This window comes from Sabethes cyaneus, chromosome 2, assembly GCF_943734655.1.
Source record: "Sabethes cyaneus chromosome 2, idSabCyanKW18_F2, whole genome shotgun sequence".
Lineage (NCBI taxonomy): Eukaryota > Metazoa > Arthropoda > Insecta > Diptera > Culicidae > Sabethes > Sabethes cyaneus.
The window spans coordinates 96642988-96787166 of NC_071354.1; the positions used below are offsets into that span (position 1 = coordinate 96642988).

The window sequence follows — 144179 nt, forward strand, 5'->3', positions numbered from 1 at the left end:
GAATAAGTCTCTTGTAAGATCCCAAACCACCGACTTCACCGATTTGGGATTACGAGCTCGTTTTTGCCCATTATGCGATGGCTCAAATTCTCGTATGAACGTTCGGTCAAGTAAGCCCTATCGTTTCGAGAATTTATAAATTGCTCAATTAGATTAGAAATTAGAAATGGTTCTCGACATAAAACACGACGGTCGGAAATTAACCGATTACGGCTACGCGAAACAACTCCTTCGTGTTCTCAATTATTGCTTCTTTGGTCTTCCCTTGATATATTTGGTTTTCGACGCATTGATTTGTCCCAAGGTTTCTCGTTTCTAGTAATGATGTCGAAGTCGTCTGCGAAGGCTACTCTTGCTGAAGATCATTCCTCTCGTTTCGATACTCGCTCGCCGGAACACACCTTCAATAGCGATATGGAATAACATGCAGGACAGTCCATCCCATTTCCGCAAACCTCTGCGCGATTCGAAAGGACTCGAGAGTGTCCCCGAAATGCGACGTGGCACATCACTCGCTCCAGGGTAACTTTGATCAGCCGCATCAGTTTGTCCGGAATACCGTACTCGTGCATTATCTGCCATAACTGTTCGCATTCAACTGTTTCGTATTCTGCTCTGAAATTCACGAAAATATGATGCGTGGCCACATTGTATTTGTCGGAGAGTAAAAATTTAATCCTTAGTAGCACAGGCCTCCATAAAGCCCGCCTGGAACTGCGCTACGAATTCCCAGCTATCATTTTCATATGTATAAAAAAGGTAAAAATCAGCATTACGTACAGATATACATGCTAAAAAAAATCGTATTTCATGCGCAAAATTGGCATATCCGTACTATTTTGGAGGTGATATACGTGATTACGAATAATTTTGAGCGTTACGATTATATAAGTATTTATATACGATAATATCCGATTAAGCGCGAGTCGCTCCGTACTACTCAACGATTTTGTGCTGAAAATCGTATGTATGTCAGTCATTATCATTATATACGACAGAAAATCAACTTGATCCCACTTTATCCAGCTTTAGCTACGATTTCGAGTTTGTTAGGAGATATTTACGATAGTTTTCGTACATTGATATACGAGTTGGTGCTAGCTGGGAACGCAACAAAATCTGGGAGAGCACCTTGCAGGCGGCGTTAACCCGCGTAATACCGCGGTAATTTCAGCAATTTAGCCGATCGCTCTTTTTGTAGATGGGACAGACTACACCTTCCATCCACTCCTCCGGCAGTTTCTCCTCCTCCAAAATCCAATCCAGTGAAATGATCCAGTGAAGCGCGTTTACTAGTGGTTCTTGGCAATTTTTGTAGTGTTCTGCCGGGAGTCGGTCCTTTTCGGAGGCTCTATTATTTCTCAGCTGACCAATTTCGAGATCGGGAGCCGGTACGCTGTTGTCGTTTGTAGGCTCGTAGGTTAACTTCCGTTGCGTCTCCTTCTGCTATATCACCGTTGAGATGCTCATCGAAGAACTGCTTCCAAAAACTGAGCCATAAAACTACAGAACACTAATCGTCCCAGCGGCCCATGAGGACATGAATCATAGACTTTAAAGGAAGTTGATCGACGAGTGCTTAAGTTTTTAAGCAGAAATTTACTTGCGATTAATAATTGGTAGCAAAATGTATCAAGTTGACAAATAGAAAAATACATAGTGAAGATAGTACATATAATCTGGCAGGCTGCGGTGGGCTGGGCGCGTGGCTAGAATGTCCGACGAAAGAGAAAACTATTTTCTGCAAAGAACCGGGACGTAGACTGCGGCACAAACCCCGCACCCGATGAATGCGCGCTGTCGAGGATGATGCACGTTTAGCTGATGTTCGAGGGGATTGGAGAACGGATTGTTTCGCTGTATTTTTTGTACGTACTGCAGTTCAATAGTTATATTTATTGTAATAGAATGAAATGAAATTCTATTCTAACTTTTCTGTTGATTCGAATTTCAAAAAAATCAGCATTTATTGAAGTTTATTTAAGCAGTTTATTTTAAGATTTGACATAATCGTCGTTTTAAGGTTTGACATGATGCCATATCCTCGTCCCTAAGAAACATTGGCATTACTGGCGTTCCCAGTATTACAAATCGTTATTCGGCTTAGAGTATGTGTGGTCAGTCAAGTTATTTTAGTAGACAAATATATAGGTATGTATTACAAACAACAATTCCAGGAATTTCCTCAGCATAAACTAATTTTCTTAGCTTAATTCGCGACCTCTGGGCACGCCAGCATTTGAAGTACATTTGGAAATAGGTGACCTGTGGTCACTATCTGTACAAAACGTTATTTTTATGAAGATATTTTCAAAATTTCTGTATTTTCTAAAAACAAAATTTGGAAACACAAATATAAATACATACTTAAGTTATATGAGATCACCAATTATATCAAGAAAACATGATAACAAAGATACAAAATAACATCATTAAAGGAAGTTAAACTTAATTATTCCTTTCTGCACGGAGCACACACAGTCGCGTGACTAATCGAATCATTATTGTGTATTGTTTCATATTTGTGAATGCACTTCCCATTAGAAGTTAATCATATTATCGTCAAGACGTGCGCACATACCGAATATCCGCATGTGTTTCTTCCCGAACGTTACATCGCATAGCAGCCACCAGAACTAACACAAACCAGGAAATTCTCCGTTTTCTCTCCTTGGAGGCAAAAGACCAAGTCTTATTTCTCACATTTTCCTAATTGCACACATCCTGGCTAGATTCTTCTGTCAGAAAGATTTCCTTTTCATTCACAAATATCGTACCCCCAATCGAATCAATCGTACAAAATCGAAACTCATTCAAACGAATGATGCTTGGCTAAATCGTTGACCTGCCCGTGACAGTCACTTGACCAGATACCACTCACAAAATTACACATCTTTTCAACGACCCAAACTGAAACGGACGTACAAAGTGCACGGATTCGCCAAACTGAAAACGTCATTTAGAAAATTTTTGACAACAATAAACGACATGATTCAGCCAGTTCTCTGCTCTCCCGTAAAGACAGACGCAGGCTCTCGCACTTTTCCACGAAATAAAAAAGAAAACAAACGCGGAAGATGAACTCTCCGATTTCCATACGACAACACATGGGAAAGTCTCTCGTTTTCCTCACCGTTTTCTTCTGGTGATGCTTCTCCAGTATACGGAGTAATTTCCCAATGCACTGGAGTCTGTTGCATTCATCGTCTTCCTCGGGTTTGGGTAATGCCGCTCAATAGCTGTGGTAAATTTCTCTCGCGTACTTTGGGTTTATCCATGTCCGTGTCCGCATTTGGAATTATACGCACCTATGTGAAGGAATTTTATTACCATGATGTGCACGTGGAGCGGAAGCATTTAACTATAATGTAATGAAAAATTTTCGAAGGATACTGAAAATCAGCAAGCTTTTCATGAGCTTCCACATTTATAGCTTCTCCATATCATAAAATATTGAGCTTTTTATAGCAAACAATTCTCTTTGGTTTTCCCGAGCAAACGCAAACGCTTTCGTTAACACTTCCATCAGTATGAACATGATGAACAACGTTCTTTTTTAACCTTTTCAAGACAATTGTAGGAAAACTAGTTTCAAAAGATCAAAATCAACTCAAATTTAAAATGCTATCAAGAGAAAGTTAGCCAAGCACAGAAATGAAAACGTTATGCCACCATACCAAAAAATGGCTGTGTTACATGTTCACATTCACAAATTTCCCCGAAATTTTTTGAGTTTTGTAAAGGGTTTTAATAAATTTGAAATTAAATTGCTTTACTCAGTGTCGATACTGCAAAAGAATAACGACTTCCCAACAAACAATTTTTTAACTTGTTCAACCATTGTCCAGATAATTGCTATATAACAAGCGTTTGTCAAGCTGTTATTCATCAAAAATGTTTGTTGGGTGTACTCGAAAAAAATGCAACAGACAAAAATGATCATCAAAAATTTATTTTACGTCGGGTATTTTTTCAAACTCTCACGGGAATAAATAAACACATAGTCGATTTACGATTTTGCAAAGTTAGTTTATTCAACTTGCTCTCCTAGGGTAAATGCTAACACTTAACTTAACTTAACTTCCCGCTTAGGCGCGTCCGGCAGAAATCGAACAAAAATCTGGCAGCGAAAAACTTTTTCTGCCAGGCATTCTGCTGGATTTCTGGCCGCCGTCACCCGTGAAAACTAGCAGAAATGCAACAACCGATTCTGGCAGAAATTTCGCCAAACGGTTTTGTCTGCCAGGTTTCTGTTCGATTTCTGTCAGCCATGTCGAACAGAACCGATACCGAAACCGATTCAACCGGTTTGTGTTTTTTGCGTAACTTTTTGATTAAAAAAAGCTGTCATCAAAAATAAATACAATACATACATACATTTGCGCATTTTACACTACTTCATTGTTCATTCTTACGTTCAGCTTATTTTTGTTAGTTTTCGGTGCATTTCAGATTCAGAAGCTGAAACCAGATGAGCGGGACCTTCGGTCTGAAAACAAAAAGAATGCACGGAGCACGCACGTTATTGGAATCGACCATTTAAATGTTTCGTGAGGCTTTAAAAACAGAAGCTAAATCCCGCAGAAACAAGTTAAATATTATTTTCTTACCTGTAATGCGGAACTGCTACATTAGGCAGCATCGTGTGAAGCACGTATCTCCCGTTTTAAAATGTCATTTTTGACATACAGAAAAGCGAGCGAAAAACGAAGAAGACGAACCGGTTCTGAATGTCAAATTTTGCCGGCGCCATATTGATTCTGTTCGATTTCTGCCAGGCATCCGAATTTTTCCTAAGCGGGAATTAACGCTACCCCTGTGCAACACAAGCGCCATCTTTCTTTCATACTTTCATCTGCTATTCTTTCAAATCCTGATCGTTTTCGAAAACCTTTCCTGTTTTCCGGTGCTTGCGCATCATAATCGGCCAGAATTTTCCTAATGGGCGAAGTTTTGGCGAGTTTGGTGGACTTGCCTCCTTCAGCACGAACATAACATCCTTGGCTCCGTACCACTCCATCACCGGTTTCGCGTAACGACACGATGGCAGATCCGACCAAAACAGAGTGTTACCACAGAGAACAGACATCCATTCAGAAACAAATTTTTCAGGAATACTTGGATAAAATTTCAAATTAAAATCACCTAATATGCTAGCGTCCCCACCACTATAGTTTCCCAACTAAATGATTCTTTTTAATTGTACACTGACAACCTTTGGCTCCTCTGGCGCTAGTATATATGGACTGTGAGCGTTATGCTAGCGCCAGAAGCTAGCTGTTGTGAGTTTAGTGCAGAATTTTATGCGCCTTTAGCGACATCATCACTATAGTTTCCCAACTAATTTGACATAAGTTTTATCCAAGTGGGGACCTTTCGCTTGGATGTCTGTTCTCTGTGGTGTTACCACTCGTGGGACTGGAGGCAGGCGCTTCTCAAGGTATTTTTCTTATATATTTGGCCGTTGATGGCCACTTGCGGAAGAAAAACTCTAGGCCGGGAATCTGGTTGGCGTCCGCTTTAATGTACATCTCGTCGTCCAGTACGATGCATTTCGGCTGCACCAACCACTCGCGATACAGTTTCCTGGCGCAGGATTTTGCCACCGTATTCTGTTTACCGGTTGGATTAGGCGCCTGTTTTGCGATTCACAACATTCTGCTGTTCAGAGTTCGGTAAAAGTTACGGTAATTTACCGAACTCGGTACTTTTTTTAAGTGTGTACTACCTATTCAAATAAAATGCTTTTTAGGTGGAACCAAGACAACATATTGCAGAAAACTATAACACTTTCTCCATTTCTACAAATCTACTTCCCCGACATGTTCCCGGTAACTCATTAGGTAGACGCAACCTATTGCACTCATTGTTCTTGCCCGGCTAAGCAAATGTAATAGTCCTTAAGATTCACGGACAGCCAATGGAAGTATATTAAACAGCGCTTGTAATTTTACATCTATTCTCACATTTTTATCAGCTTAGCCTATGCTTACCTAAGTTGCCCTATCACCTCACGCTTCATGTTCACTTGGTTAGGAATTTGTTCTTCCGTTTACGTTCGAATGCGCTATCATCAGATAGCGCTATGCGCGCTTCACTCCGCTCGCTCACTTCTATCGGTTCACATGACTGTGGTTACTTCAGCAATCCCTGTGCCTACTCACTCGGATTCGATCCGTCCTGCTGGGACGAAATCTACAAGAAGTCACTTCGGCACTCAGTGCCTACTCGTACGGATTCGATCCGTCCTTCTGGGACGATTATTAAACAGATGCCACTTCAGCACTCAGTGCCTACTCACTCGGATTCGATCCGTCCTGCTGGGATGAGGTCTATGTGGAACTCACTTCGGCACTCCGTTCGTAGTCCTGCGGATACGATCCGTCCTGCTGGGATGAGGTCTACATGGAATTCACTTGGGCACTCCGTGCCTACTCCTGCGGATACGATTCGTCCTGCTGGGAAGCTTAACGAGGCTAGGAATTTGATAACTGCATCATACGTGGTACCGCGACTTCAGGTCTCCTTAAAACACCCTAAAATAAGTGGCATTAATATCTTAAATGCCATCAAGCGATAAGTGCCTACCTCAGCCGAGGGTGGTATTAGGTGCTAAGGATGTATATCGTCGCCTCATCAGCACGTGGCTCTTCCCGTGGAAAGTCTGGTGAGTTCTACCAGGTTAAGTGCGTGCTACACGTGCTTGCCTTGCTAGCCTTTTGTCTTGGTGCTTGTTCAGCCAAATATCGTCACCAACGTTTCGTGTCCGGGTTTATCGCAGTTTTCCAACGATAGCCGTATACTTGATAATCTCCACTATGGTGTTCTGTGCTATAGCACGTGAACGAACGGGTCAGGAACGAGATCGCCTGTTCTCGTTTTTTCGACTGAACACTGGGAGACTAACTGCGAAACTGAGGTCTCCTATATTCTAATACAGTGGTATCTGATCTGCTTGAGCGAGCGAGTGAGCGGAAATGTGACATTGTCAAATGACAATTGTAACGCGTTTGCGCTAAGTTTGCGTTTCGTGTAACGGCTCTATAGCCAAAATAATTTAGGGTGCAACCACCTATTGTTGTCCCCGATTTACGCCTAATTTTGTTCATTGTAACAAAACTTCAAGTTGTTGAAGCTGGCAACTGGCAAAAATCGTTATAAATTGGCAGCACGTACGATGTGTTTCCGGTGGATTCTTGTGGAATGGCGATGGATTTCCGCATACAAAAGTCTTCAAACTTCCCGGACATAAACTGCAGGGTTGGAGGGTTGCCAAAACGAGCGTGTACGTTCTTCAGGATTTCGATTGCTACTTCGCTTGTCGTACTACGAATTTCCAAGATTTCTGGCCACTTTGAGTACGAATCCACGATAACAAGATAGTATTCTCCGGAGCTGGTTTTTCATTTCGGTGGAGACTTTGCAGTGGTGGCACAATGTTGGCATGACTTGACGTGGTCGACGATTTCGCTGTCCAACGATGGCCAGTAGCCGTAGGACCTGGCAATTCCTTTTATTTGTTGAATGCCAGGGTGACCCTGGTGAAGCTGCTTCAGGCAGCGCCGACGGCGCATCAAACGTATGACCAGACCAGCCCACCGAGTAGAATGCAGCCTTGGGCAGTGGTGAGGTACTCCTGGCGGTCGCAGAAACGCTTCTGCACAGGGTCGGAAACCGTTTTACCGAACGAAAAGTTTTTCGGTACTTTAGGCAAAATAAAACTCACGTAACGATCGTGTTCCGCAGCACCTAGTTTCCGCATGAGCAGCCGAACTTTGGCCTCATCGTCGAGTCGAGCAGCATCCTTTTCGGAAAGGTCGTCATACCTGGCGCACCAAGCTGCGAACGTGACGTTGCCTCTAGCCTCTGATTCGTAGCGAAATTCTTTAATATTGTTCGCCAGCGAGCCCAAAATAATTTCGAGGTTAGATGGTACCTAAACACAAATGGACTGCAACACATGGATGAAAAACGTTTGCTGCTGCTGCTGCAGTTGCTGTGCGACAGTCTGCTGCTGTTTGAAAAGGTGGGCGAAAATCTGGTTCATTTGCGACGCCATCCGGGAAAGATTTGCTGGCTGCTGATTTCCCGTTCTCATCCTGTCGTCTGCAGGTGCGACGCTTTGTCCGGGCAATTTTGACTCCAAAAGCCGCTTTTCCGAGTCGCCACTTCTACGATCCCGTAAACTGTCACCAATGAGTCCAGTCACAAAAATATGATAAAACGGTAGGGTGGCTCCAACACTAATATTTGCAGTTTCTCGGACAGCCAAGAAACACTTAAGGCTCTTAAAGCATTTAAGTGTTCCTCAAAAACTCCCCATTCACTGGTCCAGATCCATTATTCGGAATCTTTGACTGTCTACTGAAAAGTAAATTGAAACGTTGCGAAACAATGCACGAAACAAAAAGCCATGGCCATTTTGATCTCACCTTACCGATCTTACCGATCTCATGACAGAACACCGCCTCGGAACAATTGCTCTGCAATTATGAACCACTAATAGGACAGAGGCTCCATTATCTCAAAAAAGGCTTATTAGACCCCAGAGCTGCCATAAATACAAATATTTGTGCATGCATAAATTTGGGACCCATCAATTATTTCAGTTGTTGTGATTTTTCACTATATTAATGTTCCTGAATTTTAAAGTACTCCATAAACTATTTATGTTATTTAAAAGATTAGATCGAGAAAATAAAATACTCCGGAGAAAACCCTTAAAAGGAAATTTAATTCCACTGGGTGCTCATTGATTATTAGAATTAGTTGTAATTAAAATCTACTCCTTTTTCTCACTTATTATTATTTTATACTTTGTTATTTTAAATTGAATGTGTCCATTACCAGGGGGCTCTCTGTGTGAGATTTTTGGTGTGGGGGTGAGCGGAGGGTTAATTAAAAAAAAATAAAAAAAATTAAAAAAAAACGGTAGGGTCCCAATATTATGCATGCACAAATATCTATATTTATGGCAGCTCTGTTAGACCCTAAGAAGGCATGTTTTGCATCATCGTATAATGCATAATGGATGCAATGCTTCAGTATCCAACAGAAGAGAAGGAGGTACCGCAACAACAACAATTTATTAACCGTTATGTGTGCGACAGGGTACCCGGGTACCTTTTCAGTTTTAAAATAGTTATAACTCATTCAATTTAAAACATACGTCATTGAAATTTTGCAACATCGTAAAACTCGTTGATCTTAAGTAATTGAGGTTTTTTTGGTGCATATCCATAAAGGGGTTTAGCAATGAGAGTCACTTGAATTTTTTTATTACGTAGGAGGGCGACAAGGGTACCCGGGTACCCATGATTTGCAATGCTCATAACTTTGGGTATCTTGAACCGATTTGGCTGAAACCAGTGGCATTTGATTCGTACATTTATCTAGTTTTGATTAGATAAAGCATTTGGCCATCAAATGACATGTAGTTCCCGGGAATCGGTAATTCCGGAGCAACGTCCGGTAAAACGTGGAAAGCCGCTTGTTTTGAAAGAATATCAGCCTTCAGTAAAGCTATTAGTTTTGAGCTTGACATTGTGGACCCTTTTTTCATCTTATTATATAAATTGGTGACTTTAGATCGCATTGGCCATTCCAGAATTGGGTCCCTGTAGGATTACAGATGGCCAGTTGGGTGCCTAATCCAATATTAGAATTGGTTTAGCGGATCTTTTAGATGTTTTGAACGGATATGGCCAGTTTAGTACTGATTAATAATTTCGGAACTGGTACCAAATGTATAACGGATGGTTCTACGTTTTGAACGGTTCTGATAATGCTAAGCATTATCTTGAATCCTGCGGTATCATCTGTGACCCCGTAGAAACCATTTTCGAAATAACCAATCAAAATACATCGAAATGTAAAACATATCACCTACCGAACTAATTCCAAGAACTTTGATACCCATATTGCTAGGTTTTACCTCCAATCCTGGACTGGCCACCCATGACCCCACAGGAACCTACTTCGGAATGGCCAACCTGATTCATCTCATTATATGAAATAGTACATTGTACGAATCTTTAGAGTTTTTATATCCGCATGACTGATTTTGCTGCAATACAATCATTTCTCTTCCTCACAGCGGACACTCTGTCGGAATTCCGGATTTTCGGGCTCCGTATGTCTTTTAGTGGCCAAATGGCCAAATGATTCAAAACTAGATAAATAAACGATTCAAATGACACCTATTTCGTCGAAATCGGTTTAAAATTGTTGATGTTATAACAATATCAATTTTGGGTACCCGGGTACCCTTGTCGCCCTGCTAAAGGTGTTTTTTTTGTCGCACACATAACGGTTAATCAGTAATTTAAGTTACATAGTGTACATATTTACATTTTATTTTGTGACCAGCAAGCTTTACAACAAAGAAATTAATATTTATTATGTCGGAGCACGATATCTGATTGTACAATAATTTTAAGAATTAATAGAGGAAAAACTATTACAAAAAACTTCAAGATTTTGAGAAAAATGTTACGTGAATAAAAAAAAAATCTTAAAACTAACTTACAAACTAAAACTAACGAAAAATTAATTGGAGAGTTCACGAATAAGTTCGAAATCTGACAATAAACATTTGTGGAAAAATTTTTGACTCAGCTTATCGCAAAAACTCTCAAGTGTCTCTACATTTGTTGTTTCATGAAGCTCAGTAGTAGAAAATCGATAAGGAAGATCATATATTAATTTTAAACATTTATTTTGTATTATCTGTAACCTTTTCTTATGGGTGCGTGCACAGTTTTGCCATGCAGGGTATGCATACGATAATATTGGTCGGAATATTGTTTTATATAATAATAGTTTGTTTGCAATATTCAATTTAGATCTTCTATTGATAAGGCTGTATAGTATTCTAATGAGCTTTTCGCTTTTCTCTCGAATATATTGAATATGCTTTTGGAACGTGAGACGTTTATCTAAAATCAGACCAAGGTACTTGACGTCATTACTCCAAGTAATTTCCACACCGTCTACGGTTAGTCCTTTGTTAGGAAGTTTTCTGGCAGCAGTGAATCTTGTGAAATAAATAGATTCTGTTTTGTTAGAATTTATTTTAATTTTCCACTTTTTGCAGTAACTTATATATAGTGCAGATGCTGAATTTAAATGGCTGATAATGTCACGTGATCGTTTGGCAGATGAAGTTAAAGCGAAATCGTCGGCAAAGTGATATCGTTGGCAATGAGGAAAATTTGGAATGTCGTATGTAAACAGGTTATATAACACTGGTGATAGCACGCTCCCTTGAGGAACTCCTGCTGGAATTTGGAAGATTTCCGACACCGTTTTATTTAAGCGTAGTTGAAAAGTACGGCATGACAAAAATGAAGCACAGAGCTTTATTAAGTACGTAGGGAAATTTAATTGGATCAGTTTAAAAATTAACCCATTATGCCATACTGTGTCAAAAGCTTTTTCGGCATCAAAGAGTAACATACCGGTGGAAGTTCGATTGTCCATATTAGTTTTGATGTTTCTGGTAACCCGACAGAGTTGGTGAACTGTAGAGTGATCAGTTCGAAAGCCAAATTGTTCCGCAGGAATTATGCTATTCAGTTCTATATGGGAATTCAGTCTATTAAGTACTAATCTTTCAAAAAATTTACTTACAGAGCTCAATAGACTTATAGGTCTATAACTAGAAGGATTGCTTAAGTCTTTGTTCGGTTTAGGTATGGCAATCACACTGGCATGCTTCCATGCAAGTGGATAGTAACCCAATTTATTGCAACAGTCAAAAATAAACGTCAAGTAAACAATAGCTTTCTTAGGAAGCATCTTAAGAATTCTATTGTTTATCCCATCATCGCCAGGGCTCTTTTTAGATTTAGATTTTTTAATAATGTTAATCACCTGACGCGGTGTTATTAAATTGACTTGGCCGCTATGTTCAGTACTTCCCAAGAAAATATTAACTGTAGTATTGACAGTTTCTTCGATGGAACTTATATTATTAAATGTCAATTTATGTGCAGCCGCAAAATGATCTCCAATAGCTTGTACTTTTTCATGTTCAGTTAGTAAAACGCTGTTATCCTTTTTTAGTGGGGGCATGAAGCGTTGCTTGTTTCTTAGCAGTTTGGAAAATTTCCAGAGGCGTTGACGATTGTTCAAATTTCGATTCATTTCTGTTAGATTCTTTGACCAATTGTGATTTCTTAGTGTTTCAATTTCCGCTTTAACTTGTCTAGCCAACAAGTTATAAGCATCTCTGAGACGATGGTCTCGACGATTTCTTTGCCACTGTCTTCTGCTATTATTGCGCTGTCTGATTAGGGATATAATATTTGGTGTCAGAGTCAGTTTATAATTCCTTGGGATGTATTTGGGTATATATAGATTTTGAGCGTCAGACAGAATAAGTTCAAAATTTTGGAGTAAGTTGTCGATTTCCGAAATGTGATTCACGTCACTCAAGTCAAGATTATTTAACTCAAATCTATTATGAATATAAGTTTTGAATCCATTCCAGTCGGCTCTGCTATAATCGGGAATACTGTTTGAAGGGACGGAAATAAGCGTATCGACATCTACTAGCATAAAAACTGGCAGATGATCCGATGTCAAATCAGTTGTAGTTGAAATATGATCGACATTGTGCAGACCGTTACTTAAAACAATATCGATAGTAGAAGGTAGGCGGTTTGGGTCGTTGGGAAAATGTGTTGGTGTAGGAGGATTATGTATGATAAAGGAACCTGTTGATAGTTCGTCGAATAGCATATTACCAGCGGTATTTGCGCGCGCACAATTGCATAAACGGTGTCTAGCGTTAAAATCCTCACATATGAAAAAACTCTCTGTCATATTTGTTAATTTGCGAATATCTTTAATGAATGATTGGGTATCGTTGTTACTACCAGGATTGTATGCAGAAACAAAAGTAATCTTTCCTGAAACGCTGTCAACGGACACTCCGATCGCTTCTATTACCGATGTTTCAAAGCATGGCAGGAGAGTATGAGAAATATCTTTGTGGATGACTATTGCGACACCTCCTTTTGTATTCGTATTGCGGTCGAGACGGTATGTTTTGTAGTCTGCATGTGAGAATGTCATATTTTGTTTCAGAAATGTTTCTGATATCAATGCAATTTGAATATCTTTTTCAACAAGCAGATTGAAAAAGTCATGGACCTTAGAAATAACGCTATTCGCGTTCCAAAGCATTACTTTTAAATGAGTGTGATTATCCATTATGAGAAAAGCAGTGAAATGATATTATTTCCAGAATAACTTTAACCTGGTCTTGTTTGGATGTACAAGCTGACAGTCTTGTAAACGACTCATTAATTATTTGAACTATTTCTGCATATGAGAAAAGATTTGAGCTATTGTTTGACATAAAACTAGGGTTAGTATGATTTGAATACTTTTTTTGCTGGTCACGATCGAAAAAACTTATGTTAAGGTTAGGTTCGGAACGAAGTTTATTGGAATATGAGCACTCGGCTTGTTGCTCTTGATTCTTGAAATTTACCTTAGGACCTAAGGCTGGGAACTGATTTTCATGAAGCATGAAATTATTCCTTGGCTGTGTTTTCCGTTGGTTGATAACATGTCTTGCACTAGCGAATTCAATTCGTTTGGCGCATTTAGAATAATGTGTTGGAGAGAACAATTTGCACACTTCAGAACATCTTGACACAACTTTTCGGATTTGCTGGAGCGATTTGCCGTCAGAGGACAAACTTGAGAAGCATGACCTTCTCCACATTTCACACATTTTGGTGCTCTGAAACAATTTGTGGAGCCATGGCCAAACATTTGGCAATTACGACACTGAATAGGACCATTGTTTTTGTTTGAATAATAGTCCCAATAAACAATGCAGTGGTGAACCGATTTGATTTGTCTTAGACTGCTGATTAAGATGGATCCCTTACGAAAGTATAGAATATATAGTGCTTGATCGTCATATTTCTTTTTTTTGAGCGTCATTTTTCGAATATTAAGCGGTTTAACATCCACTTGAGCGAGGACGGTGGTAACTTCTTCTATTTCCATATCATGTAGTCCTGATAGAACTATTTTAGTCGTTTTATCCTCGTCGAGAACATATGTGAAAAAATGAACCTTTCGTTTCTTTAGACAATCGATTAACAGCTTGTAGTCTCCGGTTGAATAGACGTACACGTTGATGCCGGATGATGTACGTTTGGTGTTGAACATGGTTACGCCGGAATGAAGGATTATACCTTGCGCGTCTTGGAAACTGACCTCCGTTAATGTAATGAGCGGAATTTTCACTTTTTTCGTGGACTTTGGCGTAGGGTTTACAATAACCTCCCTGTCACCAATAGCGTGGAGAGGCGAGTATTTATTATTCACATTAACTGAAGACAGGTTATGAACACCCTGTTTTCCCTCGTGGTTCGCTGGCGTAGCGTCATGAAATTCCATTTCGGAATCAACCGATGAATCGCGACACCTTTGTTTTGGCATCCTTTCTGGATCATCACTATCTGGATTTCTGGCGGGCTGTACCCGCTTTTTAGAGTTATTCTTCAGATTGTTCGTTTTGTGATAATAATATAACCCGAAAGTATATCACTAATTGAATACTAAAGAACTCTAACAATAGAAAATTATTACACAATAGAGAATATCACACAATCGAGAACTGGAGCTAAGTAAAAACGATCTGGCTGCAGCGACGGTACGATGCGTAATGGGTACCGCAACAACATGGTTAAATACGGGTTTGATTTGATTGAAACAGTTTCTGGCTCAATCGCTTACAACGGATATTGAGGGATCTCTAGGGACATTTAAATTGCATTGTACGTTACCTCCAGAATCCTCTCAGAGCCATCCGTTTTGCAGACTTTTCAAAATGCGATAGACCATGCGGGATGTAAGAGTTTGTTGATGTGTCTCATTGGAATAAACTGATCGACAACACACAGAAGAACCTTTGAGAAAAATATGCTGCTAAATTAGTATCCGTATTTTCTATTATATTGGAAAAAGTTTCGACCTTGCTTTTTTAATTTTCGGCTTCCACTAAGATGCTCAACAAAGAAACTTTAGTTAATAACATTAATATTGTTTGTCAAAAGAAATTATAAAACACTTACCTCTTTGGTAGGTTTCAGTACTTCCCTACAAGTTGTGATGAAAGTAGGCGACAGTGACGTCTTTTGTCAAATATAAAAGCTGCAACCTCAGGAGCAATGCCTGAAATTTAAGCCGATGCAACAATGATATTAGATTTTATCCTGGTGTCCTCCTGGTCAACTCTAATCGTGATGATGTTTTGTCTGATGAACTTTTAATAGGAAACCCATTAATAATTGCATTTACTGAAACAGTAACTAGAATCGTGGTTGTGAGGCTGCATTTTTTCTCCTTTTTTCCGGCAGTTGTAGGCAGCCATCGTATTGAGCTACTGCTCCTTCCCTCTCCTCCATCGTACGCTCTTCGTGCATATCTTCTAAGTTTTTAGGTCCATTCACTGCGACTTCTTCTGGTAACGATCTACCCTGTTTCTTGGAGCGGAACGTGGCGACGCGGTGGCTCTTCACTTTGCGCTCGGTGCGCTATTTGCAACGCTTCATTAGCGTTTCAGCTCTTGTACGCAAGATTTTACTTGATTCTTCTTCTTGATGACTTGATCGCCAACTGTTCAAACCCCTTATTCACATTTACATAATGTTTGTCTTTGACAAACTCGCAGAGCTCCTCGGTTGCTTTCCAAACTTCCTCCATGTTCGACCTACCGTAAGGCAGTCCTTGTTGCACAGCCTAGGGATTGTTTTGCAAGTTTTGCTCAACACAGGGTTTCCTCCTTCGGGATGCTCATTTCTTTGGAGCAGCCTCGATCCGAGTTGGCGACTGCTGTACTTTCGCACTTCGGGTCAACGGGTCCTCCTACTTGATGTGATGTTTGTGGTGTTTGTAAATCTCTCTCCATGCTGATGGTCCCATTGCAACTCATCGTTGCAGTCGGTTTTGTAATCTCATGGTTGTCCAAGCGAGCAGGAAGGCCATGCTTAGGATGACACTGTCCTTAGTGGGGTACCGTGTGCAGAGCCGGATCAGTGCTAATCAGGAATGTTACATCTGAGCGTGCAACCACCAACACTAGTGCGAGTTCTAAACGTACCTGGCGGTCTGCTAACGTTTTATCGGGACGGGGGCAACCGCACCATTAGCGCCATTTAAGAAAGGCGTTAAAAAGCAAAGCCTAGGAGCTACACTCCGTTATCGAAACTTGACCTTCTGTTTTTATACGACAGACTTCGCAGCCAGGTATTAGACTGCAGGACAATTGCGGGGCTAGTGCTACGATCCCATTGACTCTAACAGCCTCTCCAAACCGAAATTCGAACATACGACGACTGGTTTATTAGACAAGCATCGTACCTCGAGGCCAATCAGGAGGCGAAAGGAATTACCCTTCCTTAATCAGGGAGCAGAGTAGCACGCTTGCCAGCCTTGCTGCGTCTATATCCCTATCTTCCACTGAGTTCAGTTCGTTATTGAACTTACACCCCTGGTCTTCAAAATTCTGGCCTCCACGTTTGATGTTGCTTGTTATTTATTGTTGCCTCGGATTTATCTTCTGCTGCTGAGTTTCGGCAAAACGAAAAGTCATTATGGGCCCTATTATGTAAGTCATGTCGAGCAACTCGATTCGACTCAGTCACTGTCGAGTATCGGGTGCGGGTAGAACGGCCAGTATAGCGGATCACTGCACGACTAAAACAAAGCAATCTCAGGCGTCAGTTGAATTACTAGAATTTTAGGGGTCGGCTCTGTCAAGTTACTTGACAAAATCGTGTCGCATGTGACTTATATAATACCAAAATTAGACCAGTCAAACAAAATGACACTCGACCTGACTTCTAAAAAAGGGCCCTATGACTGTGAACTGGCGCATAGAAGCTTTATCGACTGTTGCCAACCGACCCTCAAAAATTACATTTAGACCGCTGCAAAATTCACTATTTACGGGTAACCAGATTTTCATTTTCACTCTATATGAGTCTTTTTAGTCTTCAATTAACGTGTTGCATTTTGCATTGCATAATTTCTGGATCTATCCCCACAGGGGTGAACTAACAGCCGGCTTACATTTTCTAACCAGTCCGAGGTATACTGGTCTTCACTAAATCTTTGAACGATGGCTTTCGGATCTAAAGTTATAAGTTAATTTAAACACTGACAAATAATTTGATTGACGAATTTCTTCTATCAGAAGAAGGACGTTACACTGATTAGCGTACTTTTCTTTATTCCTTTGCTTGTTCGATAGTAGGACATATTTAATATAAACAAGTAGCCTTCCGTCAACGGGTATGGTATACATTTTACAGCATACAACTAATAAGAAGTGCCTGATGGGTTAACTATACCGTATAAATAAATAAAAACATAATTTATACCATTTCTCTGTGCTTGACAAAGAATGGAACATCGCTACAGGGAAAGTAATAAACGCTATTATACAACAGAATATAAATTAACTTCTCTCGGTTGTTGTGTTTTCATTACAAACTAGAGCTGGGACTTTTTACTCGTTCGTACGATGAAGTTTTCTCTCATTTGCCACTACTAGCTAATATAGAATTGAAGTTTTCTAGTTACAACTAAATTTTTTTCGCTACTTACAAAAAGCATCCACCGAATAGGACTTAGAAATACATTTCTATCCGACTGTTCGACTCTCTGACTAAACGATTATCTGTCCCGATTTCAAATTTATTCACTCTCTAATAACGTGGGACCGGGAAGAAATAGTTTAAAAGAATTGCTTCCAAACTACCAATCGATTGCTGTTCATTGCATCAGATTGCATCTTCAAATAAGCTTCTAACTTTCCTTCTTCGAACAAAGGGAAGAATCTACTCAGGTCTATTACTCAGTTCTGTGCTGCTTATTTTGCGCATATCATCTCCTGCTTACGGCGAAATTTATTTTCCAAGGAATCGCTGTCCTTACTCCGAGCGAACTGGCGGCATACTACCAGTCCAACGGTTTAGTTTTCTCGCTATGCTAATGTTTTGAGTTTTAAGTTTAAAATACAATTAGTAGTAACTTTAGTTTTCGATATCTCAATTTTAATGATGTATTGAGTTTGTTAGTTTTTCATTCTCTACGGGTACATTTACACAAGTGATAAAGTTGAAAGGGATGAGGAATCCTTTGAACGTTACTCTACGACCGACGGGTAGAGACAATCGGAACAATAGTGGAATAAATTTTTAATTGCGTTATTGGGCGCAATTTTGGAATATGTAAACTTATTCGAATGAGTACTAGTCGCTTTGGTTACTCAAATGTGGATTTCAACCATTTTTCTCCTCTTATGCTACGAATTTTGTGCTGAATACTACGAAGATTTTGATTTTAATTTTCTTGTTTTAACATTCAACCATAGAGATGTTCTTTTGTTATTCGGGAATTTGAGTTTATTTCAGAAACATTGAATTATGAACTCGCAACAAAATACTTTTTTTCCGTTTTAACTAAACCATATGTTAACGTTTAAAAAAGTATTTCATTGTTACTCTGTTAAGGGGATTACTTCACTTACTAAAAGGTATCGCCGCTATACCAGGGATGGATCCATGGTGCTGAGGGTGGGGGGGTTGGTGGATATATGGTGGGCGATGGCAGAGCACAAGAACGAGCAGCTGTAGCAGCAGAGCTGTCATACGATCCGACTGACATGGAACCAGTGGCATAAGAACCGGTAGCAAAATGTGGTGAAAAGATAGCCGCGTTACTGGCTGCCGAAAGCTGCTGGGCGGCAGCCGCAGCGGCTGCTGCTTGTTGGGCGGCTGCAGCAGCGACAGCGGCCTGTTGGGCCTGCTGGGCTTGTTGCTGTTGCTGCTGGGCAGCGGCTGCTGCAGCAGCTGCAGCAAATGCCGATTCTTGGAACGAATATGCCGACGATGATGCTTGCGCTAGCATTCGACTGGAAGCATCTTGGTAATAGTCAGCCTTTTCCTGCTGATAGCGACATGATGAGAGAGCTTTTTTGTCGAAATTCATCGGATTGTTCGGTGAAGGAAAGCTGCTTCCGCCACTGCTGCTGCTGACAATGGCCGCGGACGAAACCGGCGTTCCAGAGGCGTTAGCCGGTTTCTTAACGTTGGCTGACGGCGACGTGGGCGTTAAGTTCCAAGAGGCGCTGCTGCTGCTGTTGCTGCTGCTACCTCCGCCGGTGGAGAGTTGAATACTGCTACTGGTTATATTGCTACTGCTTGTTATCGAATCGGATACTACTGTGCTCTGAGGGCACTGCTGCTGTACCCCCCACCCCAATTCCTAGCTGATACGGGCCCGCTTGTTTGCCGGCGTCTCTTGACCTATCTGACCCCGCACCATGTACTGCAGCTGCGGCATAAACTGCATCACGTCCACCACCTGTACCAGTGCCATTTTATCGACGTTGGAACGGCCAGCTTCTAGCAAGGCTTGGTACTGTAAGCTGGAAAAAAAGAGAAAAAAAAAGAATGGGATGAGTAAAGTTGTAAACTACACTCAATCGTATGAACTAAATATATCTTTCTTGATCTTGTCTTAATTTAAGATACTGCTTTTTAAGCGCAATCGTGAAACTTGAATATGATGCCAAAGATTTTTTTTGCAAAAATATTATGAATATTAAGTTTTATATTCGTTATAGGGTGCTGGACGGGTTCGTTTACGGCGGGTCCTCGTCTACTTTACAGATATATAGACAAGAAACCAGCATTATAGCCAATTTTGATGCGAATTACATTCAAACTAACCTGGTATTAATATTTATGGATTGTCTCTTCACTATCGAGGAAAAGACTATGTTAGGAAATTACTATTTTTCACTATTTGTTAAAAAAAATGCAAGTTCTCTTGGTTTTTCTACCAGTTTTGAGTAAGACGAAGAGAATCTGCTAATCGCTGGGAGTAACTACTTGAAATTTTGAGCTGTGACTCAAACTATTCCCAATTTTTTTTAGTAGTTGGGTATCTCTTGCACACGGCTCAAAGAATACATACATAGATTTTTGTAAATAATTGCTGTATGTCCATGATAAACGAAAGAAATCTTGCTTATGACGAAGTGCAGTTTTCATATGACGAACTCTCGCTGGAGCATGAAAAATTGTTCCACTGAGATATGTAAGTTCCGAAATATTTTTTCGGGCTAAAAGGCTATACATGTACAGGCAAGATGTGTCAGATTTATCTGGTGTAAAAAACATGACTACTTGCGGATAAATCCTTTTAAAAACTCGCAATCCTTATCCTGTTTACCTTTTCGAATGAAAATTATTAAAACAAACAAGTAAGATATGGGAATGTAAGATAGAGGATAAAGACAGGGATGGTTCGATTACTTTGACTCAATTTTGACCATCCGTCTCAGCCGAGCAAAATTTGGAAAAGTTATATATGGGACATTTATAGAACTAGTTTATCTACACATTTGCTGAACAAAGTCTTGCTGTATCTTTTATAGTTACGGTGCTAAACAATTCTAGTAGCTCATTAGTAGCTAAGTGAACGTTCACGTTGAGTCAAAGTGATTGAACCATCCCCGGATAGAATCAGTAATTAAGTAATAGACACAATAGTAAATGGATAAAAAGATACTCAAAATTCTAAAGCTCCGATTTTGTTCCAATTTTGTGTGTTGGATGATATGAGACACATTAAATTTAATATTAATATACCAAATTTTGTTTACTCAACGCCCAAGGTGTACCTTTCTAAGTTAGGGTAGTCCAAAAAATCGTCATTTTTACAAACCTATTTTTATATCTTTTTGAAAAGCTGGGATTCCTTATACAAAACATCAAAAATTCAGAAAGATTTCTGTAAATACTGAAAAATGCTTTCTTAAAAGCTAAATTGTCTTTATTACAAGCTATTATGACACAAATAGTTGCTGTCGCAAACTTTGTAACCGACCACGCGACCTAACCAAAAAACTAATGATCACAATCCACAAAAAACATAGAGGACGTCAATCTGATATGGGTACCACCACTCACAAATAGAAAAAACGAATTTTTGGAAAAGAAATAAGAAAAAAGATGTACAAGTTGCTGGGTAACAAAAGTGCGAGGGTGGAGACTGACAAGGCGGAGAACCCAGATAATGAAAAAGGGATTTGTTTCTTCATTGCATGAACCTCCGAAAAGAAAACAGATGTCCAGGTGGCTGGTAGACAACGAAAGGAGGGTGGAAAGGGGAGCGACTCAAATAAGGGAAGACGGCTTTGTTTCTCTTACGTTTTCGAAACGAAAACGGATGCAGAAATGGTATCCCATCACTACCATTTGCGCCCAACAATGCACAGTAAAAACTCAAACCTACTAAACTCAAATCTCGTTTTAGGTCCACTATTGGCGGATGTAAAAAAAATCGGTCGTAAAAAACAGACGAAAATTCGATTTTTTGACGTAAAAAGAGAGAATGTTAATTCATATTTTAGACATGAAACGAGAGGACGTTAATTCAAATTTCGGACGTAAAAAAATGGTAATACAAATTCTGGACGTAATACGAGAGGACGTAAAAAAGTGGACGCTGATCCCCAATAGCAAGAGAATTCGAAGGCCAATATCAGGTGGGCTTTATGGGGCCCGTGCTACTACAGATCCAATTTTCACTTTCCGACAAATCCTCCAGAATTATCGAGAGTACAACGTGCTCACGCATCATATTTTCGTGTATTTCAGGGCAGCATACGATACAGTCGAGCGCGAACAACTAACTGCATGAGAGCGGCTTTCCGGACAAACTGACGCGGTTGATCAATGCTACCCTGGTGGGAGTGGTGTGCTACGTGTGTGTTTTGGGGGCACTCTCGAAACCATTCGAGTCGCGCAAAGGATTGCAGCATCAAGGGGATGAAATGCCCTGTATGTTATTCAACATCACTATTGAAGGTGTGATCCGGCGAGTGGACATCGAAATGAGAGAAACGATCTTCAGCAAAAGTATCCAACTCTTAGCTTTAGACCTCGACATCATCACTAGAAATATTGAGACTGTGGAGGAAATCTACCCCAGACTAAAAACGAAGGCTTGAGTTACAAATCAATGCGTCGTAAACCATATACATGATATGTAGAAGCTACAAGTAAAACTCCCACGGAAAGTGACTACTGGCAGCGATGAACTGGAAGTGGTTGATGAGATCATATATTTGTGATCTTTAGTCACCACCGACAATAATACGAGCAAGTATACTCAACGATGCATTCTGGATTCTGAAAGTCGAGCTTACTTTTCCCTCTGCAAGACGCATCGCATCGAACTTTGCTTACGGAAGACATATGTGCACTTGCCATATTGGAACGAAAGCTATTGTGGACTATTTTCGGCGGAGTACAAACGGAAACCGAAGAGTGGTGGAACCCCCAGCTGCTGGCACTACTTGAAGAGATTCCCATTTTAAAGCTAGCGAAAGTTGGGAGACTATGGTGAGCCGACAACGTCACAAGGATGCCGGACGACTATGGAGTAAAATCCGTTCTCTTCAAGAATTCCAATGGTACCAGGAATAGAAGGGCCCAACGTGCCAGATGGCTCGACTAGATTGAAGCCAACTTGCGTGTATCGAGGCGCTCAACGAATTGGCGACGAGTAGCCCAGGATCGAATACAGTGGAGAGGAATTCTTGGAAGGGGCTGTTTAACTTCTAACACATTTTTACTCAGCTTCTATCTCATCTGTCACATTGCTAATCAGTGTATTTTTTCGCATCACACCATGTTGATCACAAAAAAGCAAAACCATGGGTATAAACGTTCACGCCCACAGAAATAATTTCCTATCCACCTTTTCGCGCGGGTAATGGCGGCTAGTAGGTACACTTTTCGACAATGTTTATTTGCTTTTAGGAACTCCGCTCACGTACGCTTGAAAGTTCTACAGCGACAATCAAGATTGGAAATATCAACCTGACGTGAATGAAGTTGCCAAAAGCATGCTAACGTTCTCCGTTGTACACACTAGCCGCCATTACGAACGCGAACGCTATTGATTGAACCAATTCCATATAGTTTCCCAAATCGCTAATTTACTTAACAGCCCTAATAACTGCGATCTAGCAATGGTTTCGAATGCCCTTTTAAAGTTCAGAACAACCACGGCAGTGTGTTTATCCTTCGACTAAATGATTATAAAAGGCACTGTTTGATTGGTATTTAGCAAACTAAAATGATTCTAACTAATACGTTATAAAATTTCTACTGTTTCTATCCAAAAATGTAGACTGACCGTTAAGTGCCATTCAGTGGCAGAAAAGTTTCTTTCTGCATTCTGGCCATTCTGGCATCTTATTGTAGATGTAGTAAGACATTGTACATACTTAAAAAAATTCTTTACTAACGTTCTAGAGACACTCACCTGTTGCCGATAAACAGATTAATATCGAGAGCATTTAGTACCCTTCTGCAGACGTCGAGGCTGATGTAGGGAAAAAAGACATCCTTCAAATCCTGGATAGTCATCAGATAGTCGGTATTCCGGTACGGTGTCTTATTGATACAGTAGATCGTTTTGTTCTCGATCGGTTTCTTAACGACCTCGTACGGTTTGTACGGCGTGCCGCCCATGGTCATTTCCGGCAGCATAATCACATTGCCATGCCGGGTGCCACCGTCGCCCATGGCCGCGGCTTGCTGCTGGGCGGCCACTACGGCAGCCTGTTGTTGCTGCTGCAGTTGTTGTTGCAGCGCCGCCGCCGCCGCGGCCGCTGTCGTTGAGCGATAGTTATTGGTGGATGTGATGGTCGTATTCGAGCGGCCATTGGTCATGGCGGCAACGGCGTTCGATCGTTTCTGTTGCTGTTGTTGCTGCTGTTGCTGAGAAAGAGCCGCTACGGCTGCCGCTCCTGCCATGTTTGACCTTGGAGGGGAAGATAGATCGATTACATCCATTGCTGCTCGTGAGGTAATTACGCTCTTATATCTGGTATTGTCTACAATAGAGTTACTCGCTACAGGATTGGAAAGAGAGGTAGAAGAGGTAGGACAGGACGGAAGGGATGTAGGATTGGGAACAATGGCACCGTACGCTGCGGCGACTGCGGCCAAGCTAGTCACATTATTGAGCATCAAATTTTCTCGCAAACGTTCAACTTGGCTGAGCAGCTGTGCACTACTGCTAGTGGACAAATAGTTCTGCCCGGTGGAATTAACTGGAATTAGCGCAGGAGGCGGCTGTTTAGCCTGCGCTCCCTTCGGTGACGCTCGGGAAGGCGATGCTGCGGGAACAGCTGTTATTGAAACAGGATTCTTGGGGTAGACGGGTGCCATTCTGGAACCGCCACCAGTGTCGTTATTGCTATTGCTAGCCGGTGTGATAGTGACATGACCGTGTTTGGCTGTCAATTGATTAATTTGCAACGGGTTCAGGTGCGACAGATTAACGGTGCCATTGGGACTGCGACTGGTAGCGAATATGGACAGCTCAGGATTAAGGTATGGTATCGGAGGATTGATACTATTGCTGTTGGAGCGTACTGACGATGAACCACTTGACCTAGAAACATTATAATGCGTTTATCGGTTTTTAGCAAGTGATTGAGTTTTATGAAATTAAGTGAGGGACAGGAAAATCGTTAATCAATTAATTAGCGCTCTCTTTGATATTGTTTTTTTATTGGTTGCTTTCTCTCTCTCGCCAAAGATTACCTTAGACGCGGACAAAGGATCTTGTTAAGAGTTATGGTTTCATGAATGGACTCTAATACTGAGGTAGCGTGATGATGACTAACACCGGGAATAATCGATTTAGTCCAAAGTAGCAACGTAGTTCTATGCATCAAGAGCACAACAAATGCAGTCCAAAGTGTGAGTATTTTTATTCTGAAAAACGCATAATGTATCTAGGGAGCTCATTTACAGCTTTTTTACTGCTGCAGTACTAGTTTGTTTGCAATTATTCTAAATAGTATTCAATGGTTAGATATTGCCAGGTGCGCAATGGATGTTATGAGTGCAAGAAAATAAAATTCAAAATGATGCAAATAAGTACATACTAAATACAAGCGGTGATAGAAAATAAACGGTTGCAAAATGTGCATGCGATTAGAGTGCTGCCTTTGTTATAGTACAAAAAACATTTGTGTAAGGAGTGCTCGAAAAACGCCAAATAGACGCCAACGCCCGCAGGGCCAATTCTCGTTTACTATTTAACCAACTATAAGTTCAGAAATGTCCTATACGAATGAAATCAACGTCCAATAACAATGAAAACGATTAAAAAACCTGCTTTCTATTCATCCGGTCTGGAAACAACGTGTCCTGCAGACAACTGCAGAGCAACTTAGAACAGCAAACCAATCATTAAAACTACGACAAAAGTCGATCCCAGTCTGGGAACGATATATCATAATTGTTTTATAATAGCAATCACGTCGACGGTTATTGCATTATTATATACACCAACCCACTGCGGACTGCATTTCGGTGAATAAAGACACTGCCGATGTGTACCCTTCACATGCACCATGTAAAACTCTATATGCACACACGCACCAACAAAAAGCAGACACAACTCCAAGGCTTCGGATGGAACGGGGAGGTCAGCAAAATAGTTAAAATTTTGAATTATAAAATCCACATCGTATCTAAGCTTAACCTTCGACTGACCTATTGTAAAGCAAACGGATGACGTCACCGCGAAGGCTAAATATAACTGCGCAGGTTCAGCGTTTGATTCATTGTGCAGTGAATTACCAGCAACAGCGACTGCATACATATACATACGCCGCTACAAATCCATGCAACATATCATCAACGCACACCGAGTAAATGAGCAGCAAAACAATCAGTAGTCACGCGTTTACAAGGAAATATCACCTTCTAGTCAGCTGCTGGTTGCAAGAACGACCAGCCAAGCCAACCGGCTGCAATAAAAATAGTAGTGCGGAAGGGGGAAGGAAGGCGCTTTTGCCACATATCAACTTGTTATGCATTGCTTAATCATCATACCAAGCTTACTACAACCCGACGTCACACACCCACCCGGGCATTTATGAAAATTGAATTTTGCTCACGGCTTAAGCTTTACAATTTAAGATGAGAACAAATTTGCAAATCGTAGGATTTGTCATATCTGGCAGGTCAAGAAGGTGTCTTAAGAGTATAAGTTCTATTTCTCTTTGAGTAATAAGCACTTTTAGTAACTGATTGCTGCATTTGAAAAATAATACCGCAAAACCTAACAGGTGTTTAAAATGAATCATATACCAAAATATGATATTTTTTACTACTGCTACAACCACGCTAACGTATAAGCGCATAATCGAGGCAGTAAAATCTCGTGAGGAAAATCAATATCGAGTTTCTATGGTGACACCAAGACAACATTTAAATTGGCATTTTACTTTTTCCACGGAACGTGCAATATTGGCATAGATGCCCTAATTGGAAACTTTCCGTAAGTCACTTATGTGAATCGACAACAACAACAACAGCACAGGGAAGTTTGCTGAGTCACAGAATAGCAAATACCCGTTTACTGCCAGTCCTACCTTTTTCGTATTTATTTTATATCCCTTCGAAAATCGACTACCTGACAAATCAACGTAAAATGTATGTAAACTAAACCCACTTCTACTGGAAATGCCAGGTTTAATTACATTTTTGGAAGGTGTTGTGGTACCTATCTACGAAATTTTAAATTAAATAAAATATTTCATCTGACCGAGAAAAGTTGTCAAATCACATTTCCCCCATCGAATTATATTTACGTAAAAGGCCTGTTCTTTGTGAGGCAAATAAGCGGTTGTTAATGTCTGTTAGCTGACGTTCATTTAGATTGAAAATACATTCAGATAAAGATCAAACGGCAAATAGGTCACTGATGTAGTAAATTAAATCAGCACCTCCACAAGTAATCCTAGTCACATCAATCTGAAAGGTTATACTGAAAACTTCTTTTCGTTAACGATAAAATACTGATGAAACAGAAAGGAATGCAGGCAAACTTTACAATTAGAGAGCACTCCCCGATCTCATTGCTAAAAAATAACACACTAATAAACAGCAATAAAATAGGAACTACTAAGAACAACGATTATTACAACAAAAAAAAATAACAGATTACTGAGAAAAATATACAAATATATACACAATCTAAGGTTACACTGGTTGCATAGGCACTAGCGATATTTGAATTTAGAAAAAAACACTAACTAACTAACAACCATAAATATCAAAAGAACTTTTTATCAAATCAATTTTTCATTCAATATAAAAAAAATAATGTAAACAAAATTGTAAGCAGCATTTTTTGAGTAATTGAATTGATTTTTTTTATGTTTTCAGTAAAACCATTATTTCGCTTGCAAATTTGACTCAAACTTTGTTGGGTTTGAATTAAATAGGTATATTGACGATTTTTTAAAAGAATAAAAACTTTCTATTGAGTTTTTTTCCAAATTCGAGATGAGATTTTCGCTATTATCCTGAAAACCTCAAACGTACATATATACATACAGCAGACTACACAATTCAACCGAGAAAAAAGTACATAACAGAAGAGAGGCTAATTATTGTGCACTAATTTTTTTTCTTTTTTTTTCTAAACTGCATCGAGTAAACAAGAGTGAGGAAATATAAGAGAAAAAGCAAGCTAGTAAGGAGGAATATGTAGGAGCTTAACCGGAATACTTACATGTGCGCTGCTTGCGATTGGGCGGAGGACCGCACCAGTGGCGGAGGGACAGCCTGGTTTTGGGACGATCGCGACGCCATCGACATGGTCGGGTTCATGTAGGAGTTGTATTGCATGGGATGCATATTTTGCATGCTGCGAATTTGCGCCTGTGCTTGGGCGGCCTGTGTGTGGGTAAAGAAAACGGATTCGTTAGTGAATGACATGAACTACTCTTCTAGTTATCATGATACGGTCGTACTCCAGATGAAATTACTGATAGCATCAATGATTTTAGTTGGTTAATACTAAGATAGTAAGTTCGCTCTCCTCAAAAAATTTCAAAAAATAGGTTGCTTGAATAAAAATCTAGATTGTTAAAAGATATGGTAAATGCTTTGCATCGTTTAAATATTTCTTTGTCAGCAAATTTTCTATTAAGTAGGTGAATGTGAGGTAAGGTGGCCACCCTAAGCGGCAGTGTGTGTGTGGGACAATCAAATTCATCAGAATATCATCAATTTTTCCTTAAGTCTATTATATCAAGTCTTTTTAAGAAGTTATAACGGGGAACCCTTGAGAATTAGGCATTAAATAGCAAAAAAATGTATTACAAAAATGATACAGAATTGTTCAGAATTTCATAACAAAAAACTATTGTTTAAATTCGGATTTGGAGTTACCCTCAACAAGCTTAACGTGACAACGAAATGTTTATAGAGAATCAGTCATTGCATGATGGACATCGGTTTCCGGAGCACTGATGGAACCAAGAAATGCAAGAAATGAATCTTCTATATTTTCTTTATCACGTTGTCGCTTCGTTTTTGGAAGGCTTTTTATGAGCTTGTTTAAGACCTCGGTTTACCCAGAATATCCTTGCTTGCTTGTGCCGATTGCAGCAAGACAGCTCTTCCCGTGTTCAATTATCGTCCAAAACACAAATTGTCTCCTTGCTCGAAACATCACAAATGAATTTTGAGGTTAGATTTTTCTTTTGCTAGGTAGCGATCTGCGTCATGCCTCAATTCAAAGTATTTTTTCAATTTTTATTTTACTTGTAAAAACTATCTACAAACACAGCAAGTACCTATATTGATTCACTTTATCAATAATTGTGTATACACATAGCAAAAAATAAAATGTTGGTATAAAACAAACCATTTACATGCTACGCATCTGCAAAAAGCGATGTCCAAGGATCACTGCAATGGTCTAGGGCAATTAAAAAAAGAGGATGGGAGTCTCACTGTTACCATCAGGGAAACTCTGTAAGTTCTAAAGAACACGTACTTCCCTGGTTCGACAGTGAGCACTGGACAAGACATAGACGAACAGCAGCGGAACGGGTCATTACGCAATGTGCCAAATGATTCGGTTCTGCTTGCACGCCGATTGTTTACGGAGGCTTCGATCAACTGGCCACTTAGCTCTTTTGAACCAATGAAATCTCCAGGCCCGGATGGATGTCCGAGCTCATCAACCTCTATCGAGCCAGTTTCACTTTGGGGTATATCCCGGAGAATTGGCGGAAAGTAAGGGTGGTGTTCATACCTAAGGCTGGCAATAAAGACAAAACCATGCCTAAGGCTTTCAGACCGATAAGTCTGACTTCAGCGCTTCTTAAGCTGATGAAGAAAATCACGGATAACTATATCCGCAATGAGTTTTTAAAAAACTCTCCGTTATATGTAAATCAACATGCATACCAACACGGTAAATCTACGCAAACCGCACTGCACTGCTTAGTGACGTCAATTGAGAAATTGCTCAAATATCAAGAGACAGCACTTTGTGCTTTTCTTGATATTGAAGGCGCTTTCGATAACACGTTCTTCGCGTCAACTAATACGGCTCTCTGTCAAAAGAGAATCGACCACACTACAATGAGCTGGATTCCACACTACAATGAGCTGGATTCGGTGATCAAAGGATGTCCACGGGGAGGAGTTCTTTCCCCCTAGCTCTGGTCACTGGTGGCCGACGCACTCCTTCACAAGCAATCACAGCTTGGTTATGAGACCATTGCTTACGCCGATGTCGTTGTACTTATCGTCAGAGGAAAGTTTGACGCAGTATTGTCAAGTCGCTTGCACGGAGCTCTAAACACCACCATGTTATGGTGCTCACAAGAGGGACTTAATGTTAACCCCACTAAAACGGTCGTTATACCATTCACTAGACAAAGAAAACATACCATTACTCCCCCTATACTGAATGGTGTCAGACTGGTCTTCAATAATGAAAACAAACACTTCGGAATAATTCTCGATAAAAAACTGAACTGGGCTGCCCACCTAAATTATGCTGTTAAAGCAACTTCGGCTATCCTGGCATGCTGCTCACTGTTTGGCAAAACTTGTGGATTGAAACCTCAACTAGCTTTTTGGTCATATACTACTATTGCACGGCCTAGGATAACCTATGCCGCTGTCGTATGGTGGCCAAAGGTGAATGAGGTGACAGCCCAAGCCAAACTGAACAAAGTTCAGCACCTGGCCTGTCTTACAGTTACCAGTGTCATGCGTACAACACCTACTGCAGCTACGGAGGCAATGCTATGCTTACTGCCTTTGCATCGTCATGTGAAGAAGGAAGCAGAGCTCGGTGCACTACGGTTGCAAAAGAGTAAAACTATACTCGAAGGTGACCAAATTGGTCATCTTCGCATACTTCGGGAGCTCAATCTGACACCCTTAGTAACTTCAGTCTCTGACTGCATGGAAGCCAGGCCCAATATGGACGTTCCATATGAGGTGATTGAAACAGATCGCTCAATGTGGAGTAATGGAGGGCTCGATCTTCCATCTGGAACTACCTGCCTTTTTGCAGATGGTTCAAAAATGGGGGCATGCACAGACTCCGGAGTCTACGGACCCGGCGTCAGAGAAACTATCTCATTAGGAAAGTGGCCCACCGTTTTTCAAGCAGAAGTATATGCAATATACATCTGTGCAACAATATGCTTGAAACGAAAGTACAGGTATGCGAAAATCGGTATCTTCACGGATAGCCAAGCGGCACTACTGGCACTCAAATCCACCAAATGCGTGTTCAAATTAGTTTGGGAGTACAGCACAGCATTGAGGGAGCTCTCCCGCTAAAACAAAGTGCTATTACTTTGGGTGCCCGGTTACTGCGGAATCGAGGGCAATGAATTTGCTGACAACCTAGCAAGACAAGGATCAGCTCAGTAATTTATTGGTCCCGAACCGTTTCTGGGCACCTCCACATCCGCCGTGAAAGGCGAACTGATGGCATGGGAAAAGCTAGAAATAGTATCCTGTTGGAATCAAACACAGGGTTGTAGACAAGCTAACCCCAAACCCTGCAGTAGCTAAAAAACTACTCCATTTAACTCGTAGTGAACTACTCACAATCACGGGACTCCTAACAGGACACAGCCCCGCTCTTTATCATTTAAAGAATATCGGCAAGGTATCGTCCGACACCTGCCGCTGAACCTGAAAGTTCAGCGCATCTGCTCTGCTATTGCGGAGCTCTTGCATTATCAAGGCACAACTTCTTAGGAAGTTTCCTTCTTACTCCATATCAGGTATGGAGCCTAAATCCCAAAACGGTCACTGGCTTTATAAACCATGTAGTAATTAACCCAATGCCCTTCTGGCATACAAAAAACCATTTACATCACAAAACCTTAAATTAGGTCATGCTGTTAGAAGAAAATTCAGGAACGTAGCAAACATAGTTCCAACATACATTTTAATGATATTTTAATAGTTTCTCCATCTGGTTTTTTGTTATTTAGTTTCATGCATTATTGTTATTTATTATATGTGGCTAAAATGGGATTATGAACCAAATAGACGCCCAAAAACCAGGATGGTCATCTTGCCCCACATTCCCCTAATAGAAATATTTGCTTATGCTACGATTTTGACATGTCTCGTTTTTTGCACGGTTAGTTTTTAGCATTGGGCACATGTCAATCAAATAAACCAAATCAATACTGGCCATTCTAAGGCCACAGACTAACAGACGTAACACCTCGAACAAATTTTCTAACAAAACATCGTTTCATTGACACCCCTAAAACTTAGAAAAAACACTAACATCACCTGGTGCAGTCTTCGCGCTACGCAGAGTAAGTTGCTATAAATTTAGCAATGCTATAAATTTACTTGTGTATTATCTGACAACAGCGCCAGTGCAGGCGAACGGCGTTCTCGTGCAGCGACTGTTGTTTGAGTCTTGGCTTAACCAAAAATTTGAAATGATCGTTTTTATTGACGATGGAATGAGGCTCCAGTGTTACGTCTGTTAGTCTGTGCTAAGGCTATTCTGAAGGCCTACGGAACAGTTCCCTGGTAGTTTGAGTTTTGCGGGAGTCATTGTCGATCGTAGCTAGTCCCAATATGGTTCAGAACAGCGATTTTATCAAAATAGCAGGGGCAATTGCTTTGCCTCAACTTGGAGGTTGAGTCAACGGCTATCTAACACGACAGGTAATTAAAGGTTGGTACCAGAATCTGAACTTTCCATCCTAACGTCCTCCGAACTGGATTTTTGGACTGGTATGGGCTTCGCTGCATGCTGGCATGGGATACGCTTCGTATCTGGTATGGAGAGATGGCGGTGGCTTCAGGGCATTGCACAGGGTCCACTGGTTCTGTACGGATCTCAGCTTGCCTTAAATTGGGCGTGGACTCCAATATTTTTCAAACGACACAAATTGAAATGGAGCTATGTGGAGCTAGGTGCCTTGACTGCCGCTGTATTAAATCATCCTCTCTCTCTCTCTCTCTCTCTCTCTCTCTCTCTCTCTCTCTCTCTCTCTCTCTCTCTCCTTTCCCTCGCTCTCTCGCTCCCTTTCCATCTCTCTCCCTCCCTTTCCCTCTCTCCCGCCCTTTCCCTCTCTCCCTCCCTTTCCCTCTCTCCATCCCTTTCTCTCTCTATCCCTTCCCTCTCTCTCTCCCTTTCCCTCTCTCTCTCTCCCTTTCCCTCTCTCTCTCTCCCTTTCCCTCTCTCTCTCCCTTTCTCTCTCTCTCCCTTTCCCTCTCTCTCTTTCTTCTATATGAATTATTTTACACATACATACACTCGTGCACACACACATACTCACTCATTCCACTACTCTTCTGTTATTCCTTCACTCTCACTTGCTTTCTCGCACTATCTCTCTTCTCTCTGCTATATATTACCTGTCTCTTATCTATATTGTTCTCAGCTATCTATCTCTTCTGCTATATCTATCGCACTGCTTCTATCTTTATTTCTCTCCCTCTGTCCTTCTCTCCATCTATCTCTCTCTGCTTCCGTCCATCTTTCTCCCATCATTTCTATTTCTTTTCATAAATTTGAGTTTTTGTATACAAAAACATGTCCTTTCAGATTAATAGAATTTAAAAATTTACATTAATAGAATTTTATTTAAATAATACTATCAGATACTTACTATACTATACTTACAGATATTTACAGATTTATTAAATACTTTAAATATATATAAAGTTTAACATATTAGTAGATTAATCCATTAATAGATGAACCCATTAATAGATTCATAGTCATTCATAGATTTATAGATTTATAGTCTTATAGGATTACTATATTTCTAGTTAAAATTGTGAAGCAATAAACACCCGAACGACATCAGGTGAAAAATCCCAAAAACCAAGCCCAATGAATGAATGCACTAATACAGTAATGACCCAATTTCGTCACCCCCATGATGAATTTAGGGGTGACAAAAACGGGGCAGTGACAAAATCGGGTATTTTTTCAATTTTTATTTTTTTGCAGATAACTTAGAACGAACTACATATACTTCCTTCTGATCACTTTTAGGCCATGTCGCACTTCCTTCTACCTCTCTGTGGACATTTGTCACCTTTTCACAGCACTCCCAAAAATATGAAAACACGCGTTTTTTAATTGCGCCGAAATGGTTGATTATACTGGTTAACTATGTTCAGAGAAATTTCACAGCGAAAGAAACTCTTTCTTATGGTATGAAGGATTCTTTGGTTAACCCCCCTAAAAGTAAGATAGAAAATTTATTTTTCAAGCAGTAAGAGATAGAGCAAAACAATGTTCTACAAAACTTTTGAGAAGATTATTATAAAGAACTTTGCCAAAGAAAGTAATCTTCTAGCTATTATAGTTCTGGAGATAAGAAACAACTTTTGTGGAAACTCCACGATAATCAACTTGTTGAACACAGTTCTTTTCACAGTGTTTTAACACATTTGACATACTAAGCTTTTGATAAATCAAAAGCGTGACAAAATCGGGTAAAAAACGTGACAAAATCGGAGGTGACAAAATCGGGGGTGACAAAATCGGGGCAAAAACGTGACAAAATCGGGGAGTGACGAAATCGGGGAGTGACAAAATCGGGTTACCACTGTATCACGAAATGTTTCAATTCAATTGGCAAACTTACCTGCTGAGCTTGCGAAAGCCTTATTAGCTGCTCCTGTTGGGCAGCCGACAGTATGTTGTTAGGGTTCGGCGACATACCCCAGTTATTTGTCAGTGCCTGCTAATCACAAAGAAAAAAAAACAAAGCATAACGTTAATCCATGATTGCTGCCGAACAGAGTAGGGCCTTCTTGGCCGTGGGAGACTACCTGAACCGCTGCCGTGATGTTGTTTTGTATTTGAGGGTTATTCTTCTGCAAGTTTTGCTGCTGCTGCTGCAGCGCCTGGTACATATTATTGGCTGTCTTCCGAACCTGCGGTTGCTGCTGTTTAGCCATTGTATTTAGCATATTGTTTGGTTGTTTTGGCGGCGGCTGGGCAGGCTGTCGCGTCCAATGTACAGTGTTATTGGACTTAGGCCCGGATAAGAGTTGAGAATCCACAACTTTGCTAGGCCAGTAATCTTCGAATTCAGTGCCCGGTGGAAAATAACCTTTAATATCGGTCAAACTAATGACTGCCACCGAATCACTCGCGAATAGTTCATTTCGAATCCCCTGAACTTTGCAGCAAAACTTAAGATAGGATAGATCCCAGCCCGATAGGTAATCGGCTTTTAACTTAAGATTATCAGTCTCTCCCTCGAAGTAAAACAGTGGAACCATCTTTTGGTTGTCTCTGACGGTGTAAGGAACTACAGATTCTTTGTTTATGCGAATAAATCCGCATTTATCGTTGGGTGTGCTACAACCCATCAACAGCTTCTTATAACATACATCCAGAAATTGATAAAACTTGTAGGCATCGGATAATCGCACCACCAAATCTTTAAGCGTGAACATTTCCCTTCCAAACTGGAAGTCGCAATGTTTGGTATTGATTTCATTGAACAACTTGCTTTCGGCCTCGGTTATATAGTACGAGCGAACACAGGTGCAGCTGTAGATATCCTGATGCAAATAGTTTAGATATTTGTTTAGCAGCTTCATCTCTACCATACGCACAGCGCAGTACCTCTCGGACTGCCGGAATATGTACGGAATGTGGATTTTACCGGGAAATGTCTCCCAGCCGAAATGACCCTTCTGGCTCTCTTCGTCACACGCTTTCTTCTCTCCGCCATTCGCATCATCAGTCTTTGCTGCGTTTCCATTAGCTTGCGCAGTTCCAGTTCCGACAGGGGCTATAGTTGTTGCACCAATAGAATGAGGCAACAACTGCCCTGGTTTCCGTGTTAAATAGTTCAAAATGTTTGTCTGACCAGCAGGACCATTACCAGCAGCGCCCGGTATTTGGCCGCCTATAGGCCTAGCTACTTGCTGTTGCTGCTGGAGTGCTGCCTTTGCAGTTTGTTGTTTATGCGCTTCCATCATTTTTGCAGCCAACTCATTAATTTCGGCATCGTCGTGGCGTTCCTGTTTCACCGTTGCCACCGGAACAGACATTTTTCCAACCTTAATACCCTCTTCGTCTTACTACGACCATACAAGCTTGAATGAATCGTATTTGTTCTTCGCTCACTTCAAAAGTATCACTTTTTTATCTGCTGTTATTTCCAAAAACTAGCCATTCTGTCTTTTTCACTAAAAACTGTTTAATTTACTCCTACTCCTTGATCATTCCGTTTGTCAAGAAATAAGAAACATGTCCAATATAACTGGCAGTATATTCCACACAATTCTGACACATGTATCTTCAGTTCCAAGAAGCTAATAAACCGGCACCTTGCCTATAGTCTCGCTCTCCGGACACAGGCCACTCTACACTGAAGATACGGCGTATCCTTGGGCAATTACCTACGTAAATGTGTAATTACTACGAACGTTTCCCCCCGTTCTTCTCACACTACCTATCACTAAAAACCGTTCGAAGCGGAAATGCAACTTGTCGCGCTCGTGTTGCACCGTTTACCGACGAAACTAGAGAAACGAACGACGGCACGCGACTATGGGAATTCCGAAGAACGCGGATTTAGGTGAAATTACTTTTTTCTTTTTAATTTGAGCAAAAAAACAAGAATCGCGTGAAACGTTCAGTACACAGAGCAGGCTTTGCCTCCGCGCTCGTGCACACCAATATTTTGTATGAGCGACCAACACGAGCATGGCAACACCGAAACCCCCAGAGCAGCCAGCCAGCGGTTGTGCGAGGTAGTCTCGCACGTCGGCGAAGGGCTTAAATAATTTCTCGCACATACATACAACTCTGTAACTGCTGCCTGCTGCTTCGGCTGCTCCGAAGCGCCCTCATTTTTTCTTCTTAGCTGATGGTGTTTGCTTTCGGTTTTACTACCGACCACTGCTGCTGTTGCTAGGCAAGAGAGACTATAGTCTCGTCTATGAGCCAACAATGCAAAAGTATGTGTGAAGTTTTACTTTCAAAGTGCATGTAGCGGGACCAATCAGCAGCTGCTGTCCCCAGTCTTGTGCAACGAAAAAAAATGCAGCACAATAATCCAAACAAGTAAAGTTAACTCCACGACCACGACGGCGGCCTTACTATCCATAAGCAAGCACATGCAAAGATACTGCTACGCAAAGCAAGAAAGAGAGAGATAGAGAGGGCGTCATCATCGCTGCGACCGCCGTCGTCGTCATGCCATCAAAAAAACACAAGTGAGAGACTTTGCAAGGAGCCTCACCATTGCCGGGAGACTACACCTTGATTAAGCTACATATCTCATAAATTATTCATACAATCGTTTCCTTTTTCTTATGGGATTTTTTCCCTGTGTATGTGGCCGATGGCTTTTGCGCTCGCTGTGGGACTTCGGTTAGCAGTCGTTCACGGTTGAATTGAGCTGAATTTTCCGAAGCCTCGATATTTACAAACGTGTTTCTTTTAGCGCACTTTTGGCGACCCCTACCTGATGTGGCAGACATTTTATGATGTTTCGTTTGCTATCGTTTCCGCCTACCTAGGTGAGTAAGAAATGGTTGTCTTCATACAGTTGTTATAAATATATAAACATGAAATTGTTTTTGCCTTTCTACTATATAAATATATAGTATAAAGGTATAGAAATCACTTGGAAAACCGGAAATGGAAAGAAGGTCCTGCGGGCCGAATGTTATATACCATTCGACTCAGTTTCGAAAACTGAGCATTTTCTGTGTGTGTGTATGTATGTGTGTGTGTGTGTATGTGTGTGTGTGTATGTGACGCTTTTAATCTCACTCACTTTTCTCGAAGATGGCTGGACCGATTTTAATGTTCTTAGTGTCAAATGAAAGGTCTAGGTGTCCCATTGGTCGCTATTGAATTTCATACTGATCGGACTTTTAGTTCAAAAGTTATGTATAAAAATACGAAAAATATGGGACTTCATTATCTCATAGGTCTCTTAACCGATTTGAACAAAATTGATTGCACAAGAAAGAGGAGCCTTGCAAACCCTTAACTTCCAAATTTCATAACGATTGGACTTGTAGTTTGAAAGTTACATAAAGAAATGTGAAAAAATAGTATTTAAAACATATTTATTTAACATATAAGCATTAATTTAATGAAAAACATCACACATTTTATGATTATTTGAAAATTACTGCTGAGATCTATCAAACGAAACCGAGTTATTTAAAATCGGACGCTTCATTCAAAAGTTATTCAAACTTTAACACTTAAGCACCGTATATTAAACCGTTAAAACGTGTGAAATCAAAACATATCAATCAAATGTTGATTGTATTCAATGTATGAGATGTGTGTGATGTATGTATGTATGTATGTATGTATGTATGTATGTATGTATGTATGTATGTATGTATGTATGTGTGTATGTATGTGTGTATGTATGTATGTATGTATGTGTGTATGTATGTATGTATGTATGTATGTATGTATGTATGTATGTATGTATGTATGTATGTATGTATGTATGTATGTATGTATGTATGTGATGACAATTTGCAATTTTAAAATTTGCAATGAAATTCAAGAAAAGTGAGAAACATGTCAATTGTCTGAAGTTTTTGAAGCCTCTTAGTGGAATACGAACTCTGAAATTAAAGAAAAGAAAAAACTTTTACCGACTAAATTCCACTATTTAATATTTATTCGCGACAGATACGTATACGCTTTGAAATAAGACACTGATGAAGCCTGCACGTCGTAGGGGAACTACGTATCTGTTGCAAATAAATATTAAATAGTGGGATTCAATCGAAAAGTTTTTTCTTTTCTTTGATTTCACATTTCAATTGTCATTTTCTTCACTTGCTGTTACTCAGAATTGTACAAGAAAAGCAAAAAGCGAAGAAAAGCAGTTTATTTAAGCATGTAGGTATAGTGGTGTATAGAATCAAAAATACTAGTGAGTTGATTTTTCTAAATAAATTTGTACAAATTCCAAACAAATTCTGCGCATCAATAGATGCTCTTTTCAATCAATAGATACTAGAGCTTAGAAATGTTATATGAAAAATAGGAAGTAAACGTTGCACGGTAGAAATTTTGTAAGATTTGTTTTCGTTAGTGATATTTTAAAGGACAGATGTCTTATGTCATGTATCATGTTTTAATAAATAAATCAAAAAAAGACAAGCACTGGGTATCATATCGATCGTATTTCCCATTCTCAAGCATGTTTATGGCGCAGCTTTTGCACTATTTTTCGACCTCATCTTGTTTTCCTAACCCTCTAACATTGTAAAAACGATGCGATCAAGCTAATGACTATCTTTTCATGAAAGTACATTCAAAAGAAGCTTAAGTTTTGATTTTCATGCAAAAATAATTATCTGAAGGAGTGCTAGCTAAGAAATAGTTCCATTTCTCGTTTCCATATCCATATCCATATCGTTTCCAGTAATTTTTTTCTAATTCAGATATATTGCAAAATTGAAGCCAAGCAAACCAATAGTAAAATTTTGAGATCAATCATTTTGTTGTAGATATCCTTTTTCTTCAAAAGCGAAATATAATAATAATTTTTCTGAACTCTTGTTTTTCAAAGATGCTAACTTTAGAATGCATGGTATTAATATCAAAATATCAAAAAATCTGCTATGAACAAATACTTCATATTATCAATTCAAAACAAGTTTCGTATGTGGCTCTGAAGCCCGAAAGTTAAGGCCGTCTGTAGACCCGTTAGAGGGTTAATTTCTAATTTTCTATACATATTCAATCAAGTCTGTAAAAATTATCTTTTGTGTTTACATTATTTTTCTATAGATATTATAAAACTAAATAAGGTGTTCATCAAGTAACGTAAATGACGCTTACATGTATTTACGCACCCAAGGAAAGAAAATATAATTATTCTACACAATACGTTGTGAATTTTACTGGCAAATAAGGATTTTGAGGAATACGGAACGGATATTTTAAAATATAGTCTAATATAACATCTATACATCTACAATTAAGTTCCTGAGAAATTAAATAATGATTATTGTGGCAGTAGAAAGGCTAGGTCACGCCGCTAGGTGGATTAATTCGGGTTTTTTAACTTCTTATTAATTATGACTAAGAATTCTCCTATATATAAATAAATATAAATAAAACATGTTATACAAGCTTTTACTTTACTTTTTGCGCTAACTTAGAAACTGGCGGCATGTTATATACTGAAAATTTCTATTGAACAATGAAACAAAATCAACCTAAAATAAAAATTAAGGGATTATATACAATTGAAAGGCAAAAAACGATTTCTAAAAATTTTTCCAGAAAAAAAACTTAACTGATCAAAGTAAAAATTTAAACATGTTACGATCACTTTTATATGTATTTTGACATATTTTATTTGTAAAAACATTTATTGAAATAGCTGCAATAGTAAATTTTCTGAAATTTTTCAAAAAGGTGCCTTGCTGGTATGTGCCGAAGATCAACGGAGTATCGTAGAATGGATTTCATGGATGATTTTGAAAATTTCGATCAATACCTAAATTGTTACGTAGCGGTTTTTAAAAATTCGAAAAATTCCCAAAATGGCGGTAATTTTTTAAAAAAGAGACTGATTTTTCATCAAAAATCGCCAAACTTTCAAACTTCAAACTTTTAGTTTCGTACAGCGATGCATTTTCCTTGGGCTGGGGTGGCCCCGTACTTTTTGCTGTAACTTTTCAACGACATCAGATATTAAAAAATCCATTTGGCACAACAGCACTGAAGGTATAATCCTTCCGAAAATGCAAAAGAGAAAAGTTTCCAGAGTAGGACCCCCCTTAATGCATTAAGCATTTTTCTTTGAAAATTCTGTTTTACTTTTTTAATAAATTAATTTAATATCGAGTATTCTATTATATTGCATCCCAACAAACATTTTTATCGAATAATAGTTTATCCAGCGCTAGTTTCCTGATTATTAGCTATATAAGCATGTATTAAAGCGTTATAAAATGTCTATATGCGTATTATGCCTAAAGCGCAAAAACTTATAAGTACATTCTTCGTAAGCATCAAATCAATAAACCCAAAAGCAATAGGTAGAGCGAGAACAGACATAAGTACAGCACTTTTCCATAATTAGTTTATACGATTAAGGTGATATGATATAGTACCTAGGTGGTGAGCTTGTATTAGTGTTAAATCTTACACTGTACCTTTTTCATGCATTGGTAAATTGATGCACAAATATGAAACGACAACATGGAAGATTTCAGGTGTTTGGTACCAATCTACATGTACGTTACATAAAACTATACATATGAAAAATATATTAACTTGGACTTAAATATGCGACAATTTTGACTTTTGACTTTACGTTAACCTGAACTTAAAATGGGTCACGAAATTAGAAGTTTAACTGGAAATTAGACATGAAATAGAATTTTAAATATTACTTGGAATTGGAATTCCAATTATTTGAATGAGACTTGAAAGGATGTGATTTTGTCTTGAAATAGGACATATAATCAGACCTGAAACTGAACATAAAATGGGAATTGACATTGAACATGAGAAGGAGGTAAATTGGACATGAAATTGAACTTGAAACTGAATTTGAAACAGGGATGACTCGACCGCTTTGGTTCAATTTTGATTTATTTGGCAGTACTGTCTCAGCCGAGTAAAATTTGACAAAGTTAGGTATATATATGGGTCATTCCATCTCAAACCAAAAAGTACGGTCAAAAGTATTTTCTCGTCTATAGGTATCTATGTCGTATAGTTTGCGAGATATAATTGGCTTTCAGTTGTGACCCCTTAAAATCAGTTTATTAACATTTTTGCACACAAAACCTTTTTTAACTGATTTGACAGGTTCTACAAACTTTTTCATATCATCGAAATACATAACTTTCTAGAAGATGCAAATATCGTATGCTGCTTTATTTGCTTTATAAATTGATTTCAAGCAAAAATTTTATCATTTTTACAAGTAACTTTCTCGTTTATAAGCACTTAGGGACCTGTTCATTTATTATGTAAGGACTTTTTTCTCTTTTTAAACCCTCCCTCTCCCCTATATTAGATTTTGCAAGATTTTGGCCAACCCCCCTCTTTCCACGTTAAATCTTAGTAAGATCTTAGTAAACATTCAAATTCAAAAACTTATTTAGAAAAAGTCATATATTGATAGAACATTGAAACAGTCGACAAAGTTCAACCGAATACAGAGTCATCAAATTGCCAAATTGCAAAAATATGTGTGAGACGCGGAAAAAAACACACAAAGAACTTTCAAGTGGGAGTCTAAGAAAATGGTTTTTTCTCAATATCTGTTGTGGAATAATTGGTAGTCATCTCACGAACAGAACGTTTTTCAGCATTGAGGTTATGTCATCTATTGTACTCAGAAATTCCACTAGCAATTACATCGATCTATTCTCTATCCTCTGAACGCGTTAAAAAACTTCTTTACCCCTTCTAGGTGAAATGTGACATGGTCTAATGTTGGTATAGAGCTTTCTGACTGGTCAAGCACCCACACTAGTGAACACGAAATACGTGTGTATGATGTTTACCTCATTTTGGTGAAGAAGAGCTGATGCCTGTTCGCCTCATTTTCAAGCACTAACACACACATAAATGGAAAAGTCTATTGACACTGTGTTACTTCGAATGTACAGATCTGTAATGACCATCCACGGTTTTCTTTGTAGCAATATACTGACCAAACTCTGGACACACACGGCTTGCAAGATCTTTGGTAACAGAAAAACAATTCATGTCATGCTACATTTTGCGAATGCTTTGTGGGATTGAGATAGGTAATTGCAACGAAATATGTTGGAATAATAGCATAAACGCTCGTTGTTTTTGACATCAGATGGCTTTGGAACAAGTTGTCCGGCTGCTGTTTCTCTGAGTGGACAAGTTGAAGGAAGAATTCCGGTAAATACTTAGCAAGTTGCTACACAGTTCGTTGTGGTGTAGCACGAACATTTGCGATACTTCAGAACTTAACTCATAAATTTAAAAGTTTTTGTAACATGTAACACGAGTTTTTATAAAGAAATTGATTTTTTCATATTTTTTCTGCATAAAAATCTTACGTAAGAAATGATAAACCCCCCTCTCTTCCAAATAAGATTTTGCGGAACCCCTCTACCAGGGCTGCCATAAATACAGATATTTGTGCATGCATAAATTTGGAACCCTACCGTTTTCTCTGGAGTATTTTATTTTCTCGATCTAATCTTTTAAATAACAAACAGTTTATGGAGTACTTTAAAATTCAGGAACATTTGTAGAACCAGAAATCACTGCAACTGAAATAATTGAAGGGTCCCAAATTTATACATGCACAAATATCTGTATTTGTGGCAGCTCTGCCCTCTACCCCCATTTTTCCTTACGTAATCAGTGCGCGGCCCCTTACTGGCAGTTATAGTTACAGTTACTAGTTAATCCAAAACTGCTAAATTTTGAATCACAACGGAGAATTGCCTTTACTTGATATGGTACTCTCCGTTTTGATTCAAAATTTAGCGTGATTTTTAGGCACACTTCTACTATATTATATATATTAAATTTTCCACCAATCATTTTGGTTATTTGAGGTATGATTACATATATATTTGCTGGTTTTAGTATGTTATTAGTGTTTTATTATTTGAATATGTTTGTAATGATTTCATAAGACTTCGTTTACGTGTTTTTCGCGCACTGTTTCACAAAATTCGTCCTGGGATTCTTGGAAAAGTTTGTTTGCTGCTGGTAACCCGTCGGGTACGGGTACGGGTGAAGGTTTCGGGTTAATTTACCCCTACCTGACCAATGACCATCTATATTGTGCACTGAAAAAAGGGATATCCAAACAAGCTGGAATCTCGGTGCAATTTTATTTTTAAATAAATCTAGTAAACTCAAAAGTAAATACATAGCTCAAATAACCAAAATAATAAGTGAAAAATCTAATTTGCCCGAGCAGACCTGGCCATGATTTTTTGGCATACTTCTGCTACATTCTATAGCGGTTCAAGCGGTGTTAACTATAGCTGCCAATAGGTACCTATTAACGAAAAAATTACTTGTAAAAATGATAAAATTTTTGCTTGAAATCAGTTTATAAGGCAAATAAAGCAATATACGATATTTATATTTTCTAGAAAGTTATTTATATCCATTCTATAAAAAAGTTTGTAGAACATGTCAAACAAGCTAGATAAGGCTTTGTGTGCAGAATGGTTAATAAACTAATTTTAAGGGGTCACGACAGAGAGTCAATTATATCTCGCAAACCATACGACGTAGATACTTAGTATATTCAGCAAAGTTTGATAAATTTACTAATTCTACAAAAGTTCAATTCAATGGACAAAGTAGTCTAAGTCCTCCCTGACAAAAAAAATTGTACAATTTTACTGAACACATGAACCTGTTCCTACAAAAAGTTAATTTTTTCAAGTGTGTTATCCCCTTAATATCGAATTGTAAGAAAAAATGTAAAAGAGTATTTTATGTAACTTCTCCGAAGATACCTAAGCACAAAAAGGTCAGGAAAGGCGAGAAAAAACTTTTGACCTTTTTTTCAGAATGGTCCCATTGTGCACCGGTTGGATTCGACCATCAGCGATTTCAATCAAAGTTGGCATAATCATTCCGGTTCATTCCGGCCCGACAACCAATTTCCCAACAACCATTGTCCATTGATCAATGCCCCTAGCAGTGGTGCTATTTCCTTTTTTACAGATTTCCAAAGAAAAGTCATTTTTCGGGTTCAAGTACTTCATTGCATTAGGGGGAAAACTAGCTTAAAACGGGAAAACGGTCGAAATACAGAAACAGCCTTTCAGTTCAGTTTCCCCTATTTTAGCAAAATTTAAACTTATTGGACACCAGACAAGATTTTGAGAAAATAAAAATTTAAAAATAAAATTGAGGAAGTTTTGCATTAAGCAGTTATTACTACTCACTTTATATAAGTCCACCATGCTTAGGGTACGAAGCACTCAAATCGTTTAAATGTGTCTGCTATATAACTGGAAAATACAAATTAACGATGGCGTCAATTTTTCAGCCTCAACTCAGCAACAAAAAATAACGTTACTGTAAAATTTACGCCACTGCGAATAATTAGAAATAGGTCAGTAAGAGAAAAAACCGACTTTTTGTGAGTAATATTAACATTTCTTCCCGGATTGCCCCGCCCAGTTATGCTGGTCTAACAAGCCAGTCGTCGAATGTTCGAATCTCAGCTAGGCGGTGCTGCTAGATAAAGTCAGTAGGATTTTTGCACAAGTCCCGTAACTGTTCTGTACTCTTACAGCAGGTCGTGAAGTCTGTCGATAAAGAAGGGTCAAGTCTTAGAAAGGCGTTTAAGCCCAAGGCTTTGCTTTTTTCCTGGATTGCAGAACAAAATGTATTTTATTTTTATGCAAAAATCTTCACTCTGCGATACTTGGATCATGAAATAATTTTTGTTAATCATTAAAATGTAAGCGTGTGACTACGATAATAATTGTGAATGCCATGAATGAATCTATTGTTGCTTTGTATATAAACGTTGTTGTTTTTCAAGCAAAACCTACCAAAACAGAGATAAAATCGAAAGAAAATTTTGTTACCATTTCAGTTATCATATTCTTCTAATTTCCATTTTTATTTCATACTAGAAGTGTTAATAGTCCGTATACATACATGCTTCCCAGATCTTTAGGGGGTGGGTCACTGACAATTGATTTTATGTAAAAACTTTAACTCATGTCCAACAGTTTTTTGCCCGCTGATTCTAAAAGTCAATTTCAAAAGGGGGTGGCAATACCTTTAAAAATAATTTTCAATGGCCTGACTGAGGAATAACAAAACACGCCTATCGTGAAAACTTATCACAAAAAGATTAGGTAGTGACAAATAAGAAAAAAATCTTTTGAAAATCATTTGTGATTTAGAATATGAACTGTAAGATTTTTTATTGGGATTATTCTATACCATCGTGAAAAATTTTGAAAAGACATTTTCCAGCTATGTACATGTAATTCAATTTAGTAGAGCACAATGTTTGCTATCTTGATAGATGTTCTTCTATGAAAACTTTCAACCCGACGATGGGGCCAAATGAAAAAAAGGAAAATCATCGCTTCATGGGATATCTAGATGACCGTTCCGTGATAGGAATATAAATCTTAATACACTTTAGTTAACTCTTAAAAACCAATTGGAAACACAGGAACAGGATGCAACATTTCTGATTTAAGTAGCTTTCATTTCGTAAAATAAAAAGACTTTAAATGTATTGCAAAATAAATTGCAACCAGTAAATCTTCTTGGCAGTAAACATTATTTAAACTTAGCTCTAAAAAATATGAGTTTAAAATAAAAGTATGCTGCTGAATTTCAACTTCAAGTTATCCCATAAAGGCTAAGGAATTTTAAGTTATTATACTTTTTTAATGGTCCCACTTTTAAGAAAAAATATCATTTATTTATTACACTCCAAACCGTTACCAGCGTAAGAACACGAACAAGCATTTAGCCGATTGCTGGGGCCAGCATTGTTCAGCCGAACAACAGTCGTAGATCATGTTTTCTTCGAAATTTCATCACCCATCACCCTCCTCCCTTCCGCCCATACCGCCCTTCTAACAAACCCCTTGCAATATTCATGCTGAGCATCGTTCTCGTCCCGCACTCCCATACTCCGCCCGCTTGTGGTGGCACAGTGGCGGTTTCGACTTGTCCAACATCAACAAGATTCAAAGCGAAAGCCAACGAGAGTGAGGAGAGGAAACCCGTTTAATACCGACTCTTTAACATTTCTAGGCGCCCACAGCGAGACTACCATGGAGTTTTACCGTCAGGTTATTTATGTGTTTCCATTTATTTATTGTTTTCTTAATGGAATTCTGCCAAAGTATACAACGAGGCGAACAAATGTGCCAAGAACTGAAAACATGCTAAGCCGGAAAACTGAAACAAGGACAGTTTGTTTTTACAATAAACGAAAACTCTATACACTATAAAGCGCTTATCTAATCGCACTTACAAAGCAAGTCTCGCATATTGCAGAGAAGGCCATCAGAGGAATTATTGTTTGCTAGCAAATACTCATACTACAACGATAACCTTTATTTATCTTTCGCTTTTCATCATCCCCCTCCCCCTCGGTAACCTTTTTAATCGTAGTATCAAATTTTATTTTCTGTTGGTTTCTCTTTTCCTATTTTATTTCCTTTCGCGTCAGTTGTCAATGGTTACGGTCTTTATTGTACATTGTACGTACCCCATATAAACGATGTATGCGACTTGCTATTCGGGTGTGTATAGAGCTCGTAAATGCTCGTGCCACCATCATCATCATCGTGTCGCGTCGAATTTCTAGATCAGTCGGTGTAGATATACGATAAGTTCAGATGCCCGGTATATACACCCATACACAAACAACAGACAACTGTGAAGAATAACAGGGCCGAAACGACGACGCCAGTTCGAGTTTTTCGATACCTATTTGAGGAGACTATAGCCTTGTCATCGCTTTCATAACTGAGTTTTTTTTTTGGCTCAAAAGTTATCACTTTGCTCCCATTTTGTTCTTTCTGGTAGGTAGGTAGATAGGATTTCGCTGAAACATCTTTGATAAATAAAAGGGATAGCACTTTCATTACTGTATAACAAAGTAAAGTCATTATATTGCGACATTTGCCCCTATTTAGACTACCCCGATTTACACGATTATCACAGTCGAATCTCGCACACGATTTCGCTCAAAGAAAATGAAGTGAAAAAGAAGGGGAAGAAGGAAAAAGAAGTCAAACTCATTAGTAGATCAAACTAGAAGCCACTCTAGTGTCAGATTAGCAGTGCAAAATGCGATACGTTGCATTAAATGATTATCACAGTAGTCTAAATAGTCATAAAAGGGGCAATAACAGTCAATCTACAATGTATGATTACACTCAAGTAAGTAAAGGTGCTGGACCTAAATATCGTATACTAAGCACTTCCATTCTGCTATATGCTGAGGAGGAAATGCCTTAGAAATTAAGCTTTCTGGAGCATAATTGTCCCAAACATACGAGCAGACAAATCATTCTTATATATTTTTAATGTAGAACTACGTTTACTATTCTACTGGGGTGCGCTTTAGAGGTGCGAAAAATGAGCATGTAACAAAAAGTGGTCACATTTTGCACGCTTATAACTCAACCATTTTTCAATGGATTTTAGAGGTATTTGCATCAATTGATCAGAAATTTTTCTTTGCGTTGATTGAAAAATTTATCGAGTCACTTGAAATAAGCATAAATATCAGGCACTGTCAAAATTAAAAGAATTAGCATAGTTTTGCCTGAGAGGCCCGGTACGATAATATTATGCACGTGCAATTTCGTTTTTTTATTCAAGAAAAAAGTGGCAGGACCTCTCCGTTCTAAAGGGCCAAGAATTATTTATTTCTATAAATCCAAGACCAAGAGACCAAGTTGAAGTCCTGAAAGTAAACCATTTTGTAAAAGTATAAACTTCTCTTAAATAGTTCTCTTCCCTTCGATCGATTTTACTATTTAAACCTAGACGAACTTGATGTCCTGAAAGTGAACCGTTAAAGAAACGAGCGCAACCACATCGAGATTGACCCCTCGTTTAGTTTTGTTGTCTTTCAACATTTGTTAGTCGGCGTTCTAGCATTTATGCATCATCTTTTCGTCTCTCTTCAGCAATTTGTTACATACTTATTGTGAGTTCGTAGTCTTTTTAATGTCTTTTTGTCGCTCTTTCGTCGTCTCTACGTCATCTTATCGTCGTTTTTTCATCTCTTTGTTGGAATTTCTTGTCGTTGCCACCTTTCCCTTACATTTTCCTTGTTTCTTAACGTGTTTTTAGCATTTTTACTCGCATGTTTTCGGCAGCTTCTTGTTTTCTTCTATTCCTATTTTGGCGTCTTTTTGTTGACATTTTGCCACCTTATCTTCATTTTTTGTAATCCTTTTATCATCTTTTATCGTGTTTATGGTCAAGATAACAAAAATATTCTCTTTTACTTATCTTTTCGTAGTTGTTTTCTCGTCTTTCTGACGTATAAAAGCAAAGCAAAGCCTAGGTGCTACATTCCGTTATCGAAACTTGACCTTCTGTTTTTATACGACAAACTTCGCAGCCAGCTGTTAGAGTGCAGGTCAATTGCAGGGCCAGTTGCTACGATCCTATTGAATCTAACAGCCTCTCCCAGTCGAGATTCGAACATACGACGACTGGCTTATTAGGCCAGCGTCATACCTCGGAGCCAACTGGGACTTTCTGACGTATATTCACCATCTATTCGTCATCCTTTTTGCATGTTTTATCGTTTGTATGACGCATTTTAAACGTCGCTCTGCCGTTTTTTTGTCACTATTTTGGCGTCTTTTCATCATATTAGTGTCGTCTTTTCGCCAAATTTCATCACATTTTCAGAATATTTTTATGACTATTCCGTCATCTTATCATCACATTTTTATTATCTTACCGCTGTCTTCTCGCCGTCTCTGTGTTGTCTTTTATAAGTATTTTAGTCATCTTTTCATCGCTTTCTGAAGGCTTAGAGAGAAATGAGTCATCATCACGCAGAAAAATAATTTGTAAATGCGAAAAAAATTGTAGAATCAATAAGTATTTTTGGGTTTATTAATGATCTAGCAGAAGTAAAAGGAGTATGAATTTAACCCAGAAACTGGTTCCAAAATTGGACTTTTCGACGAAAAGTTAATGACTGCTCAATTTTCGTAAAATGCTCAACAGTTTTTATTTATTGCGTAACAAGAGCATCGAGAATATTAATACATAAAGAACAAGGTTTCTTTTTCTCAAAAAGAACAATTGTTTATTGTGTGTAGCGTACTCGTGATTTTTGCAACTAAATTAAACTTTCAACCTATTTCATAAAATTTATAAAAATCCGTAGATATGAGCACTTGATCCATAGGTCAGTAGAAAATTCATAAATCTGTAGAACTACGGATAAATCCGTAGACCTGGCATCACCTGCCCTCCCCTCCCTTTAGTTGCCCAACATCGGAAGAACAAAAACTTCATGAAATATTTGTAGTGGCTTGATTGCAATCAAAACGCTATTATGGAACTACAAATTTCAAGAAACCGCTGAAAATGATATACAGAACTCAGGAATTTGGAAAATTTAAGCTCGATCTCATCTAACAAACATTATGAACTTACGTAACAAACTGTTGAACATTTGAAAAATGTTCAGCATTATCGAATTCTATCTGCAATTCGTGGTTCTTCATCTATGTCAACCCAACATTCGTGCCCTCCGTTCAAACCTTTTTACCCAAGCCTTCAATCGAAACACTTCTAAGGGTGCAACGAATTTAAGTGTAAATTTATTTTAATTTAATTTATTTATATTACATCTTCAACATAGTTGCACAGACAATTTACTAAACCAATGATTGGATCCTACGTCTAAAAACAGTTTTGCTTATTTGAAAATCATAAGCTTCACCAACTTCATTGAAAACACGGCAACACATGGCCCAAGGTTTGTTGTATCCGTAGTTAATAGTATCGTTTCCTACAATGTAATGCATATTATAATAAACTTAGTCAACATCGACAAATCGTGCCTGACTTCCAGTCATCGTCACTTAAAACAGTAGCCAACATCAGCTAAAGCTTGCTTGAAACAAGTCGCTTCATGTATAAAGTGCAGTTATTAGAAAGTCAGCTTCTTTTATTTGTTTTGACGTTGCCGGGCCCTGGTTGATACCGCTCATCAGTCGGTGCACACCTTCAGGTCTTTGCCAGCCAATTACTCGAATTCTTCATCTGACCAATGTTTGCAATGTTCTCGAACCAATCGCGTTGCATATTTTAAGCATTTTCTATTAGATAGAACAGAGTTTTCTTATTCTTATTAATACCACCACACCACACCTCAGCCACAATTGCGAAAATAATTTTAATTATTTCTGATAATAGAAATATTTCAAATTACTTTCTTGTCTGGGGTTCAACCGAGAGCCGTTTCAAGAATTCCTTTTCATTATACTCGGTCCTGGGTTACTCGTCGGCAATTCGTTGCGCGTCTCGACACACAGCCGTCTAGCATCCTTGTGACTTGGCCGGTCCACCGTAGTCTTCCAACTTTCGCCAGGTGTACGATGGGAATCTCTACAAGTAGTGCATACAACTCGTGATTCCACTCTCCGCCAAAAATAGTCCGCAACACCTTTCGAACAAATACGGCAAGTGCACGTATGTCTTCCGTAAGTACAGTTACAGCCTCAAGTCCGTAGAGAACCACCGGTCTAATTAGCGTTTTGTAAATCGTCAGCTTTGTGCGGTGGTGAATGCGCGGAGGGAAAAGTAGGCTCGATTTCCAGCTTGAATGCGTTGTTGGATCTCTTTACTCGTATTATTGGATCACACCTTCAATAGCGATATTGAATAACATACAGGACAGTCCATCTTCTTGACACGTAACACATTACTCGCTCCAGGGTAACTTTGATAAGTCGCGTCAGTTTGTCCGGAAAACCGTACTAGTGCATTATCTGCCATAGCTGTTCGCGTTCAACTGTATCGTATGCTGCTGTGAAATCCACGAAAATATGATGCGTGGGCACGGCCCTTCATAAAGCCCGCCTGACACTGCCCTACGAATTCTCTTGCTGTTGGGGATAGACAAAGCAACACAATCTGGGCGATCACCTTGTACGCGGCGTTGACCAGCGTAATGCCGCGGTAATTACAGAAATCTAGCCGATCGCTGTTTTTGTAGATGGGACAAATTATACCTTCCAGTTTCTCCTCTTGATAAACTCTTGAAATTATACAGTGAGTGGCAGCTCTATTACTCTTCAGCTAACCTATTTCTCGCGTGATCTCTTCGAGATCGGGAGCCGGCACGACGCTGTTATCGTTCTTAGGCACTCCTAGGTCCTAGGTTAACTTCAGTTGCATCTCCTCTTGTTATACAGTGGTAACCCGATTTTGTCACTCCCCGATTTTCTCACTCCCCGATTTTGTCACATTTTTGACCCGATTTTGTCACCCCCGATTTTGTCACGTTTTTTACCCGATTTTGTCACGCTTTTGATTTATCAAAAGCTTAGTATGTCAAATGTGTTAAAAGACTGTGAAAAGTACTGTCTTCAACAAGTTGATTATCGTGGAGTTTCCACAAAAGTTGTTTCTTATCTCCACAACTATAATAGCTAGAAGGTTACTTTCTTTGGCAAAGTTCTTTATAATAATCTTCTCAAAAGTTTTGTTGAAAATTGTTTTGCTCTATCTCTTACTGCCTGGAAAATAAATTTTCTATCTTACTTTTAGGGGGGTTAATCAAAGAATCGTTTATACCATAAGAAAGAGCTTCTTACGCTGTGAAATTTCTCTGAACATAGTTAACCAGTATAATCAACCATTTCGGCGCAATTAAAAAACGCGTGTTTCCATACCTTTGGGAGTGCTGTGAAAAGGTGACAAATGTCCACAGAGAGGTAGAAGAAAGTGCGACGTGTCCAAAAAGTGATCAGAATGAAGTATATGTAGTTCATTCTAAGTTATCTGCAAAAAAATAAAAATTGAAAAAATACCCGATTTTGTCACTGCCCCGTTTTTGTCACCCCTAAATTCATCATGGGGGTGACAAAATCGGGTCATTACTGTATCACCATTGAGATGCTCATCGAAGAACTTCTTCCACCTGTCGACTATACCTCGCACGCGCTTGTGATTGGAACAGTTTAAAAATACGTTCTAAATAGAACACTTTTCAGTTCACTGATTTGGTAGTCGGTGGATATTTATGTTAGTGCAAACCGAAACAAATCAACTTAATAACCAGGCTCGGTAATAAAGGTTATCTGTGCAACTGCAGTAGAATCGGAAAAGTCTCGTTACGAAGCATGTGACGCTATGACAATTTCGATGGGTTTGACTAGAAATACTCAGACGTGAGAGATACGCGGAAGCAGCCATCTTGGGAGCCAATCGAGCAGCGAGAATTGTCAAAAGGTAGCCAATCGAACATGCATACTGTTTGCTTAAAAGTTTGATTAACAAGTATTGAAATAGTTATGAAATCTACTTAAGCTATTGTCAAGCAGCTTGAATATTATACTCGGATACAGTGTGTATAAAGCTTTGCAATGCATTTTACACTGATTAAGTTGAAAGATATATCGCTCTATTGTGCAAAATTGATGTGAATAAAACTGAAGCGGATCATGTTGAAAACAATCAAGTCACACTGCTACAGCCAGTCACTTGCTCCACAGCAAGTGGTGGCAGTTTTTGTACACTGATGCCAAATCGTTGGCTTTAGTTTCCGCGTATCTCTTACTGTGAGTATTTCTAGGTTTGACGCGATGCTCACAAAACCAGAATAAGCAGTTAAATGTTTTTTAAATTATGATTTCTGGAGATTTTTTGCATGTAGAACACTTTGAAAAGTTAATGAGTTTCGCCATAAAGTTTTTGATTTTACCACATCAAACCATGATTTCAATCAGATTCTTAGAGACATGAAAGACATAGATATTAGTAAAACTTCATAAACTACAAATGCCGTTTTTGTTTACTTGTTGGATCTACATCAGCTTTTGATGGCGAACATAAATGGGAGAATGAGCTGCCTACACGTCTCATTCTGCTAGTCTTACTGAAATAAAAGGTATGTCTTAAGGTAAAAATAATACAAAGCAACCAAAGCAAATCAAACAAATGAGGCCATTACAAATATTTTATAAAGTTTTTGTCCTTCCTGTGTTCGGCCACTGACGGGGGGGGGGGGGTGTTGAAAAAAAAACAAAGTGAACTTTTTAATCGAGCAAAAAAACATGGATTTTAAGAATTTTTATTTAAGGTTTAAACGTGAAAACCGAATCTATTCTTGCTTATGATATATACGTTATTATTTTCTATGCAAAAATATACGAAAAAAGACAAAAACGAAGGAAAATTATTTTGGACGATTTTCGGAAATTCCATTGTTCGAATTTCCATTTCTGTTTCGTGCTAGAAGCGTTAATTCAACTCGGAGACTCATTTTTCGAGTTTTTCAGACTCGACCACAGCCCACAGACAATTGATTTTATAAAAAGAAATTTGACTCATATCCTACAAATTATTTTTTTGCCCCCCGATTTTTCAAGCCAATTTCCAAGGGGGGGTGACAAAAACTTTAAATATGATTTGCAATGGCCTAAAAAACTGGCCAACCTCGTGTTTTTAGCCTTGACCTTGAAATGCGGTCAAGCATATCTATTATCTATTCTATATATATATCTATACCTATAAAAATGGATTTCTGTCTGTCTGTCTGCCTGTCCCTATGTTCCTTATACAATCGAAAACTACTAAACCGATCGGCGTGAAAATTTGCATGTAGGGGTTTTTGGGGCTAGGGAAGGTTCTCTCGATGGCAAAAGACCCCTCTCCCCACTAAGAGGTGGGGCTCCCATACAAATCTATACCTATAAAAATGGATTCCTGTCTGTCTGCCCGAATGTTCCTTATAGAATCGAAAACAACTAAACCGATCGGCGTGAAAATTTTCATATAGGTGTTTTTGGGGCCAGGGAAGGTTCTTATGATGGTTCGAGACGCCTCCCCCTACTAAGAGGGGGTGCTCCCATACAAATGAATCACAAATTTCTGCATAATTCCAGAACTAATCAAGCAAATGGAACCAAATTTTACATGTGGGTGTTTTTGGAGACAAGAATTTTTTCTATGGTGAATTGAGACCGCTCCCCACTTTAGGAGGGGGGGCTCCAATACAAATGAGGGGGTGAGAAGGAAAGGGGTGTAAGTGACAAAATTAAAAAAATCGAGATAATGGTAGGAAACGATACTTTGAGCATGGTTTTATGCATGTTAGAAAATTCACGTGAAAATTTTACCGTTTAATGACTTTTTTTAGAATCATGAAAAAAACAGCAAAATAAAAGTTGGTTTTCACTTGGAAGGAAGGGGTGTAAGTGCACTATATGAACAATGCCAGCTCAACTAACAAAACGGTTTGTCTCGAATATTCTTTATTGGGATGAAATTTTGCTGATATGTTGGACGCTACGCAAGGATTCATTTTCCATAAAACATAATTATTTTCGTCTGGAGTAACTTTTCAAAAAGGCGTATTTATAATTTTTTTTTAAAGTATATCCTGAAAACTACTTCATTTGTTAAAAATGACGTCAAAAAAAAGTTGAAGGAAATTAAGTGTATTTTCGAAAAAAAAATACGCTTAAAGAAAAACCTTTGCAAAATCAAAATAAAAAACATAAAACATGAATTATCTCAAAACATGTCCCCTCAGATTCGTCTCATCGTTATTAATGATAAGTTAAAACATGTTCTAAAATCTGGCGAAGAGCTACTAATGCGCACTCTATCGGATTTTTTGTTTTATTCTGACAATTTTTCAAAAATTTGTAAAATAAATCAAAGATCAAATTCTTCGCATAACAAATTGAACAAATTAGTGTGCTCTAAGCAGGCTACCACTATCTCCGAGAATAATTGAACAAATTACGTCATATAAACTTATTTCTTAGGTTCAGCCGTTCTGAAGTTAAGCCATTACGAATATTTTATGAAGATTTTGATTTTAAGATGTCAGGCCCCTGAAGGGGATGGAGGGGAGGGGGGGAGCGAGAAACAAATCAACAAATTTTTATCAGGCAAATCAAGGATTACATACAATTAGAATTCTAGGAAAATCGATGTCTAACGATATTTCCATTTCCGAAAAAAGCGATTTCTTGGATTACTAAGATCATGAGCCATGAGTAGCGCAAGATACTACCCACACAAGTACATTAAATGTACGCTGTCGCCACGCAGTGAGACACTTCTGTACTATTTTCCCTACTATCAGCAAGGCTGCTATTACTAAAACCGTTTTCCCGAAGAAAGTAATATTTTTAGTTACTCATATCATGATATATAACGTATACGCATATACGTTAGCTCCGCCGATGACAAAATTCTGAACTATTTTTCATACCATCTTGAAGGTGACAATCACTTGTATAAACTTCTCGAAGACCACTACTTTCTAGGTAATCAGTAGCGTAAGTTACAGCGTATACTGTAATATTACATATACGGTAGCGCCACGTAGTGAGGCAATTCTGCACTATTTTCTATGCCATCTACAACAAGGCTGCTATTACTCAAACAACTTTGCCTAAGAAAGTAATACCTTAATTACATGAATTATGAGCTATAGCAAATAAAACGAGTTCGTATATACACTAGCGCTGCACGTTGAGAATATTCTGAACTATTTTCAGTGTCATTTTCTAGATGACAGTCATTTGAACAACCTTCCCGAAGACTGCAACTTTCTAAATAGTCAGTAGCGTAAGATACAGCTTATACAAGAATATTACATCTGCACTAGCGCCACCTAGCGAGAAAATCCTGAAGTACTGCTGCCTGTCCGCTAACCTACCTGTCAATGAAGACGATTGTAATATGATTCCAAGATTTGCACTTGCATCCTTTTCACTCCAAGTAGTAATTCCCTATAATCGCTTGGAATGAAAGGGGTACAAGTGCATAACTGAGAAGGAAAGGGATGTAAGTGCAAATAACATTTTCAAAACTATCTTATAAAATCCAGAAAATCAAAGTGGTTTTTCAAGATATCAATAGAATTTAATAAAGTAAAGCTAACACAACCATAGTGCGTCATTAGTTTTCTATTATATAATCTGACGAATTTTCTAGACGATGTTAACTTTAGATCTGATTTTCTCGAAATTTACTTTTTGTCACTTACACCCCTTTCCTTCTGAACCACTCAAATCAAATACAAATTTCCTCATAACTCCAGAACTAATCAAGCAAATGGAACCAAATTCGACATGGGGGTGTTTTTGTAGGCAATTTTTTTTTCTATGGTGAATTGAGACCCCTCCCCTCTTTAGGAGGGGAATAGTGACCCCTCTCCCTTTTAAGAGGGGGGGGGGCTTCCATACAAATGAAATACAAGTTTCCTCATAACTCGAGAACTAATTAATCAAATGGAACCATATTTGGCATGTGGGTGTTTGGGATGACAAGAAGAGAGGGGGGGGGGGGTTCGTAATAGTGGGGAGGTCATAACTCAGAAACACCTTGACCGTTCTTTATGAAACCTTACCTAATTCCATTTGCTTGATTAGTTCTCGAGTTATGAGGAAATTTGTATGTTATTTGTATGGGAAACCCTCCTCCTAAAGGGGGGAGGGGTCCTAATCCACCATAGAAAAAATTTCTGCCGCCTAAAACTCCAACATACCAAATTTGTTTCCATTTGCTTGATTAGTTCTCGAGTTATGAGGAAATTTGTATTTCATTTGTATAAGAGCCACCCCTCTTAGTAGGGGAGAGGTCTCTAACCATCATAAGAACCTTCCCCGGCCCCAAAAACCCCTACATGCAAATTTTTACGCCGATCGGTTCAGTAGTTTTCGATTCTATAAGGAACATTCAGACAGAAATTCATTTTTATAGGTATAGATATTGCAATTTGAGATCCAAATCTACCGACTAGAAGATTTCAACTCATCTTCCGACATAAAAAACTGGAAGGGTAGCCAACCCTACCTAAAAAAGCAAAGCCGTGGGATTAAACGTCCTTTCTGAGACTTGACCCTTCTTTATCGACAGACTTCGCTGCCGGCTATAAGTGTATAGGACATTTACGGGGCTACTGCAAAAATCCTACTGACGCTATCTAGCAGCACCGCCTAGTCGAGATTCGAACATACGACGACTGACTTGTTAGACCAGCATCCTACCTCGAAACCAACTAAGCGGCTCTAACGCTTCCTGATGGATTTCAAAATACATTGGTTACCCTACTGTTTCTTTCAATTATCGTCGAGCAAAATAATTTCTATTGTCCATTTAATTCTTTTTACGACATAATACATGAAAATCTCGTACAAGTAAATAAAATGTGGTCATTATCCATAAGCCTCATGCATCGCGAAGATTTCGCAAAATAATTCATTAAATAAAAGAAATCGGAGTGCAGTTGGACATACCAGTAAATCAACTATCCATGCGACAATCACAGTAATGGAATGCTAAGTCGCATAAAACAAATTTATTTTTCAGTACGAATTCTTCTTGTTTGTATTAAAACACGGTAAAACGTGGCTGGAGGACAAAGCTGACTAACGAGATGAAAAATTCACACACAACAACAGCAAAGAAATAAGGAAAGGCAACGAAAATCTTACGTGAATCACAGCAGTAGTGCGGCTCAAGATAATTGGCTGTCTCACATGCTGGCGAGGGAGTTAACAAATGCGTGGATCATAGCACGTGCAGAAGTCGACTAAGAAAAAATAGCAGATCAAATTATATAACTAAGGGCACATTACTTAGTGCGCAATATTAAAGTTTCATTTAGAGCAAATTCTGTTATAAATGTTTAAATTTGCAAATCCCTTTTCTAGTATTTGCAACAGCTTACCTACGCAGAGAATGTTTTACTATTGAAGCAGTCTAATCATTCGTGTTTAATCCCAACTCCCTACTCTATACGGGTAAGTGGCCGTCATATGAAGGTTACCAGTGTCGAAAGCTACTAACTATAGAAAGAGATGTACAAAACAAACTGTAGAGCATTATTTCAACCTGCAGCAATCAAATGCGAATTTTTACAAACGTGGTGGCGGCGGTGGACGGTGGTTCCGTTTGATGATAGACAAAATTTGGTACGGTACCAAGGAAACCATAAACAGTCGTAGTCTCGCAACGAGAGTCAGGCTTCCAAAAATCCATTGACCAATATACCTACCCTTGTACTCGCATAACTGTAAACGGTTGAGGTGAATGTAAAAGTATTATAAATCACATCAGTATTCTGTACGTAAACGATATCTGTTTATTAGATTCACTGTTTATATTTTCGGGTCGACATAGACTGCTACTTTCTATCAAAGAGAGCATTTGTTGATAGTGTTGAGCCTGAAAGTACATATTACATTAATTATTCAAGGATAAATATTTTGTGATTCGACAATTCTTTTGATGTAGTTTCACTGTTCAATATTGTTGTACTAGTGAAATGTGTAAAAAAACATGATACGCTTTGCAATAATTGGACTATAAGGTTAGGCTTAAAATTTTGCCTATTGTAAGCTTCAAATACAGCCTGAATTCGCTGATTGAGTGATTGAGTCACGACTGCACTCGACTCGAACTATCGACTTGTGATTCGCTAATTGGGCCGACTGTCAGTTGATAGAAAATTCGAAACGATAAAATTTTTGAGTTGGAGCATGGCTCAACTAGCGAACGTCACCAAACACCCAACTAACGAACCGCCCAATTAACGAACCCTCAATTGGCGAATCATTGCTGTTTTGTAGATATTTTAACACATTTTTCTCATTTCGCAAAGTTCGTATTTAGGACGTAGGAAAACGTCTTACTCGATTAATCCCCTCTGCCTCCATTATCAGTCTGACGTACACACTTAAAAAAAACTGCCGAAGTCAGCAAAATTTTACCGAGATTTGGACAGCCGAGCGTTCGGTAAAATTTTTTATGATGCCAAACGTTAGTAAACATCCGTAAACGTCGATTTGCAAAACTGAAATTTTCACCGATCGCTCGGCTGTCCAAATCTCGGCAAATTTTGTTGAGTTTTTCAAGTGTGTAGATTGCCTCGATTGCCTCCAACGTCGTAAAGTTTCTGGCTATTATATGAAAGTATTCTGTGAGGAGTTGGATACCTTTGCTGAAAGTTAGTTACGATGGTTGCTCGTCGGATCACTCTGGTCAGCCGCGGAAAACCACGTCCGTGCATTATCTGTCATAGCTGGTCTCAATCGACTGTATCACATGCTGCTTTAAAATCAATGAAGATGTAGGTTCGTTGAATTTCCGATATTTCAGCAGGATCTGTCTGATGAAGCCCACTAAATCAATCACTAGCAAATCCCCTGCTATCGGTGACAGCCGCGGAAACAGCAGATTAGTTCTCCTTTACGTAGAACTTACGCGTGTGAGAAGCCCGGAATAGTTGTTCCATTTTCTCGCAATCTCTGTCTTCCTTCTAGCGCTTTTTACTGCTTAGGTTTGCAGTCCACTGTTTCCGTGCTCGTCAAACTCTTTTTATCTGAATCGCTCGGTGGTATTCCCGAAACAACCGATCATACTCTGGGTTTTTTTCACCTATCGCCGCCATAGCGGTCTCTCCGATGATCGACCATAATCTGCACCAGCTGTTTTTGAGGATTGAAACGACGAACTCCTCGAAAGACGGCAGTGTCTCATCCAGTATTCGCGTACAGTTCTGGGCAGAATGCGACTTGCCTGTCAGCGTAATATTCAACCGAGGAGAAAGACTCTGACGTGTCTGGTATGCGGTTGATATTTTTGAACTCACGTATACTGATGGTCAGAGTTAATATCCGCACCTTGTGAGGAACCTTGTAAGGTTCATGATTTTAGAGAAGAACCGGCCGTCAATGACAGCGTAGTCAATGTGGTTTATTATTCGTAAGTCTGGTCATCTTCCACTAGCTTTGTGAACATCTTTACGTGAAAAAGGTGCTTCAGAGCACTAGGTCTCCGTTCCGTTCCCAGCTCGTTGGCGTTGGTAGTGCCTCCGTTCTAGTAAACTTGGGCCTTTCCACCATATATCTCCCCAACCTTCTCCCCTTCGTGACAGATTTCGTGCAGAACTATGATACCAAAATTGCAGGGTTCAAGCTGTTCGAGCAGCACCCGGTCACCACTTACGAAATTGAGCGACCTGCAGTATACAAGTACATACCTCGGATCGTTGGTGACGTCTAATAACAACTGCAGCTGAGAAATCCTCAAGCGCATTCTTACCGAAGGTGATGCTTACTACAGACTCTACAAGACCTTAGGCTCTAGTAAGCTTCACCCTCGTACTCATGTATCGTAATAAACCCTAATAAGCTTAAACTGGAAAAATTACAAGATATACAGTTATAATCTCAGATTATAGCTTGGTTCGACCCATGCACCTTCCAGCATTAGACAAAAGGTAGGAGTCACGACAACAACTTGTTAAGCATAGCTACCTATTATCCCCCCCTTCCTTTCCACTGTTTCCCCTTCATTCCCAAAAAAAACCTTCTTCATCTCTTTCCCTTGACGTCACTTCATCAATTGTAGAACCATCGTTTCAAAAAACATTAGGGTATGCAGCCGTAAGGGTTGTACGAAAGGGTGACGTAGGACTATATCAGATCATTAGATCAAAGACTAATATAAGCTGCATTTCTGGCATATGTATGTTTATAAGAATTTGTGAGTGCCATTGTTAAAGTGAATGTTTAAAAGAAAAGAGCGAAATATTCAGATCCAATTCTTCATTGAATGCAATGGTGGCTTTGAAAATACGTGGACGGGGGTACAATGCCTGCAACCATTAAGACATAGAGATTTCATTTAAAATTCACTTGTGTGCATCATAAAGGTTAAAATAGTAATGAATGACCAGCCTACAGATTATTGTATTAAATATAATTATGCGTAGCTTGACATGTTTCAATAATCTTACTTTAACTCGCACGTGGCCTTTAAAACGGCCATTGGCTACAAATAACATTAAAGCCAAAGCACGTTCATCGCAAATGTGACATGCCAGTCGAATGTCCTTCTCTTTTGACATGAATGCTAACAAGCACGTAAATTAGCGGCGTCGATTCACTGTCTTTTGCTTCGAGAAGGTTTTACTAGTTTCAAAGCTTTCACAGCTTACCGCTTGTTACATAGCAGGAAATGTGGCACATACGCAAAACTTTCTGTTTTATTTGTATGAGAGTCCTTATCTTCCTACCACAGGGGAGAGGGGTCTTAAACCATCATAAATTAAATTTATGCCTCCAAAAACCCCCACATGCCAAATTTGGTTCCATTTGCTTAATTAGTTCTCAAGTTATGAGGAAATTTGTATTTCATATGTATAGGAGCTCCCCTCTTACGACCTCCATAAAATTGCTGATCATTTTATCTATCCAACAACATGTAAATTGTGCCCCTCAACCCATAAAAAATGGTACTTTTTTTTGTATGCCAGAAGGGCATTGGGTTAAAAGGCCACTGCGACAGTCTTAATGATCGTCTTTTGTGGCAGGAAAAAAAAGAGTACTTACTTAGAAAAAAATGGTACTTACTTAGTTCTAGTAGCATAGAGTCGGGATGGCTCTTGAGGTAATAAGAAATCCTCTCCACTGTACGCATCGTCGATTCGTTGAGTGTCTTAACACACGCAAGTCAGCGTCAGCCTGGTCGTGCCATCTAGTACGTTGGGCCCCTTTATTCCTGGTACCGGTGGGGTTCTTCAATAGAACGCATTTCATTGCTCAGTCGTCCGGAATTCTTGCGACGTAGCCAGCCCATCGAAGTTTCTCAACTTTTGCCAGGTGTACGATGGGAATCTCTCCAAGTAGTGTCTGCAACTCGTGATTTATACGCCTACGTCACTCTGCTATCCGTTTGTACTCCACCCAAAATAGTCTGCAGCACCTTTCGTTCAAATATGGCAATTGCACGTATGTCTTCCGTAAGCAAGGTTACTACCTCAAGTCCGTAGTGGACTTCCGGCCTGATATAGTGTTTTGTACATCGTCAGCTTTGTGCGGCGGTGTATCCTGCTTAATCAAAACGTTTTGCGGAAGGAAAAGTAGGCTCCACTTTCAGCTTGAATGCATCGTTGAATCTCCTTACTCGTATTATCATCGGCGGTGAACAAAGATTCTAAATATACGAGCTCATCTATCACCGTCGTCAATTTGCACTGTGGCGAACGTTGTTTTCTCTGGAGCCTCTTCCTATTTCTTCTCCTCTACCTACTCTTCCTGGCCGTTATGGTTCATACCAGTGTGCAGGCTGTGGGGCTCGATCACCGGTGTATACATTGCTTCCCTGCCGAACTGAGCGTTCATATCCCAGATGACGACCTTGATCGCTGCCTCCAGCTGCACATTGAACGCTTTCTTCTCGTTATCGGGTCTACCTTTGAGAGACTGTGCACGTTTATAATAGCGTAGTTGAAGAAACATATACATCCTCTCGTTGATCGCCTTCTAGTCCATTACATGACCCTGCATTCTCTCCATCACTGTTGTTCACAGTAAAATTGGAACTAAGACCACTGTAAAGGCTTGATATGAGTGTGCGTTCCGAGCTCTAGGTCATATGACGGTTGACGGTTTGACAGGTTAATGTTTTGGGGTTCTTAATAATCGAACAGCGCCCTGTCACCTCCGGAAGTCTAGTTTTCACCGGGGTTGGTTATCCGATTTCCACCAAGGTTGTTCGTATTCCGACTGTTAAAACGAGGAGATAGGGATAGTAGTTGCTGAATAAGAGGTTAAGGACCACTATGGGGTCTATATTACGCATTAGCCAACCGTTCACCAACCAAAACCTCAAAAATGATGTTCGCCGCGAATCCGACTAATATATAAATTTGAGACACCCTCTTTATCTTGAGTGAAAAGAAATCATCCAGTCCAAATCTGTACATAATGTAAAGTGACATGAACAATAAATTTGTTGAAATATCCTACTGAATTCTGGGCTCACAGAAACAGAAAATCGAGGTGACCCCAATGTGGGCGATAATCATATAGACAGACTATGTAACCATTTACCATAGCTCGGATTTAGCTTTTAGCACGGACTAGCAGCATCATAAATAATACAGAAATACTTTTCATAGTTCCTGCTGATACTTGCTTTTCCTTTCACCCTCCTAACATTTTATAACAAACTGCAAGGCGAGCTGTACGGTTAATCTGTTATCGTTGCCGAATATCAATTTTCTCATTCCACCCCGCATCTTATTCATAGGACCTTTGAAGCAAACCAGTAAGTGGTTTAAAAGCAATTGGGTGTATTTTATGCTATATACATAATCCTTTTCAGTGAATGCATAAGAGAAAACTTAAATATTAGGTGAGTTCAGCAGGCCAGAAAAAGTGACAGTCAGGCTGCGCGAAATCTGGAACGTGCAATGACCGCCAAACATGTACACCAGCCGAGCCAGCCAAACCAATCCGATTCGAACCAAAACCAGCCCCAACCAAACCAAGTCGCATCGCATCATGAAACATTCAAGCATTATTCCCTATATATCGGAGGCCTCACGAAGGCGAGACTATCCAGACCCGACCTCCTCCGGCGATTGCACACACTAGCGTCACTCGGCTCGGTTTAGCAGCAGCAGCAGCTCAGTCTTTTCTGCCGTCATCGCGTCGCTCGCATGATTCGTCATCATCGTAACTTCGGCGGGTTTTCGTCACATGATGTATGAAAAAAGAAGGAAAACCTTCAGTGGAAACCCCACTCCAAGGGTGAGTTTGCAATATATTTGGCCGGTTGCTTGCAGTGAAATCGCTAGATAATAAAAAGCATGAATATATGTACTTCGTTCGTTGTTTTATGATTCTATTTTTATCTTTACGATCATAAAAATGTATAATATTTGATACATAAAATAACGCTTTTAACTAATGATTGTTATGTTCAGATAAATGCTATTGGTATTTCTGTTTTTGTCAATTGAAGGACAGAAACTAGATTTTCATTTTGAATTTTAAAATTTACTCTTCTTTACGCGTTTTTTTAAATTTAAACGTTTTTTGAACAAGTTTTAAAATTTACGCGCTTTTACGCAAATTTTGGTTCTTATTTGCGCGAAATACAGCATTATGTAAAGAACGACTGGAGTGTACTTCGTATCGCAGATTCGATCAAATTGTTCAGCATCATCGATCCAAAAATCGGTACTTCGTATCTAAAAATGAGCCCAGATGTGTTGTTAAATGCCTTTTTCACGCTACCGTTCTATCTATAAATCCAGAAATAGAAATTATAATTGAAGGTTCAGGCAAACTTCAATAAAAACAAATTAATGGATACAAACATATTTCGTATAGTACGCATAATAAGAATCAACGCGACTTAATCTAATTTTATATAACAACCGCGTTGAATTATACACCTTATTAATAATTCAAAAGCGTAGTAAATACGCAATCAATAGAACATAATATAAATACCGGTATGTCTGTTAAACTGTGGTACGGTATGAATAATTGCATAGCATAGAAAAACGACAACAAACAAGTATAGGGTAGACCACTCCTGAGATGAAACGGATATGTGCGCGTTAACGTGAAAAGTAAGCGATTTTCTGATCACTCCTTTTACTCCACTCTCTCCTTTTCTGCTCATAAGCACAGAAATGTCAGTGTAAACAAAATAGCTACCTAAATTAAAGCACTATAGCATTGATTGCAAGAAAAATTTAACATTCCAAAGTGCGCAATCGCTCGTAAAAATGCTATTTTAGATTCAATCGTTTCGGTATCTTTGGCGCACTTTTTCGTTATATGTATTCCAAGCAATAAGTGTACCAAAGATATCGAAATGATTTAAACTAAAATAGCATTTTTATGAGCGATCGCGCACTTTTGAAAAGTATAATTTTTATTGCAATCAGCAATGTTAAGTATGGCAAACATTTAGCACGATGTAGCAATTGAAGTGCGTATCGATTTGACGAAATGGTTTTTACGACAAATTGGTTGAGCTTACGAATATTACTGAATCCGACTGGGATTTTTACAGCATTAGTGACGGGACCTAACTTTGCAACTCAGCTTTGGATTCCAAAATCAAACCAAACCGTGCAGCCAACGCATTTTTGCTAAAATATTCGGTCAGCTGACTTAGTAATTGAGTGGCAGTGTTGCTGAAATTGCGGAATATTTGATTACTATGTTACATATTATAGGACTTTTAGCTAAATAGGAAGCTATTGATAGTTTTTTACTCGTATTCTTAACTTACTTATGTGGCTTGCCGTCTTAAGACAAAGCATGTTGAACAAAGTTTCTCCAGTTTCCTCGATTGTGGACTACCGCTCTCCAATTCCTCGGTCACTAAATATTCTCCACCAGATCTTGCTCCACCTGGTCCAAACATCTTGCTCGCTGCGCTCCTGGTCGTGTTGTTCCATTGTTTTGTTGTTTCTGGATTTAAGCTAAACACCATCTTTGCAGGGTAGTTGTCCGGCATTCTTGCAGCATGCACTGCCCATCGTATCCGCCCAGCTTTATCTACCTTTTGGATACTGGATTCATCATAGAGCTGGGCGAGTTCATGGCTCATCCTCCGCCTCCATACTTCGTTCTCTTGTACGTCGCGGAAGATCGCCAACATCCATTGTAGATTGAATCAGTATGATGAGCTTCCTGAGGAAGCTGTTCTCGTCAATGATTTTCCATAGCTCTTTCCGGTCGATGATATCATATGCGGCTTTTAAGTCAACGAACAAATGGAGTGTGGGATCTCTGTATTCAGGGCCCTTTTGGAGGACCTGCCGCAGTATAAATATTTGATTCGTTGTAGACCAACCTTCGATGAAGCCAGCTTGACAATTCGGCAATTGGTAATTGTAGAATATAGCAGAAAGAATAAGATGATTGAAATAAATATTAATATTAATGTTAATATTTATTTGTTAATTAATATTTATTTCAATCATTTTATTCTTTCGACTATATTCTATTCTGGCAGTTTCGTGAGGCCATTACCCTCGGATCGCGACAGTAATAGTCGACGGAAAATGATTTGGCACAGCATTTTGTAGGCGGCATTGAAAACGGTGATCGCTCGATAGTTCTCACAGTCCAGCTTGTCGTCCTTTTTATAGATCGGGTAGATAACCCCATCTTACCACTCCTCCGGTAGCTGTTCCGTAATTCGTACAATTAGCAGGTGCATACAATCGGCCAGCTTTTCTGAACCCATTTTAATAGGCTCCGCTCCGATGCCATCTTTCCCAGCTGTTTTATTCTTCTTTAGCTGCATGCCTCCTTAACTTCACCTATCGTTGGGACTTCCCGTTAGCTGCCCTGTCGAAATCATATTCCCCGCTGCCATGGTTCTCCGCCTGGGCACCATTCAGGTGTTTCTGGTAGAAGTTTCTCGTTTCCTGAGAACGATTCAGCCGCTCCAACTCTACATAACCCTGCTCTTCCAGGTAGCGCTTTTCTCCCGGAAGATCTGGTTTCGCTGCATCTTCATTTGTACATTCATCCGCAAACCAATCTTTCGGCTGATTCCGTACCACATGCCCGATGGAGTTCTATACTGTTAATGGCTGTTTTGATTGTGTTCCAACAGAGGGGCTCGACCTCTTCCGGCAGCGCAGCTTCGAGTGAGTACACGTAGTTTACGGCGACGTCTGGCTGCTTCAGCCGCGCGAGATCTAGCCGAGGCTGGCGTCGCTACCAAACGTTATTCACCATGGAGAGTCATTAGCGCTTTGATAGGATCTGACGTCGATAATGTCTGAGAAGTACCGACAGTTGATCAAAACTTGGTCGATCTGTGATTCTGTCTGATTTGGTGACCTTCAGGTGCACTTGTGTAAGAGTCTGTGCTGGAAGAAAGCACTACGTACGACCATGTCCTTGGAGGCGGCAAAGTCTAAAAGTTTTATGCTCCTTCTATTGGTCAGCTAGTGTGCGCTGAACCCTCAAATCACCGGTTTGTATTCCTCCTCCTGGCCAACCTAAGCATTGAAATTCCCGATGACGATCTTGATATCATGTTTTGGGCAGCGGTCGTATTCACTCTCCAACTGCGCGTAGAATTCATCCTTGTTGTCATTGGTACTTCTGAGGTGAGAACTGTGCACGTGGTAGTGGTAAGTCCCAATCTGGCTGCTTACCATTTAAAAGAGCCTAAAGGCCTCTTCCACTGCTCTACGGTTGATTCCGATGCTATCGACTTCATCCGCAAAACCAAGAGTCAAGTGAAATTTCGTGACGATAGACCAGTTTCTTTCCACGTTTACTCTTCGTATGGCACCTTTCAAGGCAATGTTCAATAGCACGCTAAAGAGTGCATCCCCTTGCTTTAATCCATCCAACAACACGAAAGTGGCTGATGTCTCGCCCCAAATTCTTACGCATGATTTTGACCCATCCAGCGTTTTAGTTAATTTCGTCGAAACAGCCTGATCTAGCATCTAGTTTGACTGAATTGTATGCCACCTTAAATTCCACAAACAGATGATGAGTCTGTTCCTACTGGTTGTACTCTCGGAACTTGTCTAATAACCGACGCAGGATAAACTTCTGATCCATCGTGGTGCAACCCTCATCTAAACTAGTTTGGTACTCGCCGACGACGGACTTCACTAACGGTCTCAGTCTACAGGACAGAATACGCCGATGAGGTCTTTTTTCCGCAGCTCTAATCTCCCTATACCTTTCTCGGTTCCGAGGTATAGCCGCAGTGAGCGTATGACTCCTGGCCTGGTCTTTCTCATCTGTCACTCTCTGGCATTCGGTATCGAATCAGCTGTTACGCTGTCTTCTGTTCGCTGTAGGTAGTTGTTTCAATGGCTGCATGGAGGTTCTTCCACAACCCACTTACATCTTCTTCCCTTTCTTTTTGCTGTTCTGTGATTCATTGATTAAGCCTTCTGGCGTAATTCGTTGCCACGTAATCTGCCGTCAACCGCTGAATGTTGATGTATCCGTTGAACGTGCCAGAAATTATCTCTACCCACCGTACACTGTACGGTAACGCCGAGGTTATTGTGCATAATTTAATTGTAAAAATCAAGACTACTCCAGCATTGCAGCCTGACAGCCTGGATACACTGGTTGATTACTCTCTAGTCGTCCGAAACATATATGCGCTACCATAGAAGCCTGCCAATTGGATGGATACTCGTACGGCGTTGTCATTTTACGCGAGCTCGTTAACCAGTTGCCAACGGCAATTTGGGTCGCTTGCTACACTCACGAGTGGTGAACCCAAAGCAGACCGTGGTAAGGAAGATGCAGCCTATCTTAACGCGCTTACGAAGCAAACGCGTGATAGTCAACGAAACAGAACCAGCCAACAGGGCAGGTCAGCGCCTGTGAACCCAGTAACAGAATCCTGTTTGGAGTGCAAAGCTATCCAATAGTGTGCGGAAAGTGCGTGCGGTTTGCAAAGCTAAGTTACAACTCCCGCAAAGGTGAAGGATATTGCGCTGTGCAGGAGATACTTAAAGAAGAAACAAGACGGCATGTAAGTCCTAGCAAGTCTGTGGAAAGAATACATTTTCAGTGTCTCGACAATTACCGACAGAATTAAACTACGTCGTCAAGTGCACCTCCCACCCAAGAATAATTGTAACGTTGTGCCAAAAAAATAGTTTTTTTGTTTTATGTAACAATTAACTTAGCTGACTAGCAGATAATAATTTAAGAAATCAAACAGTGTTTCATTTTATAGTAAATGTATTTAAAAGGTGTATGTCTCGGCTTATGGAAATAGTATTCAAGCGGCTTGAGTCTTGAGTGGCGTGTGAAGCGAAAACTGTGTAAAAAAATTACCGGTTGTGATTTATGTGAAAAATTACCGGTTTTGCAACCAATTAGTGAAATATTTGGCAGGTAAGTGATAACAAATAACTTCCTCTCTTGCCTTTCCTTCCTTTTCCGGTATCTGGTCGGGTTCGGCCTAGCCAGGTACACGCTAGAAAAGGTCTTCAAAAAACTGGTAATGGCGGTGACATTGACCTAGCGCTTACTAGGCAAATAAAAGAAAATCCATTCGAACGGATACTGACCATAACCACCATTGCCTTTAGACTCAATTATCGTTCCGTTTCTTTCTTACATTTCTCCATACAAATTCCTAATTAAAATTTCAACGATTTTTTCCCTATATTTACAGCTTTTATATCCTAAAAGAACCTTTTTATTTTTAGATTTTCCCATAAAAATTTTATACTTATATTTTAAATTTACTTTTTTTTTATTTTCAGATTTTTCCATAAAACATTTAATACTTACATTTTTAATTAACCTTATTTTATTTTCAGATTTTCCCATAAACATTTAGTACTATTTCAATTTTAGTAATTTTAGTAATATTTTAGTAATATTTCAATTTACCTTGCTTTTGTTTTCAGGGTTTCCCATAAGAATTTAAAACTTATATTTTTTTAATTTTCCTTTTCTACTTTCAGACACGTAAACTAATTGCTTTTTTAATTTTTAGCTACTTTCCATGGCAAAAATAAAATTAATTCAAGAACAAAGACAGCTACCGTGCCAAATACCACGCAACGGGAGCGTGAAAGGCATATTAATTCTTCGAACAAAACGCTATTTTTGCGATTAAATTGAGTTATTAATTAAATTAAATTAAAAGATTTTCAGAGAAAATGCTAATTCAATAGTCTACAAGCAAATTATAATTGTTATTATAAATTTCTCGTTTGAACATAATTTCTATTAGTTTAAAAATGTGGTAAAAAATTAGATTTCCACCTTAGTGGATGTATTGCTATTTATTCGCCCGCTACTAAAGCTGACGTCGCATGGAGCAATGAGCTTCGATTGTCTCGGATAGCAGGATGAATAAACTTGGATTTGCGGGTACACCAACACCGTAATGAAGCAGCTCGGAACAATTTTTCAGGTGCAGATTTAATGATGAGAAAGAAGCAAGAACAACGCTAAACAAAAGCACACTTCATGTATTGATAAGTGAAGTCCTGAAAGTACGAAGTTCTCTGCCGATGTCATACCGAACACTTGTTCTGGTCTAGTTGGCACCTGATTTGTCTAATGAAAACACGCAGGAGATAATCGAAATCGTAAACAGCGAAAAATGTCCGGTTGATGGGTTAACCGCCACGTGTCCAATCTGAAAAATTTCAATTTCGATCGATGAGGTGGTTGGCTTGCACTGCATTCTCTCCACTCAGCCTTCCGAATAGGTGTGCAAATAGGTCGAAAATAAAATGCCAATTTCAGAATTGGTGGAGTGTTCTGTGCACGTGAGACGAATGCAGTTTTAAGAAATAATTATAATAGTTTGTTTATTGACATAAAATATATTAAACAAAATGATTTTTTTTTAAATTTTTTCTTTAATGTAGCATGAAATTTAATTTATCTTATTTTTCAAAAACATTTGCCGAAAAAGAAACAAATTTTGTAAACTATGTTACTGTAACAGCTAACATATTAAGAAGTTTGTAGTAGTGTAATAGTTTGAAATGTAATTGTAATAGTAATTCGAATTTATATCTGAAGAATTTCCAACAAATTGTTAAAAAAAATTTGGACAATGTTGTTTTGGTTTTGCAGTAGGTTTCCAAAATATGTACGAGAAAACATAGGTTCAACACAGCATCGTATTTTGGTTTAGACCAGCATCGTACCTCGAGGCTAACGCGGAGTGTTTTTACAGAAGCGGCGTTTAAGTACGCCGAGTTTGTTCATTGCTGCACTGGAATACCTATGTGTACAATCGCTTTTCATCCACTTTCCGTGGATCATTACAAAATTAGTACCAACATAGGTGGGAGTCTTCAAAAAAAAATCTGAAATAAAAAAAATTGTGATTTTTTCAAAATTTTTAGTCGTTTATATCCCCTTAGAGGTATCTTGAGGATTCCAACTGTCGAATTTTCATGCGAGAATCCTGTTTCTTTAAGCAAGCCCTCCCAACCGTAATCTGACATGCACAATAATCTCGATGATCGCATTGACAGCTTTAAGACAGTAGTTCTCATAGTCAACATCGCGAAGACCATGTCGATGGGAGTGAAAACTAACATTCTCTCAAATTTCATAATAACAGTACAACAGGTTGAAGTCGTGAACGCTTTTTAATGACGGTAATTTCAGAACTGATATAGACACATATGGGGGGCTCCGTAGCCGCAAGGTAACCGAGTCTGCTTCGACAAGCGAGTGGTCGTGGGTTCGAATCTTAGTAGAATCAAGCCATTCGATGTCAAGTGACTTTAGCATGGGTTTATTCTCTGGCCCCTTCATTTACCCTTCCTTCGTGCTAAATTCTATATTTACCCTCTGAAGCCTCTGAACAGTGCAAATGTCCCTCCTATCCACCTTTTCGCGTGCTTAATGGCGGATAGTGGGCGCAACTTTTGGAAAATATTTAAATGCTTTTGGCAACTTTGCTAACATATACGCTTGACAGGGGGAAAATGTCAACTTGACGTGAGCAGAGTTGCCAAAAGCATGTTATTTTTTCCGATAGTTGGACCCACTAGCCGTAAAACCCTATAAATGTATATCTTTATAAGGCTTTAACTAGCCGCCATTAGGCACGCGAAAAATCGATAGTTAAGTGTACTGGTCAGAGGTACGCATGAGTCCTCGCCAGGAACGGCTATAATATGCGATAGTGCTGGCAGCGAGGAATAAGTGGGTAAAGTAGATCAAGCTTTGAAGGAAGGGTAAACCCCAATACACGCAAGCACGCATAAAATTTAAAAATAAGCATATCGCTCACTCAATAGCGATTATAGCAAAAAGAAATGCAGTGCAGGTCATAAAGCAAACACCCGGGCGATATTACAATAGATCAACTATACTGGTCCCAGTAATGGGTCCACACATGGAAAAAAATAGTTTGTTGCGTTCAGCGAATCCCTCAGTTTGGGTAAAGAAGAAGGTTATACAAACTTGATAAGCGTTGATTTAATGAGCCTCTCTTATCTAATTTTTCGCTCTTTCTTCCTTTCACGCCTTGTCCCCCCTCTGAGATACTATCAACACTTTTGTTTCATAACTTTCATCTACCGTTCCCGTACCGTTATAAAGATCAAGACAACAAAACACAAGGTTGGTCTATTTGAAATTGGCACTGTTTGTGCCACTTTTTCCGTTAAATGGAACTTAAACGTCCTTTAAATTAAAGATTTAAAGTCATTAATTTTAGCTTATATCGTTCTCAAATAAAAACAATATCGCTTTTCAAAGATACATTCATATTGACAACATTATTTTACGAAATTGATATGTAGTAATAAATTGGAATTAATAATATATGCTTGAAGCTTAATTGATCCCCCAGTAAAGCACAACGACTTGCAAACCGTAATACCTGATGGGTTGAAATTGTATTCAAATATGAACACTTTCGTGTTAATCGCGAATTCTAAGTTAATTAACGAGCGCTTCGACATCAATAAATTAGATTTAAGCTCGTGCATACCGGGATGTACAAGTTCGGTATAACTAGTATAAGGCGGGATGAACCAGAACCAGGTCAGTGAACGAATTCGGTATAAGATTTACCCACCTCTCATGGGTAATCGTTGATGTATAGTCTTAACTGTATATGATAAGTATAGTGTTCGGATGTGCGAGGGTCAAAGTATATGCGCCTACAATTAAAAGCACCCTGTCAAAAGCGAAAATAGAAACTCTCAAAACAGGAATAGTCTCCTCAGTGCGGCAGGCTCCTACAGCGACAAATTTCAAAATAGCAGCAGCACACAAGTCAAACATCATACATTTACGGAGGAGTGTGAGAGTGGTGAGCAAGCATTCAAAAACGTCGAGAATGTGGTTGCGCGGCATGAAGCGGTGCGGGGGCACGACAATCTCTTTCAAACTCAAATGCTCGAGCAGTTGCGTGAACTTTTCACTGTCATCCGTGCACAGTACGGTCGCAGGTGATTTTCCACGCCAATTTTGCGAGCAAAGTAAATGCAGCTCCAAAACAGCAGCTATCCGTCGAAACATAGACTTTAGTACATAGGTTAGAAGCATGTACCATTGAACGCGCTATGTAGACTTTTGCAACAGAAACAGCATCCAAAGCTTATGTATCGGGCTGTTGGCAACGGCAGCTACTGGAGCATTCCAAAGTATCAGTTTGGCTTGGTGCAAAAAACTGATCTCATCGATGGTGATTGCATTTGCAAGTTTCTTTTGATGATATTCAAAGCTCGCAGATACGAGATACAACAACTTCGTTTTTAAACTTATTATTATTATATGTTGAAATACAACTTAGTTTCGCAAGCATATTGTACTTTGAAGAAAATGGGAAATTATATATGAGCTACGTAGTGAGTGAAATAAATATGTATATATTTTAAATTCAACATGAATTGAACTTATTTTTTTTGACAATTATCGAATGGACCCTCAAATTAACTATTTGATGGTCCCTGTTTTCGTTTAAAGTAGGGTTACTGATCGTGGTTCGGCCTATGCAAAAACTGATCCTGGTTCGGTTCACCAGCCTAATCATCGATAATTCATTGAATATTAAGAGATTTTATGGCACAATAGTTTTATAAGGTACTTATATTATTTTCCTATGCATTGCCATCATTTTTTTTGCCATGAAAATTAGTATAATTAGCTCAGATAATAAATTTAAAAGATATGTAAAAGCTTCCAATGTCGTCCATCGTCGTTTTTTTGAACACCTAGACAGTGTTTTAGTCTGTGAAGTATGAGTTAAAAACAATTTTAAAACAGATTCATCTATATTCTTCCATTATTCCTATGGTTCAAAGGTACACGCGTACCAGCGAGCCACACGCCCTGGCGGGGGTTGTGGGCATTGGACAAAAGGTAGGAGTCACAACGACAACTTATTACCTATTATCCCCCCCCCTCCTTTCCACTCTTTCCCCTCCTTCCCCAAAAAATTTTCATTACTTTCCGCTACCGTCCCTCCACCAATTGTAGAACCATCGTTTCAAAAAATATTAATATTAATGCCTGACCGCATTTCAAGGTTAAAGACTAATAAAACACGAATTATGCGATTTACATCCAGTTTTTTATGAACCATAAATCGGTGATAATCGGTGTTCGTAACATTTTAACAGCATTTTTGACATTTCTGCATACATCGCACATTTCATTTCCGCACGTTCTCACGGTAAAACTAAAGGAACGTGCGGAAAGAAGGCGTGTGATGTATGCAGAAATGTCAAAAATGCTGTTCAAATATTACGAACACGGGCTATGCCGTCCGCCATTACTAACTTTACTTTACTTTAGTGGCAACGGTCCGTCACCGATCCTGCACCGAACAATTTTTTAGTCCTTCAGTACCGCCGGTCCTGGGCTGTCGTTCTCCAATCCCCACGAACACCAGCTAAACGTGCATCGTCTTCGACAGCACACACCCACCGGGTGCGGGGTCTGCCTTGGAGTCTACGGCCTCTTCCTGGTTCTCTGCTGAAAATAGTTTTGGCTACTCTTTCGTCGGCCATTCTGGCCATGTATCCAGCCCACCGCAACTTGCCACATTGCACTACCTTCACTGTATCAGCATATTTGTATACTTGGTACAGCTCGTGATTCATGCGTCTGCGCCACACTCCATTTTCCATTTTGCCACCGAGTATAGATCGCAGAATTTTACGCTCAAAACCCCCAAGCACTCGCCGATCAGCTTCCATTAGCATGTACGATTCGTGTCTGTAAAGGGCCACCGGGAGGATTAGTGTTCTGTACACACCTAAAAAACTCAGCAAAATTTGCCGAGATTTGGACAGCCGAGCGTTCGGTAAAAAGTTCAGTTTTGCAAATCGACGTTTACGGATCTTTACTAACGTTTGGCATCATAAAAACTTTTACCGAACACTTGGCTGTCCAAATCTCGGTAAAATTTTGCTGACTTCGGCACTTTTTTTAAGTGTGTAGAACGCCTGTTTTGTGCGTATTTGCAAGCTACGAAACTTCAGCTGGCTACGTAATCCGTAGAAAGCCCGATTTGTTGCTGCAACTCGTCGTTTCACTTCGCGGCTTACATCGTTGTCACATGTCACGAGTGAACCAAGGTATATAAATTCCTCCACTACTTCATATCGTTACCCATCTAATTCCACCTCGGCACCAACACCACTTGGGCTCCCACGTTCCCTACCAGCAACCATGTACTACGTTTTGGCGGTGTTAATAGTAAGTCCCCCTGAAAGGCCTGAAGGCCTCTTCCACTGCTCTACGGTTGATTCCGATGATATCGACGTCATCCGCAAAACCAAGAAGCATGTGAGATTTCGTGATGATGGTTCCATTCCTTTCCACGTTTGCCCTTCGTAATGCACCTTCCAAGGCAATGTTGAATAGCAGGTTAGAGAGTGCATCCCCTTGCTTCAGTCCATCCAACGTCACGAAAGCAACTGCGGTCTCACCCGCTATTCTAACGCATGATTTGGATCCGTCCAGCGTCGCACGAATCAACGTAACTAGTTTCGTCGAGAAACCATGTTCTAGCATTATCTGCCACAGCTCATTTCGTTTAACTGAATCGTACGCCGCTTTAAAGTCCACAAACAGATAGTGTGTTTGCAAGTTGTACTCCCGGAACTTGTCTTGCAACTGACGCAGGGTAAACATCTGATCCATCGTGGAGCGACCCTCACGAAAACCAGCTTGGTACTCGCCGACGAAGGACTCCGCTAACGGTCTCAGTCTGCAGAACAGGATATGGGAAAGCACCTTGTAGACAGAATTGAGCATTGTAATTCCTCGATAGTTTTTACACTCCAGTCGATGTGCCTTTTTGAAAATTTGGAGAATGAAGCCATTCAACCACTCCTCTGGCATTTGTTCTTCCTCCCAGATCCTGACAATGATCCGGTGGATTGCTTCGTACAGCCGCTCGCTCCCCGCTTTTAGAAGTTCAGCCGGGATACCGTCCATCCCAGCAGCCTTACCGTTTTTCAGCCCACTGATTGCCTTTTTAACCTCCTCCTGTGTAGGTGGCTCCACAGCTTGGCCATCGCTTACAATTCCTATCCTATCCCTGCTGATCTCCGCATTTACCTCTCCATTCAACAGTGTCTGGAAGTGCTCCTTCCACCTGGCTGCGCCGTTTTGTCGGTAAGCAGGTTGCCAGCACTATCATTGCACATCCAAGGCATGGCAAAAATCCTACATCTCACCGTTTTATAGAAACTCAGTATGTTGTTGCTGGCGTATCGCTCCTCTGCGCCGGCGAGCACGTGCTCCTCGTACTCGCGTTTCTTTAGACGATGGATTCTTTTTTCCGCAGCTCTAGTCTCTCTGTACCACTTTCTGTTTTGACGCGTTGCCGCAGTGAGCATGCGACTCCTGGCCTGGTTCTTTTCATCTGTCACTCTCTGGCATTCGGCATCAAACCAGCTGTTCCGCTGTCTTCCACGCGTCGTGCCTACCACCTATCTCGCAACTGTTTCGATGGCACCGTGGATGTTCCTCCACAGCCCATTTATATCTTCTCGTTCTAACTGCTGTTCTGCGATTCGATGGTCAAGCTTCCTGGCGTACTCCACTGCTACGCCGTCTGCCGTTAACCGCTGGATGTTGAAACGAAGTGTCTTCTCAGTACGAGTTTTCGCCGTGTTTGACAGCCTTGCACGAATCTTACTCACTACGAGACAGTGGTCAGAGTCAATTGGAGTTGGTCCCCGAAAAGACCGTACATCGACAACATCCAAAAAGTGTCGACCGTCAATCAAGACATATGTCATATGATCGATATGAGAACTAGAGTCTCCATTTGGATGCCTCCAGGTGTGTTTCCGAATATTCAAACGTGGAAAGTAGGTGCTACAGATGGCCATTCCTCTGGCCGCGGCAAAATTTATGAGCCTCAGACCATTATCATTGGTAAAACTCGTCCTTAGCATCATCGAATTTATCATTTGTCGGTGCGTATAAGTTGATTAGGGTATAGTTGAAGAATTTGCCCGCTTAATTCTCAACACGCACATACGGTCACATTATACGACGAAATTAAAAAATTAGGTAATAGGGGAATGTCCCCGGTTATGAAACAGGTTTTGTTTTTTGGTCATAGCTTTTGATCGGATCATCCAATTTCAAATCTTGTTGAAGCATTGAAGGAAAATCAAAACTTAAAATCATTTATGCATGGAAATTATTCAAAATAAAAAATCATTGATCAATTTCTTCGTTTAATGCATGTAAAGAAGCAACCAGTCATATTGGCGCCTTTCAATACACTGACCTGTTACATGTGTTACAAGGAATTGAACTTTTTGCTAAACCTAAGTGAATCCTGCTGCCATAAAGACTCATAATACCCCAATTGAAGTAATGTATGATCATTGAAGTGTAAAATAATTGATTTTCTAGATGTTTCACAACCGGGGAATTCGACTGCTTCACAACGGGGCGGGGGGCATATTGCAAAAAAAATATATAATAATTTTTGAGTCAATTATTTCGCCTAAAATTTGACTGTGTGATGAAATAGAGGTCCAAAACTAAGCTTATATGCCTTTACCTGACCTTTTTTATTCCATTTGGTACACAAAATAATCAATTGCAAAACATGCGAAAAAACTTTTTTGCGTGTTTTTTCAAACACTTTTCCTACAAAGCATTATCCACCTTTTCGCGTGCTTAATGGCGGCTATCAGGTACACTTTTCGACAACGTTTATTTGCTTTCAAGAACCCCGCTCACGTACACTGAGAAAACTTTTCGTATAGTTTCTATGTGTCCCACACATAGATTTTTGCAATGTGCCCAGTCAATGAACTTTATATGCCAAACAGTTATAATTTATGGGTACGCGAAACTTTTGCACATACTATTCATATACGTATATTTTTTATGTGTATAATTGCACATACTTTTTATATCCGTATTTCTAGGCGAATTGTGCTTATATGCGGCACATGATAATCATCTGGGATTTCATATGGAAATTTACCATTAGTTATGTGCAGAATATTTTGAGTGTAGGCTTGAAAGTTCTACAACAACAATCAAGGCAGGAAATATCAACTTGACGTGAATAAAGTTACCAAAGCTATGCTAACGTTTTCCGAAAGTTGTACCCACTAGCCGCCATTACGCACGCGAAAAGGTCGATATATGTTGAAATTTGACCGTTGTTTGCTCAAAAGTTATATTACTATGAGACTAGACGTTGGTAGTAACTTGACAGCACTAGGATTGTTGTTTATTGTATAAAAATCATCTGACTACATGTGGTCTTAATGAACTAAAGTTACATATATAAAATATCACAAGCGACTAGAAATACGTTGCCGAAGGGTTTTGTGGACACGTTAAAATCGAACAAGTGTTATCCCAGGTAACCAATAAGCATTAAAATAAGCAGTAAATCAGTCGTTTATTAGTATCCCTGGCGTTTTATACTGCAGGTTGTTGTTTATCAGCTTTTTGACTGCATAACTGTTATAAATTGGCATCCACAATTCTATTTAAATTCTTCTTGTTGATAACTAGCTGCAAATAAGCATTGTCAGCACTATAAGAGGGCTAGCAGTAAAGTAGCCGCATATTTTGCCAAAATAGCTTTTAAGTAGCATTTAAGGCAACTTGAATGCTTCTTGACTTGCTTTTAAATTGCATTGGAAATGCTTATTGGTTACCTGGGATGTCTCTTGGAATCGTCCGCTCATACTAATCATAGGGTCATTGTTATTGTTACCGTAAACAGTGTTTCTAGGAGGTTGTTGTAACCATCGTCCCGGTCTTAGAATACGTTGTGGTGCGTAGATATGTAGTTGACCAAGCAGTGCGGAACTGTCAATCTCGGAACGTAAAATTTTTGCACCGAAAACAGCTTGGTTGGTGTTCCGTCGATCTTCAAGAGTTTCGAAGCCAATCAATGCAAACCGGTCTTCATAAGAAGGTAAGTCTTGCGGGTGCGTCCATGGAAGATTACGTAGAGCGTATCGAACAAACTTATGCTGCACTGATTCGATTCGGGAAATCCATACTTCTTCATAAGGCGACCATACAACTGACGCGAATTCAAGAATGGATCTTACCAATGAGCAGTACAATACGCGAAGACAAAGTGGATCGGTGAAGTCAGCAGCAATTTTCGAAATGAAACCTAGTTAGCGGTTTGCCTTCCCTACAATAGATGAGATAAAAGACAATAGACTAGGATAATAAAAACGTTAAAAATTACGGGTGTTTCACAACCGGGGCCGTTTCACAATAGGGGACAACCCAGATAACACAAAATCGTAATAGAAAGTTCACATTAAATTGTTTTCATGACAATTTCACATTGGAATTGTATAATGATTAGAGTATGTTAAACCGAAGTGAACAATAAGTTGTTTTGCAGTCGTGCGTGTCTTCATATACAATTCATGACTGTGAATTATAAAGCAGTATAGACGATTGCAATATTAACACAGACAAACAGACATAACACTCGTTTTCCATTCTTCGTACCGATTAAACCGTCATTTCAAACTTGAGCTTAGTTGGGAATGCCTCCGTTTTGGTCGAAGTAGCGCTTTTTGACGAAAGAAGGGGAATTACCCATAAAAAACCCAAGGGACACCCATGTTGCTATTTGATATTTGATAGCTGTCATAATTTTCGCACGTATATCGCCTCCACTTTGGTACATATATGTTCTTATATGGCGTGAAATATAACTTTTTCGTTCAGATATGATTTCGTATATCTCAGTTGCAATCGAGATATCCAGCTTTTTACGAGCCATAATGTCGGACGTGTTCGTAATATTTTAACAGCATTTTTGACATTTCCCTAATACATCGCACGTTTTCTTTTCGCGTGTTCACGCGGTAAAACTAAAGGAATGTACAGAAAGAAAACGTGCGATGTATTAGGGAAATGTCAAAAATGCTTTTCATATGTTACGAACACGTCCGCCATTATGGCTCGTGAAAAGCTGGATACAAACCAAATGGTTTACTGGGAATCCCCTAAGTGTGTAAAATGCTCATAATTATCGCTTTTTAGTGAAAATAAAATGCATGGATTGGAAGGTAAGTGTGTAAAAACTGAAGTCGCTTTCCTTATACTACAACGGAAATTAACCCTAAATCCTACTTCATTTATATAATAATCTTTAACCCTCAATTGATCAACCGGGTACACCTGTACCACAGAGAACAAACATCCATTCAGGAACAAATTTTTCGGGAATTCTTAGATAAAATTTCAAATTCAAATCACTTAATATGCTAGCGCCACCACCACTATAGCACAGACAAACAGACATAACTCTTGGAAGAAAAATCAACAAAAATTATTGTACCTCACATTTAGCCTGAACACTAGCACCATCTATGATCGACATTCCCAAATATCAAATAGCAATGCAGCAGAACAGCATTTTTGACATTTCCCTAATACATCGCACGTTTTCTTTCCGTACATTCCTTTAGTTTTACGGCGAACGCGCGGAAAGAAAACGTGCGATGTATTAGGGAAATGTCAAAACTGCTGTTAACACGTCCGCTATTATGGCTCGTAAAAAGCTGGATATTTTTCACAGAAAGCTCATTTAGGTTACAATTTTTTTTAAAGTTCATCATCATATCACAGACAAACAGACATAACACTCGTTTTCCATTCATCGTACCGATTAAACCGTCATTTCAAATTTGGGCTTAGTTGGGAATGTCTCCGTTTTGGTCAAAGTGGCACTTTTTGACGAAAGAAATTGAATTCCCCATAAAAAATTTTTGCTACTTCGAGGGATACCCACGTTGCTATTTGATATTTGGGAATGTCGATCATAGATGGTGCTAGTGTTCAGGCTAAATGTGAGGTACGATAATTTTTGTTGATTTTTCTGCCAAGAGTTATGTCTGTTTGTCTGTGATCATATCTTTCATTTGTAATAAAAATTATTAAGGCTGTGAACCATTTCGCGAAACTTTTAACTTTTTGGTTAAAATTTGACAGTTCGATGGTTTTCCGAAAATAACCCTGCTCGGGAGCATGGTTAGTTTTAACCAAGTTCTGAGAGCCAATGAGATATGCACAGGTGAGGAAGAGAGCTTCGACAAGTTTCACTGACTTTTCGTTAGATTTTTTTTACATTGGTATGGATGCTTATTGCATTATAAATTTGTTCAAACAACTCGGGTTGAAATGAGATGAATTTTATCTATCGAATAAAAGCAAATGAACATCAAAAATTCCTCCGATTTTAACTCGGACAGAAAAAACAATATTTTCATCCTCACCTTATATGCTCTCATTGAGCAAAAAAACTATCAATCCGTCAAATATGAAATGGTTCACATTCTGAACTGATTTTAACCACTCAAGGAGAAATAACCATCGAACTGTCAAATTTTAACCAAAAAGTTAAAAATTTCGCGAAATGGTTCACAGCCTAAAATCGGTCGAGTGAATCAAAAGTTATTAATTTTTTGAGAAAAAGTCTCATGGCTAGCGTGGTGATTTTTGGAACCACCCTAAGTCGGAAGGGGATCCTTCAGCGCCAAATAAAAAATATATAGGTGATAAATTTTCAACAAACGAACAAACCTGCAAAATTTGAGCAAAATCGGAGCACTTTTTGTCATGAAATTACTAAGTGGGTACACCTGTGCCCGGTTGATCAGCTGGCGTTGATTTATTGGTTGATCAATTGAGGGTTAATTTCTAAATAAAATTTATTTTGGTTTTTTCCAAAACTTTCTTGGCATCTTTGAAGTGCTATGTTTTTCTGGTTAGTAGAATCACATAGAACTAACCCCTCGTCGAAGGTTTGTCAAATATTAAAACATCGCATCGACTAATCTTCCGTCTATCATGCTGGTCCATTTTTCTAAAACCACGTCTGTCGACTGTCAAAACATCGAGTCAGAAGAAAATTTTCATTGTGTTGGTAGCATTATAAAATCAATCTTTGTTTGATCGTATTTGTTGTTTTGGATCTCTGAATGCTACGAGTCGATAGGGTGGTGGAGCACTAGGAGCATTGCAATCTTTTTTCTACGTAGTTGACCACTAAATTGGACTAACACTACCAACGGAAGATAAAGGCACACCAACACTTTTGCACATTGAATAACAATATTCGCCACTCTGCCTGCTGCTACACAGAAATGAAATGAACAGGCAAGGAAAAGTGTGAAAAGAAAGAAGGCTGCGAAAAGTTTTTTACCCTTTGGATATTCATTTTAAAGAAGTTTTCTCGACAATGGAGATTAGTTTTCAAACATGAAAACCCGTGAATACGCCACAAATTGACGTATTGAAAGTAAATTTCTAGTTCAGAGCAGTGTGAAAAGTATAGACGAGGCCAATTTAGTATGTGAAAAAAAGTATCGAATGAGAAAATAAGAAGGCCAAGTTTTTCCTGCTGCCACAAAGCGTAGTCTTCGTCGACGTTGTTTTTTTCTGCAGCAATCTGGTGGCTGGTGACGATCAAGTGAACCGTGCTGAATTTGGATTAATAGAACAACAGTGTGTGGTTTGGATATTACGTTTCTGATTTTTTTGGTGGATTCAAAAAGCTGTGCAGCAGCAGAAAGTTAAGTAGAGCTGCAAACTGCGAACAAAACAAGTCTGACTGAACAGCACCAGTCTAGCAACGCGGGGTAGCAAAAGCAGACGAGAAATAAAGATGGATTCCGATGATGAGAGTTTCGATGGGCATGATTCCGGAAATGTTTCCAGCGGAGACGATGACTTCGCAATGGATGTAGATATCAATAATCCACGGGACCGCGGCCAGCAAGAAGAGGACTATCCGTACGAGGTTCTCACTACGGAGGAAATAGTACAGCATATGGTGGACTGTATCAAAGACGTCAACACCGTGGTAGAGGTGAGTCATATTGTCTGTCGTAAGATACCTATCTGAAACTTTATAAGGGATTTACCAGATGTAGGTACTAATGTTGATATGCAGTTATGAATGTTGTCGATGTGTTGAGTTTTGCTTTTAAACTTTCAAGATCGTTTTTTTTTGTTAGTATTTATATTTATATAACACTGAATTAAATCTCAAAATCGTAAATTAGATTTAGCTGAAAGGCGAGTAGGTTACAACACTGTTGTCTATTGTTTATAAAAAGCATTCAGCCTATTCAGCAATTCAATAGAACAATGTGCTACCAAAAACGAATTGCTTCAATTTTATTCCAACCTACCAGTACCTACTTACTCCTCTTTTCGAAAATATTTACTCAATGTTTTTTGACGTAGAACTAGGGCATCTTAGGGCAAGGGTTGGGGATAGGGTATCATTCCAAAAAATCAAAAAAAATGCGAACGTCACGAAAAAATAATAGGTTTTGAACGCATAATTCATTCATTTCTCAACCGATTCGAAGGGTCTTTCCCTATGTCAATGGATCAGAAATCTTTCTACCAATTAAACGATATACAGTATGGCTCCGGCTTATATCAGCCCCCGATTATGTATATCTACACCCGATTATATCTACTCCCGATTATATCAGCTTTTTTTCGATTATATCAAACCCAAAAATAAATTTTTTGTTTGTTCCTTTTAAGTTATTTAATGATTCCTTTGAGATCATATAAACAACCAGATGAGTGTTTCCGGCGTTTTAACCCTTTATGGGCCAGGCTGCACAGTAGTCCAAACAACGAAATACGTAATCGCGTGAGATTACGCCGAAACGCGAGATTTTTCGCATATGGTGTCTTTCGCAATATTTCTTGGTATAAAAAAAACCCCTTCATTTGACAGAAACCATTATGTGATTAATCCCTTTAACTATGAATTATGAAATTTCTTTTATCATTTATTCAAGATATAATTTGATGACTTCAGCAAAGATGTAATAAATGTCAATACAAACAACTTTGTCAAAGACATAGCTGTATCTCTTTATATAAAGTAGCTATGAAGCATTATTTGTAGACAAACCCCTAAAAACAGTTTTTTTGTTCCTAACTTATTCTGATCAATTGTTACGTGCTTATAGTGTTATAGAAAGTTATTTGACATACTAAAATCCACGTTATTTTCTAAGGTTTCCGAGATTATAAGCTTTTTCGGTGAAAAATAGTATTTCTTTGAGCTCTCATATTTCCCAAGGTGGTGGCAGATCAAATAACTCACACATAAAAGTACAACAAAAAACCTGTAAAAGCAAATGCAGGCAAACTTCGATATAACGTACCCTCGTTATTACGTACCCTCGATACAACGTCACTCGATATAACGTACAATTTCCCTCAATATAACGTACATATTTTCAAGTGTTGCAAATTTCTTCAGAAACTGTATTTAAAGTTTCATTCGCAATCATTTAAATACCCTTTCAATCTCACAGATTCATAATGACCATCTAGGGCCTTGGTAAAGGTTCCTGAGTTCCAATTACGGCATTTCACAGCACAGTGGTGCTGAGTTGCAAAAACGCGATCATTGGTTATTACGTATGAAATGCGTGATTTTTCAAGGATAATGTCCTTGGAGAAGTTTATTAGGCCATTGCAAATCATACTTAAAGTTTTTGTCACCCCTCCCCCCTTGGAAATTGGCTTGAAAAAGTGGGGGTCGGGGGGGCAAAAAAATAATTTGTAGGATATGAGTCGAATTTCTTTTTCTAAAATCAATTGTCTGTGGGCTCTACAGTCTGAAAAATTCGAAAAATGAGTCTCCGAGTTGAATTAACGCTTCTAGCACGAAACAGAAATGGAAATTCGAGCATTCGAGCAATGGAATTTCCGAAAATCGTCCAAAAAAATTTTCCTTCGTTTTTGTCTTTTTTCGTATATTTTTGCATAGAAAATAATAACGTATATATTATAAGCAAGAATAGATTCGGTTTTCACGTTTAAACCCTAAATAAAAATTTTTAAAATCGATGTTTTTTTTGCTCGATTAAAAAATTCACTTTGTTTTTTTTTTTCATTATGTTCATACATGTTTTTTTGGCATTACTTACTTACTTATGCGTCCATGTCCGCCGGTCCGGCAGAACAAAGGGATGAAATCAGAGATCTCCACTACTGACGGTTACCCGCCATGGCTTTTACCCGTCGCCAGGACAGGTTCTCGTCTACAGCCCGGATGTCGTTGGGTAAGCTCCGTCGCCATGAGCCTCTGGGTCTGCCTCTTCTACGCTGTTCTTGTGGATTCCAGTCGAGTGCTTCTCTGCAAACCTCGTTCGCTCCTTTCCTCAAGATGTGTCTGATCCACTTCCACCTACGTTCACGAATTTCTGTGGCTATCGGCCGTTGATGACCCCGTCGATGGAGTTCCTCATTGGATATCCAATTATCAGGCCACCAGGCACGAATGATGTATCGCAGGCACCGGTTAATGAATACCTGCAGTTTTTGCGTTGTCTCCGCTGAGACGCACCACGTTTCGCAGGCATGCAGCAGTACGGATTTAACGTTTGAATTAAAGATTCGGGTTTTCGTACGTAGAGAGATCTGGTTTGAGCGCCAAATGTTTCGCAGACCTGCAAAGGCACCCTGGCCTTCCTGATCCATGTAGCTATATCAGGCTTGGTACTAAGGATGGGAAAACTATCATTAACTACTGATAGTTATCAATAAGCTATAATATCACTAAGTATCAGTAAGGTTTCGCTATTATTGATATTTACTGATATAGTTACGTTGTCTCGTTTGAAAAATTAGTTAGATTAAACTTATTGGTCGGTAGTTGCGTACGATAAACGGGGATGACACACTATATCGTAGTCAACGTCAGTAGCCCAAAGCCGGGGTAGCTCGTGCTGATTCAAGCATTCGCCTCCATTTAACTCGAACTTTGGCCACTCGTCGCCAATTTTCCAGTCGCCTCAAAAGTCACAAATCACCTTTAACGTGATCGTGCCATCTTGCATGTTGAGCCCCTTGTTCCTGGTGCCAGTGAGGTCGTTGAAGACAACTGTTTCCGTCGCACTATCATTCTGAATTCTTAAGACGTATCTGGCCCACCGTAGCTTACTGACTTTCGCCAAATGCGCGATGGAATTCTCTCCTAACATTGCCTGTAGCTCGTGATTCATACGTCTCCACCACTTTACGCTTTCAGTTTGTACTCCGCCAAATATCCGCAGTACCCTTTCGTTCGGAAACGGCAAGTAGTGATGTCCGATTTCCTCAGTTAATCGATTAACGAGTAATCGAATAGTTTTTTATCAATTGTTATTCGACACGATTAATCGTCTTTGATTAATCGGGTAATCGACGAAACTTCGATTACTCGTTGTGTATACTGCCGCTACTCGCATGGCAGTCCCATTAATATAGGAAACTCCATAGAAAATGGGACTGTTATGTGAGTAGCGGCAGTATAGGTGGTGGATAAAGCGTAGTAAAAATCGAACACCGTTGCATTGTAACTCTCTTGCTGTTGATAGATTTGGGATTGCTGACGGCAGATGGTTTCCAGTATTCTTAGATAAAAATTCATTGAAATCCTGGTTTTTATTTGTAAAATTATTTTCAATGAAAATAACTTTTTATCTGTATGTTGGATAACTCATCCAACAAAGCTGGTACGACCAACTTGGGGGTGTATTATTTGGAACTCTAAATCAACAAAGTCCGTTGTGGGTGAATTTCACTGACCTACTTATGTCTTGTATTACGTGCGCTATTGCTTCATTGGATAGCAACAGCTTATAAGTATCGTTCAAGCTTGAAAATGGTATCCTCGCTTTAGTTATTACTGACCTGTCCTGTAAAAACAAGTTGTATCTGTAAACTGAGAAGCAGTTTAGTATGCGGTAGTTGTCGAAATGAATTTTCAAAAAAGCTTTGGCTCAAATCAAATACAGCAATGATTCGCTTGCTTAAGGATTCGTTAATTGGACGGTTCGTTAGTCGAAAAATCAACTATCTCCAACCAAAAAGCAAAACACATCCACATGTACGCGTACCCCTGAGAATGAAAAATAAGTTATTTCAAATAATAGCACAGAAACCGGAAACCAGCGGGACCAACCAACAGAACTAATATTTTAAAAATGATTCACGATGACAAATGTAAAAAGAGATATTTGAACCTTTTCGTTCTCATGCGAAATCCCACGCATGCGAATTCGATTAGTCTCTGTTTGCCTTGCCAAAGAGAGTTTTAAGTTTGTTCGCACTTCACTTAAGGGCCAAACCACCCCATCGGCAGGCAACCATGTTTTCGCTGCCAACATCTCGTGTGTACGAAAATGAGATAACATGTCAGCACTGCGTTTCACTCAACTGCGAACAGTCTGATTTGGGCCCGCTGTCAAATTTTGAGCCCAAGACATGCTGTAGCTGACGTTCACTGCATCTCGTTATAGAGAAGGGGGGGTTAAACAGAATGCTGCGTCAGCGCATCCGCCTGCGTTATTCTAACAGTTTTCCAATGGGTTTACTGTCAAATTGACACTAACGGGTGCGTTGATGCAGCATTCTGTTTGGGCCTTTACACGGAATCTCTATGCCGAGTTGTCAAGATCGTCAAAAGTTGCTTGAAAACGGTGAAAACACAAACAGAAATATTTCTTTCTCTTTTTTTCTCGCACATAAAAGATATCATGAATAAACCTTTGCACGGTGCCTAACCTCAACTCTGGTTTGACGTTTTTGTGTGTTTTGTTTTGATTCCCTTTGTAACCTAATTTTATTGCTAGTGGGTTTATTACTTGTAATTGGTACCACTTGTTTGCGGAAACCGGAAATACCCGACTTTTCCGAAGCAGGAAAATGATAACAGTTCTGTACAACATACGAAGGTAAGGTGCTGCCACTTGGATAAGTTTAGTCTATGAATGAAGCAAAAGCAAGATAGGAATTTCTTAAAGAGTGCGAGAAACAGAAAGATCCTAAAGCATTCTTCTCTCACACTCACAAGCATGCACAAAAATCTGAAGATCTGACATCGCTGATGGCCAGTTCCATGAGGGTAAAAGAGAACGTGTATAGCTTCGAAGTCGCGACAAGTTTAATTTAAGCTTTCCGTTAAAATTACCATGTGGGCTTCACGTCATTTTGAGTTCAGCAAGCATAAACCTCAAAAAGCAGTATTCGTGTCAGTAATCGATGCGACTGTAATCGATTAGTTCGATTATGTGTTAGGCGTTATTCGATTAGAAATTATTCGATTATTCCATGCTGTAATCGATTACTCGATTAATCGAGCGATTACCGGACATCACTAACGGCAAGGGCGCGTATATCCTCCGTGGGTGACCTTACGAGTCCATAAAGAACTACTGACCTAATAAAAGATTTGTGCATTATCAGCTTCGTACGGTAGCGTATGCTTGTTGATCGTAGTGTTTTGCGAAGGGCAAAGTAGGCTCGATTTCCCGCTTGAATGCACGGCTGGATTTCCTTACTAATGTTGTCCGCGGTCACCAGCAATCTACAATACACGAATTCATCTATCACTTCTAGTTCGTCGCCGTCAAGGGTTACCATCCGTGAGAGGCACGCGTTTGGTTCCTTGGAGCCATTTTTTTCCTCTCATGTATGTAATCTTTGACGTATTTATTATTAATCTGATCTTCCTAGACTACTGCTTTCAACCTGGCGTAGGTTGCCTCCACCATCGCAAGGTTCCTAGCTATGATATCAGTCATCTTGTCACCTTATTTCAACCTTCGCCGCGTCTCGAAGGGTGTGTCCCCGAGCTGCATACGAAATACACCACTCGATCGAATAGCTCTGACCAGTAGCGTCAGTTTATCTGGGAAATTGTGTTCATACAATAAGTGCAATTGCTGGTCTTGATCGACTGGTTCGTGCGAAGCGTAGGCACGATGTGCTCCCAACATAGGGTATGCTGCCCTATGACTTCGTCGTAACTGCCTATTCCCGTCCTATCCAACACAAATTATTAAAAACATCAGCATTTCTATGACACACAATGCAAAACTAGTTATTCCCTAATATTTAGTTTGTTGCCAATCATACGCGATCAATCAAAGTGAGCTGAGATGTATTTGAATGCTTTTTATCGTTAAAGAAGTCCTACCAGCCAAATTTCCAACGTTTTTTCGTGCGACGAAGAAGAAAATGTCGACTAATCGTGTTAATTTCCGTCATTCATAAATGAAAATAACTCACGCAAGGCATTGTCGTTATTCTACAGCCAGGAAAACTTGCCTGACCTGCAGAAATTTTGTAGAATAACATTTGTGATGCGTCCTACACAAATACATGCGCGTTGGCTTCGTAAACATTGGTGTGATTTTTAGTTCGGACGATGAAAAATTTTGATGGACGGATTTTAAAACGGTACGACGAATTTAAGATATAAAGTCAGTTGCGTAATTCCAATAATATGCTTTAATAGTCGCTTTTCAGTGATTTCAAAGTTTACGGGTCGGAAGGTAAGTGTGTTTTAGTCAAATCACCACAAGAACTTTTGAAGTATTCATTAAATCCATCCAAAAAATGATGAAAATTAGAATGGCTATACTTATTACGACGGGAATTAGAATTAAACCCTATCTGCTGGGTGGTAAAAATCTGATCCGTAGTTGCGCGAGCCTCCGTAAAGCCCACTTGGTAAATTACAAAGTAAATATACAATGAAGAACGAAATTATAATATTACAATTTTCTATTCCTATTTTTCATCGGGGAATGAGTAAAATTATTGATATTTACTGATAGTTATCAGTAACATACTGAAATTACTGATAGTTATCAGTAACGATTTTTAATGATAGTTTCCATCCCTACACCACCATCGGGCGTTGTTTGGCTACCAAGATATTGAAAGGCGGCTACCTGCTCAACTTGTTGTCCCGCTACTGTAAAGTTGGTGGAATTGTCAGTGTTCACTACCATAGACTTAGTTTTCGCTACATTGACTGTGAGACCTGCTGCCTGGGTGCTCTCGGAGAGGTCGTCTAACTTGCTCTGCATATCGTTTCGGCGTTGTGCGAGCAAGACAATGTCGTCGGCTAGGCCGAGGTCATTTAGCTGCTCCATCGTTAGAGGATTCCAAGGCAATCCTCGATTTGGTCTACTGTCAAATGCTCCAACTAATGTCTCATCCTTAGCGATGAGAAACAGAAACGGTGATAAAATGCATCGCTGTCTCACGCTAGCAGTAACCCTTATGGGATCGGACAAGACGCCGTCGTGCAAAACCTTGCACGAGAACGCCTCGTACTAAGCCTTGATTAGATTAGGGCTAGCTTATCTGGAACTCCTCTACGCCTAAGTGCGCCCCAGATGTTTTCGTAACTGAGTTGGTCGAACGCCTTTTCGAAGTCAACGAACACCAGCAGAAGAGAGTCCTGGAATTCATTGATCTCCTCCAATATAATGCGGAGCGTTGTGGTATGGTCTACACATGATCGGCCAGCACGGAATCCAGCTTGCTGCCGCCGGAGAATAACGTCGATCTTCTCCTGGATCCGGTTGAGGATTACCTTACAGAGTACTTTGAGAGTAATACAGAGCAACGTGATGCCACGCCAGTTACCGCATTCAGTTGGGCCTTCATTCTTAGGGACTTTGACCAATATGCCCTGCATCTGGTCCACTGGAAAAGTTGCGGTTTCCCAAATATTGCTGAAAAGCGGATGCATCATCTGAGCTGACAAAGATGGGTCAGCTTTGAGCATTTCGGCTGAAATACGATCTATCGCTGGCGCTCTATTGGGTTTCATACTCTTGATGGCTGCTACAATTTCATCCAGCGATGGCGCCTCCGAGTTCACGCGATTGATTCGACGAACTGTAGGCGTCATATACTGTTGGTTTTATTGTTCTCTAAAAAATTTGAAACTCGCAAGAGTTGTTCAAAATGTTTAGTCCATCGCTTAAGCTGTTCTATACGGTCAGTTAGTAGCTGACCAACTCTAGCCTTTAGCGGCATCTTTGAATTCGTCCTGGCACCACTAAGGCGGCGAGAAATATCGTAAAACCAACGGATATCACCACTGGCGGCGGCGGTTTCTACTTGTTCGGCTAGGGAGTTAGTCCAGGCTCTCTTGTCCCGCCTACAAGCAAGTTTAACAGCCCTCTCTAGTTCGGCGTATCGTTGACGGGCAGCTGTCTTAGCCGATCTGGTCCGCGCTCGCTCAATGCCAGCTTTCACCTCTCTCCGCTCGTCGATCTTCCTCCAAGTTTCATCCGAAATCCACTCCCTCCGCCCACTGCGCGCTTTGCCGAGGGTTACATCACTGGTCGTGATGAAGGCGTTCTTGATGCCGGTCCATTGCTCTTCGACGGTTCCACCAGGTGGTAACTCCGAGGCTCGAGATTCAAGTTGTTCGACAAAGGCCCTTTTCACCTCAGAATTCTCCAATCGGCGGACGTCGTAGCGGCATCCAACTTTTTCCTCCCGTCGTTGGACACGTGCGACGCGCAGGTGTATCTCAGCGATAACAAGATGATGGTTGGATGCCATATCAGCGCTGCGTTTGTTGTGTACATCAAGAAGGCTCCTTCTCCATTTCCGGCTAATGCAGATGTGGTCGATTTGGTTTTTTGTTCGGCCGTCGCGGGAAACCCACGTGACTTTATGTACTGGTCTATTGGGGAAGAGCGATCCACCAATGACCATATCGTTATTACTACAGAATTCTGTAAACAGCTCCCCGTTTTCGCTCATCTCTCCTAGGCCATGGCGACCCATGACGCGTTCAAGGTCCGCGTTGTTTGAGCCAATCTTCGCGTTGAAGTCGCCCATGCGAATTTGGATGTCCCCCTTCGGGATTTTCTCAACCACGCTGTTCAGCTGGCTGTTAAAACTCTCATTTATCGGTTCCCACTTCATCAGGGCCGCATATGCCCCTGGGCTCAGTAGGAATCCAACTCCTCTTTCTCGAGTAGCATTTTCACCTCGTATGCCAGAGTAGAGCAAGACTTGCCCACGAAACAGAACACGAAAGCACGCACGAAACAGAAATGGAAATTCGAACAACGGAATTTCCGAAATTTGGCAGAAAATTTTTTCTTTCGTTTTTGTCTTTTTTCGTACATTTTTGCATGGAAAACAATAACGTATACATTGAAAGTGAGAATAGATTTGGTTTTCATGTTTAAACTTTAAGTAAAAATGCCTAAAATCAATAAATTGTTTTGCTCGATTAAAAAAATTTCTGCTTTTTTTCGCCCCCCCTTCAGTGGCCCAACACCGGAAGGACAAAAACTTATAAAATATTTGTAATGGCCTTATTTTGCTTTTAACGAAGAAAATCGATACTGAGACAAGAAAGGCAAAGGGAGTTGGAACAGAAAAATAATGAATTCTCGCGTCACTTTTCATTTCGTCCAATGTAACAAATGTAAACAAATCCGGTTTATCACAACAAATTATTGCTCTTTTTAAACTCTATGTTATACAAAAACACCTGCCCAAATAGAATTATTTTGAGGTGAAAAAATTAGCATTATCAAAATGTCCAATGTGCACATTCGAATTACGAATGACTGACTGTTACTTCGGTCGTTCTCATCTGATGTCCAAAGTGCAAAAAAAATCAAAACAAACCCAATCTGTACATTGGACGTTTAGCAAGTGAAAGTTTTTTTTCGCATTATTTATGCATTTTAAGTGAAACAAGCGGTCTAATATTGAAAAATAACCTCGAAAATAGCGTAGCACGGCAACGCACGTATTTTACGGTGATTTCGCTTAATTTATGTGCAATAGCCTGGAAAAATCAAACCGTCCAAAGTACAGCATGAGATGGTAAACAGTCCAATGTAACTTTTTCCATAATAAACCAAAACTGCTTAGTTTTAATTAGATTTTTAAAATCTCCGTTAAATATTGAATGTTATTATTCATCAACCACGTTGAGTGAATGACTGAAAATTATTTCATTTTAAAACAATTTAAAATTCAATTCGAAGAACTTCGATCTCGTTTTTCTCAATATGGTGGAATTGTTACATTGGACGAAATCAAAAGTGACGCGAGAATTGCCTGATTATCAATTTACTATAAACTTTCTTAAGGAACGATGCCGTTTGTATGAAAAGTTAAGTTGAGAACGAGTCCATTTCCAGAACGCTTGCTTGGCTGAGGGATGCTCCTATTAATTAATATCCTATTAAGTTAATATTTGGGAATATCGATCATACAGAGGTTAGACAAAATGATCGGGACAAAATTCAAAGGACCATAACTTCTTTAAACCAGTGGCATTCGGTACTGAAATTTGTCTATTTTTTCTCGAAACATTTGCAGTGGCCAGTGATAACCAGACACGTTCCGGTGAGTTCAATATGAGTATCAAACTTTAAAGTTTTATAAGCCAATACAACTGGAAGCTCCTCCAGGTCCGCGATTTGCCATGGCAAACCTGTAGCAGGTTCTGGGTACTCTGGAGAAAGTGATCCTTTTAGGTCATATCCGTAACCATATCAAAATGGATGCCAAACTTAGTGATTTTCAAGTCTCGTAAAATCTTGAAACTTGACATCCATATTGGTGTGATTTCGGTCACTTCCCAAAGTGACCATAGAGGTACAAGTTACTGGCAGCATTTCCAGAACTATTTTCACGGAAATGACAGTATCTCGGTTATTTCCGTATGCTTTTCATTAGTCGACTAGAATTTTAATCTAGTTTTTAAGGAAAATATAAATGTGAGTGAATTTTCGCACATTTCGAGGGCTGTTGAACCCGCACCAAAGTTGAAATCATTAGTTTTTGACCTAAAATGAACAATATACCAAAATGTGGTTCAAATCGAAGATTCTTAGCACTCGACTATAATATACAAGACTTGGTACCTTGCGACTATCTATTTTTATTCAACACTTATATCTACATGGTCACAAAATTTGTCGAATCGTTAAATTAAGAATATATAATTGTTACTAATACGATCCAATATCAAAAACTAAAATTAACTAAATCAAAATATAAACAAACAAATGCAAAAAAAAACATATTATCTCAGCGATGAACATTAAATTCTTAACGTGATTATTATTTTCAGATACCTGCGACGATTACTCGGATCCTGTTGAATCATTTCAAGTGGGACAAGGAAAAGCTGATGGAGCGCTTTTACGATGGTGACCAGGAAAAACTGTTCAAGGATGCGCATGTAATTAACCCTTTTCGGAAACCCAGCACAGTCACTAAGCCAAAGGTAATAATTCACAGGACAGTCAGTCTAGAGCGGCACCCACCCACATACTATTCACCCTGGACCGCTCTTCTTACAGTGCTCTCAGCGAACAGTTCAAATCATTCGGCGAGACAAAGGAATTGCGCTCGACCTAATTTTGCCTTTTCTCTTCTTTCGTAGATCAAAAAATCTGGAACAGAGGATTGCGAGATTTGCTATTCGTCATTTCCCCCTAGTGTAAGTACATTAACAGCAGCAAGAGTTTACCACCACCTATTTTCCATTTCTGCCTCGCTTTCCGACTCACCTACCGCGAGGTGAGAAAATGTACTTTATTTTCAGTTTATGTTGATTGTAAACACTAATAACAATTTTTTAAAGGAAATAACTTTACGCCGGATTTCGCAGTTTATATTGTTTCGCTATTTGTGCTTTATAATTCTTACAGCCGTAAGCTAAAACTGGGTAAACACTACAATAAATTACACTTTTTTATATTTCAAATTAAACCAAAGATTTGTGAATGTAATAGAATATCAATTACAGCTCAATACATTGAAAATATTTTTATGGATTAAATAGTATTTCTTTTAAATTTCAACGTTTGAGAGTACTATTCTGGCAGTAGAGAATGACTCAAAATGTAAAACGCATATATCGTTGAATGATATTATTATTATTAATAAACATAAGCAAAAAACAAATGGCTATTATAGTTGCTACTCGTACTACGTCTTTTACTGCAAGTCGCGGCACGTAATTAAAATCCCATAACACATGTGTATGTCTCGTAGATCGTAATCAGTGAAAACAACAAAGACAGAGCCAAATATTTGCCCCAAGTTCAAATCATCAATAGAACACGGCATGTGTTTGCCAATATTTATTCCCACCTTCTCTGTCGTTTCATTCGTTCAGGATGTAGGTGCATTCATTCTGGTTGGTTAATAAACTCAACTCACTTTCAAATTCGACGGCGCGTGGTACGCTTTATTTAGAGTGTTGTTACTATTCCTGCCAACACTCGTAGCGTGTGTGTGGCCCTTCCCAAAATATATTAAACCTAACTACCTATCTGTTTTAGAACTGCATCCAGAGCATTTTGCACAGTAGGTAATGAAGGTTTAAAAGATCGCGGGTTTATTTAATTTTTAACACTTGAAAAATTAAATAATACTTCAAACACTTAAAATTTGGATATTCTGTTTTTACGATATTTCTCATGAAAAATTCCTATGTTAGGTATAGGAACTAACTTTTTCCTTCTGTTTTCGTGATATTTTTCATTTATTTTTCGGATAAGCACACATCAATTTACAATTTTGCTTTCGAACTTCGAGGTAACGAACCTTTCGTACCGTGAACGCAGGTAATTCCGGTAAAGTAGTTGAGTTTTAGAAGATTGAATAAAAACCATAGTTAATGAGAATCTTATTACCAATACATGCCCTTGAACTATGAATTTCAATTCAATCTTCTAAAAATAGGCTACTTTGGTTGAGTGATCGGAATTACCTGCGTTCGCGGTGCACTGTTTGTTTTTCAAACACAGTAGCAAAAATTGAGAAAACCAAACCTTAAACCTGTCGCGGTTGAGTAATTTAAAACAATCAAACTGTATATTTGCAAACAAGCGTCTTTGAAAAACGGGGCTTGAAAAAATCTTTTATTATAATTCACATTTATTATTTTACTCACAATGGTTTTCGCCATTTTGGTTTCTACCTTTCATCGTTATAGATGATGACAGGGCTGGAATGTGGTCATCGTTTCTGCACGCAATGCTGGCAAGAGTACCTGACGACCAAGATCGTCGAAGAAGGGCTAGGTCAATCAATTTCCTGCGCAGCACACGGATGCGACATCTTGGTGGACGACGTAACCGTGATGCGGTTAGTACAGGATTCACGCGTCAAGCTCAAGTATCAGCATCTGATCACAAATAGCTTTGTTGAGGTATATGCTCTTATTAGGGGAGAATTAATGGAACATTTGACTAACTAACCTTTTCTACCTTCAGTGCAATCGTCTACTACGCTGGTGTCCGTCGGTTGACTGCAACTACGCAGTCAAAGTACAGTACGTCGATCCACGGCCAGTCGTTTGCAAATGTAATCACGTGTTCTGCTTCGAGTGCGGTGAAAATTGGCACGACCCGGTACAGTGCCGTCTGTTGAAAAAATGGATTAAAAAATGCGATGATGATTCGGAAACTTCGAATTGGATTGCTGCAAACACAAAAGAATGTCCAAAATGCAATGTCACCATTGAGAAAGACGGAGGTTGCAATCACATGGTAAGTCTTTCAAATTTTTTAATCTCTACTATCTCTGTACTATACCTACATATAATGTTCGCTTTTCTCAACAGGTATGCAAAAATCAAAATTGTAAGTATGATTTCTGCTGGGTTTGCTTGGGATCTTGGGAACCGCATGGTTCGTCCTGGTATAACTGCAACCGTTACGACGAGGACGAAGCTCGTGCTGCGCGTGATGCTCAGGAAAAATTTAGATCGTCTTTGGCAAGGTAAATTTTTAAGAAAAAAAACATTTTTCGGCTTTACATTCACATATTTTTCTTTGCATTCGTTAAGATACCTGCATTATTACAACCGTTACATGAATCACATGCAATCGCTGAAATTTGAACACAAACTATACGCCTCGGTTAAAGCCAAAATGGAAGAAATGCAGCAGCATAATATGTCCTGGATTGAGGTAATGTGTTTTTTTTTGTTAAATCGCAGGAACACATTCGAAAATTGCATATATCTTCTTGTCACATACCAGGTCCAATTTCTGAAGAAAGCTGTGGATATCCTTTGCCAGTGCCGTCAAACGCTTATGTGCACCTACGTGTTCGCGTACTACCTGCGTAAAAATAATCAATCGCTCATTTTCGAGGATAATCAGAAAGATTTGGAAAGCGCCACGGAGAAGCTTTCCGAATTCCTGGAACGTGATATTACGTCGGAGAATCTGGCCGACATAAAACAGAAAGTACAAGACAAGTATCGGTAAGTGATATGAAAGGTCTCTCAGTGAGAATACTCTTTTAATTTAATATTAAGATTCACTGTCCTAATGAGTTGTTTATTTTACCAATAAGTCCAAAATAGCTATCTTCTCATCTTTTATGACGATTATTATAGGCAGGGCAGCACGACGCAAGATCTAACTTAAGTGTTGCTATAAAAAGGTCGATTTTCCTCCGTCTAACTGAACAGTTGTTCTATAACATATCTTTCTTTTCTATAAAATAATAAGTTTGAAATATTTAAAATTATACTGGAAATGTGATAGGGAACAGATTGTTTTTAGCGATTAGAAATGTACATGGTGCAGAATGGGCACCTGTTTGATAAATTAATAGTTTGCTTAATGTTTCTAATTTGATGCCTCGTGCTCGAGCAACGGAAGTTTGTTAGGGACTTCGAAACGAAAATTGCTCTTGCCGCATGTGGGATATTCTGACCCAGGCCCAGAAAAGCACTGCATTTTTAATGCATTCATGTCATTCACATTGTTTTTGCAAACAAATGCGTTTATAAACTTGTAAACAGTTATGTATCTTTAACGGTTTTATTTTAGCACATTAAGGTGTGCCTATTTTGTTCTGAAAATGGGGGCATATAGTGCCTGCGGGTAGCGCAGTGAATGATATAAAAAGGCGAGCTTAGCTTAACTTCGACAAGCCAGTTGCAGACGTCGTCGTGTCCTGTTAAGTTGTTGGTTAGGTGGTTGAAGTTTATGATACAATATTCGCCGAACTGGCTCTGCACGGGTGGTTATACGTAGGCTACCTACCAAGAATCCCAAGAAGGCCTCGGCGGTAAAGCCGAAGGAGGCCCACAAGGACGATGCGATCGTGGTCGAGTTGGCAGGCAAACTGTCGTACGTGAACCTACTTCACAAGGTGAAGGCGGATTCCACGCTGGGGGGCAACGTGGTTAAGACCCATCGAACGCAGGCAGATGAAATGCTCTTCGAGCTCAAAAAAGACCTGACGGTTCAGAGCTCGAAATATAAGCGGGTATTGGAGAAATCCCTGTCGAAAAAAGCCGTTTCGCGAAAAGGTGCACCAAACCACCCAGATGCCTGCTTTGCACATCAGAAGCGGGCAACAAGCACACAACAGGCGGACCAATGTGCCCGCCATTTAAGCAGGCTCTCAAGAAAGAGAGTGCAGATCACTTTGTACGTATGCAGTCCCTCCCGTTCCGTGACTCTCTGAACGAAGACGCTTACGCTTGTGATCATGATCACTAATAGAACATCCATTCTCACCGCATTTCTCGTTCCATTCGATGCTCAGTAACGTTTAACCACACGACTAACAGTTGAGTGCACGATTCCGAGTTGTTTCCCGATGTTCCGATAAATTGAGTTGAGTATTTTCCAAGCGCTTGCGCAAAATCAATTCGCGAGGTTGCATTTCGGGTGACGCCATTTTTTCAACTTTCGAAAAACTGACAGCGATAAAAATACAGTGCAAACAATATACTTTAAACTACTTCTACCCAAATTTGCAAGAGGAAATACCCAATGGGTAATTTTCTACAGCATTTCTTCCGTGGTGTAATTTGATGTGCGACACCCTTTACGCCTCCGAATCTCACGGCCGGTATCTTTGTCCGCCGTTACTAGTGAGCCAAGGTAGACCAGTTCGTCGACTACCTCAAACTCATTGCCGTCGAACAATATACTACTGCCCAAACGGCGTTGGTCGGCCTCGGTTCCGCATGGCCGCATGTACTTTGCTTTAAATGTATTTACCTTTAACCCAATCTTTTCTGCTTCGCGCTTTAGTCTGGTGTACTGTTCAGCCACCGCCACAGATGTTCTGCCGATAATATCCATGTCATCGGTAAAGCAGACGAATTGACCAGATTTGTTGAAGCTCGTGCTGCGTGTTGATATCCGCTCGGTTCAAAACACCTTGTAGCGCTACGTTAAAGAACAAGCATGAGAGATCATCACCTTGACGAAGCCTTCTGTGTGATACGAATGAACTTGCCAATTCAATCGAAATCCGAATACAGCACTGTGTACTATTCATCGTAGATTGAATCAGTTCTGTTCTCATCCATGATTTTCCGTAGGTCTTTTCGGTTTCATATGCGGTTTTGAAGGTAACGAACAAATCGAACTTGGGAGCTCTGTTTACACAGCCGGAGGATCTCGGAGGATCTGCCGCAGTGTAAATGTTTGATTCGTTGCAGACCTACCTTCAAGGAAGTCAGTTTTATAAGTTCCCACAAATCTGTACGCAGTTCGTGATAGTCGGCGGAAAATGATTTGCACTTGCCGCACTTTGCAGGTGGCATTGAGAACGGTGATCGCTCGATAATTCTCACAGTCCAACTTGCGCCCCACTCCTCCGGTAGTTGTTCCGTATCGCAAGTTTTAACAATTAGCCGGTGCATACAAACGACCAGCTTTTCTGATTCCATTTTAATAAGTGCCGCTCTGATGCCACCCTCGCCAGATGATTTATTGTTCTTTAGCTGCCTCCTTAACTTCACTAGTCATTGGGGCAGGAACTTCTTCCCCTTGTGTTACACCGTCAAAATCGCTTTCCCCGTTGCTATGGTTCTCCACCTGGGCACCTATCGGTCACCTCACGACCATTCTGCTTCTACTGACCTCGAAGTACTAACGCTTCTGCAGAGGAGTACAACAATTGATCATCGATCTCACCTTCTACATCCCTATGTTGTTATCCAACATGGGTTGGAGGGTGTCCGATGAGTACATGCATAGCGACCATCAAGCTATACGGTACAAGATTGACCGAGGGAAGCCACCGTCGCGAGGGTTAATGCCGACTAGGCGGAGGTGGAAGGCGTAGGCCTTCGTGAAGACCCATTCGTAGAAGCACTTAGCAGCGTAGAAGCACGAATGAGGAGCACATTACGGTTGCAAGAGGTTTAAAGACGAAAAGGCTCCCAGTCCTGACGGGATACCGAACGACGCTCTGAAGGTGGCGATCGAAGCCATATTAGACGTTTAGAAAGACGTTTAGAAAAAGAGATATAGATTTCGCAAAAGGAAGTTCACCCTCGATGGCATCAAGTCAGACATAGAGAGGATCGTAAAGCCAATGAGGCAAAATAGGCGGGGTGACAGATATTGTGTTACAGTAACGAACACGATTGACGTCGGAAACGAAAACAGTGATGATTAGCAACCGCAAGGCGGCCATACGGTAGGGGGACACGTTACTAAAGGACACGCAATTGTCTCTAAACGTAACATGAAGTACTTTAGTGTCATGGCAGACAATCGGCCGAACTTCGTCCACCACATCGATGATGCTTGTGGCAAGGTTAGTTCTATTCCAGTTAAGATTTCGGAGAACGTATCGGACGAAATGCTTCTGCACGCGTTCAATCCTGTTTAAGTGAACAGCACTATACGGTGCCCAAACCTGCACCCCGTATTCAAGAATACTGCGTACATTTGAGTAATACAGTGTCTACACATCATTAAAAAATTCGCATTTTTTTCTCAAAAGCCCAGCATTGCATGTGACTTGGCCGTAACTGTAACGATGTGTTCGGAGAGTCTTTATTTGCTATCAATGAGAATTCCTAAATTCTACGCTTTAAGCTTGTTGTTGCCATTGTGTAGGCAAAAGCACGCGACCGAGTGAATAAAATCACAACATTTGTTGGTTTCCATTCCGTTCATAATTACCATTCCACAAGCGCGTTGATATCTGTTTACAGCGCACAGCAGTCAGTCAACGTTGTAACCTCCCGTATAATCTAATGTCAGCGTATAGTGATTTTGATGGCTTCAGTTTCGCTGATCTATCGTTGATGAACAAAATGAATACCAAAGACCCTAATACTTGCCTTGGGGTACACTAGACTGAATCTGAAATAGAGTAGAACAAGCCCGCCTAATTCAACTTTAACACTGAGGCCAGTGAGGTGAGACTGAATCCGTTGAGTCAACCATTCTGGAAGCCCTATTCGTTTGAATATTTCAATCGCTAGAATGTGTGGAACCTTGTTGAAAGCTTTGGCAAAGTCACCGTCGATTTGTTGTCATTTTTCCATGTTATCCACTGACACGATAAACGTTCATTGCACTTTTAGATATATTTTTAATGAACTAGGCAATTTTATTTATTTTTCAAGCACTGGCTTTTACCGGTTTAACCGATATTGCATTTATCAGTTCCGAATTACCGGTTTTCGAAATATCCTCTCGGTATTGTCATCTCTAATCAAAACCGTTTTGGATGTTTGCGCAGAGATGACTCCGTACGGAATATATATCGTTGACACAGAAATTTATTGTATTTTTTCTAATCGTTACTCGTACGGTTGAACTTTTTTTTTTGTAAAATAAAACCGAATAGTGGAGTATTTTCCTAGTGTTCTAGCCTTCAGCTATATCGGTCTATACTTATTGGATCAGGAGGTTTTCCGTGATGAAGTTCAAAATCATTTCCTGAAGGTATTCAACGGCATGCTCAATATAATTAGAAACAAGCGTCAGCGAAAGTTAGCGGGACAGATTTGATTATAATCAACATGTTGAAAGTCCATTGGGCTGTACTATCATTTTCGAAAGCGTCTCCAAAGAGTCTCCAGGGCGGTCTACGCCGAGAGTAGTCAAAGAAACAATGGCTTCGGAAAAGATACCGGGTGATATTTGCTCTCGAAACTGATAAAAATGATAGTCGAAAGTAGTGCAACACATTTTAATCTGTAGTTGGCGTTATTCGAGCTCTGATATGACGACAGATACCAGTTAGATCGTTAGTTTTTTGTTCTAGAAATGTACAATCAATAATAGTGATTATTAAGTTTCAGTGAAACTTCTAACCACAGTGCAATAAAACTTCTCTTCCCCTGCAGGTACTGCGAAAAACGTCGAAAAGTGTTGCTAGATCACGTGCACGAAGGCTATGAGAAAGATTGGTGGGATTATACCGATTGATAAAATATTTCTGCCAACAACAGAACAGGGATTCTGCTCCGAGTGACTGCACCGAACAAGAACGAAAAAAAAAACTTTTGGAGCACTCAAAATCGACTGAGTGTTATTAGATGGTGAGTCATAGCAGCAAACGTAAAAATAATAATAGAAGAAATCAAATATTTGCGATCCGAAGGCATCCAGCATACTAGCTTATCGAGAAAATCGAAAGAAATAGCAAAACAAGAAAACTAAAAAAAAAATCTTCAAAGTATTCATTAATTATGAGGCGTACTTTTATTTTCGCCGCAAAGTAAACATCCGATTTTCAGATTACGTAGGGAAAACGCGAAGGACGTACATGTTTTTAAAAAATGCTATAAATAATTAGGTAGCATTAAGTAGCACTGTTGTTATTTGTCTGTTTTTTCTTGTTTATTTTTATTTGCTCGGATTGAACTTAATTAGACAGTGAAACTAAGTACACTAAAGTGGTACTTTTTGTAATGATTTGCCAGTTGAACAAAGTAATGACGTAAATTTGCTCGCTTTTAAATTATCTATCAAGTTAAAACAAATTCGATATTAGAAAACATACAACACACAACATACAAAAAGAATCATGGTTCAAGAGCCGAACAGTCATGTAGCTTGGTATTCCCTAACCAAACAGTGTTAGAATGTTCTCTAGCGGACTATATTGCAATTAGTGTTTTAAAATTTTAATCATTTATATTGATTTTTCAAATAAAATATTAGTATGCAACTTGTAACGCCCGGATAACAAACAAAGATTATAATTATTTGGACACCAATAACCAGTTTGGCTTACATCACAACGAAAGAAACAAACAGTGTCGTGCCGCATCTGTCTTTGATGAGGACTATTTGGAGGCCGATTGTGATTAGTGAAAGCTATGAGACATTGATAACCCAAAATATGCCACAATTTATTTTGTTGATTCAATTTAACGCTGTCCACTCTATTATGATCCATCGATTCAGTGATTCTTTTAGCTATTCCAAAATTTAGTATTTGATAGTCTTAACTGCACTCTACCGGCGTGAACTTGGTGGTTTGTACTTTTCTTTACCCTTGTCTCGATTGATTTCCCTCTTTTTATTCCTTTTTTATAATTTTATAGTTGTGCAAGAAACTGCATAACACTTCATCAAGTTCGGTTGCCTGTCATTATATTTGTTTACAGTAGAAATTTGTAAACACTTGTGCACCTTCTCTCTATCCTTTCTAGTCTGGAGCGTTTTCAAAGAATTTCTCATATTTGTTTTAGTATATTCTCCACAAGCGAACAGCGCAGTAGTGTCCGCTACAAAATCCTTGTTCCCTTTTGCAAGCCTTCATTAGTAGGACGCTTAAAAACGGATTTGTGCTGAAAAAAATTCATATGAATTAAAGTTTTTGACAAAGTGATATAAAGTTTTAACGAAAAGAATAATGCAAAAAAGAATATATATAAAAAGTGATGTGAAAGAGGTTTATAATAAAGCTGAACATAACAAGAGAACTAAACAATTATATACGGATTATGAAGTGGATATGTTAGAATTTGTCATTTTCTCATTTTGTTGATCTACAGCGGTAAATGAATAACTACAAACATGATAAATTACATTGTAAAATCCGATCGGATCGAAAAACAAAATAAAGAAGAGATAAAATTGAAATAGTTTCCTAGTTGGTGAAGGTTTTTAGTGATGTTCCGAAAAGGGTCCCATGAAAGAGTTTAATAGCAAACTGTTTCTTAAGATGCTATTGCTTGTATTGTGAAACAAAAGTTGCTAAAAGTCATTAATATTTGGATTTTTTTAGTTATGTTAGCGATTTTCTCGAAATTTAAATTTAAACAAAGTCGATGAGTATGAGTGATGGTCCCTGACAAGGGGGAAGTTCCAAAAAATGCTAGTTAATGATTTTTTTCAATCAAGCGCACGATATTTCTCGTTCAAATATTAAATTTAGTTTATATGTAATTTGTATTTATGAAAAATTGTGTCACAACTGAGAAATGCTGGGGTGCTCATTTTGTCCGGGTCCCTCTACATCAGCGGTTTCCAACCTTTTTTGGTTCGCGAGCTCCCTGGGGGAATTCTCTATACTATTCTGCAACTATATAAATTTTTGGCGTACCTAAGGGGATCGATATCCACTGTTTGCACCATGGTTATTCACGTAAATATGCCTTATTGCGTATTACCTTTCTGAACCGTTCCGAAACTCGTGATGTAAGCCATGACCTAACCCGAACTGAAGGTTCAATTATTTCGCCATTTGTACCTAAACATTGCGATTAAAACTTCATTAGACATTATACGAGTATCACTTCCTGGAGTAATTCATCCATCTATGAGTCGTTGGTAATGATCTCCCGAATTAAAGTCGAATTATCTTGATTCAAAATAACAATACACAATACTATATTCATTCAATTATCTTAAAAAAATGTTATATTTTATATATAATTAATTACAATCAACAGCCTAGCTTTAGCGTAGCTTAGACTGATGACACATCACTACTTAATGATTGACCTGAACCAGTGAAATTGCATAATGAATCAACTGAATGCGATTGAAAAGTGACCGTTCATTCTCAATGTGCAAAATTCAATGACTCAGTTTATTATTGATCAGTAACTGCACTAGCCAAGCCCTTGCAATCAAATCAGGTTAAAAAAGAAAGGAACATAGGGGTAATCATTGCTGTTCAAGAAACCCTGTCATCCTCACAAAGGTCACAGCTATGCATACAACGAATAAACTTGTCACATTGTCACAAATATTACGTGCTCCCAAGGCAATCCTCGTTTTGGTCTACTGTCAATAGCGTCAACTAGCAGTATCTCATCCATAACGATTAGAAATTGCAGCTGTGATTATAATAATATGCAGTCCTGTCCAGCAGTAACCCTTATAGGATCCGACAAGATGCCATTATGCAACCTTTTGCACGAGAACGCTTTGTCTAGAACTTCTCCAACCCTAAGAGTGGCACAAATGTTTTTGTAGTTAAGTTAGGCAAACGCTTTTTCAAAGTCCACGAAAATCAGCACTAGTGCGTCCTGGAATTCGTTGATCTGCCCAATATGTAGCGTTGTGATATGATCGACCAGCATGGAATCCAGCTTGCTGCTTCCGGAGAGTAGTGTTAATTTTCTTCTAGATCTGATTAAGGATTACCTAACAGAGTATTTTGAGATGCTACTCCAGTTACCGCATTCATTGATGTTATTATAGACGCAAAACCAATATTTTTCGTTGGTGACAATATAATTGCCACTGCCTTATAAAGGTTTGAGAGTTGTTCATAGTGTTCAAACCATTGCTTAAGTTGTTCTGTACGGTCAGTCAGTAACTAACCAGCTCTGTTCTTTAGCGGCACCTTTGCATTCATTCTGACACCACTAAGGCGGCGAGATATCGTACTCGTACAACCGCCGGTTATCACCATTGCACGATGGTACCGGATTTACCAGGAATCTCAATCACCGCTAAGTTATAATTGACAACCCTTATAAACACGCTTTTAGTCGTTCGAACATTGACTTGTCGTACACTCGAGTCTTTTTTACACGGTTTATTTTTTTTTAATTACTCAAGAACGGTGCAATTTAGGGACCATTTACAAAATACGTGACGAATGTCGGGCCTCTCCTAAACGTATTGAGAAATAAATGAATGATCCCTAAATAGCCCCGTTCTCAATATTCGAAAAAACAAACCGTATAAAAAAAGTACTTGAGTGTACTATGTTAACGTTTACCTCAAAGACTTGATTAAGGGGACATGAACGACTACAAATTTTGAAAAAATCGTTTTTTTTTTATTTCAGATTTTGATTCTTTTCCGCTTATTTTGATACTAAATTTGTAATGATCCGACCACGGGAAGTGGTCGAAAAACGATCATACACATAAGCATTCCAGTATGGCATGGAACAACTTCGGCGGAATAAAACCACGGTTTTCAAACTTTATGTACCTTTTTCTCAGAAACTACACAACGTATTGGAACAAACTTTTTTTTGTTTCGTTGGTAGTAGCTTCGCAAAGACTCTTAAAACTTTTCAGGTTCGTAAACTAAACACAGCTAGAGAAAAAAGAAAAAGAAGACAAAATTTTATTTTTTCAGGCATCTATTTTTCTTCTTTTTCGTTTCTGAATAGTTCAACCTTAGATGATTCATTTTGGCAATTACGTAACTATGAAAGCATCCCAGGTAACCAATAAGCATCACCAATGCTATTCAAATGTAGGCCAATAAGCATTTAAGTCGCCTGAAATGCTACTTAAATGCTATTTTGGCAAAATATACAGCTACTTTACTGATAACCTTCTTATAGTGCTGACAATGCTAATTTACGGCTAATTACCGACACGAAGAATTTGAATACCATTTTGGATGCCAATTTACAACACCTATGCAGTCAAAAAGCTAATATACAACAACTTGCAGTATAAAATGCCAGATAGGCTGATTTGCTGCTTATGTTAATGCTTATTAGCTACCAGGAATGGGTAGTTTAATATACAAATTTGCAATTTTTCCTCATAGTAAAGTAGAAAACAACTCCCCTGTCCCCTTTGCCATTTTTATGATTCTTCCGCTATTCTAAGTATTCTAGATTTAAATTGACAACGTGGATAGCCTCAACGTGTAGCACTACGGTCTATAATATCTGGTAAAAAATATGGGAATTATAAGTCGACCAACAATTGAGTATATTTTGCGTTTTGTAAACTTATCCACGGTGCCTAATTCTGCGCACTTTCTTGCCCATGTTCCTAATTCTGCGCATGTTTGCTCCTAATTCTGCGCACCCAAAAAGTGAAAATAAATACTCCTTCCATGCTGTTTATGTCTTTATACGCTGAAAGAACCCAAAAAAATGCGGCATTAGCCATTACGAGCCTTTCAGCAGTTTCTAAATTGTTCGAGATTATAATGTGTACAAGGGTTCTCGACGCTGCCAAAAATTATATAACGAAGGATCAACGTGGTTTCATGCCCAGACGATCAGTTACGACAAACTTAATGTGCCTTGCAACGAACGTTATACATGGTATGGAAGAAAAAGCGCAAGTTGACGTAATTTATACAGACTTGAAGGCGTCATTTAACAAAATTGACCACAAAATTTTATTGCATAAGTTGTCTCGACTTGGTATCTCTATGCAACTAATAACTTGGTTAGAATCATACCTTACGGAGCGTGCATTGCGGGTGAAGATTAATGGCTCTGTGTCACAACCGTTTTCTAACAAATCTGGAGTCCCACAAGGTAGCAATCTTAGACCACTGCTGTTTATTTTGTATTTCAATGATGCTGCTTTCGTTTTGGATGGATGTTTCAAGCTAGTCTACGCTGATGATTTAAAACTATACATGACAGTGCATACGCAAGAAGATTGTTCCCGTCTACGAAGTTCGCTGGCATCATTTGCTGACTGGTGCCATAGAAACAAACTGATTATTAGCGTGGAAAAATGCCAGGTGATGACGTTCTATCGTTTGGTACATCCGATTTTGTTCGATTATCATATTGACGGAGTTACTCTTACTAGGGTTACTAAAGTGACTGATTTGGGAATCCTACTGGATTCAAAAATGTGCTTTGATTTACATACTTCAGCAATTATATCGAAAGCAACGCGGCAGTTGGGATTCATTTCTAAGGTGGCGAAAGATTTTTCGGTCCCATATTGTTGGAAGTCATTGTATTGTGCTCTCGTCCGCCCAATCTTGGAAAGTGCGTCTATAATATGGCATCCTTACCAGGTTACATGGTGCCTCCGAATTGAACGAATGCAGAAACGGTTTGTTCGATTGGCGCTGAGAAGTTTGCCTTGGCGTGATCCTAACAACTTGCCATCGTATCCTGACAGATGCCGGCTATTGGGGATAGATAGATAGATAGATACTACGACGACGGAAGATTCAGCAATCATTATTTATAGCGAAGTTACTAAACGGTGAAATTGATGCCTCTGAAATTCTCTCAATGTTGAATTTCCGTATCCCAGGTAGAACTCTTCGAAATACGACGTTACTGCAGCCAATTTTTCATCGAACGGTGTTTGGGTAGAATGAACCGTTCTCAGCATGCATTCGCGCATTCACAACTGTTGAAGACTATTACGAGTTTGACGAACCAAGTAAACGTTTTTTGTATAGAATTAGGTCTTTGTAAAGTAGTTGTAAGTAGTTGTAAAGTTTTATGAATTGGCGCTCGTGGGCTCGGACCCCGAGACACAGCACATCAGGATTCAAATCAATGCAAGTTAAAGAATCTACTTGAATTTTCATGCCTCTATACCTCAGCCATTTGGGTGTGGTTGCGTATTCTTTCGCGCTTTCTTCATAGGATACATTACTGCGCAGAATTTGGAACATGAATAAAAAATCTGTGCCTAAATCTGCGCATTATTGCATCGCATTTTTCTAATGAAAGCAATGCATGCAATCACTCTTTTTGTCTCAAACATGACTAAAACTAATTATTCTTTCTAATTATGCAGGGTAATTTGATCATTGCAAAGAATTTCGATCATAAATTTGTTAATTTTCTAGAAGGACAATCTTAGCGTTGGTGCTAACGACGATGTTTTCTGCCATATAAAATACTTTCAGATTCACGTTAAATTATTTCGCTCTCAAATATTATGGCCCTTTGGTGAATAATGGCGTAATATTCAACAGACATTTATTAAAAAATAACGCAATGATCATAGTTATGCACAATGTCAAAAAATACTTATATAAAGAAAAATGCGCAGAATTAGGAGCTGCGCAGAATTAGGGGCGGTCACGGTAGTAGGGAAACCCGCCTTTAATTATTTACTAAATATCTTGTATTGTAGCTTCCAGCATAATTATCACTGCGGTCTCCTACAGCCTCTCAACAATTTTTTCTCTATCCCCAAACCGGAACTCCTGCATAACGTCATCCTCTTCATCATCGTTCACAAATACCTTCTCTTCTTTGTTATCAATCCCACTATTCGAAGATAGTGAGATGCAGATTTCATCTCCTTGTTTAATCATTGTATCACTCAAAAGACTTGAAAAATATTCCAAATTCTTTACTGGCAGATCCTTTGATGGCAAGAATGCTCCAAAAGTGCAAAGATCCCCGTATCCTGATCAGAATCCAGCATCGTCGAAACAAATAAATGAAGCTAACTTTCCCTTACCTTCGCTTCATACTGAAGCGACTTGTCTCATTTGTTGAACAGAATATTTCAAGCAAATTTCAGCTGAAGCTACTGACTATGTCAAATGACGACGATTGACAGTCAGGCACCATTTGTCGATGTTGTGTAGATTAATCATAATATGCGTTAAATTGTAGGAAATGTTACTCAAAATCAATTCAATTGCATTCAAAGTCTAGGCTGACCTTTTTCTGACTATTTGATAGAGAAATACAAATGAAACTTTAAAATCGGTCGTCATGATGAAGTGAAAATCGTTTCAATGACGCTGATTGAAGCCAGTTTTGAAACGAAGCGACGCTGCTTCTGCTGAAACTGAAGCTTCATTACTTCATTGTTAAATAACAATTTACTATTGTAAGTGACGTTTCTGGGCCCTGATCTTGTTTCCTAAATTCGTTATTTGAGAGCTTCGAATAATTTGGTGGCTTTTGTACCGTGAACGTACCATATTCTGCGCAGTTAAGACATTTTTATGATTCTCCCGCTATTCTAAGTATCCTAGATTTAAATTAACAACGTGGATAGCAGCAACGTGTAGTGGTACGGTCTATAATATCTGGTAAAAAATATAGGAATTATAAGTGGACCAACAATTGAGTATTTTTTTCGTTTTGTAAACTTATCCACGGTGCCTAATTCTGCGCACTTTCTTGCCCATGTTCCTAATTCTGCGCATATTTGCTCCTAATTCTGCGCACTCAAAAAGTGAAAATAAATACTCTTGCCATGCTTTTTATGTCTTTATACGCTGAAAGCGCACAAAAAAAAATCCGGCATTAGCCATTACCATAATTAAATCCATGATCCGGCCTTCTTGTGCTGTCCGGGTGGCAAAGGAATATTGTTATCATTTTGATTGCCTCATTTTAATATTTTATTCTCGATAACGTGAAGGGCTAATTGATTCGGGTTTTCTGCATACTGAACATTACACTGTAGACTAATACTAAAAATTGTGTTTTCACATAGAAACCACTTCCCCACTCTCTGACAGCCCCATGAGGTTGGATATTAACAAAAAAAATAGAACACATAGTTTCATGAATTGGCGCTCGTAGGTTCGGACCCCGAGACACAGCACAGGATGCCAATCAATGCAAGTTAAAGATTCTACTTGAATTTTCATGCCTCTATACCTCAGCCATTTGGGCGAGGTTGCGTATTTTTTCGCGATTTCTTCGTAGGATACATTACTGCGCAGAGTTTGGAACATGAATAAAAAATCTGTGCCTAAATCTGCGCATTATTGCATCGCATTTTTCTAAGGAAAGCAATGCATGCAATCACTTTGTCTAAAACATGACTAAAACTAATTATTCTTTCTAATTATGCTGGGTAATATGATCATTGCACAGAATTTCGATCATAAATTTGTTAATTTTCTAGAAGGACAATCTTAGCGTTGGTGCTAACGACGATGTTTTCTGCCATATAAAATACTTTCAGTTTCACGTTAAATTATTTCGCTCTCAAATATTATGGCCCGTTAGTGAATAATGGCGTAATATTCAACAGACATTTATAAAAAAATAACGCAATGATCATAGTTATGCACAATGTTGAAAAATACTCATATAAAGAAAAATGCGCAGAATTAGGAGCTGCGCAGAATTAGGGGCGGTCACGGTATATCAAGTTGTTCAAAAATAAATTAAAACGCGACGTCTGGCTCATACAATAAGACATTTTTACAGCAAAGTTACTCTACTGTACCTCAAACGGGTTCAAGAGCTATAATTATTTGACCCACAATTTCACTCACTTCATTGCTAGTAGTCGAAGAATCTCGTCGGCATTAACACCAAGTTGTTTTTCTAAGAGTATATTTTCTTTTATCAAATTTTGTTTTTATGCGAATAAGGAATTGGAAAAACAAGCAGATTAGAAAATACCGGAAATACCGGTTTTTTGCCTTTCCAAAACCGGTATTTCGGTATCCAAAAATTGGCCGGTATTACCGGTTTCGGTACTACCGGTACTACCGGTTAGACAGCCCTAGTCATAACTCGCTTTCTAAAGAGGAGAGGGGTCTCAGTTCACTATAGAAAAAAATCGTGCCTACAAAAACACCCACATGCTAAATTTGGTTCCATTTGCTTGATTAGTTCTAGAGTTATGAGGAAATTTGTATGGAAGCCCCCCCCCCCTCTTAAAGGGAGAGGAGTTATAATTCCCCTTCCAAAGAGGGGGGCTCTCAATTTACCTTAGAATAAATTCTTGTCACTAAAAACACCCACATGTCAAATTTTGTTCTATTTGCTTGATTAGTTCTCGAGTTATACAGAAATTTGTGTCTCATTTGTATGGGAGCCCCCCCTCTTAGTGGGGTAGGGGTCTCTAACCATCAATAAAACCTTTCCTGGCCCCAAAAACCCCTACATGCAAATTTTCACGCCGATCGGTTCAGTAGTTTTCGATTCTATAAGGAACATACGGACAGACAGACAGATAGACAGAAATCCTTTTTTATAGGTATAGATATAAAACACAGATCGTGAGCAATTACATTGTAATGTATTATTGTAATGGAATGTAGTTGGATATGTAGCTGTATCCAATTCTTGCGAGACGAAATTTGTGATTAGCCATTGTTTAATAGCTCAAATAACCCCATGTCCGAAGGCATTTATTATTTAACTTACATGCATCTCAGATTTATCTTCACAGGATGTTAGTATTGGTCAAAAAAATTTATTTAGAGAAGATCTTAAAATATTCTATCTTGGGTTTTTTACAAAATTCAATTTTCAAGGTTATATAGGGGTCATTCCCTCTCAAGTGATCATATCCGTTGTAATCAACCATCTCCGATTTCAAGAAAATTTGGTATAATTGCTCATTCCGACCCCGTATTCAATTTCCCAAAGTTTTGTACGGATTAATCAATCCCCCTTGCAGTGACGCTTCACCATCTTTCTAAGATTTTCGAAAAAAAACTTATTTTTCATTGCTTGTCACTGCAAGGGGCATTGATCAATCCGTACAAAACTTTAGAAAATTGCATATAGAGTCGGAATGTGCAATTATACCAAATTTGGTTGAAATCGAAGGTGGTCGATTACGACGGATATGATAACTTGAGAGTGAATGACCCCTATATAACCTCGAAAATTGAATTTTATAAAAAACCCAAGATAGAATATTTTAAGACCTTCTCTAAACTAATTGTTTTGAACAAAACTAACGTCCTGTGAAGAAAAATCTGAGGTGCATGCAAATTAAATAATAAGTACCTTCGAACATAGCGTGCAAATGTTTCCGAATACATATGTACAATATGCGTTACAAAGTAACAATATCTGTTGTATTCAACATAGTTTCAAGCATACTCTCACGCATAGCTCATGATGAAACACTAGCGCCTACTTCTGTTATTTATTACCAGAAACTAGAGGCGGTGTCCTATTATTAATTCCGCATCCCTGACCATGGTTATGATTTTACATACCTTTTGTCCCATTCATATCAGATTTAGTCTAAGCTTTTTTGGATAGCTGACTAAATTTCAAAAAAAAATCTTATATACAATTCCTAATCTATCAGTAATAGAAATTTCACGACAGGATTTTTCTTTTTTCTGAATAATCGAGTACCATAAAATTCAGTCCATTTCCCAAAGTCTTCCATCCAAACTGTTTAACCCTCTAACGGGCAACATCGTAAAAATGATTCGATCGAGCAAATGATTACTTTATCATGAAAGTACACTCAAAAGAAGCTCGAGTGTTGATTTTCATGGCAAAATATTTATCTGGAGGACCGCTAGGTACGAAATAGTCCAATTTCTCTTTTTAGTTTTTCATGCCTAACGCTCTACCCAAATATTTTTTCAGTTCAAATATATCACAAAATTGAAAAAAAGCATGTAAATTACTCATAGGAAAAATTTGAGATCGAACATTTTGTTCTAGATGTCCTTTTTCTTCAAACGTAAAAAAGGGAATATTCGCACCATAATTTTTTTCGGAATTTTTCGCAATTCTTGTTTTTCAAAGATGATAACTTTTGAACGCATGGTCAGAATGTTGTGATATTAGTATGAACATGTCAGGAAATCTGTTCTGAACATATTTCTCATATTGTCACTTCAATACAAATTTCGTATGTGGCTCTGGAGCGAAGGCCGTCTACAGACGGTCTTACCCGTTAGAGGGTTAACAGTTGACAGCGATGAAATTCATATCAAACATTATCCGAAGAGCAGTAAATGCAGGTTTTTTCAGGACTAGTAGTGTATGAATCTATACCTATAAAGAAGGATTTCTGTCTGTCTGTCCTGTATTCCTTATAGAATCAAAAACTACTGAACCAATCGGCGTGAAAATTTGCATGTAGAGGTTTTTGGGGCCAGGAAAGGTTTTAGTGATGGTTAGAGACCCCTCCCCCCACTAAGAGGGGGGGCTCCCAAACAAATGAAACACAAATTTCTGCATAACTCGAGAACTAATCAAGCAAATAGAACCAAATTTGGCATGTGGGTGTTTTCGGTGACAAGAATTTATTCTAGGGTAATTTGAGACCCCTCCCCTCTTTATAAGGGGAATTATAACTCCTCTCCCTTTTAAGAGGGTGGGCTCCCATACAAATGAAATACAAATTTCCTTATAATTTGAGTACTAATCAAGCAAATGGAACCAAATTTAGCATGTAGGAGATTTTTGAGTCTTGAATTTATTTTATGATAGTTAGAGACCTCTCACCCCTGTGGTAGGGGGATATGGACTCTCATACAAATAAAACAGAATTTTTTGCGAAACTCAAAAACTAATCCAACTCGAGAAATTCGAGACTCTTCCATAAAACATTAATCAATAACAAGACCACAAAAACTATCTATAGTAACACTAGATCATTCAGGACGAGCCGGTCGCGAGTGTTGCCGGTGACCCGCCGTCGGAAGCGCCGCCCACTGGGGGGCTTGCAAAACTCGAGAAGTGACAAAGATCATCCGAGATTCATGATTTATGTACAACACAGGTTAATTTGTGGCAATACGAAGTTTGTCGGGTCAGCTAGTTTCTAAATAAAATCGTCATGAATTTATATAAAAAAGTATAAAAGAAACGAGTAGATCAGGGTCGAAGACAGATTGTCACCGTACAATACTTTATGATTGTTAAAATAGTACAAAATTAAATTGTCTCTTCGCCTTGGACATTCCGGGTGTTTCCTGTATTCTATATTTTATTTCTTTGTAACAATTGTTATTGAGTAAGTGATATGCGTAATATTATTTTTTACGTGCTTGTTTGTATAGGGTTTTATTCTACTAGATACTAGATGCTCCGATCAGGTTCCTAGCAAGGCCTCGTCAGATCCTCTAGCTATAATAGTATGGAATTAAAGGAAGAATAATGAAAGGCCTGAGAAAAGCCTCCTTGACCTTAGCTTTACAGTGACATTTTAATGCTAACGGAATGTTAGCGAACTATTCGCTATCTCCTTCTGGAGTAGTGCAAAAAGCGCAAACATTCAACTGAGCAATACATACACTATAGTAAAATAGCAGAAATAGCGGTTATCCCTCAAGGAAGGTTAAAATGCCAACAACCTCTCGGTGCATGCCCTGGCAAAAAAAAATTCTGCTGCTTACATTGTCCACCGTAGATTCCCACATTCGATCAATCAATGAAAACATGATCACGATCACCCTGTCTTGTGTGTTCTATTCCTGCTATCCATTGCACCTAGCTGTTTCATATATTTATATCTTCCCATATATTCACTGCAACGTAGACAGCGATTTACAGTATGCAAGTATGTGGCAAACAACATGTGCTCCTCTGTGAACGACACTCGAAGAATCATTCGAATAAGGCACTACTATTTACAAGGGGAGAAGGGAAATGAATCAAGTGTATTATAAAAAGTACAACAATAGCATAACGACCGCGAAATACTGAATGCTGATTTTTTGAAGGATGCCTATTATCGTGTATACAAAACCGCTTATTAGGGTGCTTCAAATTTCACCATCTACATACGATAATGACCCTTTTGGTTATGTATTACACTTTTTTGTAACAAGGTCACCTCGAACTAAATTCCAACACATTATTTTGGCTTGTACCTAGACTTGGAACACTCTATAACTATGTATATCTAGTTATTCACTTGTATAGTCCATCATCATCATCACTGTCCACTCTGTTGTCCACCCAAATAAAGGTGCTATGGCCGGAAGAGGAAGGCGAGAGAGCAAGATACGATTCGAAGGTAGCAGCAGATCGGCAGTTGGACAGGGTAATTCTCGATACTATTAGGCACGGTATGTGGATCAGTACTCGGGTTAGCTGCACCATTCGTTGGGTCAGTTGATAAAACGATACGGCGCGATCAAGTCGATGGCTACTCGGGTCTTTCGGACGAAACTACTGGTGATTCGCAACATATCTCTCAGCGTACTTCGACCTACCGCACAAAACCTGATCCGGATCAGCTGAATATTTCCCGCGCAAACCGATAACAGCCGGATTGGAAGTTAATTTGAATGTGCTGTGCTGCTCCAGTATTAAATGGCTGTATCTGTACAAGTTGGGCCGATCGACTGAATGTAGGCATATATGAGTTGAATTTCTCACGAGGTATTGAATACTGGAACAAAATTACGTGATTTGTTGGAAATAATTGGATTTGTTTCGCGCGTGAATATTCATCCGTTTTCGATAGAAGATTATTAAAAACACGTTTTCTATTGTCCACCGCCTGTTTGTAAGATAGCTTTGCATAATTTCTGCCTAAGCGATCTCTCATATGGTGGCTTACTATTGCTGTCACTTTCGCTGGTGGCTACAAAGTAATACAAAATATATTTCGAAATTTTTCTTGCCAAACAAATACATAGTTTTGTGATTTATCTCTCTTCTTCTCTCTTTATAACAATAATAATTTCAAATTGAGAACAGTGTTTGTCAAGTGACCCAAAATTGGGTTAAAGATAGTGTTGTTGTAGTGTAGACGAGGTGCAACGAAAAAAGAAAAACCTAGGAAAAGGCATTGCTCCCACCATAACCTGCTGTTACCCATGATGCTGTATTATTAGAAACAAAACAACGCTCAGGAAAGGTTAGTGCCATTTCCAAGATACCTACTCGAGATGACTTGCAGGGTTCGTTCGTCCGATAAGCCTTTTCTGTGAACCTTACCTAATGATCTCAACGGAGACACAATCTATTTACTTACTATTTAAGTGTACGCAGAGAATCAGTCAGTATGATACTGATACTATTTTAGTTTGTTATAATTGAAGAACCACAAAATTCGTTAAATAATTTTTTTTTTTTTTTCAAATATAAATAAGCGTGAGAAATAGGTACCATATTCACGTGAAACCATTTTTAACTCTGTATAAGTTCTTTAGATGCAAATTTGTAAGTTATTCATAGAAAAATGAGCAGCTTTCGAATTTTTAGAAATCATACATTATTATACACTATTCTGATTCATTGAGTAGTGTTTTTATTCCTGTTACGATAAGAAAAAGCAATAGAACATTTCCTACCTAATAGGAGGCGTCTGGCGAGCCATTATTGTCCAATCGGTCAGATCGGTCCAGATCACGTTCCCGTCGACACCCTCGGCAAAGTTCATTGTTTTGCTGTTGAATGGTAGTTTTACCTTTTTTTCTTTCAGCTTTACGCGTGCTTTTGCGTTGTTGTGTTTTTTTGTGCTTTTATCGGTGATTTCCATTCATGGTTTTCAAAGATTTTATGCATTCAATCCGTTGGTTGATACTGTTGGAAACGGCGCATTAGCCGCGTCACTTCTATTTATTCAACGTGGCACCCATAGTCGTCTAATCATATTTGATTTATTTTAATTCTGTGTCTTTTGCATATGAAAAGAACGAAACCTGAAATCTGTCATTAAGAAAATTATTCAAAGGCTATAAAATTTTCAATTAAATTCAAAGGGTATGTTAATCAACTTCACCCGCTTAGCTGGTTTCGAGGTACGATGCTGGCATAACAAGTTAATCGTCGTAAGTTCGAATCTCGGCTAGACGGTGCTGCTAAAGCTTGCTTCAGATAGTATTGAAATAAAAACAATTGAGTGTACTTCAGTTATTTATTATTCAATTCAAGATCTTTCCTCAGACAAATATAGCATTTTCTTCATACTGTTAAGGAAAAATACGGATAAAATTATTCGTCACGATTCCGAAGGAGTTCTCGAACTTTTTCTGTAATATGGCTCATTGGGCGGCGCACACTCTTTTCGTCCATCGTTTTGGCTATCTTATTCCACCAACTTTTCCCTTTGCCTTGAGTCTCCTCTTCATGATTGTTCAGTATTTCTCAATAGGGCGGAACTGGGGGCAATTGGGTGGGTTAAGGTCTTTCGGAACAAACTGGACCCCTTCCTCTGCATACCATTCCTGAACGACTTTGCTATAATGCTGTAATTGCTATAATGCTATAATGATAAAGCTTGTCAAATCTGGCCAGAACGTCACGGGATGGTGGCGGGATCGAATGAACGGCCAAATTCGTTTTTAGGGACACTCCTTTTGGTACAGTTCCGACGTCATTGTCTTATTTGTAACGAAAACTTTCGTTTTTCTGCCACAGTTGCCCTGCCAAATCATACATTTTCGTGCAAATTTGTCGGCAAAAGCAAATTTAAATTTGCTTCGAACATCCCCCCGAGCCGTTGACAAGTAAAATTTTCTACCTAGCATTTGCCCGAAGTCAGCCTTTCACATAGGTTTCATTGTCCATCAGAAGACACCCGTCGAACTTGGTTAGTACCCGGTCGCATAGCCTTGGAGCACAGATTTTGGCCACACTATTCTTTTTTATGGTTCGGTTTGGCTGTTTGCTAGCTCGATACGACTTGATTCCTTCCCGGAATCGAAGCCTCCCGACGGTACTATGGGCAGCACCGAATTTGCTAGCCAAATCACGGTCCGACAGATTGGGACTCTTCTTGATGGTCTTCCAAATCTTACCACGCACTTTCCGGTAGACAGTTTCACTCCGATGATTAGCTAGAAGCTTCCGAATCGTCATCAATCTCTCCTTATACCGTTTGATAACGCGCCATACGGTATTTGTGGGCAATATCAGCTGTTTAGCTAGCCTACATGCAGACCACAATGAATTTTCCAAATACCTGTGCACAATATTTTCCATTCTTTTGGCTCCCATGTTGTTTGTTTACAAAACACAGTCGTTTGGCGGAATATCAAAAATACATAGATGAAGCTAACAAAATTTGGGGAACGTCCAAATCCGTCTACCAAGAGCGCCACAATATGAGCAAAAGTTTGTTCCAATTCTAAATGAAGCAAGCTTTAGTTAGAGTGAGTAGGGTTGTTGCACTAGTCCCGTAACAGTCCTGTACTCTAATAGTCGGTTGTGAAGTCTGTCGATAAAGAAGGGTCAAATCTTAGAAAGACGTTTAAGGTGAAATTAGTCCAATGATAATAAAACATTGTCTAATTTATTATCGTTGAAATTAGTCGTCATCGATTCTGCCAATTTCAAAAGCAGTTTTTTTGTTTGAAACAAAAATTCTGTTTATGAAAATATATTCGCTGTGTTCAGATTGGCAAGAAGAATGTAGTATTTATATTTTTATAAACAGAATCCCACTTTTGGACCGAAAAACTGCTTCCAAAATTGGGCTTTCCGACGACAAGTTAATGACTGCTAGTTTCCCGTTATACCCAAGGCTTTGTTTTTTTGTTAATCAACTTTACCCAGTCTTTAATTCATAATGCAGTCGAATATGTGATACAATTTTGATGTAGAATTACGCCTTATAGCAGGGTGTCGGGCCCAAATTTAGATTCAAGCCTGCGTCAAGAATGAATGAAAGATTTTGCAAGTTAATAGCTCAACCAATTCTGAACCGATTTTGATGGTTTGCATACCAACCGATTCATAAAAGATGTGGCAATTGCGTGATGATCATTAAACCTCTGGTGCCAACGGAAGCCTTGAACATGAACATCGCAAAATACATTATAATCGTTTTATTTGCTCCATCGGAGGCTTACGCTGTCTCATATGCCTTCCCCATTTCATACCCACCCCTTCTAGGGGGTGACATTGCGCCAAAAACATAAAGTTAAGGTAAATGCCTAAGCAGTGAGCATTAGCATGTTTATAAACAATACACATAAATATCAGCATAAAGTAGTTCGTATGGGGCCGTCCAAGGACCAAGAGTGGACTATTAGAGGCAGAAGGTCAGCCAAAAATAACGCATCATACAAAATGTATGGACGAAAGTAACCGGGGGAGGTCTGAAATAACTAAAAATGAGTTTCTAGTCTATGAACAGCCTCTATATAGCAGGCTTTTGTCGTGCTCTGAAAAATTCTCAATTCTCAGCGATTTACTGGCAAAACACAGAGGACAAATTGATTTGCTCACTCTCTCTGTCGGATGTTACCTTCTCCGAAAAAACGACGAGTTTATTTGCTTTTGTAGTGCTTTGTTGTGGCAAGCAATAAACAGTGATGGCAATAAAGCAGAGCATGGAGTCGGATTCGTACCCAAGTGTCCAAAACATGACATAAAGATAGTCATCGAGGATACAAATGCATAGATCGGGCGTGAAGAGCTCTTTCATCCCGTTATTGGTAGAGAATGCCTCCATCGTACCACAATCGACAATGGCCTGAGGCTAATCAACTTCTCTGCAGCCAGAGGAATGGCTATCTGTAGTACCTATTTTGTACGATGGAACATTCGGAAGCACACCTGGAAACACCCTAATGGAGAGGCCTGCTCAGATCGACTACGTTGATGGCCGGAACTTTTCTGATGTCGCAAACGTGCGATCCTTCCGGGGACCATACGTCCACTCGGACCACTATCTCGTACTAAGCAAGATACGCGCCGGGTTGTCCAATGTAATCAAATTGAAATCAACATTCGTTATCAGCGGAAGGAGTTGCTGCAGAGTTCTCTCCGAAAACTCATGAGCGGCTCTGTGAACAACTTGGAGAGAACGCGATCAGTACTACAGCGCGAGAAGTGTTGGGTACTACTGCTGCAGCCACTTCCAGTGAATGGTTAGACGCAGAGTGTCAACGAGTGACTGATGAAAAGAATCGAGCCAAAAGTCACATATTGGCTGTAACTGTGAAACGCCAGAGCAGAGAGAGATACCTGCATGCTAGAGCTGTCGAAAAGAGATTTGACCGTCGTAAGAAACGCCAGCACTGGGATCGCGTTGTTGCGCAGGTGGAGAATTCTCGCGTCACTTTTGATTTCGTCCAATGTAACAATTCCACCATGTTGAGAAAAACGAGATCGAAGTTCTTCGAATGGAACTTTAAATTGTTTCAAAATGAAATAATTTTCAGTCATTCACTCAACGTGGTTGATGAATAATAACGTTCAATATTTAACGGGGATTTTAAAAATCTTATTAAAACTAAGCAGTTTTGGATTATTATGGAAAAAGTTATATTGGACTGTTTACCATCTCATGCTGTACTTTGGACGTTTTTATTTTTTCAGGCTATTGCACATAAATTAAGCGAGATCACCGTAAAATACGTGCGTTGCCGTGCTACGCTATTTTCGAGGCTATTTTTCAATATTAGGCCGCTTGTTTCACTTAAAATGCATAAATAATGCGAAAAAAACTTTCACATGCTAAACGTCCAATGTACAGATTGGGTTTGTTTTGATTTTTTTTGCACTTTGGACATCAGATGAGAACGACCGAAGTAACAGTCAGTCATCCGTAATTCGAATGTGCACATTGGACATTTTGATAATGCTAATTTTTTAACCTCAAAATAATTCTATTTGGGCAGGTGTTTTTGTATAACATAGAGTTTAAAAAGAGCAATAATTTGTTGTGATAAACGGGATTTGTTTACATTTGTTACATTGGACGAAATGAAAAGTGACGCGAGAATTGCTTCGAGAGGCACGATACAAGAAGCTTCTTTAACCTTTACGTCCCCAACATCAAAAATGAAGGTACTCTCAGTTACACTTTTGGCTCTATCTCATCTGATTTTCAATCGATTTTTATGCAACTAGTCTTAAAAAACCACATTAGATTGGCCTTTAATGAAAAAATATGCTGGTAAATTCTGGTTTCATTTTCCCGGAGATATTCCAGATCGCGGTGGGATTTTTTTTTGACGTTATAAGTAGCAGATGAAATAAAACTGGAAATCTACTTAATTGACTGCGCAAAAGTTATCCATTTTATTTGTAGTCACTAATAATGACTTTTACGATACCCTGTAGAGCGCTGACTTATGCCCCACACTTCAGAACATCCGTTGTCGGTTCTACCGGAACTCAAAAGTGGCCATTTGGAATTCTCTTTGAAAATATGGCAAATGGGGTATCAAATGACAGGATTTCTCAAGGAGAGCTCTTTAGTGGACATTTGGCTGTATTTTGAGCCGAACTTGGCATTCCAAAACATCCGGAATTGGTTCTACCGGAAGTCAAAAGTGGTCATTTGGAATTCTCTTCGGAAATATGGCAAATGGGGTATCAAATGACAGGATTTTTCAACACGAGCTCTTTAGAGGACATTTGGATGTATTTTGAGCCGATCTACGGAACTACGGTACTACGGAACATCCGGCATCGGTTCTACTGGAACTCAAAAGTGGTCATTTGGAATTCTCTCCGGAAATATGGCAAATGGGGTATCAGATGACAGGATTTTTCAACACGAGCTCTTTAGTGAACATTTGGATGTATTCTGAACCGATCTAGACATTTTCACATTACAAAATTGTTTGGTTTGAAAGAGAAAGGGTTTCAAACATTTGTTTCTACGGCATTACGCGAATTTCCGGACCGGTAGCAGATGTAAAACTGGCAGGGATGACAATAGGGAAAAGTTTGGGGGCGGCCATTGGCAAGGAGGAGGTTCAAAAAAGACATAGTTTTCCTTTTCAGTGATTTGATACAATATTTGCCATATTTTTGAAGAGAATTCCAAATGACCACTTTTGACTTCCGGTAGAACCAATTCCGGATGTTTCGGAATACCAAGTTCGGCAAAATACAGCCAAATGTCCACTAAAGAGCTCTCCTTGAAAAATCCTGTCATTTGATACCCCATTTGCCATATTTTCAAAGAGAACTCCAAATGACCATTTTTGAGTTCCGGTAGAACCGACGCGGGATGTTCCGGAATGTCCAGATCGGCTCAAAATACATCCAAATGTCCACTAAAGAGCTCGTGTTGAAAAATCCTGTCATTTGATACCCCATTTGCCATATTTCCGGAGAGAATTCTCAATGGCCACTTTTGAATTCCGGCAGAACCGATACCGGATGTTCCGGAATACTCAGATCGGCTCAAAATACATCCAAATGGCCCCTAAAGAGCTCGTGTTGAAAAATCCTGTCATTTGATATCCCATTTTCCATATTTCTGAAGAGAATTCCAAATGGCCACTTTTGAGTTCCGGTAGAACCGACAGCGGATGTTCTGAAGTGTGGGGCATAAGTCAGCGCTCTACAGGGTATCGTAAAAGTCATTATTAGTGACTACAAATAAAATGGATACCTTTTGCGCAGTCAATTAAGTAGATTTCCAGTTTTATTTCATCTGCTACTTATGACGTCAAAAAAAATCCCACCGCGATCTGGAATATCTCCGGGAAAATGAAACCAGAATTTACCAGCATATTTTTTCATTAAAGGCCAATCTAATGTGGTTCTTTAAAGACTAGTTGCATAAAAATCGATTGAAAATCAGATGAGATAGAGCCAAAAGTGTAACTGAAAGTACCTTCATTTTTGATGTCGGGGACGTAAAGGTTAACCTTTACGTCCCCGACATCAAAAATGAAGGTACTTTCAGTTACACTTTTGGCTCTATCTCATCTGATTTTCAATCGATTTTTATGCAACTAGTCTTTAAAGAACCACATTAGATTGGCCTTTAATGAAAAAATATGCTGGTAAATTCTGGTTTCATTTTCCCGGAGATATTCCAGATCGCGGTGGGATTTTTTTTGACGTCATAAGTAGCAGATGAAATAAAACTGGAAATCTACTTAATTGACTGCGCAAAAGGTATCCATTTTATTTGTAGTCACTAATAATGACTTTTACGATACCCTGTAGAGCGCTGACTTATGCCCCACACTTCAGAACATCCGCTGTCGGTTCTACCGGAACTCAAAAGTGGCCATTTGGAATTCTCTTCAGAAATATGGAAAATGGGATATCAAATGACAGGATTTTTCAACACGAGCTCTTTAGGGGCCATTTGGATGTATTTTGAGCCGATCTGAGTATTCCGGAACATCCGGTATCGGTTCTGCCGGAATTCAAAAGTGGCCATTGAGAATTCTCTCCGGAAATATGGCAAATGGGGTATCAAATGACAGGATTTTTCAACACGAGCTCTTTAGTGGACATTTGGATGTATTTTGAGCCGATCTGGACATTCCGGAACATCCCGCGTCGGTTCTACCGGAACTCAAAAATGGTCATTTGGAGTTCTCTTTGAAAATATGGCAAATGGGGTATCAAATGACAGGATTTTTCAAGGAGAGCTCTTTAGTGGACATTTGGCTGTATTTTGCCGAACTTGGTATTCCGAAACATCCGGAATTGGTTCTACCGGAAGTCAAAAGTGGTCATTTGGAATTCTCTTCAAAAATATGGCAAATATTGTATCAAATCACTGAAAAGGAAAACTATGTCTTTTTTGAACCTCCTCCTTGCCAATGGCCGCCCCCAAACTTTTCCCTATTGTCATCCCTGCCAGTTTTACATCTGCTACCGGTCCGGAAATTCGCGTAATGCCGTAGAAACAAATGTTTGAAACCCTTTCTCTTTCAAACCAAACAATTTTGTAATGTGAAAATGTCTAGATCGGTTCAGAATACATCCAAATGTTCACTAAAGAGCTCGTGTTGAAAAATCCTGTCATCTGATACCCCATTTGCCATATTTCCGGAGAGAATTCCAAATGACCACTTTTGAGTTCCAGTAGAACCGATGCCGGATGTTCCGTAGTACCGTAGTTCCGTAGATCGGCTCAAAATACATCCAAATGTCCTCTAAAGAGCTCGTGTTGAAAAATCCTGTCATTTGATACCCCATTTGCCATATTTCCGAAGAGAATTCCAAATGACCACTTTTGACTTCCGGTAGAACCAATTCCGGATGTTTTGGAATGCCAAGTTCGGCTCAAAATACAGCCAAATGTCCACTAAAGAGCTCTCCTTGAGAAATCCTGTCATTTGATACCCCATTTGCCATATTTTCAAAGAGAATTCCAAATGGCCACTTTTGAGTTCCGGTAGAACCGACAACGGATGTTCTGAAGTGTGGGGCATAAGTCAGCGCTCTACAGGGTATCGTAAAAGTCATTATTAGTGACTACAAATAAAATGGATAACTTTTGCGCAGTCAATTAAGTAGATTTCCAGTTTTATTTCATCTGCTACTTATAACGTCAAAAAAAAATCCCACCGCGATCTGGAATATCTCCGGGAAAATGAAACCAGAATTTACCAGCATATTTTTTCATTAAAGGCCAATCTAATGTGGTTTTTTAAGACTAGTTGCATAAAAATCGATTGAAAATCAGATGAGATAGAGCCAAAAGTGTAACTGAGAGTACCTTCATTTTTGATGTTGGGGACGTAAAGGTTAATACGATCAACGGCATCAGGAACCGGACGATGCCTGTAATGTGCAACAAAAATGAGGGGAATCTGATTATCGAAAGATCGGGGGTGGCTAAGCGTTGGAAACAGAATTTCGATGCATTGTGGAATGGTGATCAAGATGGAGCGGTCAGCAGAAATAAGATAACGATTGAGGATGATGGATAAGCTCTGGATCCACCAACTCTGGACGAGGTTAGAAAAGCAGCGAGAAAGTTGAAAAACAGCGAATCACCTAGAAAGGACGGCATCCCCGCCAAACTTTTGAAAGTCGGCAGTGAATGGTTGTATTGTGCAATCCATCAGGTTATACTAAATGCATGGACTGAGAAGGAATTGCCTACGGACTAGTTGGAAGGTCTCATATGCCCTATTTACAAATTGGGCCATCTACTCGAATGCAGCAATTATTCAATTCTGCATTCAAAATTCTGTCCCGCGTCCTGTTTCTCAGACTGAGGCCGTTACAGGAAACCTTTGTTGGCGAATACCAGTGCGGTTTTCGAGAAGGACGCTCCACGACGGACCAAATGTTCACCTTGCGACAGATCCTCGATAAATTCCGGGAATTCAACTTGCAGAGTGCAGACTCATCATTTGTTTATAGACTTCAAGGCGGCGAACGATTCAGTTAAACGAAACAAGCTGTGGCAGATTATGCTTGAACATGGCATACACTGACGAAATGGCGAACATCATAGTTTGTTTATAAAGTGCTGTGATTATTTTCAACCAATTACGTGTGAAATTTTGCGTGCACATTAGATATTTCGTATCAAAAGTGTACATAAAGTGATTTAAATCAGGATAAGTACAAGTGCAGTAGCAATTGCTACTTATTTTGGTTAAATTTTATTATTTTAATCCCGCCACGGCCGGTTGCCGTCGGTGCTGGTTATTGTTTTTTTTTATTGTCTGCCGGCGCGCGCTGTGTGTACGATTAGCATCCACTGAGTAGTAGGCAAAATGGAATGCGCAAAGTGTAAGGAGATACTGCTGATCAATGATTTGGTTTGTTGCTGCCAATGCAGTGAGAGATTTCACTCGCGCTGTGTTGGAATTGGTAATTCAACAATGAAATTGATCAACGCAAGCGAAAATGTTCTGTACAAGTGTAATAATTGCCTATCAGTTCAGAGTTGTGACGAGTTGAATGTATCGGTTTTGGATGTCATTGTATTAAGAGACGAGATGAAAAAACTCTCGGCCTCCATTGCAGATATCCAAAGCAACATTGCTACTCAGATAGGTAACGCGTTGAAAATCGGAATAGAAGAATTGAGCTTAAATGTAAATGGTACTATAAATAGAAAGGTTGCCGATTTTGAAACTTTATTTAGTGAAAAATTGGAAAACATGACTAGTACCATTTTAGAAAATAAACGTGAAAAGGATTTAGTTGCGATGAATAGGGAGGTATCGGATACGGTTGATATTAGCCGAAACCCAGTTAAAAAGGGTAAAAAGCGTAAATTAAATGATGACGTTAATGAAAGTAATGACGAAAGAATTACTTACGCGAACGTTTTAAGCGGTAAGGCAAAGAAACGTAAGGCTGGTCCGGTCATTGTTATCAAACCGAAAGAGTCCACCCAAAGCAGTGAAGTTACGCGGGATTTTTTGAAATCAAATTTAGATCCGAAAACACACAAAATTAGTAACTTTAAAAACGGAAAAGATGGCTCTGTTATTGTTGAGTGTGTAACTAAAGATAATGTGGAGGCGGTGAAAAATGGCATTGAAGATAATCTGGGCGAAAGCTATATAGCTGTTGTTCCCACACCTCCGGTGCCAAGATTAAAGGTTGTGGGAATGAGTGATCAATATTCCTCTGAAGTCTTTATTGATTTTTTGAAAAGTCAAAATGAAGATTTCGCAATTGATACAGTCAAGGTTTTAAGTACATATGAAAATCCTCGCATGAAGTATAATAAATATAATGCTATAATTGAAGTCGACATAAGGACGTACAATGTTTTATTATCGGCGAAGAAAGTAAATGTTGGATGGGATCGGTGCCCAATTATTCCCGCGATAAATGTGCTTAGATGCTTCAAATGCGGCGAATTTGGCCACAAAAGCACGGATTGTAAAAATAATGAAACGTGTTCTTTGTGTAGCGAACATCACAGAACATCTGAATGTACATCTACTGTTTTGAAATGCGCTAATTGTTGTAAGTTTAATAAGGAACGTAGAATGAATTTGGACTTTAACCACGCTGCATCCAGCGCGGACTGTCCAGTTTATAAAAGATTGTATGAACAAAAAAAAGATAGCTTGCATTTCAATAAGTAGCAATCAAGATCCAGTAAGAATGTCAACAAATGTGATATTATTTACGTAAATATTGCTGGTTTACCTACAAACTACGTAGCATTACGTCAGGTTGTAGAAGAACAACGTCCATTTATGGTATTTTTATCAGAAACACATATTACAGATATGGATGCTTTTGAGCAATATGCTATACCTGGATACAAAGTCGTTGCCTGTTTATCACATTCTAGACACACTGGCGGTATTGCTATATATGTCAAAGAATCAATTCAATTCAATGTTTGTAATAATGAAGCAATGGAGGGAAACTGGTTCTTAGGCATAACAGTGGAAAGTGGCATGAAGATGGGTAACTATGGTGTTGTTTATCACTCACCCAGGTTTAGTGACCAGCGATTCATGCAAATATTGGAAAGCTGGTTCGAGATATTTCTTGATAGCAGCAAATTCAATATGATTGCTGGTGACTTTAACATAAACTGGCGTGATAACTACAGTTCGAGGCATTTGAAGCGATTAGTTGAATTTTTTAATTTGAAACAAATTATAAACGATTATACGCGTATTACCAGACACAGCAAAACTCTTATTGACCATGTGTATACTAATTTTGATTCGGTTCGTGCAGATGTGAATTCTGACTTGAAAATCACAGATCACGAGACTATCGTTGTTAGTATTTGCCATAATATGAACAGCGAGAGTAACTTAGTCAAACTTAGGTGCTGGAAAAATTACTCGAAACGTAAGATTACTGATCTTCTTGCGAGAAATCTAGATTTTTCATTATACGAGAACCTTGATGAAAAAACGGCTGGTCTTACTGACCTACTGAAAGCTTGTACCAATGAGTTGGTTCAACAAAAGAATGTTGTGATTGAGAATTCTAACAGCTGGTACAATCTGGATCTCCTGCGTCTTAAACGTAAGAGGGACAAATGGTACAAGAAGTTCCGTAGAACTAACAGTAGCTATCATTGGTACAAGTATACGGAAATGCGAAATACATATTCACAATCTCTGATCAAGACACGGAGCGAATATTTGCAGAGGAAAATTGACCATCATAAAAACAACAGCAAAGAGCTATGGAAAATACTCAAATCATTGTTGAAACCCAGCGATTGCAAAGCGCGATCCATAACCTTTAACGGCACATTAGAATTTTCGGAAAGAGAAATCGCATCTAAATTCAATGATTATTTTATCGATAGTATTTCAGCGATTAATCAGTCTATTGAATTGGTTGATGAGCCTGAAGAACTCAAGCAACCTTTCAATACTGACTGTACGTTTAGCAGATTTCGTCCAATCACGATAGAAGAGTTGAGAGATATTTGTTTTTCAATGGAAAAAACAGCTGGAATAGATAATGTTAACGCTAGAGTTATTCAAGATTGCTTTGATGTCATTGGACACGACCTTCTTGGCCTAATCAATGAATCGTTGCAGACTGGGCACGTGCCTCAAGTTTGGAAGGAATCCTTAGTAGTTCCTATACAAAAAGTTGCTGGTACGATTAAAGCCGAAGAGTTTCGTCCCATCAATATGTTACACACACTAGAAAAAGTTTTGGAACTTGCTGTGAAAGGCCAATTGTTGAGTTATCTTAATTCTAATGATTTGCTAATACCAGAACAATCAGGATATCGGGAAAGTCATTCTTGTGAAACTGCATTAAATCTGGTGTTGGCGAAATGGAAAGAAAACATTGAGCGTAAAGATGCTATCGTTGCTGTGTTTCTGGATCTAAAACGCGCGTTTGAAACAATATCTAGGCCCTTGTTATTGCAAAGTATTAAGCGCTTTGGAATGGTGGGGACTGTTTACAAATGGTTTGAGAGCTATTTGTGTGACAGGACTCAGAGGACTATTTTTAATAATTTTATTTCTGACCCCGTGGGTAATACTCTTGGAGTGCCCCAAGGGAGTGTCTTAGGGCCTATTTTATTTATTATGTATATCAATGACATGAGACGAGTGTTACGTTTTTGTGATATTAACCTTTTTGCCGATGATACTGTACTATTTATTGCAGCTAAGAAACTCGATTATGTTACAGCACACTTGAATGAGGATTTACGTTCGCTGAGCAGATGGTTGAAATTCAAACAACTAAAGCTAAACATCAGTAAGACTAAATTTATGGTAGTCTCGCGAAACCGCGTAAATGAAGATGTCTCTGTGGAAATTGATGGTGAGACAATTGAACGCGTACGAGAAATCAAGTATCTTGGCGTTATTATTGATGATAAACTAAAGTTCGATGTACACATTGACAATGTCATCAAGAAAATTGCCAAGAAATACGGAATTCTCTGTCGTTTGAAGAAAGATTTGAACACTTTTAGTAAGATTCATCTCTATAAATCAATCATCTCTCCACACTTGGACTTTTGCGCTTCCATTTTGTTCTTGGCAACTGAAACACAAATATCGAGATTACAGCGCTTGCAAAATAAAGTAATGCGGTTGATTTTAAGATGCAATAGATTCACTCCCTCGGCGCTAATGCTGGATGCTTTGCAGTGGTTATCGGTAAAGCAGCGCATTGTATTCTTGACGTTGGTGTTCATTTTTAAAATAGTGAATGGATTGCTGCCTCGATATTTGTGTAATCGAATTGTAAGAGGGAGTGATATTCATAGATATAACACTAGAAGCGCCTTAGAAATTAGAACACCAAATTTTATATCATGTGCTTCACAGAATTCATTGTTTTTTAAAGGTATTAATTTATTCAATTCGATGCCTACTCACATTAAACGTGCGACAACGCTGACCGAGTTCAAAAGGCAATGTATTTCACACGTCAAAGCTGTGTTTTGAACAGTTTTAAAAAATTTTTTTTTTTTTTTGGTTTTTCATGTTTAGCCTGACGAAGTTTATAAAACGGATAATTTTGCATGGACACCAATATAGCTTTTTAGTAATTATTGAAGAGAGTAAAAACTATTATGTTCGTCTAGATGATGATGATGGATTTTGTAATTGTTGTTAGTAGTTAAAAAAAAAAGAGTAGTCTACGAAGGTTTGAGCTTCGCGCGCGGTGCACAGATATAAAGGACTGAATACTTTGGTTGATTGTTGATTGTTGACTGTGTTGGCAATTTACAATTATTTAAAAGACTTTTCAGCTGTCAAGTTGTACTCGTCAGATTATTCAGGAAGATTAGAACATTTCTGAAAGCTATTAGGGGTAGAATTTCCTAGCTGGTCAAGGTTCTTTTCGGGTGGGAAATTGCTTTGACTGCCCTGGGTGGGAATATCCTTATAAATTTAATGCTTGGTAAGCAGTTTGACTTATGCTTTGCTTGCTGTTAACGGCGGGAATGGCTTCGTCTGGACTGCTTAGCTCAGCAACGGATTACACTGGATGTTAGCTTAATGTAAATGTTGAATATCCCTTGTTCGCTGAAAGTTGTGTAATGATTGTACTGGGTATTCTAGCTTGAATGACTTGAGAGTTTAATTGTTCGTAGTCATGCTAGTGTTAGCCATTAGAAATTTGCTAAAGGAATTTGTATCTGTGTGAAAAAAACCAGTCCGTTTTTTTTGTTTTCCTGGTTTATTTTTATAATAATTATCATATAGATAAATCGTCTACCTCAAACCTCCGTAGGGGTAAGAGGTGGGCCCATCATCATCATCATATATTTTTTCCAACAAAACTGATTAGCCTGATACGTGCTACCTTTGATGGTTCAAAATCAAGCGTTAGGATAGCGGGTGAAACATTAGATGGTGAAACAAGCAAGGTGACGCACTATCGAATTTGCTATTCACCGTTGCATTGAAAGGTGGTATTCGAATGGCAGGCGTGCAGAGAAGCGCTACCATCATCACGAAATCTCATATGCTCCTAGGGTTCGTAGAGCTGTGGAAGAAGCGTACACACATCTTAAGAAGGAAGCTGCGAGGATAGGGCTTATCATAAATTCTACCAAAACAAGGTATATGGTGACTGGTAGAGAGCGTGATAGCCCTTCGGGTGTTGGAGCTGCGGTGGTGATAGATGGAGAGACTTTTGAAGTGGTCGACGAATTTGTTTACTTTGGTACGCTGGTGACATGTGACAACGATGTGAGCCATGAAGTAAAAAGGCGGATAGCGGCTGCCAACAGGGCCTTCTACGGATTACGTAGCCAGCTGAGGTCGCGTAGCCTACAACTCCGTACAAAACTCGCGCTCTGTAAGACGCTAATTCTCCCAGTGGTACTCTACGCCCACGAAACCTGGACGTTGAAAGAGAGCGACCGACGAGCTCATGGCGTTTTCGATCGTAAGATCCTGCGATCAATTCTTGGCGGCATATTAGACGAAAGAGTGTGGCGCAGGCGCATGAATCATGAAATATACCAAGTGTACAAAGATGCAGATATTGTGGAGCGACTAAAATACGGCAGGCTACAATGTGCTAGCCATGTAGCAAGGATGCCGGATGAGAGACCAGCGAAAACAATATTTAGCAGAGAACCCGACAGAGGCCGACGACTTCGAGGCAGACCCCGTAGCCGTTGGATGAGCACTGTTGACAAGGATGCTAAAACAGCGGGTGTTATGGGCGACTGGATAGTGGCAGCCCAAGACCGAGTAATGTGGAGACGGCTCCTGAATTCGGCATGGAGTCGATAAGCGGATTGTCGCCGAAAAAGTAAGTAAAGTAAGTATTTTTCCTGGATTATTGCAACAGTTTACTTACATGCTCATACATAATTCATATGATATGAATCTGGAAAATAAAGAATTTGTGAAATGAATGTGAGAAATCGAAAAAATCGAAAGTTATCCTTTGGAGTCGCAAGGGAAAATAATAGGCTACGAATCTACGATATTTCAAATATACTTTCTGTTCATTACACGTGTACAATATTTCATGGAACGCTGGGCTGAAAAGCCCAGGCCTGTACGATAAATTTGAAAAATGGCCAATTATCAAACAAAAGCACACAAGCTTGGTGTCTGCAGTCGGTCTCATAATTTCATAACTTGTCATCACCAACGTTATTGCTACGTCAGAGACTTAGAAAAAAATATAAATTGCTTGGCATCTAGTTCAGCCACTGCGTAAGATAAATTATCTCCACGTTTTTGTCATTGTTGCGATAAGAATCACCGGGTCTGTGCATATTAGTCAGCGCTCAATGAGATAAGTATTCATATATATAAGACAGCAATTGAGCATAACAATAAGCATCACCCTTAGTACATTTCCTTAAGCGTATAAAGGGGTATTTACGTACTTTCTTCGTTAGGTACTTATTTCAAAATAAGTAAGTTCATTATAAAATTTACTCTAAAGCTGGACGAATACAGCTCGATTCTTTAATCAAAAAATCGATTTCTTCGTTCGATCTCCTGTAATCTCGACATCGACACGCACGAGGGCGTCAAAGATATTGTTTATTTTCAAAACATTGGATGGCCAAAAATTAATTAAAAACCTAAACCTTTTTCTGGACTATAGCACATTTTTAATGACTGGATAAAAATATCCAGTTACTAGTATATTACTGTCTTGAAAGCAATTAAGAATTTGCTATATTTGATACGCAATTGTCTTTAACATTAGCCTAATCGACTGCGAAATCTGTCTTAACAGAAGATTCTAAGTGAAATGTAGAGCCATTGCTTTGCTTTGCTCGATCTAACAATTCACGACTTGATAATTGACGACCATGAAAAGTATCTCGATCATATTTGATTTGGTTGTCTTCGTTTTTAATTTATTAGCACTTAATCAAAGAACTCATTCGATCAAAGTTCACTGATTGATGAACATCAATTTCCAACATATTTTACTACATTTTGTTGTTCGAAACTTGATTCAACAGACTTTACAGCCAGCCGTTTGAGTACAAGACAATTGCACGGCTTGTGCTACGATCCTATTGACTCTAACAGGCTTTTACAGCTAAAATTCGAACATAAGACGACTGGCTTGTTAGACCAGCATCTTACCTCCAGGCCATCTGGGAGACAGATTTCTTAAAACATAAGAAATAAGAAAAGCGTTTCGTTAAAGTTAAAACCAATAACTCGTGCGTGAAATCTGTGACTCATTCTGTTGCGATCATGAAAGATGTTAAATGGTTGTTCCTATACAAACGAGTCTGTGATCCACACAACGCACATTTATTTTGCACAAATCAGTGAATCTAACATAAACCAGAAAGTCTACCAACATATAGTTTAAAATGAATTGATTTGGCATGGCGGGATACTGATAGCTGAATATAAGTAAGTGCCACCAGACATTTTAAAATTTTCCATTACTTCAACTAAAGTGCTGAAATATTCAACCTGACTGTATTAGACGAAAAATGTGATTGACTCGCTCACGCTCTAGCTGGACAGCCGCACATTTGCAGATAAGACGAAAGGACACTCGTTACGTTTGTAAATTCAACTAAAAATATTTTACTGCGAACTGCGACTACCTACGATATAATCTCCGGACGTGTTATAAATTTACTTCCACCGCTATCAAAACATGTGACGGTGTTGCTAATCAAGTAAAACGTGCTCTCGTGCTGAACGAAGAAGCGGTCGATGCATCTCGGATGTGGCTGGCTGGTGGAAACCAAACGTTCGCCCTCACACTTGCGGCTGACCGTGTGCCTTCGGATGAGTCCAATCTTATCAAATAAACTGCGATCCTTACAGCAATTGAGTTCAATTGAATTAGAACCTCATGACAAATTTAGATGGCCGACTACATAGAAGCTTGATTCGATTAGGTGGATTTACGAGCCGTTAAACAATGCAAACTTTTTAGATTGACACGTTGACGAGTTTCGGGAAGGATGGAATTACAACAATCGCAACGAAACAGCGAGGAAGACTTTAGGTTGTCGCTGTATCGTAGAAAAAAAAAAACATACCGACGACGCCGACAAGAATCATTCAAAACACACGTGATTTCTGGAAACCAATAACAATCGGAGTCATTTTTATTCAGTAGTGTACGGATGAATATATTTCTGTGCAGTATATACCTAGCTACTGCCAGGATTAACGACTACCAGAACACGGAATCGCGTTTAAGATAAGCAATTGATCTTAGGCGTTTCAGTTCTGTTTTTAAATAAATTATGCCATAAACCTGTTGCGGGAAGCTAATAAATGTCTATTCTCAAAAACATCTTGTTGCTCCGAACAAAAAATGTCCACTGTCTTAACTCTTAACTGCCCTTTATTGCCATTTGAAAAAAATAATGAGGTTAAAATGTAGGCTGCGAACTGAACCATTGGAACACCATTGGAACTGAAAGTCCATCTCCGCATAGTTACTAACGGGTGACAATTAAAATTTTTGAATTTATTACTCAAGCTGTTAAAAAAGACAAAGATTTCTTCAAGTATCTTTCTAATCTAATCTGATTTACTGATATAAAGATATATTATCAATTGTTGAAGAAAAATTAGTAAACATTTGAAAACGGTCCGTAATCGGCTATTCCGTTTGACGCCGGAACAGGAGCGTTATACGGCCGTCATGTCAAATTTGGGAATGCATCTGTTGATCCTACCAATCAGCTGTTTGCTATTTGTGTCTCTCTTGACTGAAGTTTTTGGAGCGTCCTAGTAGAATATCTTTTTTAATTTTAGGTATGTCTCTCTCTTGTTATTTTTGTATACCAAGGAGCTTAAAATACCGTTGAAATCGTCGATTGGGCGACATTGAGGCAGATTTGTCGAATTGTGGTTTTTGGGTACAAATGGGATCAAACGGGAAATGGGATTCAGGAACGATTGGGGCTTTTTTTGGCGTAATGCGACGACGCTTTATCCGGCCAAAACACGTATTGTCCATCTGCATGTTTTTGAGAAATGGGATCAAAACTTTCTTCAAACATCTGTTCTGATACCACTTCAAACCAGAGGGCTTGACCATGGCTTAGTAATAGGGCAAGGAACGAGTTAAGCAGTGTTACCTATTTTAATCAGTTGAACATAAATGATCCGAAAATGCACTTTTTTATTCATATTTTCAAAATCTTTTGATAGGATCATCTTCACAAATCACTTAACCATACATTTGATTCACACAAACACAATTTACTGGGTTTCCGACAAGAAATATGATGAATTAAAAATTGTTGTCCAAAAACGTACATTTTTCAACTGCTCTTCAGGAATCGCCACCTCGCTACTAACGAATTCATCAAATTTTCAGCACTGATTACAACCACTCTGAAAGTCAAGCACTCAATTGTCACATACCATATTATTCAGTCTCTTTTTTCTATTAACAAAAGTACCGAGTTCGGTAAAATATCGTAAATTTTACCGAACTCTGAGCAGCAGAACGTTCGGTAAAAATTTTTTATGATGCCAAACATTACTAATGATCCGTATACGTCGATTGGCACCATCGAATTTTACCGAACGTTCGGCTGCTCAGAGTTCGGTAAAAAATTTTAAGTGTATAAGGCTTTGTCACTAGCCGAAAGTTTTATTATTTTCTAACAAAACTGAAAACAAATTCTGAATTGACGGAACCTGTTCACCACTAGCAGCAGCTGCAGCACAACTGATGAACTATCGTGTTGCCAAGACACTGTTTCGGTTCTGGAAATAAGAATTTTAAGTTTGAAATTACCTGAAACCTCCTATGGTGAAAACGTGGTTCAACACTTTCAAGAGAAATGTATGTTCATAATTAATTTTTCTTTATTAAAAACAACACAAAAGACAGCTTTTTCAATAATTTTCGAAGATTTTCTCAGTGATTTAATAAAGCAACGATGTGTTTCAATGTTATTTGCTTTGACAACACTGTTCTGATCGTTTGTACTCGGATCGTTTGTACTGCTATATGTTTACCTCTTTTGTTCTCCCACCATCCTTATGAACAGCGAGTGAGACGTCAAACTCGCAGTTTCCCATAAGAACACCAGAGAATAAAAGAGACAACGAATACCGTTTGCCGAACGGTGCGGTGACTGTATGCCCCGATAAACAATTTAGACAGATGGCATTTTACGCATCTATGCCGATACGCTATGCCCATTACGCATCAGATGCCGATTAGTAGGTCGCGGATAGGAACGCGAACTTACTGAATAGGGGGAAAAGTTCCAGGGATTTTTTAACGGGACGTAAAAAAATTCAGATTTCAGGATTGCTTAAAATAGCACCTTGCGGGTGAAAATGGGTTCGGTGTGTTCAAAATTAGTTCCGCCGCTCCAACTTTTAAAGCGAAAAATCAAAAGTTTAGCACAACAATAGTGTCTTCCAATGGTAACAGCTTGAAGAACTAAAGATAGCAAAAAGATTGGTATGGTGATATCCCCCACTTAGTCAACCCATCGCTTGTAATAAGGTAAAACAATCAGTGACCCGCTTAGACTGCTTAAAACTAGTTCTTTACCCTACATCTCTCGGAGATGGCAATGTACAGCATCACTTTCTGTTCAAACTTATGTTTAAACTTCTATTTTATATTCGGAGGTGCAGTAGAACTATCCATGGAATAATATCGATCATTTCCGGGAATGTGCGTATTCGAAAGAGAAAATGTAACTTTCGTCGTCCAAAACAAAGCATTTTTGGTTAGTTTTTCACTAACCAGCGACATTTGAATTCCATAGTCGAAATCTGTCCCTGAGTATATTACGTGGTTCTTGTCTTCTTTCAGCAATTTATTCCAACTCTTTTCAATGTTTTGCAGATGTACTGTTGGGAACAGTTGAACTCTTTGCGGCATCCCGTTGGCTCACGGAATCCTGATTGTTGAAGGTACGAGAAAAACAACGAAGTCCTTATGCGTCCATAATTTTGGTTAGTCTTCCACTACCTTGCTTGTGAGTAGTTGTTGAGGATCTTAGGATATCGTAAATAGTCGAAGCTGCAACTTTTCGCAAATGTTGTACCGTATATTTTTGCCGCGATCTCGTTGCAATTCGTAAAAGTGTTCAACGCGCTCGTGAAATGCTTCTTGTTTTGACGCCATTTTGAGCAAGGCCAACATAAACAAAACAAAAAATACTGGTTCATTTCTCTTTGAGTTCGTTTGTTGCTGTGCGTAAGGCCTCGATAAATTTTCCAAAATTTTAGTTGTCACCCGTTATTCATCCAGATGGAAAGACTATTTATTAAATTGGCTTTCCGGCCTAAAACATAGCGTGATGGACAAAATTTTTCCAATGCACTCGGTTGTGGGCTGCCGCTCTCCAATTCCTTGAACATGTGCTCGCTGCCAGATCCCGCTCCACCTGGTCCAACTGTTTTGCTCGGTGCGCTCCTGGTTGGCTTGTTCCTACCGGATTTGAAGCAAACATCATCTTCGCAAGGTAATTGTGCGTCAATCATACCACATGCCCTTCCCACCGTATGCGTCAAGCTCCAGCTTTTGAATACTGGGTTCGCCATAGAACTGTGCGAGTTTATGGTTCAACCTCTGCCTACACACTCCGTCCTCCTGTACGTGACCGAAAATTGTTCTTCGTACTCAAAACTCTCGAAAAATCCGAACACTCTCAGGTCCTTCGGCATTCTCTTGTACAGGATATAAAATGCTTTATACGGGGGCTAGGCATAGTCTGTACGAACTCAATTGCTTGTGATGCCAAATAGTAAGCACGACTTTTGCTGATAATACGCCTTCGAATCTCACTGCTGGTGTCATTGTTGCGAGATAATAGTTTTCATATGCCAAATAATTTGATCAAGTATATGAAATTGCAAATTTCTCAATATTAAGAGGAACTGAAAGGAACATTGGTTTAGTAGAGCGGGATTCTTTTTTTTTTAGAGAAGGAGGAGGATGTGAGATACATGCATGTGAGGTGCATGCAGGACTCTATATATAGTCACTCTACTTCCCCCTTAACGACGAAAGTGTTGGCAACGCTGTCATGTGAAGCTGTCACAGTGCGCGATTGTCATTGGCAACATTGCTCGCGTATCTGCCTCTTTTCCAGCAGACCCTTGGAAAGGTAAGACGTACTTTGTTCACACAGCGCTTCTCCACGTCGACGTGTATGGCGTCTGGCGTGAAACCTGTGATGCCATTGAGTATTCACAATTGTCCGCCATCATTAGTGAACTAAGTTAGGCAAATTCGTCAACTATCTAAAATTCATCACCGCCAATCTTTACTCTACTACCTAAGCTTCGCGAAACGGCCTTTGTTCTGCCGGCCTGCATGTATTTTGTTTTGCAAGTGTTTCCCATTAACCCAATCTTCTCTGTTTCAAGCTTTACTCTGGTGTAGTGTTCAACCACCACCACAGATCTGCCGATAACATTTATGTCGTCGGTAAAGCAGACGGATTCGCTAAATTTGTTGAAAATTGTGCGCCGTGTGTGAATATCCGCTCATAACACCTTGTAGCGCTATGTCGAACAGCATGTAGGAGAGACCATCACCTCGACGAAGTCCCCGGTGTGATTGGAATAAACTCGACAATCCATATAAACTGTGTTCCATCCTTCGCAGATTTAATCAGTCTGATCACCTTCCCCGCGGAAGCCGTTTTCATCCATAGCTCCGTAGTCATCGAACAAATGGTGCGTGGGAACACCTCACACGGCTTTTACACAAATCTGTTCGCAATAGTCAGTGAAAAATGATTTGAGACAGCACTTTATAGGCGGCATTGAGGACAGTGATCGCACCATAGTTCTCACAGTCCAACTGGTGACCTTTCTTGTAGCTCGGGCAGATAAGCCCATAGTTCACTCCTCTAGTAGCTGACAAGTGGCCAGCTTGTCTGGTCCCATTTTAATAAGCTCCGCACCGATGACATCCGGTCTGTTGTACTTCAACTGCTAGATGGCCTACTTCGCCTATCGTTGAGGCTGGCAGATCTACGTTTGTTGTAGCGTCAAAATTGTTTTTTCGCAACCGTGGTACTCCGTCAGGGCGCAATTTATGTGTTCATGAAAATGCTGGGTTCAAAAAACCACTGCTACAGTCTTTAAGATTGTCTTGTGTAGCTGTCCTGTCATTGTTCGTAGTTCATAACGCGCTAAGGTGACTATTTTTTTAACTGCTGCAGGGTCTAGGTAGATAAACTGCTTAGCTGGTCTACAACCTTGCACTTGATAACAACTGGATGCTATTTATAGCTTTTCTCAGATTAGTTATTCGCCTTTTACGGCGAATATGGTGGTATCCAGAAACGGTTCGGAGCCAATAAACTGCCGAGCAGATCTTAGTCCTGCTAGGATGTCAGCAAGCTCGTTACCCTCGATTCCGCAATGTCCAGGAACCCAGAAAACTGAAACTTTGTTCTGGCTTTGACTTTGACTTCAACGCGAAGATTGGTTCAAACAACACGGACTTTGGTCACGTCATGGGACGCCATGAACTAGGAGCTGTTTACAGAATTCTGTGGTAATAACAATATGGTCATTGGTGGATCACTCTTCCCCATTAGACTAGTACTTAAAGTCACGTGGGTTTCCCGCGACGGCCGAGCAGAAAACCACATCTGCATCAGCTGAAAATGGCGAAGGAGCCTTCTTGATACGCAACAAACGCAGCGCTGATATCGCATCCGACCATCATCTCGTTATCGCTGAAATACGTTTGCGCGTCGCACGTGTTCAACGACGGGAGGAGAAAGTTGGGTGCCGCTACGACGTTCGCCGATTGAAGAATCCTGGGGTGAAAAAGGCCTTTGTCGAACAACTTGAATCCCGAGCCTCGGAGTTGCCACCTGGTGGAACCGTCGAAGAGCAATGGACCGGCATCAAGAACGCCCGGTGATCAACCGGTGATGAAACCCTCGGCAAAGCGCGCAGTGGATGGAGGGAGTGGATTTCGGATGAAACTTGGAGGAAGATCGACGAGCGGAGAGAGGCGAAAGCCGACATTGAGCGAGCGCGAACCAGATCGGCTAAGACAGCTGCCCGTCAACGATATGCCGAACTGGAGAGAGCTGTTAAACGTGCTTGTAGGCGGGACAAGAGAGCCTGGACTAACTCCCTAGCCGAACAAGGAGAAACCGCTGCAGCCAATTGTGATATCCGTTTGTTGTACGGCGGCGAGAAATGCCTTAGTGGTGCCGGAATGAATACAAAGGTGCCGCTAAAGGACAGAGCTGGTCAGCTACTGACTGACCGTACAGAACAGCTTAAGCGATGGACTGAACATTTTAAACAACTCTTCCGAGTTTCGAATATCAGAGACCAACAAAACCAGCAACGTATGACGCGTACAGTTTGTCGAATTAATCGCGTCAACTAGGAGGCGCCATCGCTGGATGAAATGGTAGTAGCCATCAAGAGTATGAAATCCAACAGAGCGCCACGAATAGACTGTATTTCAGCCGAAATGCTCAAAGCTGACTCATCTTTGTCAGCCCAGATAAAGCATCAGCTTTTTAGTAATATATGGGAAACCGCAACTTTTCCAGTGGGCTGAATGCAAGGCATATTGGTCAAAGTCCATAAGAAAGGAGACCTAACGGAATGCGGTACCTGGCGTGGCATCACGTCGCTCTGTATTACTCTCAAAGTACTCTGAAATGTAATCCTCAACCGGATCCAGGAGAAGATCGACGCCGCTCTTCGGCAACAGCAAGCTGGATTCCGGGCTAGCCAATCATGTGTTTATCATATCACAACGCTCCGCATTATATTGGAGCAGATCAGCGAATTCCAGGACTCTCTTCTGCTGGTGTTCGTTGACTTCGAAAAGGCGTTCGACCGACTCAATGACAAAAACACCTGGGGCGCACTTAAGCATAGAGGAATTCCAGATAAGCTAGTCATTTTCATCGAGGCTCAGTACGAGGCGTTCTTGTGCAAAGTTTTGCACAACGGCGTCTTGTCCGACCCTATAAGGGTTACTGCTGGCGTGAGACAGGGCTGCATTTTATCACCGCTTCTGTTTCTCATCGTTATGGATGAGATATTAGTTGGAGCAATTGACAGTAGACCAAATGGAGGATTACCTTGCAATCCTCTAACGATGGAGCAGCTATACGCCCAATGGCGGTACCAAGACTGATATAGCCACACGGATCAGGAAGGCCAGGGGTGCCTTTTGCAGGTCTGCGAAACATTTGACGCTCAAACCAGATCACTCTACGTACGAAAACCCGAATCTTTAAATCAAACGTTAAATCCGTACTGCCTTTATACCTGCAAAACGTGGTGCGTCTCAGCGGAGACAACGCAAAAACTGCAGACATTCATTGACCGGTGCCTGCGACGCTACATTCATGCCTGGTGGCCTGACAACTGGATATCCAATGAGGAACTCCATCGTCGGTGTCATCAACGGCCGATAGCCGCAGAAGTTCGTGAACGTAGGTGGAAGTGGATCGAACACACCTTGAGGAAAGGAGCGAACGAGGTATGCAGAGAAGCACTCGACTGGAATCCACAAGAACAGCGTAGAAGAGGCAGACCTAGAAGCTCACGGCAACGCAGCTTAGCCAACGACATCCGGGCTGTGGACGAGAAACTGTCCTGGCGACAGGTAAAACCCATGGCGGGTAACCGTCAGCAGTGGAGATCTCTGATTTCATCCCTTCGTTTTGCCAGACCGGCGGACATGGACACATAAGTAAGTAAGTAAGTAGATGTAGATATATATTGCATATACTTCGGCATGGAAAATGATGGGCCATTTGCCTAGTGAAAGTGGTTGCTTTATTGTGGTTCCGTAAGCTCTGGAATACGCGAACGGCATAGGTTAGCCTAGGGGACGTATCGGTATATCACCTCCGCCTAGTAAATGGTATGACGACTGTTTTGGTGGAGTTTATATTAAGCCCTGCTCATAAAGATTGTACTCGAAAAAAATTTAACGCTTTCTCTTGCGTATAACTTTTTATTTCATGTGTAAAAGTTTATGAAATTTTGGGTAAAACTAGTTTAGAGTGTAATGTTTACATATGCAAAATTTCGTTACAATCTGGCAAGTGGTTATTGAGATGGCTGCCAAACAAGATGCTTCGACAAAAATTTATAGGCGCGGTCGGGAGAATTCCAGCCAGTTCCACAGGTGGATCACGAAACAGTTTGAAATTAACCGTGTCCCGTGTGGTAAAATCGTTCAAGGAGGCCCAGACGACCCAGCAGCGGAAGAAAAGCGAAAACGACCGACCCCGTGAAGGCAAGGAAGGTGACGGATTATCTTAAACATAATCCGACCGTTTCGATTCGGGACGTGGCCAAGAAGGTCAATTTTCTATCTGGTTCGTCCAGCAGACAATGAAGCGTAAGGCAAGGAAGGTAACTGAACCGATAAACAGAATACGGTAGCCGAATCCCGTGCCGCGAGTAGTTGGTACAGTCGAAATGCATCGTAATGGACGACGAGTCATATACATATTTAAAATTGAAGAATCAGACAAGTAAAGGGTTGCTCAGTTCCGCTCCGCAGTATCCAGCACCTCTCAACGATCATCCTTTCAGAGATTCAAAACGTTTGCACAGTGATAAGCTCATATCTTTTTTCGTGGCGGTCTGCCGGGGCGGTGATGAGAACGCCATATAAAAACGAATTACCGTCCAGGCCACCGTGTTACTTTCGTGGTTTGCTTGCAAACCAAAACCCCAAGTGGTTCCCGAGTTGCGCGATAATTCACCAAGTGTTTCATTTGCGGTAGCAATAGTGATAATCTGCCATAACCAGTGAGCGAATCTGGTAAGTCAAAGCATGTTAGAATTAGACTCAATTAAAAATTGCTAAACTGAAGCTATAGTCAAGCTGGATTGTAAGGAAGATATTCAAAAAATAATAAGTAAAAGTGTTACTAGGCATCAAAAATTTGAATTTGGTAAAAATTTATTCCAACGTTGTGTTCCAATTTTATCCAACAGTGTGATAAGTCAAATATATACATTAGCTCGTTCAACGTTAGGCAAACTTTCAACATTTCAACGGAGGATGAGCGAATCCATGTTTTTGATTGTCACACCATCTTCAGAGTTGATACGACGGATTCTAAATACTCCACGTTACTAATTTTGTTACCCGTCACTTACGGGAGTTGTTTAAGATATTTAGACCAACATTTCGTTGACGGCATACTATCTTCACTTCAGTATTATATTAAACGTGGAAAAATATCATACAATAAAACTAATACCTCTATTGACGTAGGCGCTTTCTTTTTTATCCCGACAAGAGCTCCAGATTCCGTTTTGAAGCTGTTGATAAAGACTCTTTTAACCTCGTCATTATCCGACCAGCGGACGGCATTGCAAATAAGACCAATTGTCCACACTGTATATCGGATAGAATTTTTCAAACCGGTTGACCAAGCTGTTTTTTATAATTAAAATCACAATACTAAGCAAACAACACAATAAAAATTATATGTAAATTGCAATTACGCGCTGCTTGGGCTCGTAACCAACCATGTTACCGTATGGTACGGCACGCGCCAAAAAAATCATACGCATTTATTCTCGAACCGTGTCAACCCAGCAGAATTGATTACAGTCATCACAATTCAAGAATGATTTAAGCAAAATAAAAACTATTCTCGCGCACTACACTGCAAAACAAATCCTCTGTTATGGCGGTTGTATCTGGATTACTCTTGAGGCGACCTGTTCAGTGCAGTAGGATAAACGCCATATCTGTCAGGGTACAAGAACATATTTTCGATTCTTGAATTGATTAATTGCTGGCCAAGGTTTTCTTCTGCTGGGTATTGAAACTTTCTTATTGATGCTAAATTAATGTTGTTGCAAAATAACAGAAGCGTCATTCACATAAATCGATTGAGCAAATTAAAAATACCGTATTAGTGAAATATTTGTCTTTTACTCTACGTGTGTAGTCTGCAACGGTACCAACCGACGGCATTCTTAAATATTGATAGTGGTGTAGACATATAAATCAGAACTGTTGGTTGATATATGTATACCGTTCACTGCGACAGTATATTGCATATACACTGTGTCCAGTTCTGGCTTTGTTTGAATAAATTAATAGTGAGTGAGTGGTTCAACAAATAGGTATATGGATTGTTCTGTAGCGAAAACTATATATTTCAAGACTTGGAACTCTGTCAAATTCTAATGGATACACGCTTAATCTGCATACGTGTACGTATATAGGAAATAGCCTAGAAATAGGTTGAAACCCCTCAGATCACTCAAGCTCACAATCTTAAATTCTTTGTAGAAGCAATGTATCTATTTTTGTTTATGTTATACCTAT

At 39.4% G+C, this 144179-nt stretch overlaps 3 protein-coding genes across 5 annotated transcripts; 1 reads left to right on the forward strand and 2 right to left on the reverse strand.

Annotated features, from left to right (window-relative positions):
* Positions 1-18561: 18561 nt before the first annotated feature.
* Positions 18562-19298, reverse strand: LOC128734929 (antifreeze protein Maxi-like). The gene has a single exon (XM_053829336.1). The coding sequence runs from the start codon at positions 19021-19023 to the stop codon at positions 18562-18564; it is 462 nt and encodes a 153-aa protein (XP_053685311.1). The 5' UTR covers positions 19024-19298.
* LOC128734927 (uncharacterized) lies at positions 19298-36036 on the reverse strand. 3 transcript variants are annotated; one of them, XM_053829334.1, is made up of 5 exons: positions 34227-36036; positions 34040-34135; positions 27655-27818; positions 23377-24513; positions 19298-19462 (listed from the first exon to the last, which is right to left on the reverse strand). In XM_053829334.1, exons 1-5 carry the CDS (start codon positions 35460-35462, stop codon positions 19300-19302), a joined length of 2796 nt encoding a protein of 931 aa, XP_053685309.1. In that variant the 5' UTR covers positions 35463-36036; the 3' UTR covers positions 19298-19299. The 3 variants fall into 3 exon arrangements, with proteins under 3 accessions (XP_053685309.1, XP_053685310.1, XP_053685308.1); XM_053829335.1 differs by having other exon boundaries at positions 23377-23877; positions 34040-34138; XM_053829333.1 differs by having other exon boundaries at positions 34040-34138.
* A 45918-nt stretch (positions 36037-81954) lies between these two features.
* On the forward strand, positions 81955-103564 carry LOC128738674 (E3 ubiquitin-protein ligase ariadne-1). The gene is made up of 9 exons (XM_053833992.1): positions 81955-82755; positions 93826-93981; positions 94141-94197; positions 95701-95916; positions 95981-96256; positions 96331-96488; positions 96556-96679; positions 96752-96978; positions 101836-103564. The coding sequence occupies exons 1-9, from the start codon at positions 82552-82554 to the stop codon at positions 101915-101917; spliced, it is 1500 nt and encodes a 499-aa protein (XP_053689967.1). The 5' UTR covers positions 81955-82551; the 3' UTR covers positions 101918-103564.
* Positions 103565-144179: the final 40615 nt, after the last annotated feature.

Coding starts and splice junctions, on each gene's coding strand:
- LOC128738674 (XM_053833992.1), top strand. CDS start 82,552: ATGGATTCCGATGATGAGAGTTTCGATGGGCATGATTCCGGAAATGTT. Junction 82,756..93,825: donor ACGTCAACACCGTGGTAGAG/GTGAGTCATATT, acceptor TATTATTTTCAG/ATACCTGCGACGATTACTCG. Junction 96,979..101,835: donor AAAGTACAAGACAAGTATCG/GTAAGTGATATG, acceptor CTTCCCCTGCAG/GTACTGCGAAAAACGTCGAA.
- LOC128734927 (XM_053829333.1), bottom strand. CDS start 35,462: ATGTCTGTTCCGGTGGCAACGGTGAAACAGGAACGCCACGACGATGCC. Junction 34,139..34,226: donor ACATCACGGCAGCGGTTCAG/GTAGTCTCCCAC, acceptor CTTTGTGATTAG/CAGGCACTGACAAATAACTG. Junction 19,463..23,376: donor AATCTGTTTATCGGCAACAG/GTGAGTGTCTCT, acceptor CTTTTTTTCCAG/CTTACAGTACCAAGCCTTGC.
- LOC128734929 (XM_053829336.1), bottom strand. CDS start 19,023: ATGAATTTCGACAAAAAAGCTCTCTCATCATGTCGCTATCAGCAGGAA.